This window comes from Hermetia illucens, chromosome 3 (genome assembly GCF_905115235.1).
Source record: "Hermetia illucens chromosome 3, iHerIll2.2.curated.20191125, whole genome shotgun sequence".
NCBI lineage: Eukaryota > Metazoa > Arthropoda > Insecta > Diptera > Stratiomyidae > Hermetia > Hermetia illucens.
The window spans coordinates 156414602-156546350 of record NC_051851.1 but is presented as its reverse complement, the minus strand read 5'-3'; the positions used below and the strand labels follow the sequence as shown (position 1 = coordinate 156546350).

Genomic DNA, 131749 nt, shown 5'->3' with positions numbered 1-131749 from the left:
GCCACAACAAATATGCTGAACGTTCGCATCACAACCTATTAAGAGTTCAAGGCCACTTGATTCTGCATACACTATTATTATTATTATTTTGTTAAGGGAAAGTCGCACCGCGTCCTTGAAGAACTATTGTGCCCCTTTTACTGGTTATAGTGTACCTGTTGATCATAATATCTCAAGCAGGCCAGTAACCGTTAGGAACTTTAGTATGTTCCCCATTTCCAGAAGTTTCAGCTTTGCATCTGGTATTAAGTGTTCTCCCAGATGTATCGACCTACTTTGCACAAGTGCTGGACACTGTCCCAGGACGTGCATAGAGGTTTCGTCCTCCTCCTCACAGAACCTGCAGGCAGTGTCCGTAGATATCCCTAGCTTCCCTAGGTGGTAGTTCAGCCGACAATGACCAGTGAGAATTCCCACTATGATTCGGAGGTTCTTTTTGGTGAGGTTTAAGCAATCCTTTGTGCGCATGGGTTCGTATCCCCCAATAAGCACCCTGGACTGCTCCATTCCTGGTAGGCCCGCCCAATATAGTTCCCTCAACCGTTTCTCTTCGTTTCTTAGATTCATAGCCATGAAACCGTTTCCGATTCCACAGAAGGGTTCTGGCCCGTGTAAAGGCATCCCTGCTCCCTTCTTGGCTAGTTCATCCGCTGCCTCGTTGCCTTCCAGCCCAGCATGGCCTGGAACCCAAAGTATCCAGACCTTGTTGGACGAGCCGAGTGTATTCAGTCTCTCAAGGCATTCCCATACCAGTTTAGAGTTCACCTGGTTGGACCTAAGTGCCTTGATCGCTGCTTGGCTATCGGTGAGAATAGCTATGTTCTGCCCCCTATAGTTCCTTTGCAGATTAAAGGAGGCACATTTGTCTATGGCGTAAATTTCCGCCTGGAATATGCTAGTGTACCTGCCCATTGGCTCAAAGTACATTTTCCTTGGACCAATGACACCGGCACCCGCTCCCTCTGCTGTGAGGGATCCGTCAGTGTACCAAGTAATCAGTTGCTGGTTTAAGCCGTATGTCACAGCCACGCTTTCCCAGTTTGTCTTGTTACTCCAACGTGTTTCAAACTTCTTATCGAAGTGAAACCTCGTTGTCATGTTGTCCCTCGGTATCAGTAATTCGGGATACCGCCTAGAAAGGATATCAATCTTCCTTCGATTTAGGCAGCTCCCCGCCTCACTCATGCTACCGGCCATCCTGAATATTGATCTCCTTGCCTGCATCTGTATGTGCAGATGGAGAGGGGTTAATCCCAGAAGGACCTCCAGGGATGCCGTTGGGCATGTCCTCATTGCCCCACTGATACACACGCAAGCCAGCCTTTGGAGCTTATGTAATTCCCTGGCTTGTGTGCTGAGTTGGGTTCTTTCTGCCCAGATTACCGCTCCATAGGTAATCATTGGTCTTACTATTGCAGTATATATCCAAAGTAGTATCTTCGGGCTACAACCCCATTTTTTTCCTGCTATGGATCTGCAAGTCATCAGAGCCCTCGTGGCTTTCCGACAAGTGTTTCCGACATGTGTCTTCCAGAGTAATTTTTGGTCTAGCGTGATTCCCAAGTATTTGACCTCTGTTTCTCGTTTCACCTCCATATCATGTAATGTTATGGCTTTCAGGTGATCCAACTTACGCCTCCTAGTGAATGGTACTATGGTGGTTTTGGTTGGGTTGATCCGCAGTCCCACCTTCCTGCACCAGGCACTAGTAACCCTTAATCCAGTTTGGATTCTATCACATAGGGTATCTTCATATTTGCCCCTACAGATTAGAACAATGTCGTCCGCGTAGCCCTGGACTTGTATTCCAGTATTAGTTAACACGTCCAGGAGTTCATCCACTACCATACACCACATCAGCGGCGATAGTACTCCGCCCTGTGGACAGCCTTGAGTGGTGTTCATGATAATAGAATTTGTACCTGTTTGTACCTCTATTTGTCTGCTTTCTAGCATTTTGCCCATCCAGAGTGCCAGGGTGTTTCCCACTCCTTTGCGGCTCAGGGCATCCTGTATCTCTGTGTGCGATGTGTTGTCGAATGCTCCTTCGATATCCAAAAACGCGCACAGTGCAATTTCTTTTGTTTCAATGGCGTCCCGTAGTACCTCTGTCAGCTGATACAGAGCAGTTTCAGTTGACCTTCCTGCCCGGTAAGCGTGTTGACAGTGATGTAAGGGATTACGCTTTAGAACGTTAGTTCTAATATAGTTGTCTATGACCTTCTCCACCGTTTTGAGTACGAACGATGTTAGGCAGATTGGTCTGAAAGATTTAGGGTGAAAAGGATCCTTTTTACCCGCCTTCGGAATAAAGACCACTTTTGCCCGTCTCCATGCCCTTGGTATGTAACCCAGTGCTATGCTCCCCCTTACCACCCTCAGAAGAGACTCTAGGATAATTCCTAGGCCCCTCTGGATAAGTGCAGGGAAAATGCCATCTGCTCCGGCAGATTTCATTGGTTGGAAGGTTCCCACTGCCCATCTTAGCCTAGCTTCTGAGCATACCTCTTTTGCTAGTTTCCAGCTCTCTTTCCTTCCCCTTTTATTTGTTGTTGGGGTGTCAGGCAGATTATTGTCGCCTGCCGCCGAGGGGTAGGACCCCGGGAAATGAGTTCTGAGAAGCAGGTGTACCCTGTCCTCCTCATTCTCGGTGAATGTCCCATCTTCCTTTTTCAAGCAGACAGAGGATATTCCCCCGTCTTTGGCTACAGCCTTGTACAGCCTGGTTGCTTCTGTGATCTGTTCAATCCCTTCACAGAATTCCCTAAAGCCGTTCCGTTTCGCTTCCCTGATGGCGTTGCTATACGTAGTCAGTGCATTTTTATACCTCCGCCAGTCCCCGGTTCGTTTTGCCCGGTTAAAGAGTTTTCGTACCTCCGTTCTCATTCTGGCTAAGTTCCTGTTCCACCATGGTATATCCCTTGATGACTTGACTGTCTTGGCCGGACAGCTGGCCTCATATGCGTCAATGACGATTGTGTTGAGGTCTTCCACCACCGTTTCTAATTCTAATTCGCTCCTGATGTCACCGCTCCCTTGAAGGTGGGCAATGTTGTTGCTCAGGTGCATTGTGTAGGATTCCCAATCCGTTCTCTTGGGATTCCTTATTATTCTTTTTATTTCGGAGTTACCCTCAATGTCGAATCTGATTATCCTGTGATCAGACATTGAGGGTTCATCCGACACCCTCCATTTCCTGACCATCCCGTTCATTAGGGTATTTCCTAGAGTTATATCTAGTACCTCTTGTCTGGTGCTGGTCACAAATGTTGGAGTGTTCCCTACGTTGTATATTTCTAACTTATTACTAAGAATAAATTCGAGAAGGTACTCACCTCTACGATTAGTGTCACTGCTTCCCCACACTACGTGGTGGGCGTTGGCATCGCAGCCGAGAAGAAGTGGTAACGCCCTCTCCTCGCAATACTCCGTCAGCTTTGCGACTTGTTCCGGTGGAGCCCGGCTCTCGTCTCCTGGGAAGTATCCCGATGCTACCACTACCTTTCGAGTGCTCCTCCCGGCTTCCAATGAGACTTGGATAGCCACAAGGTCCCCGGTTAAGAACTCTGAAAGACATATGTATTTTAGATTACGTTTGAGAATTATGCAAGCTCTTGGTTTTTCACAAGACGAGTCCCAAATTACCTGCATGTCTCCTCCTTGCAGACCGCGAATCTGCCCCCGGTACACCCAGGGCTCCTGAGCCAGCACTATTCCAATGTTCTCCTTGGAATTTGCCCTTGCAATCACTGCAGATGCAGCTCTCGCATGGTGGAGGTTTATCTGGGCTATCCTAGTGCTGGCCATTGGCTCCGTTATTGTTTGGAGCTCTTCTCCACTGTCGGAGTGTCACTCTCCTCCTCCGACATGGCGCTTTCCTGCGCGTCGTTGTCCACCCCGAGACCTAGCAGTCCTAGGTCTAGGTCGTCCAGCTTCTGCTCTTCACTGGGCAGCAGGTCTATTTCCCTGGTTGATCCCGTTCTTTCCGCCTCTATGGCTTCCGCGACTTCTTCAGGGACCTCGGTAAGTTTTCCATCCGATGCCTCCTCCGAGGTTTCTTTCCTTGGCTTTTCCTTGTGCACATGCACGGGTATGTTGCCAAATCGGTAGTTGATATGACAACTCCGACGTTTAATTGCCTCTAGGGATCGGTCATCTACCCCGATCGTGAGGAGTTTACCCTTTCCCTCCACCTTGCTTCTGAAGACTCTCCATAGTCGAGTATGGAGATCTTCGTTCTGAGCAATTAGGAGTCTCATGAGGTCTTCTGTTACTATTGCCGCGGCCTTTGGGAGAAAAACTGTCACCATGTGGGCTCCTGGTATATCATCTCCAGCACATGTTGACAGTTCCACCCCTTCCCAGCCTGGCAATCTAGGAATTATGCTTCTGACCCATTCTGCGGTACCTTCCGTCGCGCAGTCCACCAGTATAAGGCCTGGTCGAAAGCGTATCCCGGTGAACACCAGTTTCGACGTCCATCCCTTGATCATCTGCTTGACGACCAGTTCTTCAATGGTTTCCTGTTCCTCCCGAGTGAGTATTTGCTCGGGAAACCTTTTTGGCAGTATGGCCAGCCGAATGCCCTTGACCGCACTAGCATAGCTAATGCCGGGCTTCCTGGGTCCTGCCTTCACTCCTGACCTGCCCGGGTTTTCTCCTCCCGTGGGTTCAGGTCTGGGTTTTTTGGGGGCATTCCCTTCATGCGGGCTGATCTCTGCTGCTCCCCGCTTTCTCGGCTCCGGTAGAGATGGCTTAGGTCTGTCCTGAGCCTTCTTAAGGGCCTCTTCTGGTTTCAGGCCTTCCTTCAGATAGCGCAGGTACCATTTAACCCCGGCGCCACTGAGACCTGTCTCCTTCCTGACGTCTGTTATGTTTATCTCAGACGTGCTTTTGCTGGTCCCTGCTCTTTGAGCAGTGGTGTTCGTTGGCTGTAGTCCATGCAGTATACCAATGCTCACCTTGGATCCACTGCTTGACGTCCCAACTTCTCCCTTCTTGGGTGTAGTCACCTGGCTTTCAGTAATTCGGAGACGTGCCTCCACCTGATTAACCAGTTTTGGTGCGGTACGGGGCCCCGCTTTTTTGGTTTTTGTTTTTTTTTTTCCAATTTAGTACTCATTTGATTCCCACGAGTATGGGGGTTAAGAGGTCCGCCGTGCCATAGCCCCCCGTAGCACGGTAAGATCTAACTTACTCACTGAGGCGACCAGGTATCAGTGAGGCTCCGTTCGAATACAGTCAGTTACCCCCGACTGCAAACTATCCAATGGGCACGGTTCGCATGACACCCTGGATTGGGGGAGGTGTTTTTCGACTCCCCAGTCTAGATCCGTAGCGTTTTGTTAATAGTAGGGTCACCTCGTACAGGGTGTGGCTATCACCACTCACTAACGGTCTTGGTAGACGAGAGGCTTGGCCCCTGAAAAGGCACACACCGTCCCAGAGGAGAAACAACTCATCCTTAGACAAAGATAGGTTGGCCTCAGGGAGCTATGTTCCGCATCAGTCTATCCTGCAGTACACTGCTTGACCCCCTGCATACACTATCAGATCCCCTAGTTCTTGCGTTGGCGGAGGACACAAAGAATCATAGGTTAAGTTGGGAGAGGCAACTACGACGTTTCTCCTCTAACCATTAACCAAGTATTGTAAGTTGACTCCAACAAGGTCCTGGGAACAGAATTGCCTCAGCATCGTTGCCTCTAATAATTATGACATTAGAACGCAGGTCCTCGGTCTTGAGGATCTTTCATCCAAGAAGATCGTAGTCCCCTTGACTGATCCAATACTACAGATTCTGTTAAAACGAACTCATGGTTCTTGAGCACGAAATATATAAGGACACTTCTGCAACTTTGCTAGCTTTGCTGCCAGTAGATAGGAAGAAGCTTTGGCATGCTTCAGGTCGTAGCCACAAGTGCATAATATGAAATCCGCCGCTAACAGAAAAATCTGCTGCATTCAGTGTCAATCTCACCGGGGTTCACAACTTGTCCTCACTATCCGCCTCTGGATATCGGCAAACTTGTTGGTGTACCACGTCCTCATTCCCATAAAACTTTGCCTTCTTTCGGAGTGCTTTCCGTTGTTGTCGGCTAGGAGCCCTCCCAGGTACACGGTGCCCGGGCTGCATGGATCTGTTTTCACATACTGGCGTTAGACCAGTTGTGCCCACATTGCCAGCTTCCCTTTCTCCCGTTTTTCCTGGTACAGGTGGATCAGAAGGTTCTGACAGGCAAGCCTGCAATCCCTTATCCTTTGCGGTTAAAGTTTCCTTCTACCGAGCCTTTCTTCCCCATACTTTAAAAGAGTTACGCAGTTTCTCTCATTAAGGGAGTTGTTGTACTATCTTTTTTGGCTGACCGCGCCGTAGGTTTTCCACTGAAGTGGAGAGTGTAGGTGTAGGTTTTCCACTAACTAGGCAATCGATTGATAGCCATCGAGCAGTAGTAGCGGGGGCCCAGACGGCTGATATTTGCGTTTGCAGTTTACCGTCGCAGATATGCAATCAGCGATCACCGGTACTAACTATCTGTCTCCACATGGCCTCCTAATCAACATCCAAGGTAAGAAGATACATTGGACGAGATTGCCGCGTATGGTAACGAGGAAGCTATTTCTATCAATAGTGTTTTTCTCATTTCGGAAGTTACCTAACCTTTGGGGCACAATAGTTCTTCAAGGACGCGGTGCGACTTTCCCTTAACAGAATAATAAAAACCCAACCTTTCGGAGAATTTGGATGTTGTTACGTCGCTCTCCTAGCAGAATTTAAGACGTCTGCTCTTAAAAGAGCACAACTACCTTGCTTCCGGCATTGCTAGTACATCATGAGATTCATACAACCGGACTCCCGATCCTTGAATGCCTACGTAGGCTCGTTGTATCCCGCCTCGAAGACGCCAAGAAGCAATTTCGTGATCTACAGCAGCATACCATCGTTCAGCTAGTGCGCCAATCCGCTCCACCTCGTCTCAAAAGCAGAGGGCACATGGCGAATTACTGGTGACTGCAGAATGCAAGGTCCTTCCTGTGATCGACCTTTGCAAGACTTTCGACCAATTCTCGATTGCAGAAAAGGACATTCCCAAGATGCCGATCACGACTGCATTCGCGCTCTTCGAGTTTATCCGGAGGTCGCCCCATGGACCATCTTCTGCCGGACTGCTTGTTTGCGTGATGTTACTTGGACGATATATTTGTGGCCCTGGATGACCACAATCAACTCCTGACACATCTGAGGCAGTTTCTTTCTACTATGGCCCTGGTAAAACCACCCATTAATCGGGACAAATGTATTTTGGACAGGAATGAACTAAAGTACTTGGGCTACACCGTATCTTCAAAGGGTATAAGATTCCCTTCACACACTGCTATCCAGGATTTTTAGAGGCTGAAAACTCCGCTGGAAACTGACTAGGAATGCTTAATTTGCACCGTCGCTGTATTCTGAGGGTTGCTGGCATATAGCTTACCTGAATGAGGTTCTAAGGGACTACCTGCCAACGATAAGAAGTCTCGCCTAGTGTGGAGGTTTGAAGCAAAGACTACATTTCAAAGTAACAAGATTGCACCTGTCGGCTCAACTGCACTCAGCCTTAAAGAAGATCCTTCGAGTAGAAATTTCCCTGCCGAACCTAGTGCCCTCTAGGTTTCTTCTCAAGGAAACTATTGAAAAGCAAGAAACGTTATAGCGGCAGCAATTGAGAGATAGTCTTTGTTCTCGCTGCTATTAACCATTACAAGCCGAAACAAGGAGGCTTCGCCCAAGGAGGTCGCGCAGACGGTTATGGGCAAAGTGGCTCCAGCACTGCGAGTTAAAGTTCATATCACGAACCCGTTGAACTCTGGGGGTGACTTTATGGGCGCTCTCCGCACACAGGTTGGAGTTGGCAGTCACCCAGAATTTGGGATCCCGTGCCATCGTATATGATATCGCATCAGATTCACGAAAATCCACTGACGGATCAGAAGTCAAAGAAAGAGGCGAAGATTACCAGTCGCCCAATACGGTCGGATCCCAAGGCAGTCCGAAATGCTGTATTAGATTCGACATCAGCGGTTACCGGAGCTGTGCGTTCCGAGGATTTCGGGCCGGGCACATGCTCAGGTTGATGTTGTGCCATATCTACGCCGCAGTGTTCATGCTCGGCACTAAGTGTCATGTCGCTCAGACTGCTGCAGTTGAATTGCACTAGAGCAACGGCCGTCATGCGTGATTTCGGACAATATATTTGCGAACATAGCATTAGTGTCGCAGGAGCCTTGGGTAGACAATGGCTGGTTCAGGAGTTTGCTTGCAGACATGAAGCCAACGCGGCCGTGGTCATGAACGATATGCATCTAGATTGTATCTTTGTTGAAAGTCTCACTAATGAGTCGGCTTGTGTATCTCAATCACGGGGCCTTTGGGGCGGAGTTTTTAGTTTTTTGTACTCCTCGCCTACAGACGGCTTGGAGCAGTATATCGCGTACCTAGATGAGTTTATCCTGCGAATGGATGTCAATGCGGTCTGTTCTATGTGGTACAGGATGATCACCCAGTGATATCGTTACATGTGTGAATTTTGTAGTAAAGAGGTTTATCTAGTCGTTGAGATTGTTGGACGGATGCCATATTCGTGACCACATTACCATTGAGGTTGTGCTGGTGAATACGGGAATGAAAGTGATTGCCGATCCGTTGTACGCTGTACGTTCAGGTGTACAGTTGACTTGAGTTCGAGGAGCAGGGTACCTAGTACATGCATTGCAAATGCGTGGTCGGTATCGTGATTGAAACGGAGAAAACGTGGCAATGTTGCTGAAGGGCAACCTTCGTCCTCAGTCTCTAATCAAGTCGAATGGACTCAATTTAAAATAACGGCCAAAAGTGCCATACTTGTTAGTTACAATTGCGCCGCATTGCACTGTACCCGCACCTGATCGACCTGATGAGTTGTGAATCTAAGCAGGAGAGCTGCTAGACCCATATATGTGGGACTTTTCTTTGCATATTCTAGGTGCGGGTCCCCTGTATTGTATGATTTTGTGGGGCAGGGCAGGACTTTACTCTAAGTAGCGCTGTTAGTGTCTTTTCCTGTATGTAGCACAGTCTCCACCGTTTCAGCTCAGATGTAATGAATGTGGAGAAGGTCGAATCACTTATCAGCGCGTTCTGTCGTGGACTTCAGGCTCGAGATGGGTTTTCTCCTGATGGGGCATTGTAGCTTGATAGAGTTTCTCTTCTCGCGGAACTTTGCCTTCAGTCGGGGGTGTGTTCTGTGTGGGGCCAATTCGGAGGGCTAGCTTTATGTCCTCTGTGCCTGTTGAGCGTACTGTGATTTTCAGAATCTAGACGGTGAACTGTATCTTAGCCAGTGCATTGCCAGTAGTAGTACGCATACGCTCGTGCTGCCTTTCGATTGCGGAGGGAGTTTCTCGACGCTACTTCATTTGTAGTATGATGGGGCATAGTGGCCGTGGTGGACAGCCACCAGTTGCACCAGTGTATTTTGTGTTAGTATTATCTTGTGATGCCTTACGTGTTAAATTTTATGCAGGGCGGTAGCTGGCTGAGGTTTCCATGCGGTTCTCCGCACCAGACTAATTCCAGTGAAGCCGTTAGAATGATCTTCCACGTACTCGAGGAGAACAATCAGACCCCACTCTGCAAAAGACTCATCTAAAGTGATCTCTTCGGAGGTTATCTGATACCATCACAACCGGGATGGCTCCCTGAGAGCATATTTGCCGGAGAATTACAGGAGGATGTGCTCTCGGTCCGGTTATTTGCGGTTGACCTCCTTATGGAAGTTGCATTGTGGTTGTGATTGTGTTCACATTGCGGAGGAGCGCCTTCTGGGATCAAGCGTGCAGTTGTCCTGTACATTTTTTTTCAATGTCGCCCGGAGGCTGGTCAATCAAAGAGAAAATGTCTGAAGATTTCTCCATCCTTTTCGCAAGTTTTACAATACGAATTGCAAGATATGCCTTGTCTGGCGGTAATCACCTCTCTGACAAACCCGTTGGTCTGTCCATTCTCCACTATGTTTTTATGGTCGGAAACTCAGAGCAGGATGTAGGATGCAGTTTTGATGGCTGCAGGCGTTAGGCTCTGGTCTTGGATCATGCCCCTGCCATTGAAAAGCCTCAAGTATCCCGAGTAGCTCCGCTTGGAATACACTGGCATACCCTGGACCGTACGACTCGGAAACACTGTGCATCTCTGAGAATACTCCCAATCAGACTCTACAAAAGTAGACTAGATAGACCTCGCAACATATCGTCCATCTCCCACTCTGACTTGGTTGGAAAGTTTACCAAAAAAATCCTGTTGAAGCCTGGTCTGCTGGAAATACTCAGAGAATATTTGGCGATGACGGCTTCACGGTTTCTTACCAGGGCAGAGGCAGAGCCAGGCCAGCCGAGAATCACACCGCCGATCGTGGTTTCCCAGCCATAGAGCTTTTCGACTATTCTCTGTGGTGATGAAGATCAGTTTGGTTAATTTCACCGAAGGCGTAGAAGCTCCGAGTTGTCTTCAAAGTTTCGGAATCATCAACTACAACTTATTGAACGACATATAGTGGAGCGAATCCATGACCCATCCAAGCTCTTCTGCTCCAGATCATTCTACTTTTCAGGGAGTTTAAAGTATCTCTCTCCACATAGAGCCGGTTTCCAACTATCCTCTCTGGGCGATTGGTTCATGACATATATATTCATGACATATCGAACTGTCCACAAGTTCAGTATTCGCCTTATGAACCGCTTCAGTCACCTTCGGCCTTTATTCAACATTGGACACTTCTCCATAGTTATCTACTTGGCCAACCAATTATTGACATTTAAGGGTTGGCGCAGGCTTTCGACCTTGTGCTCTGCATGGAACCAGTCACTGCATTTACTTCAGCGATATAGGTACTTTGCGGTAGTACTCCCTTGGTATGCTTCAATTTTCTTAAACCATACCTGGATGATTAAAGCTTACTTCGTATTAGAGGACGAATGCGACACCAAAATATCTCACAACACCAGCATTCTCCAAATATATCGCAAAAAAATTACCGCTTTGACAATTTCATTTTGATCATGCGCACTTCTTCCCTTGTAGAGTAGAGGTGATTGTATGTGACGATGCCGATTTTCGTATGCAAGGCTACGCGAGTCTTGCACTCTGAAATCGTCGAGGACTTCAGCTGTAAGCCTTTAACGGTGCGCATTGCATCCTCGAGCACAATTTGGCTACTTTTGAATCAGAGTGGGGCCAGCAAGGGTTGATGAGCCTTGGAACTATCTAGCATTTCATCTACCAACGAGTTTCTCACCAGGAAGATTTGTGGAGGCGTTGGTCAAACTAGAGGGGTATCACTTGATTCGTCTGGTTAGTAAACAATCCTTTGACTTTAGCAACTTTGCTATATGGATCAAACTTTGTCTCGGTTCCGGGCCTATTGATCCTCTATAGAATCAACAAGCAAAAGATCAATCAAATCTAGGTTCTCTAGGAGCTCATCGGAAGTGGCCTAGGAAATGAAGCTTTTCTGAAGGTTATCTACCTTCTACCCTTCTACTGGAAGGTTTTCCAGTCGGTTTTTTGTCGGAAAAGGTACTTTCTTATTTATGATTGTCCTCCTTTGAGAGGGCCCACTATGTTTGCCTAGCACAATGTGGTCCCGTACACCTTTGTAGGTACCGTTCCAAGCTTTACCCATGCCTCCCCTTTTTTAAAGCTTTCCTGTAGTTCTGTAATTTTTGCACAAATTTCAATGCCAACCGAATTATTGGATGTTTCGGTGTTAATGAACCAGGGTACCATCCTACTCCTCATAAATCCTGACCCTATGTTTTGTGTCAGAATTGAGTTAACCTAATTGATTTCGCCAGCTCGCGGTGGGGTACCACTTGGAAGATAGATGCCGAACGTTCAGATTAATCTTATCAGTCATTTCGTAATAGTGCTCAAAGTTGTTTATTGCATTTTCTGGGGATGCCACGCTGTGTACGTCACGCCCCTTCACTTACGAGATTTAGAGTCGTAATCCCTTCGTTATCTCATTGGATTTCATGGTGACTTTAGCATACTAGTAAAGATAGTCTATGGATCGGTGTTCTCTAAAAAGAATCTTTAATTGGGGTGCCATTTCACAGTAAAATATAAAAAGAAGTTCAGGCAGGGTAATCTTCCAAAAGCTCATTCCCATATTGTCTGCCACTTTCCCAGGCATCATTCTGGCGCTAATGCTGTTCAGAATTGCAATTGTTATCAATTAGCAACTTTTTTTAAATAACTTTCTAATTAAATGAGACAATCTGTAAAGACAACAAATGGAAGGTTCAAGTAGATAACCTAGTCTTAGATAAGAGTCTCTTACTTGGCTTACGGCGAAATATTTGTCAGTGTTTGAAGCTGTCAATGGGATTGCTTACACTATTTATATACGGAGTATCTCGGAATGCAACACTTAGTATTACAGCCAGATGCAATTATGAGATTGTTATCAATCTCCTAGGAAGGTTCCCAGTATCTATCAAAGCAATACTGAAATACTAGATAAGGATCAACAAAATTCCAGTGGCTCATTGTCTACGTCGTTTAGTATTAAATAAAATTGCAACGATACAGTCGCCAGATTACCCCAGAAATGTTACTCTCGCGAAGTTGGAAGACCCACGTCTTCCATCGGTATCAGCTATTCTTTTCGCTTCCTCGGTATTTCAGCTCTAGAAAAATCGTGAACCCTGATCACCAAACGAAGCCTTATCGCGATACCTGTGACCAATTTAAATCTTCCGCTCCGAGGGAACTCCCTTCACGATGTGATGTGGTCATTATTGGAGGAGGTGGGATGGGATCGTCAGCAGCATATTTTCTAAAAAAGAAAGCTGGAAAGAGCCTCGATGTGGTTGTGATTGAAAAGGATTGCACGGTGAGCTAACAGTTAGGTAATAGTGATTTCCCTAGTTCAAAATTTTTCAATCCAGTATAGGAAAGCTTCAACGGCTTTATCTTCTGGATGCATACGACAACAGTTCACCATTCCACAAAATATCATGATGTCTCGCTTCACTGTGGAATTTCTACGCTTATTTAAAAAGGATATTGATCCTGATATTGACCCCAACCTCACATGCAATGGGGTTCTAACTTTAACCAATGAAGAGGGTGCCGAGAATATGAAGAAATGCGCTGGTCTCCAGAAAGAACTTGGAGTTAATGTTGAACTTCTAACGGCGGACGCTCTGAAAAGCAAGTTTCCGTGGATCAGAACTGATGCAGTTGCATTGGGTAAGGAACTAGTTTTCTGGATCCTATCCGAATATGACTAATTTTTATCTTAAATCCGAAGCGGCGTTCGGTTGTGTGAACGAAGGCTGGTTTGATCCCTGGGCTTTGATGATGGGACTTCGAAGAAAAGCTCAGAGCCTTGGAGCTCGATATGTAGAGGGCGAAGTCACTGATTTCATCTTCAAGTCAACTGGTGGAGAGTATGATGCTATTGACGAAGTAGTTTTTAGGACTGCTGACAGTAAGCAACACGGGATAAAATTTAATCAATGTATACTGGCAGCTGGTGCATACTCAGGTGACATTGCAAGGAAGGCAGCTATTGGAACAAAATCGGGACTTTTGAGCGCACCATTGTCGATTGAACCACGGTAAATCATTTATTCTAACCAGGAGTAATCCTTTTTCTAACCCTTTTCATGTCCTTCCATAGCAAAAGATATGTCTACGTGATTAAGTCCCAAGGAGATAACATCCCGCCTCTGACAGCACCCCTAGTAATAGATACCTCGAAAGCCTATTTTCGTCGAGATGGCACGGCTGGTAATTTTATTTGCGGACGATCTCCTCCAAAGGATAACGAACCATCAACTGACAATCTAGACGTGGACATGGATTTCTTTGAAACGAATATTTGGCCTCAATTGGCATACCGCATTCCGGCATTTGAGTCTTTGAAAGTTGTTGGTTCCTGGGCTGGATTCTACGAGTTTAATAAATTCGATTGCAATGGGGTTCTGGGAAAACATCCAGCTTATGACAACTTTTATATCATGGCAGGATATAGTGGTCACGGGATACAGAAAATACCAGCGGTTGGACGGGGTATTGCTGAGTTGATTGTGGATGGTGGATTTAAGACGATTGATTTGAGCTTGTTGGGTTTTGATCGGGTGGTAGAGAATAAGCCACTAGTTGAGTTGGCATTAGTGTAGGATAAAATTTGTTAATATTATTTTTAAGACAATATAAATACTTACATCTTTAAGGACACCTAGCTTTCATCATTATGAAAGTGGACAAAGGCTACATCTGTGCAATTACCTCTGGATATTAAGTTCCACACCATGGATTTTTTTGGCAGGTCGGTGTCAGTCCTCTTTCTCTCCTCCATTTGGAAGCCAAAAGGACATTACAATGTCAATTTTTTTGCATGATGTCAGACGACGTTGTCAAGTGGGAATAGCTATTTTCTGTTTGGGAAATTTTTTTCGCGAAAAACTATTCACAAATTTAATCACCCATGAAACTTGAGTTGTATCTAATTACTGGTATATCCGAGAAAGCTCTCAATGTCTGTTCCTACTACTCCATGGCACCATTCGAATGGCACTGGCTTATGTCGTGATGAAGGGGGTTCAACTAGCCGGAAACTATCTAGCTTCGCTTCATCAAGGATAAGGCACATTCGGTTATAGGGTCCGTCAACTTTTTTCTTGGCATCAAGTTGTACACTCGATGCGGTACCTGTGGAAGACAACCTTTAATTATCCCTTCTATTACGGGGGCCTTAGTATTGACATCGTTGCCATCATTCAAGTTAAGGTGATGCAGATTACCTACGACACATTTCTGGTTGAGATTGCTCCTATCCCAAAGCCGGTATTAGTCTTTTCCTTTTTTAACCCAAGCCATCAGATTCCCGATTATGTACCTGCTCTGATTCATACTCCATATTAAATACTGAATGTAGGGCAATCGGGGATGGGTGGAGTGAGTCGATGTCAAAACACTCGAGTCCAGGAAGGATGATTTTCTAGTCCGCCCAGACTTGGGAGGAATTTATGGGTCGACAAATATCTATCCCTCTCGTCACTCCATGCAGGGTAATGTCGACTCTCAGGACCGGGTGCTATCCAAGTGCCTGCAGACGAGGGAGAGTTCCTGTAGTTTCTTAGAATTTGCGGTGCTTAATAGACCCAAACTTGTGCTTGATCCCTCTTTATTTTCTTGAGGTGACTGAACTCTTTCCCTACTCAGACGCTTTTCGTCAGGAATCACGCAATGAATTGGTTGAACCCTTCTTTCTCCCGCCGGTGGGGTCGTGGGTAGTCTTCTCGATGCTCCGTCCCATCTGTCCAGGTTGTTCTCAATTCGATTTTCTTTAGGAATGGTCGCTGCATAAACCTTATTAATAAACTTGTTGAAACGACGACAGCAAGATTGAAAGTTGGGGGAAATTCGTGCCCTCATAGGAGATAAGTAGTGCCGGGGCGATGTTTGTATTTGGTCGCATATCAGCCTCATGTGGGAGTGGGAACGATAGGTCGGAACAATGCATGAAGTTAGAAACCGAGGGTTATATCAGCACAGTTTGCGTAGCTGACCCAAAGTGAGGTCTTGAAGGACGTAGTCACATGGCGCATGCCGGAGGAGCTGCTTGTCGTATTCGCCGAATAGCACACAGTAATCCTTAAACACTTTCCGAAGAGGGAGCCCAGCATCTATAGTGGACTTGACACTCGTGAGTGCCATATTAGCAGGGGAATCCCTTGGCATGTTTTTTTTTTTTACCCGCAGTGATCATCAATAATCTACATGCGGATCAGAGGTGAGTTGGGGGGTAAGGAATGCCAAAGTGGTGGTCTAGTTGGACGGCGAGTGATTGTTTTGCAGTTGGTAATACAACTGCTTGTAGAAGTGCGAAATTGCAGGGAGGTAAGCAAGTTACTATGCAAGACGTCTTCACCAGGTTATACCTCTCCAAGATTGGAAAGGATAGAAATCTGCTTAAAGAGGCAAAGATGAAATAAATATGCCTTTTGATGGTAGCAATCGAGAGGTCTGATTTGAAGACTCCACAAGGTGGAAGAGCTTGGATGGTAGCTCGAAGTAATGTGACAAACGCTTCCAGGTTAACTCTCTGACGATAGGGAGGTGTCTAATTGGTAGCTCGATGGCGTATTGTTGCAGGAGTTCAACACTTTGTGCGTAAATGTGTGTGTGCCCCTCCTTCTGAAAAAAAAAGACGGAGGAAGAACAATTGAGGAATTTATACTGGGCGAACTTACCAGGAATAGGGCTTCAAAGTGCTAATGAAAAACCCTGAACCTGAACAAACGCGCTAGCAGGATTGTGTAAACTTCACAAAGAAGAGTCCTAGGATATTAGCGAAAGTATTCAGAATAAGTTACTATCAGGGGACGTCAACAACCCCTCGGATAGGGACTGACTTCACGGCGACGGCCTTTGGCTAACGAAAACGGACTATGATTGATTTCAGGAATGTACGCATGCTGCTCGACAACGATAGCGAGGGTCCTCAGAATGCTTGCTTTCTCCAACTTGAGCGGGAATTTCATCGATATAACCTGGACATTTTGGGCCTTAGGGAAGTAAGACGGTGGAACTCTGGAGATTACTCTTTTCCCTCTTGCGAAAATGTGTTTTTGTACTATGGTATGTAAAGTGGTAGCGGTGTCGGGTTGCAATTAACGGCTATCGCAAGGCTTGCTCTTTTGGCCTGGGAGCCGGTTTCTGACACTTTTCTAATTGCTGGATTCCGGTCCAGGTTAAAGAGAATCACAATTATACAATGCTACGCACCAACGGGAACTTCCGATGTAGTGGAGAAGGATGTTTTCCATGAGCAATAAAACGCGATTCCGGGAAAGCTTCCTAAAGGTGACATTGTGAGTGTGATGGGTGATATGAATGCCAAGGTGGGATCAGACAACACCTTCCTCGGACATGTGATGGGAAACACGGTCTTGGCTAACGTAACGGTAATGGTGAGAGGTTCGTGGATTTCTGTTACTTCCACCGCCTTGTCATTGCACACTGTTCGAGCACAGAGCCTGCCATGAATTCAGTTGAGTTCCTACTGACCGACGCCGTACGAGCAATCAGATCGACCACTTTGCGATCAGCAGTAGATTTGTTTTCTTGTTTTGCCTCAAAAGAGATGGCGCTGACATCTGCCTCAAAAAGGGTGCCCATCATATGATCGGTTACGTTTGCTTGCGTGTTGCGTCCGCCACATCTCGCGGGGTTGGGGAGTTGCGACCCTCAAAGTTCAACACTGGCCGCTTGTACGAGCCAGCTGTCGCTCGACAGCAGGAGTGCTATCTTGCTTATGGGACAGCGGATCTACTGAGTAACGCTCCTGAGAACATCGATGAGCTCTTTTTTCGCGTGCTGCACAGGTTGTCGGCCATGTCCCGAAAGGACGTCATAAGATCTGGCTGACTGCGGAGTCGTCGAAGCGAATCGATGAATGGAAGGAGTTGAAGGCTCTACCGACCGTTGCGAGTGATGGCGGGTGTGACGCGCTCGAGCTCCGATACCGTGCGAAATCCCGAGAAGTTCAACGTAGTGTACGCCGTCAAGAGGGAATTTGCTATAGCTCTGGTCAGGGAAGCGGAAGATGCTGCAGATCGCAATGATTTCAGGAATATATGCCGCATCAGAAAGGAGCTTGTATGTGGTCGCAAATGTTTTGATGGTCCTCTAAAGGTCGACTTCTCATTCACGATGATGAACTGCTGAAGAGGTGAAAGAACACTTTACTAGGGTTCTTAACCGTATTACATCCGGTGAGATTCCTCCTCTTGTGGATGAAATGGCTAGTCACCATAACATCAAGTTGAGATTGCTCTTGGTTAGTGTTCTTTCTGTGTTGCTATATGGGAGTAGCACATGGAAGGTGAACTCCACTGTAACTCAAAAGCTGGAAGCTTTTGTCAATATGTGTCTGCGTCGTATTATCGGAGTACGGTGGTCTGACAATATCTCAAAGGAAGAACTTGGTCGGCGCACCGGCTTGGCATTCGTATGAGATATGATAGGACCACGGAAGTGGCAGTGGATAGGTCACACATTAAGGAAGGGCGACAATTGCAGTGCGGTGGAATCTACTCTTTCAAGATGACTGACGAGTGGGTAGCCCCAAGAGCACATGGCGCAGATAAGTAGAGGAGGAGTGCGGGTGTCTCGGGAAGTCGTTGAGCCAGTTGCACGCATTTCAGGTAACCAGTAGCGATGACGCGTAGTACCTGGGTAAGGATATCTACGTCTGCAGATTTTTTGGGGAGGGCGACGAAATAATGAGAGAATACTTAATAACAAACGTAAGACTAAAACACTTAGAGGTAGAAAAAATTTCTATGGTCAGTAGCTACACTATAATCATTAAAGAAGCAATAGATCTTTACGACGAAGTACAACTTCCCTCGTTACTATTATTTTCGAGTTGCCACAATTTAGTATAATTTTACCTAAGACTGGCACTAAGTACTTAATCATACTTAAATGGAATAGGGGAGCTTTGCTGCGGTGGCCGGGGGTTTCTTTTGAATGAATCTGCTGAAAACCCCCTGTCACATCGAGAACGTTTGGCGAATAGTGCACTTTTGTATGTTTCGAACCAAACCCTGCAAGTCTTTCAGGATATATAGAGGGGCCTTGAGGGGTTTAGGTACAATACCTGTAGCTGACATTGTTATAAGGACTTCAACCACTTTTTTGGGATCTAATTTTTTTTTATTTCCTGTAGAAGTAGTTCTTAGTTCACCTTTTCTTCGTATATTTCTTCTCAATGTTTAACTTCAACCAACTGAGAGGATTGAAAGATATTCTTGTTAAGCGGTGTTTGCACTTTGCAGTCGACTTGGAAACATGGATGGTGCATTCGAAATTTGAATGTTTCTAGACTTCATTGTCCACGGGAATATTTCGAATGCATATGCCAGTTAAGAGGTGGCGAAAACATGTAGTGCACTTACATTGTTTTTCTTCGGGAAGTAAGAGGTCATGAGGAGGAATTCAAATAGCAGAGGATCCTTTTAATCACCAACTCAAGTATGGATTTCTTGTAGAATTTCTAGGTAGTTTCAGAAATATATCTTCAATACTACATCCAGAATGCGGCACGTGATGACTTTTGAGGATGGCTTCAATTCGACAATGAACTGAATTCCATCCGGATCCGGGCAGGATGTTGTTAGTCTAGGGGTGCACATTAATTCCTCTACTAATAATGTACGTCATACATTTGTAAAGGGTTGACAAACGAGTAACCGGTCTTGTGTCTATTATTATTATTTAAAAGAGGACCGTGGGAGGGTAGGATTTGTTTTTGAATTTATAAAGTTGGTTTTATTAATTCAGCCTTAGAAACGCGCCATTCAAAGGTTTAACTCGAGGTAATGAAACATAAGTTTATCATTTATTATGATTTCCGGTGCACTTCATACCTTATTGACGGGGTTTTCCCCACAAAAGAAGTGCTTTTGTTATTGTTTCAATCGATTGGATTTAACTTAGCTACTTGCTTTGTGGTTTCTACCGCTGTCTGGAAATTTTTATGAATAATATAGCTCCAATCAATTGTCTTCATATCTAAGCACCTCGTAAAGGGTTTGAAATATGACTCAAATTGCGAAGACCCGAACTGAATAAAAATGGCTACTACAGTTTCCAATTTCCCTTCCTTATAAAATGGAAAATTTTTATTTTGAAAATAAGTGCTAAAGCGGCCTCAATGAAGCATTGACACAAAAACAGTTTTATCACAAAATACAGAATATATGAGGTCATATATTATAGAATCAATGCGAAATGATAAACAACTTTTTTTAAAAAAAAGTAAAAAAAACTCAGAACAACTGTTTCAAGTGGAAACGCCTTATCTACGGTAGATAGCTGCCCATATCAGTTGGAAGTCTCATTAATTTCCATTACTTACAGGAAGAAGCAATCATCGCTTTACCTGTATCTACTTAATATTGAGCAAATACAGTATTTAATAATAAATCGAAAGGTAATCTGGGTCTTTCTGTGGTGAATCACCAGATACTTCTCTGGAGAGCACCTGCCAGTCTTACGTTATCATAGTTTTTAACCGTGAACTTATCAGACATCTAGAATACGCGTATATAAACGGGTCAAATTTTAGAAAAGATATCAGTTTAGTAGTGCGTTTCGATTATTAGAAGAAAGAAGGACCAATTAGTGTGTTAAAATGAAGCATTTACCTATTGTGGTGTTAGCCTTTGTGACCGTTTTTGTCTACAATGCCTCAGCCCGTAACTCCACATGGGGTTATATCGGTCCATATGATTCTATCCTGGATCGCGCTATTGTTGTGAAAAAGTCAAAGTGGTTGCAGGTCGTTACTCAAGATTATGACTACCCGAAAAAGGTATGTACCCCGTTTTGATATCCTGATTGCTGGAAGTTGGCTCTAATTGGTGGTTTGGTCCTCTTTTGCAGGGAGTCTACAACTACAGGAATATCACTGGAATTCGTGTGACTGATCAATATACAAACGGGACTGGAGGATACGCGACTTTGTTGAGGGGTGGACCAGGCTTTAGAAATGTTACAATCCACCTGAAATCTCAGAGAAGTCATGGCTTCAATTTCATCATAGATGTTTATGGTCGTTAGAAAGTTTCCATTGCTCTTATATAAAAAGATATTAAACTTATAATCATTTAGATAAAATTAAAAATTATAATATTATTTTCAACAAAATTGACAGACTTATTATTTCTTTTCTAATAATGGATCGCTTTTGAATCGGTGGTTCCAGGAGGTTGTCAAATAATGAGGGTTGAAAGCATTCATAGTTAGGTAGCTCTCTCTATATGTGTCTGGTGTAGAAGTGAAATCGATATCCAGTTGAGGAGAGATGTAGAGTCGACGTGGGCCATTACTATTCCCGTGCCGAGCAGAAGTGTTCTTGGGGTTGGTCCTGGAGAACAAACCGCTGTTCTATGCCTAATGTAGCGTTTTGTAACAAATTAAAAAACAATACATTAAACAATTTCTTTTTAGGGATTGAGAAGTCCTAAGTTCGCATCCATTTCATGTTGGACCGGACCAAATGGAGAGCAACTTGCTCCCACTCTTTATGGTCAATGGACTCCTCTTTTGGGTTAACACTCAAAGTTCAAAATGAAAAGAGGGACGAAGACGGCTACGCTGCCTCACCTCCTGAAAAGGGAGCGTAAAACACCTGCGAGGCTGCGTCTGAGGAGTTGCCTTTGCCCTGGCAAGAAACCGTAGTCGTCTTCGTCTCTCCTTTCAATACATTAAAGTACACTTCTTTTTCTTGTTCTAGTTAATAAATACCAATCTAGCTATACTCACTCTGGTCGCCTTTTGGAGACTCAAGTTAACTGATTCCCGGTATTGTGCTTGACGGTCGCTTGTCTCTCGCGAGTTTTAAGCTCCGTATTAGCTTACCTAAGGACATATTCAGGCCGCCACAAAAGCGAGATGTTTTCTCGGTTATTTCTGCAGATAAACGGAGACTATTAAACTTCGCTACCCACAAAACTCTGCTCCCAAGTGAACCTATCCTTCCGTAGATGTCGCGACCTCTTGTTCCAATCCCGTGGCGCTTTTGAACTTACTTTTCTGTGAATTGTGAATGACGTCGCGGTGTTTTCGAACTGCCAGCTTTTGCAAGGGGTCGTTCCACATTATGTCCAAACCGCTTTATATAAATATAAAAAAAGACAATTTTTTTTAAATGCCGAATAGTGAGTTTTTTATTCGTTATATACCGGTATTTCGAGGACCAGTTGTCCTCTTCTTCCTAATTCCTCCAGAAAAACTCACTGAGGAATAGGACAAATGGTTCTCAAAATACCGGTATTTATTATACTTTGCTAAATCACGGCTAATACTACTGTGTCAGTAGATTATCCGTACTTCAAAATTTTAGCAGTGAAATTCTGGAGTGTTTGATGATGCTTTTGTATTCTGGTTCAGGTTTTCATAAAAAAAGCTAGTTTCTCTAGACTCTACATTCTATTATCTTATATATAAAAATCAATTGCTGTTCGTTAGTCTCGCTAAAACTCGAGAACGGCTGAACGGATTTATCTTATCTTGGTTTTGAAATGTCCGTGGAGGTCTAGGGAAGGTTTAAAAGGAGGAGAAAAATTCGAATAATTGCCGGTAAAACCCTAAAAACAGCCTTTTTTTTCTTCCCATATAAACGTTTTTTTCTAAATAAAATTTAGAGTCAATTTGAACTTTATTGATATTCAATAAAGTTCAATCACTCACTATGTTCATCGGACCTCATATTACAACCAAGTGACAATCTTTTATTTCTAAAAAGACAAAAGACATCAAATGTTTCAGAGCTCAGAACATGTTGTACCTATTGGAAAATAGAATTTCTGTTTTTAGTATTTTTGTTTCTCACCGTTTAAACCTTCTCTGAATTTCCATAAATATTTCAAGACCAAACTAGACTACCTAGACCTAGACTAGATATTAAGTTTTGTTACAAATTAAATTTCTGAATGCAACGATAATATTTGACATTAGATTTGACAACCAACTAATATGTCAATCCATCCTCTTGCACTTTACAACACGGAAAGAAGTATTACGATATTGTGTTACGATATCTATGAGTGCGCGAGAACTTTCTTTACTTTGGGGATCCTTTGCGATAGTGACATTCCAGTAAATGTGCCCTTTTTTTTGATATTTTGCGATTGTGACACTTTACTGCTAAGTGAGCGAAAAATTTTCTCACTTTGATTATTTACAATTTACGATGCCGAGGAGAAGACGACCTGACTTAGGTGGTCGCAGTCAATCAAATGTGCGAAGAGGTACCTCACGTGCTAACCGCACTGATGACTAGAGAGAGACAGATCAAGAAAATAGTCGTATTGCTATGTCAGAATTGCGTTATTTAGTGAGTGATATTCAGTAGATAGGCTTAGAATGTAACGAGTTCGTGCACATCAAACACAACAACAGCAATTACGACATAAGGAAATTGATCGAATCCGTAGACGGAATGCTCCTGTGATTCTTGAACGAGCTGCATTGCACTATGATCCGGCAATTGATTATAGTGCTGACAAATCGGTAACAATTGGGGAAATGAAAATAATTTGTAAATATTGTAAGGCGTTAAAATACACTCATGAATCTACTGGATTAGGTTGTGTTGGAGGCAAAGTAAAATTGCCACAATTGCTCCCACCACCATATCCTTTACGATCTTTAGTTTCTGGGATTGGAAATGATTCTAAGCACTTCTTGGCCAACATTCAGAAATATAACAGCTGCTTCCAGATGATATCATTTGGCGCTACACATATTATACAGGACAATTTCATGCCCACTTTTAAGGTTCTGGTATATAATATTTTTTTATAATATTCAATATGTACTAAAATAAATGTATCGGAAATAATTAATCGACAAATTTTTAAAAATTACAGATACAAGGACAAATTTATCACTTATTGGGGACACTGTTATCAGTACCTGATGCAGATTATCAATTTTTACAAATTTATTTTATGGGTAATTCAGATGCGGAAGTTGATCATCGTTGTGCTCACAATCCAACAGTGAAGAGAACCATTGTCCATGAATTGCAAATGTTTCTGCATCAGAATAACAATTTAGTAAACATGTTCAAAATAGCATTGGATCGGATGCCATCTGATAGCCATAATATTATCGTTCGAGCTGACAAATCGAAGTCTGCCGGGTCAGCTAGTATAGTATATTTTTCTGGCGATTTTTTATGACCTTCGCACGCATTTTTATTTCTTCTTCTCATTTGAAGTTTGACATTTTCTTTCATGCCTTGGCTTCCTTAAACCTTTGCTTCATTGACTCGCTCCAGTGACCAAATCCTCCAATTTCTTACACAGGCCGACTGGCCTTCTTCCGACAACTTTCCCCTTGACTACCTAACTCGCGTTGTCTATATTTGTCTTGTCTAATTTGTCAACTAACAAACCCAGTGAAAGCCTTGTCTCGGTCCAGTGACCAAATCCTCCAATTTCTTATACAGGTCAACTGGCCTCCTTTCGGAAATTTTCCCCTTCAACACTTTTTTGGGTATTCTCGCGTTGGCTTGTCTAGTTTGACTATTAACAAACCCAGTGAAAGCCTTGTATCATGCACGACACTTTCGCTCGTTATAGATTTTATACAGTTCTAGTTGTTGTCCCTGATGCGCCCCAACCAAACCCATCCCCAACTCTTCTCAATATTTGGCGTAGGACCTTCCTTTCATTATTTTGATTGCTCCGTAAGTTAAGGAGGTTTGTTTTTTTTTTTTTTGTATGTACACGGAGATGGAAAATCTTAGAAAGACACGTCCGCCGCAGCTCCGCCGCCCAAAAGGCGGAACTACAGCGGGCGCCTGTGGGATTCACACCCACTAAAAACCACCCCCGGTCTCTCCAGCCCCAACCCCGCGGGACCACCATTGAGGTATTACTTCGTGGGGTAGGTTTGCTCTTAGGCACTCATCCCTCTCCTATTTGCAGCTTTCCTCCTTCTTTGTTCCTTCAGCAACTCGTCCTGCATTTGGATGATTGCGGAGCCAACCGCAAGCCACTTCTCCTCGGACTCCAGCATCTCAGGAACCAAGCTCGCCGGGGTCCCGCTCCTGCCCAGCACCTGGTTTAAGCTCCTTTTTTCCATGGCAAATCGTGGGCAGTGAAACATCACATGCTCTGGATCCTCCGGTATGATATCGCAAATCATCCAACGCAAAGCGGTGCAGATACTGCCTGTAGCAACCACCGTGTCCCGTGAGGAACTGGGTAATGTGGTAGTTGGTATCCCCATGTTTTCGCTCAAGCCACACCCTAATGTTGGGAATGAGCCTGTGCGTCCACCGACCTTTCGCAGACTCGTCCCATCTGCGTTGCCAGAGATCAAACGACTCTGACCTTGCCGCTTTTCTACGCTGTGCATGCCCCTCCATATGTCTTGCATTGTACAGGACACTCATTTCTTTGGCTAGAATGTCAACCGGGATCATGCCTGCCACCACCAATACTGCCTCATCTGATGTGGTTCTAAAAGCACTGCAAACCCTCAAAGCCATCCGCCGGTAAACCGAGTTCACCTGCTTCCGTCTCTGAGAGTTTGCAAGCGCCTCTGCCTACACAGGCGACGAGTAGAGCAGGATGGAGCGCACCACACCGGCTAGCAACAACCTCCGGCAATGTTTCGGCCCACCAATATTTGGCAACATTTTTGCAAGTGCCGTGGTGGCACTGGCTGCCTTTTGGCATGCATACTCTAGGTGTTCCCTAAAACTCAATTTGGTGTCAATTATTACCCCCAGGTATTTGATAGCCGGCTTTGATACGACCGTATGTTCACCGACCTCCACTTTTACAGTGTTATTTCTCCTGCGTTTCGTTATTAAGACCGCTTCCGTTTTCGCGTCCGCCAAGGTCAGCCCGGTTTTTTCTAGCCAGGACTTTACCGCTCTCACTGTTTCTGTTGCGTAAACCTCCACATCTTCCGGGTGTTTTGCTGCAACAACCACAGCTAGGTCATCAGCAAAGCCGACAATCGTAGTCCCCTCTGGGACGGGAAGAGCAAGTACCCCATTATACATGATATTCCACAACAGGGGACTAAGTTCCGATCCCTGTGGTACCCCGGCTGTGACAATGTACTCTTTGGGACCCTCATCCGTCCCGTACCAGAGAGTCCTCTCTCAGAGGTAATTTTCCACCAAATTCGCTAAGTATCCGGGGACACCAATGTCAGCGAACGCCCCTTTAATTCTATTCCAGTTCCGAGTTGAATGCGTTTTGACATCCAACGCCACCACGGCACAGCAGCCGCGAGAAATAAGTGCACCTTTTGCCAAATTTACCACCATGCCAATTGCGTCCACCGTAGAGTGGGCGCGTCGGAAACCAAACTGGCGTTCCGACAAACCATTGCTGGCTTCGACGATGGGCCGGAGTCTGTTGTAGATGACTCTCTCCATCATCTTCCTCATTGTATCCAACAGGCAGATAGGACGATAAGACGCTGGGTTTCCAGGTGGCTTGCCAGGCTTCGGAAGCAACACCAGCTTTTGCTTTTTGCACTGGGCAGGGAATATTCCTTCTTTTAGGCACGCCTCGAAGGTGTTGGCGAAAAGTTCGGGCCTAGTCTTCACTGCCAGTTTCAAAGCTCGGTTGGGGATGCCATCCAAACCTGGGGCCTTGTTGTCACCGAACCTACCACATATTTCCCGCAGCTCCTCCACAGTTACAGGCGGTATTATGCCGTCATTTGGCTGGACAAAAATTTGCCTTTCCCTATTTTCGTGGTGAGGGAACAGAGTGGTAACAATCTGTTTCAGGAGGCGCGGACAGGTCACCTGGGGTGATTTCCGCAGCCTTTTCATCACCACTCTGTAAGCATGGTCGCATAGCTGTTTGAAGCAGTTCTTTTTGCTCCTCCGAATGGCTTCCTTTAGGCGGCCACGCAATTGCTTGTGTGCCTCCTCTCGACCGTCGCCACCGGGTTTTCCCCTGAGATTCTGACAAAGCCTCCTTGCCCGAAAACATGCGGCTCGCAAACTTGCGATTTTGTTGTTCCACCAGTAGTTGAGTTGCCTACTGGGGAGCAATCGCCTTCTGGGCATAGTAGCATCGCATGCTTCCGTCACCCATCGAGTGATCTGGGTGGCTTTCTCTCCAGCCGTACCATTCAGGGATATGTCGGATTTGAGCACCGCGGAAAACGTGTCCCCCTCGAACGCTTTCACTGTCCAGCCAAGCATACCACCCGGCATTTTGCGAAAACTCTTTTTCGAGCTCGATCCGCCCTTGATCTCTATGCAGATTGCCTGGTGGTCGCTGTGAGTATAGTCCTCACTGACATGCCAAGCGATAAGTTAAGGAGGTTATCGCATGTTAAGCTGGCCATATATATATAGTGCATTCCATTGCATAGCATAGGACTAGTCTAAATTAATAATGCTGCCTTTTAGTCAACTAGTTCAAGAAAGTTTAACTTGTGGGATGGATTTTACCACAGTTAATGGGACGAGCGATATCAAGTTCGTCGTCTTCGTCAACAGAAAGAAGGCTTCCTAGATATAAAGAGAGTTCGACAGTCTTTACGCCCTGTTCAATAATGCAAAGAGTAAGAATATAATGAGCCCGGGAACTGTCAACTTTGATTTTATTCGTGTTTATCTTTGGTTCCATATCCCTTCTTTTTCAAATCCATAGTCTTTTGACAGAAGCCCGTGATTCAGTGAATGCAAGCAAATAGCGTTGTCGAGCTGTTTAAATAAAGATGACATGATGACATGACTATTTCCCCCTCCCCGTCCACGCCCTGTGGCCAAAGCACCATTAAGGACTGTTGATGTTCTTGATAGCTTTTTCGAGATCAATGAAAACCAAATGGACAGGGGGTTACCTACTGTGGTCAGTATAACCTGGGTCTAGAGCAGAATGTACCCTCTTCTTTGTAAATTAGGCTTGCAAGATTCTCCGCCATGCATGTTAGGACCAATTTAGCTAGGACCATGTTACGAGAGCTGCTAGTATCCTTCCTGATATTACCATTGACATGACATTCAAGGCGGTTGCCCTCCTTCGGGACTTTAATAATCATTCTCTTCTTCAACTCCCTGAGAATGTAATCGTTTCTGAATAAATTTAGCAGTTCTATAATAAAGTTTGTAAGGAGCATGATAGGATGTTGTCCTTTAGCTGCATATAACTTTAAGCATAATCTAAAATATCAATTAGGAAAATAATGGAAAACTTTTGATTCCCGAGGACTTCTTCAAAATGGAAATATCTAGAACTAATTGGTCTCAACCATGTGATCATAGGAGAATGCACATATATTCTAAGATACAAGTATTTTCCAAAGAAAAGGTAATATTTTTCTCACGGTTGAAATAAACAAACAATTCCATTATCAGTCTCGCTGTTATGCACGGACCTGAAGATATTTCAATCACCTGTCTGTCTTGTTGTGTCTGATAAGACGTTTTATATCTTATGAAAGAAAACCTCAGAGCAATATTGTGTAATGTATTCATATTCTCTTGTCGTAGAAAATTCATTGGAGACTATATTCAAGGAAAGCTATTGTGAACAAGTGAGGGAGTTCTACAATGCTCATGAAAAATTAGCTGGATTTAAAGTCATTTCAAAATCTAATTTTTACGATTCCAACGTTTCAAAGTGGTGCTTAAGATTCTAGCCATATCAACGTATCATTACTGTCACTTTCGACCTTTTGTCTTGGAGCTCACCCCAGGATTTACCGGAACCAAACACTCTCTACTCGTCAGCTTTGCTGGGAAAATGTCTTCCCTGCAGATCCTGATCAGCAATTACGGCTTAGTGGGTCATAGCACGTCACTATGCCTATGCGTTTTCGTACACGATTCGCCGAAATGCGCTTCGCTTCTTCCGAGAACTTCCCGATGATACTTTAATCCTTCTCTACTGTCACTCGCTGGTCAGCTATCTTGAGACGGTGGGTTCTACTGCATGACATAGCCAGCAATGGAATTGTCACCTCTCCTTTATATGTGATCTGTCTATTCGGACTTTCGCTTTTTGATCACATCATTCACGGATAACTGGCCGGGCCGGGTTCTTTGCCCGAAATAGTGTCAGGCCACAGACAAGGCACGGAGCTTTTGAGTAACAGTAGTGGTCACTTTCCATGAATTACTCCCATATAGTGACACAGAACAGTCTCAAGTTGATTTTGCTGTTGACATAACCGCATTTCCAGGTTTTAGAAGAGGCGGCGAAGACGGATCTAACACTGTTAATGCGTCGAGGAACATCTAGTTTGGTGCTACCGCTGGCAGAAACTACGCTTCCTGGACATAGAAATTGATTAATGCCTTCAAATCTTCGCCCATTAACGCAGATCGGAAGAATGCGATGACCAGTCAGACTGTTTTGTTGGTGTTTATCTTCAGTCCAACTTCCAACACTGACCTCGAATAAGAAGAGAATTGTTGAAAACCAATCCCTATGAAATAGGCACCAGCAATGTCAGTGGCAACTTGTCGAGAATTGGGTAATCTAACTATCCCGGATCAATGTTGTCAGTCGATGGTGAAATGTGTCATGAAATTGCATCACGTATCAGCACACCTTGGATGAAGTGACCACAGCTGACGTTCTTTGTGAGCAACACATCTACGAACGTCTCAAATGCAAAATTTACCGCAGTGTTATCCGTCCTGCCCCCGTAATGAAAACAAAGATATTGTGTTGAACCAACGACATAACGAGGCCATTATGTATCACAATCGTGGAAAAATTACGAGATAGAGGTTTTCGATGGTATGGACATGTCATTTGCACTGACAGAACTCACATGCTAAGATTGGTTTGGACATCAAAGTCAATGGAAAACAACCAAAAGACTGACTGAAACAACGATGGTTCCATCCAAATCGAAGATATGACCGAGCGAAATGGTGTAACGATCGAGACAAGCCAACCCCGTTTTTGATTGGGGCAAAGACTGTAGAGAAGAAAAAGTTGTAAAAAGGAGGAGATCAGCCATCTCCCTCTAGTGGCTTGACAAGGGTAGTATTGAGACCTATTTGCATATAAAAGATCGATTTGAGCCCACCCTACTCTGTCTCCTAGTCGCCGGTATAACACTGGCTCTACAGATTTATTATATATAAATCGAATCCTCTGCTATAAGAGAAGGGAGAGAACTCCACCTCTATTGGGGGATTTATACAGTTCAAATGAGTTAATGGTCCACTCCACCTAATTCATCGCCTTTATTCTATTTATTGTTGAGAACTGTTTTATCCAACAAAATCTTGGCATTCATTCGTATTTCAGAACCAGGAAAACGGGTTCCTACAAGGATTCCCAGAGTTTTCTTTTCAGTGTTTGTATGTTCTGTCCAGTCGCTTCAGTGTCCCAATGGGATTAATTGGGATTTTAGCTAGAGTTTTCTGAAGGGGCATTCTTTCTAGATGTGTTACTTTGAAGAATCTCTCCCACAGGGCCTTCCTAGTGTTCCAAGCAAGCGTTTGGTTATAGTTCGCCTACCTGCTTTCCTCTTCACTCGTTTGAATAGTTGAACTGTCTTCTGCGGTAAATTTGTCAGCCATCAAATTATGATTACACTGTCTACGGCTAGTTTGCTGGCGTTTCTTTATCATTCTGCAACTATTCTCATACTAAGTGGTGATTACCCTGTCATCTTGATATCGTGTGCGGATATGCCATCCATCTTAATTGCTACATTTTAATTGTGCCTTGAATTCGATGCGAATTTATTGGCAATCTAAGAACGAAGGCTCCTGGCTCTTAAAGTCCACGTTCTGACGGTTCAACTAAGCTAAAACTCTCTCTGGACCTATGAAATAATAAAACTTGTTTTTCCTATTCGGTAGTGTTGACTTTTATTTTGCAAATACCGATATTTCGGGAACCATTTGTTCCCTTTATCAGTGCTAACAAGACAAGTTTTATTATTTCAAATAATTAATCGCTAGAAACACCGCGTAATTACACGTGGTGGACAAAGGGTAGTATAGGTCCCAGGGTGAAACGTGGATTGGTACACACGGTGGAGCATAAAACCTGGGAAACGCCTGCTGAGCTAACACCAACAACTTTTCACCTGCAGACGGAGATGAAGGCGAGTCTACCCCGCCCAAAAACGGGAAAAATTGTATCAACTGGTCCTCCAGGTTGGGGGTCGGGTAGGGCTGACAACCCTACACGGAAAACCGAAGTTACGAAGCCACAACAGGAGCCTCGGACTGGACAGATAATACAATGATAAACCCGGAAACGACAAAGGAATAACAATTTGCGCATATTCTCGTGTAACGTACGCTCCCTGTACAGAGATGAAGCCAAGCAGCTAGCTGATACCCTGTTCCAATATAGGGCTGATGTAACAGCGTTATAGGAGATGCGTTGGACAGGGGCCGGTTTCCTGGAGAAGAGTCACTACACCATATATTATAGTGGTCATCCAGTAAATCATGTGCCCGAAATAGGTTTCTTAGTCAATGCACACCACAGTCTACTGTAGTGTACCGTTACGGTGTTGAATGAAGTGCTCTAACACACTTCAAGGCCTAGATCCAATATGGATTGTTGCGCCAACGATTATTATTATTATTATTAATGTAGACTCGGATCACTATCTCGTTCGCATGGAGCTCCGAGCTCGAATAACAACACCACCCAGAGTCCCCTCTGACAAACAGGTGAGAGTTAACACTGAAGCCATCCACAGCATAGCCCTCTGCAACACCTATAAGAGGGAAATATAACCCCAGTCAAAAGAGATCCTGGAGATGGAGCATCAACAAATGATCTTCTCAATCACCTGAAGAACGTTATGATAAATATGGCCACAAACATACTTGGCCCCAGCCGCAAAATGAGTCGGAACGGCTGGTTTGACGATGAATGTAAGGTAGCAACGAGTAATGTTGCATTCTCAAAGGACGCGGATACGGGCAGAGACTTATCACGAACTGCGTCGAGCAGAGAAGCGACTTCACAGACGGAAAAAAGAAGCCTGGGAAGTTTTACCAACAAGTCAGCAGGATGAAGCCTTACACACCTCGATGTTCATCCTGAGACAAAGAGGGAAATCTGATTTCTGACAGAATGGGCATATCGGAGCGCTAGGTTTAGTACTTTGGTAAGGAACTGAACAACCAGAACATCGGCGAGTTGGAGGTCCTGCCAAATGAAGACGACGGACAAATACTGCTACCAACGAGTATAGAAGAAACAGTCCGTGCAATTCATCGGCTCAAAAATCATCAGTCGCTAGAAGCCGATGGAATTACAGCCGAATTGGTTAAATATGGAGGCAACCAATTACACCAAGTGGTTCATCAACTTGTGCTCAAGGTATGGGACAGCGAATCAATGCTTGACGGCTGGCAAAGAGGCATTATCTGGTTCATACATAAAAAGGGAGATATCACACAGTGCAGCAATTATATTCTCCTCTATCTTGCTAGGCCGGATAGCCCCATACGCCCAGAACATCATTGGCCCATACCAAAGAGGCTTCACTCCAGGCAAATCAGCAACAGATCAGATTTGCTTTCTGCGGTAAGTGATGGAAAAACTGTTGGAATATGGACATAAGTTATACCATCTTTTCATCGACTTTAAAGCCGCTTATGATAGCACAGCTAGGGTAAAACTGTACACGGCCATGAGAGAATTCGGTATCCTAACGAAACTGGTAAGACTGACTAGGCTAACCCTGACCAATGTGCGAGGCCACATGAAAGCAGCACGATCACTTTCAAGACCATTCGATATCAACAACGGTCTACGACAAGGGGATGCCCTATTATGCGTCCTCTTTAACCTGGCCCTCGAGAAAGTGACCCGTGAGGCTAAGGTAAATGCAAGAGGTACGATCCTCTTTAAGTCCACCCAACTACTGGCCTATGTTGCCGATATCGATATCATGGGAAGAACCACCCGAGACGTACAAACTGCCTCATCCAGATCGAGCAGGCGGCGCGAGATCTTGGACTGCAAATGAATGCAGGACAAAGTATATGGTGGCAACATCAGCATCGAAAATCAACCAACCAACAACATCAAACCGCACTGGTCAAAGGAGAAGAACATTGATAGGAGAATACAACTTTGAGACCGTTGATAATTTCTCCTATCTAGGGTCGAAAATCACCACCGATAACAGCTACGATAATGAAATCCGCGCATGGTTGTTGGCAGCCAACAGAGCCAATTTCACCTTACAAAGACTGTTCCGCTCGAAACGTCCCACTATAGGGTCAACAACATGTTACTGTACAAAACAATGATCTTGCTAGTCCTCATGTATTCCTCGGAGACTCGGGTTCTTAGCTAAAAAACTGCTAACTCTTGGCCGCGTTCTAGAGAAGAATCCTCCGAAGCATTTTTGGCTTCCTACATGAGGATGGACGATTTCGCAGCTTACATAACGACGAAATCTATGAGCGATTCCATGGCCGTCAGGTTGTGGATAAAATCCGGCTCAACAGGTTACGGTGGGCGGTTCACTGAATCCGTATGGATGAGGAGGATCCAACCCAGAAAGCCTATAGGGGGAATATCGGCGCAAAACCGGGATGTCTGGAATTCCTTATTAAGGCACGCCTAGACCCGATACCGGTTGTTGCGCCGTTGATGATGATGATTTATCCTTCGGTCGGGTACGGTTACCTGAAGTGTACTTCAGCTCCTCCTATGGCTTCCTGAAATCCCTGCACTCTTTCTCTTCTGTTGTGCAGCAAGTGCCATTGGTGCCCCCCACTCGCAGGCCATCTTGAGAGAGTGGATTCCACTGAAATTGTCGTCCCTGTCTAACCTATCCACTGCCATTTCCGCCTTCACACCGCAGTGCGTACAAGTGCCAAGCCTGTGCGCCAACTGAACTTGGTCGTTTGTGATAATATCACCCACGCTCCCTAGATATACGAACTAATCGACGCCTTCGATGCTCTGTCCATTAACGCAAATGGGGAGAGTGCGATGACCTGTCTGACTGAGAACCTTGGTTTTGTTGGTGTTTATCTTCAGCCCAACTCTACTTGCTTCTCTTTCCAAATCCACAGCCATTGGCTAAGGCTCATGACCGGAGAGAGAGTAAACAGATGTTATCAGCGTAGTTGATGTGTTTGGAAAAAGATTTCATAGTCCTTCCAATTTCTCCACGTCCTCCGTCCAGGGCAGCATGAAGAACGTCACTGATAACAAAAAGAAATTATATTGTGCGGAATGCCTCTCCAGCGTAGAGGACTTCAAATACGCTATCGAAAGTTTTCTCGAAATCGATGACAAGTAGATGCAGCGAAGATCTAAATTCTGCGCACTCTTCTAAGATGATCCGTAGGGTATTGATGTGGTCGATGGAGGAGTATCAAGGACGGAAACCTCTCTGTCGATCAAGCTTTCGAGATGTTCTGTGATGACAGGGAACACGCAAATACCCCTCCAAATGTCACTCTCAAAACGGTTGCCGCTCTTTGGAAATAAAACGATCATGCCCTCCTTCCACTCTCTGGGAAAGGTGCCGGATTCCTTAGATATCCTTCTAAGTGGAAGTAGAAGATCTGTAGTAAATGCAGGTGCAGCGATAAATAACTCTGTGGAGAGACCGTCAAGCCTAGCGATTGCATTGATGGCCGAAATGAGTTTCCTTCTCTTTGGAAGAGCATCCCGTGTCCGCATGTTACGGTGTTACGGTTAGGAACCCCAGTGAAGTGTTCTTTTCACCTCTTCAGTTGTTCATCACCATGGATGAGAAGTCGACCAATCACTTTCGTGATGGCGAATACAATTCTGAAATTATTGCGTTCTGAACTTCCCGGTATTTCGCTCGGTATTGGAGTTTGAGCGCGCTACACCCGTCATCGCTCCTAGCGATCATAGAGCCTTCAACGCCTTCTATTCATCGATCCGCTTTCACGATTCCACAGTCATCCAACTCTTATGACGCCTCTTCGAGACGTGCGTATCACCCGAGAAAAGTGCATTTTTAATGGTAGCCCAATGAACATCGATATTCTAGTTACTCAGTATATCTGCCGTTCTATCAGTAAGGAAGCTCTCCCACTGTCAGTCGATGGTTAGATCATACAAACGGTCGATGTTGAACTTGAGGGGTCGCGTCTCCTCAACCCTGCGAGAAGTGGCGGACACAACACGCAAACGGACGTAAGTGACCATCAGATGGTGATGCCTTTCGAGGTCGATGTCAGTGCCTCTCTTGTTACGCACATCGAAAAGACAACTCCTAAATCTATTACTGATTGCCAAATGGTCGATTTAATTACTTGTTCGGCGTCGGTCAATTGAAACCCAACAGACCTCATGGCAGAAGGGGGGGGGGGGGAATTGCTTAAATCCACGATCCTTTCATCATTATCGTTATTGTGTATACGGAACAAGGTGTTGTCAGAGCCCATCGTGGCATTCAAATCACCTATGACGATCACGATGCCACCCTTAGGAAACCTCCCCTGGACTGCTCGGAGAAAGCATCCTTGCCCACTATATCGGAAGTCTCTGTTGGTGCGTAGCATTGTACAGTTGTGATGGTATTTAACCATAACCGGAATTTCGCAGTTATGTTAGAAGTCTGTCAGAAACCGGCTCCCAGGTCAACACAGCATGCCGTGCGGTAGGCGTTAGAAGCAATCCGACAACGGACTCGCGTCTGCTACCATTTGGCTTTCCAGAGTACAAAAGTATTCCTGCTTAAGTTAGAGAAAACGAGCACTCTGGGGACCGCTGCTACCGTAGTCGAGGAGCGTGTGCACATTCCAGAAACCAATCACAGTCCGTTTTCGACAGCTAAGGGTCTTCGCCTTGAGATCAGTCCCCATCCGAGGCGTTGTTGACGTTTCGGTAGCAATAATGATTCAAAATTCGCAGGTTGCTAACCCACAAATCTCTATCCCTTTTAGTCGCCTTTTACGACAAGCAGGGAAGACTTTAAGTTTAAGCCTCAACTCACAGGGAAGAACCTGAGAGAGGGTGCTTGAAGTAATTGACCCCTTTCAGACTCTTGTGCTTCTCTTTTTTGCAAACAATGGTAAAACTAATATCTGTTGAGACCTTTCATTTGATACCGCACATGGCCCTATTTGGTGAAAAAATTTGGTACCCCCTTCAACGTGGTTCAACGTGGAACAATATAATTGGCCGCATGTACGGGGGTTCACAGGGTTGAACTTTCTACTAAATTTCGGGTCACTAGATGTAACCGATTTTGAAAAAAGTGCTTGCGACAGACAGACATGAGAGGATTATTCTGTTTCAACTACTGAAAGGGTCAAATATAAGTGCAGGCGACTTCGGTGTAGTAGCTCTAAGGTTTAACTAAGAGTTATAAGACATCATTTTATTATTTAGCATAATTTTCCGGGTAATTCACACTCCATTCTTCATTTTTTTTTCAACGAATAAAGATAGCGAGCTTTTATTGTTGCCTCAGCACAGCGGTTTTCATTCAGTAACTTGCTTTGTGCTTTCCGCCGTAATTTAGCAATCTTCGTTAGAAATAATAAAGTTTTGTACTTTGTCTTTCTTTATCTTTAGCTTCCTCGTAAAAGGTTTGACTAGTGTACTGATTTGTTACAAGTGTTTCAGGTGGGTTTCGTTAACTTCCCTTACTCACAGGAAGAACTAATTATCGCTCTACCTGGGTCTCAATATTGGGCAAACAAAGTGTTCAACAACATAAATGAGTCTGGGGTTTTCTGTGGGGAATCACCAGCAATTTCTCTGGAGGGCATCTTGCCTCACCTTATCGTCATCGTTCCCTGTAAACTTATCAGATATCTAGAATGTGCGTATATAAAAGAATCAAATTTCAGCAAAGATATCAGTTTAGCTCCAGTTCTGTCAGTGTTTTTGAGCCAAGAAGTAACGATTGGTGTTTCAAAATGAAGCATTTAGTTATTGTTTTATTAGCCGTTTTGGCCTACTTCGCCTGCAACAGTTCAGCCAGTAATTCCACTTGGGGTCATATCGGTCCATATGATCCTATCCTGGATCACGCTATAGTTGTGAAAAAGGGGAAGTGGTTGCGGATCGTTACTAAGGATTATGATTACCCCAAGAAGGTATGAATGCCGCTTTGATATCCTGATTTCTGGAAGGTGGCTCTAATTGGGCCAGGTTTGAATAACCTGGTTACAGGAAGAGGGTTCTAACGGGTACCTTGGTTTTCTCTTACAGGGAGGCTACAATTATAAGAATATCACTGGAATTCGTGTTATTGATCAGTATACAAATGGGAATGGAGGAATGGCTACTCTGTTGAAGGGTGGACCAGGCTTTAGAAATGTTACAATTCACTTAAAATCTCAGAGGAGTCATGGTTTTAATTTCATCGTAGATATTTATGGTAGACATTAATCTTGTAAAAATTTTAAATAATATTAAGGCAATAATAATAGTTTTTCAACAAAATTTCCGGCGATGGTATTTCTTTATCCACAATGAGTCAATTTTGAAGTTAAGGTTCCAGAAAGTTGCGAAACGTCACTGGTCTCAGATCAGTATCACCTAATTACTTGCAGCGGCATAATCTCGGTTGGGATCAGGGAGCAGAAGCTGGTGGTCAGGAGTCGATGGTTGTGAAATAGGTCCATTACTCGTGAAAGTACTCGTCTTCAGAACGACCCCAAAGAGGGTGTATGGGATTTTTGGGAAATGGATATTTTGCATGGACTAAGTACTCTTAGGCTCTGTATCTCCAGCAACTCCATTCCGAATCAACAAAGTGGTGAAGCGTAAACGATGGCATAGGGAAAGTCACTTAGGGCGTGTTCAGAATGCAATGTACGGGAGGAACTAACAAGATCCTTCAAATTACTCAACGAATTTCATCAGACAGAACAGTATTCGGCGAAAAAAGTAAAAGGGGATGGATTTTGGGGGTTTTCTATCCAGCGTGCTGAGCATGATGAGTAGATTATCGACGAAGGAATTTGTCTTATCACTATCCTGGGCATGAATTTTGCGGATACTGAAAAGAAGGTTTAACACACAGAAGCCAGTGCAGATCTCTGTGCGTGAGCTCTAATCAGTTCATTAGTCGGCCGGAGGAATTTTACCCTTCCACACAGCGGGGATTATCTATCTTCTCCAGAAAGAGGACTTCAATGACACACCACCAGCTGGATTTCTACTATCGATAAGATAGGTAGCGTTGCTTATAGTTTTTGTAGAGGTTATTTTTTGTGGGTACTGAGGTGAAATGCATTTACACTCAAAATGGCGGACTCCAATCTTAGATAGACTACCGGCTAAAACACCCGCCTGGAGCGTCTAGGACTCTAACCAGGAACCGTTTGATGCATTACCTCAGGCCAGACCCATTCAATATAGGAGCAAAACCCCATGGATTCAGGCAGGCTCAGATACCTTGGAATTTCTCCTAACCGTCTCCCTTTTTTGGCCTTAAGAATGCCTTAAGTGTAATATGCCACTGGGCTCCACGTGTCCTCGCTCAGCAGCATGGCTTCAATTATGGTGTCCGGGGCACTCTTCCATCGAAAGGTGATGCGATAGTGCTCCCACCTTTTGCAGAAGAAAAAAGTGTGGCAGGGATCATCCATCACATCCCTGTAATAAACGCGGTCGGGCGACCGTGATTTCCCGACTGTGTGCAGGTAAAATTGAAAATACCCATGTACGCTGAGCAGCTGGGTTAGGTAATAGTTAACCTCAAAGTATCTTCGATTGAATCACGTCATCTTTGTACTTGCACTAGGCGTTTGCAGTATATTTTTTTACTGAGGGAGTCTGCCCAAACTTCAGAACTGCAAAGGAGGACGGACTGAATCGCGCTAATCAGCAAGCGACGCCTGCTGGATGAGGGACATCTGACATCGGACATTAGCCGGCTGTTTGCTGTGTGCAGGATGTGCGATCGTGGGAATCTGTCTTTGGATTTTCAAGAGAGTGAGGCGCGTTGTCAGTTCTATGGAGGAAGGCGTCAAAGGTAACAGTGGGCTTTCGAAACGCTGCAAATGTGGGATAATTTCGGAAAATGGTTTTGGACCTATACACTAACTTTTTGTGTTGAGAGATGGGTCGCAAGAAAACACAAACCCTGAAAATACCATTTTGAAGTGCTTCAAAAGACGGGTCTGCCGTCTACTCAGAATTTGCCGGTACATTCGAATAACTAGAGTAGGTTGTGCTTCATTGTATGAAATTCCGAGATGAGCGAAAGTAAGCGTTTAATGTGGTTATCGGATCCTATAGCCTCACAAAGCAGATTGTAGCCAGGCAAGCGCAACACTGGCCGGGAGGCAAAAGAAGCTCCAGGAGCTCGATTTCAGAGACTCCAACCGCTGCTCATAAAAAAATCAAGAAGGTTCTTTCCTTTCCTTTTATTAGGCAAAGATCCGTTGACAAATGACTCAGTGACTGAATCGAGAAAGAAGGAGGTAGAATGTACATGGGGGAAGTGCCCGTTTTGGGTTAGTTTAGTTTGGTTAATTGCGGGGAGCGGCAGCTTCAAGCGCTCAAACCTTTGCTAGGCCCATTGTACTATCCCTGGAGATCGCCTATTCATCGGCCTTTCGCCAACGGCGTTCGAAGACTTTCGCGAATCTGAGAACATTCTCCAGAGGCAGAGAATGCCCAGACTCTTCGCTGAAGAAAACCTGACCAAGGTATCTTCGACTGCGAAATGCAGGGCCGTCTCTTCTTCCTCTTTCCTTGACTGCAACCATGTGGTAGTTTAGGGGGCAGTTTCCCGTGAAAAGCCTTACTAGGGCATTCATGTCGCACTTCTAAAGGGACAACAGAAATGCCGTTATAGCGACCTCGGGTTCCTTCATAAAGATTTTCGCCAGTCGGCTGGGTGAATGCTTACCATTTTCACCTTCAGAGTAAACTTGACAGTAGATGGCCGGATGCAAAAAGCTGGCTCTGGCCCCACCACTGTGGATTCAGAACCCTGGCGAACCAATCTGTCCGCTTCCTCATTATTGAGTGCCTTTGCACCTACATTAGGAATGTCTCATTTAGTCGGCCAAGTTGCTATTTAGTGCTGCGACTGCCGGAACAGGTTCGAAAGCTGGGGCTCCATTTTTGCTGTAAACATTCTTCTGCTGTCAATCAAATGGCATATGTCTTCGCCTGTAAGATGGTCCTCATATTTTCGAGATATCGAGCCAGTTCCATAATCAGATTTCCCGTGAATACCAATGCGTCTGATCAATTTTCCATGACTCACCCGACGGTGAAGATTATTAGGTCTGTAATCCTAAAAGATTCGTGCCATTTATCGACCATCCTTCTCTTTTGGTGATTACGACGGAATATGTTTTTTTGAAGACTAATCTGGAAACCATGTGATCGGCGGGTATCAGAGCCACCTGACGTTTACCAAAAAATTGCTTGATAGACGCAAATAGTCATGATTGGTCACCTTTCCACGCGCCAATGGTATCTAGCTTATATGCGTCGTTAGTTGCTTTCTGTTTACCTCCAAATGGATTAGGTGTAAATCTAGCATAGCTTCGAGTGCCACGGTGGGCGTACTACTCATTGCTCCAGTAATTCTTAGGCAACCGAATCTCTGAATCTGCATCAGCAGCTTCCTGCTATTAGCGAAGTTCATTCTCGGCCACCAGACGATGCACGGATACATCAAAATGGGTTTTATTATTGATGTATATATCCAATGAATACGTTTTGGTGAAAGTCCCTAGGTCTTACCTATCGCAGTCCTACAGCACCAGACTAATCTGCAGGATTTTTGATATTGTTCCTGGATATGCTGTCTCCACTTTAACTTGGAGTCCAGATGTACTCCTAAATATTTGACTGTTTGTACCAGTTGGATTTCCGTCCTTGCTAAGGTAGCCGGTAGTTGCTCCACCTGTGGTTCCTAGTGAACATAAATAGTCTAGTCTTCCTAGCGTTCACCATGAGTCCATTGTGTAGACACTAACTGTGGATTACATGCAGTGTAGTATTTAGGTGCTAACATATTATGCCCGCAAACTAGCTGATAATTATTCCAGCTAGGTCATCCGCAAATGCTTGTGCGACGACCTTTGTGTCCTCCATTATCAGGAGCCATAACAGAGGAAAGGAAACCCATCCATGTGGGTAACCTCTAAGACTTCAATAGACTTCTGTCCGACCAATATGTGGATCTTAAATGCGCCTAAGGCGAATTCTTTATGGGACATTGCCTTCTTAATTTTTGCTGTTAGTTTATGGGGTGCTGCCTCCGTGGATTTGCCTTGCCAGTAAAGTGGCCACCCAGGGATATACGTATCCTACTAGTCTTTCCAGTTTCGCAGAAACTTTTTGCATCTATGTAGGTGGGTTGGAATACAAGCGTGTGTTAGGCAAGCGCCTTATATATTCCGAATGTGTAGAGCAGGAATAATGCCATTCGGACTTGCAGACTTATATCTATGAATCGAGTTAAATGCTCAATTCATTTGCTCCCGTAAAACTGCTCTGCCTACTAGAGTCCAATCTTCCGGTTGAGGGCTTTATGTGTCTGTCGGCCCCGAGATGAGATTTTGGATCCCTACACTTCCAGCAAATCGTTTGCCGTTTCCTCATCGATTTCTGTGTACCTCCCGCTCTGTAAACGTAGATAACCCAACTGCTGGCTACATTCTTTGACAAGGATCGGTTTTAGCTTTGAGGTTGCCTCAAGAGAGTTGGTTTCGTCGCAAAAGCGTCCCTATGATGATCGTTTGGCCGACCTTATGCTTTTCCTTAGAGCTTTTTGAGACTCCTTCTACCGAATCCAGCCAGCGGCTGAATCAGACTTTAGAGCTCGGTTGAGGAGCACTCTTGTCGTTCTCCTCTGTTCCGTGAAATCCGAGTTCCACCATGGTGTTTTACCCTCCTCTGGCATTATGAGTGGAAAACTTGTTTTCCTAATTCCAGCAATGAATTTGACGCGTTTCCCAGGGATCGTAATTCTAGCGCTCAGTTCTGTTTTGTACGGCGCTCAATCTATCTTACGTGGATTTCGAAATGGAGTAGGCGGAGGTGGATTCATGCCCATTACAAAATCAATGTGTCTGTGATCCGAGAGGGTGATATCGTTTGATACTCTCCATTCTCCGACAAGAGCTGCAATGTCAGGGAATGCCACCGTGATGTCGATGACCTCTTGCCTGACCACGTTGAAGAAAGTGGGTTCATTACCCAAATTGAGGATCTGGAATTCTGTTCCTAGAAGATACTCCAGTCATCTCGATTCTCTCACGTTGATGTTGGGACTTCCCAGTCTATATGGTGGGCGGTAATCACATCCTGCTGTTATTCCCATGCCTTTACCTTTGACATATTGGTTAGTTCTGATGAATGTTTCACTAGGAACTTTATCTACGTCATAAGGGAAATAAGCAGAGCACCATAGGATCTCCTTATGTCCTTGCTGGATTTTTTGGTGAATTTGATCGTTGTGGTATCGCCAGATCATTGGTCGTTAACCAAGATAGCTTGGAGGTCTTTTGAAACCACCATCCAGGAGTGGGGTCCATCACTTCCATTGGCATACAGCAAGTCAGCATGTTAGAAGTTTAAGCCCGTAATTTCCACATCAACAACCCATGGTTCTTGTATGAGATGTACTTATGTCTTGCAGCTAATGATCCGACGACTGATAATTGCAGTCGCCGCTTTGCAAATTTATCTGAGAACTATTGGATCTCATCTACAGTTCAGATGAAGATGCCGTGGGCTGAACGTCCCCCTCGATGGTTTTGGAAGCCGATATCTCTAATGTGACGGTTCCAAGCCCGTAGTAGAGCCGGTAGCCGGTTTGTTCCCGAACTTTCTTAATATGAGGCTCAGGGACGCCGATATTGACGAAAGTGTCCGTCCTGTCGGCCTTTCCCCCGGCTTTGCTACCTAGTAGCATCCAGGTGGGGGTGCTGAGGTTATTTTGGGCTCGATATTGTTCCAGGACCTCAACACCATTACCCTCCTGTTCTGCAAGTCAGGGAAAGCAATTTCCAAACGATGGTACCCCGGAGACCCTCTTCAGGGTCAGTCGCGGACCCTCTCACACATCGTTGAAAGAGGAGCAGTACTATCTAAGCCACTCGCTTGTGCTTTCGTCGGCAAAGTTCATCCGTAACATTTTACGTTATATACCTACCGACTCAAAGCGTAGTGTAATCCCTTACAAGGATGCAGTCTTTACAGCTCGGAAGAGTTTGCTCCTAAGCTGCCCACACTGCTTGGTATCGTAACGGGAAGGATTGGTGTCGTCATATAAGACCCATCCATGGGCTTCGATAGCCTTGTCTGCAAATGAAGATTTAGTCGTTGTCGGCCGAGCCTTCTTTGCTGTCGTTTCAGCCAGAGAGTTTGGATCGTCAGAAGACCGTTCCCGCTTTGGTTTGCCCTTAACCGCAGATACTCTAGACGATCTTTTCTTTTCAACATTGGCACAACGCGGGGACTGTGTTTTGAACGGAGACGGTTTGCCGGAGGCGGTTTTCCCGGGAGTAGTTTACCCGGAGGTATTTTGCAGGGAGGCATCGTTTTGCACGGAGGCTATTTGCTGCTCGAAGCCAGATGCTTACCCGTAGGTAAGACTTTAGCCTCAGCAGGTGGCGCCGATTGGAGCCCGTGGTCAGGAATGCTGACAGAAGAGGACTGCTTGGGCTCGTCCGTTGAGGACTGGGTCCCAATAGGGTTGGTTCTCACTTGCATAAGTGGCGAATCTGAGTCTAGACTCAGGACTCTTCATCGGAGAGCTCAGGGTTGCCCCTTTGTTCAGGTTTGGATCGTCATGATAAAAGTGCTGTTGAATGCATTTGTTTTGGTTTTTTAAGTTTTTAGTTTCTTCATATTTGGCTGCCATGGCCTTTGTTTTACCTGAGAAAATAAGATGATCTCGCCAGAGCCACTTTTTGCTTGGACAAGCATAGGTGAAACTGGGCGTGGCCTGGTACCCAGAGTTCGCCGTTCACGGCCATATCTTAGCTCCTGTGACCAGCCCTCGTTACGGTAGTCAAACCTTAGCTTGGGGTTTTGAATATCGTTTAGCTACAGGTCTCACCTCTGGTTTCCCGGAGGATCCTCCTTACAGAGCTTCCTCACCACGACGAGATAGGTAACATCGAGGGGGCCGTTTCGGGTTACAGTGCCATTGAGAAAAAAAAGAGGAGGAATAACGAAAATTCTAAGCGGATACCCAGAGACCGGAAACCAGAAATACTAGTTATACATTAGAAAACCAATTTTTTTTGCTAGTTATATAGTACAGTTGTAATTTCGTAGCAAAGTCGATGAGTAGATTTAGATAGAGCTATGCGGCGCAGATAAAATGGGAAGTAGCTTAGGTTTCATGCGAGATCCTGGAACGAATTGAGAGGAACTGCTTTAAGCCAACAATGATGGCACCAAATCCTATCTACGGTTAAAGTATTTTGGCAAATCTCTACCCTAACCGTACATAGGACTTTGGTGCCATCGTTGTCGGTTTAAAACAGTCCCTGTTAATTGGCATGTAGACGTAATTGATGCTTTTGTTAGCGACTTGAAAATTACTCCCAAAAGGGCAACCAATCATCAAACCCAAAATATACTACCTAACATATTTTCACAACCTTTTTCCGATGCATTTGAAACCATTTTTGAAGTGAGTTTTTCATCCAAGCCATGGCTAGTTAAACAAGTTTTGGGATTTTGGCATTGGAAGAAGATCACAACAGGCTGGGGTTAATTCATTGGATAACTTTTCATAATGAAACAGTTGTATTTCAATTGTTCAACGTTTGAAACACAAGAGCAGGCGGTATCGATTTTCCCGGTGTAGCGGCTTTAACCTTCAGTTCAGGGCTATCAGACATCATTCCCTTAGTATACTTCTTTCTCTCCTCAGCGAATAGAGTTCTTTCCAATGGTTTTCACTTAGTAACTTCCTTTGTAGTTTTCACCGATATCTAACAATCTTTGGGGATAATAATATAGTTTCGTAATTTGTTTTTATGTTATCTTCAACTATTTCGCAAAGGACTTGACGCGTGCCTCACAGTACAGAGTACAGCGTTTGGTAGCAGGTTAACCAGTGACTACTATTAAAGTAAAGGAGTAACGATTAGTGCTACAAAATGAAACACTTACCAATTGTGGTATTAGCGATTTTGTCCGTCTTCGTCTACAACACTTCAGCCCGCAATTTTACGTGGGGTAATCCAAGCCCATTTGATTCTATCCTGGATCGGGCTATAGTTATCAAAAAGTCAAAATGGAATCGGGTCGTTACTGAGCACTGTTACTACCCGAAGGAGGTATGTATGCCGTGGATGGTATGATATCTTGATTCCTCGAAGTTGGACATTTTATTCCTCTTTTCAGGGACTGTACAATTCTTGGACTATCACTGGAATTCGTGTTACTGACCAATACACAAATGGGAAGGGAGGTTTAGCGATTCTGTTGTGGGGCGGACCAGGCTATAAGAAAGCCAAAATTCTCTTGAAATCTCGGATGGGTCATGGCTTTCATTTTATCATAGAAATTTATGGCTACAGAGACTTTGAATGACTTTGGATTGCTTCTATATAAAAGATACTTAATTTGTAATCATTTGACTAATATTAAAAAAATAATAATATTTCAACAAAATTTCCAGAGCTAGTGTTCCTTTATCCAGAATCAATGATCAATCAATGATAGATGACCAATTTTGAATTTCAAACATGAATTATGTTCCAGAAGGTTGAAATATTGTCGGGGTTGAAAGTATTGGTAAACCGATTTGTACCTGACTGAATAGTGATTGAGTGAATATTTAGATCTTTTATAGGACCCTGCCTAATTTCTTGTATCCGGTCGCTTCGATTCCTCACGCGTTTCTGGTTTACGGTGCTTCCACGGTTCCGGGTTTCGAAGAGCTGTTTCAAGTGTAGTTTTCCCTCGATCCAATTTTCAATACACGGAATCAATGTATGGGCCCAGCGGCCTCTTTCGAATTTATACCACCACCGTTGATGCCACCTTCTGAACAATCTTTTCTTAATGGTTTTTTAGAAGTCTGCAATTACATTGGACGGATTTGCCCTCCTTCCTGGCGCTTTTATTCGCTAGAAGATTGTCCTTTGAGCGCTTCGATCCCTCACGTCCGTGGTTTCGCATCGGATCCTGAAAACAACTAACATATGTGGAAATCTGTGCAAGCCTAACGAAGTAAACTACACGGCGAGATAAAATCTGAAAAATGAAAAAAATAAAAAAAAAACGACGACTCAACCGGGTGCGTGGAGTTGTACATCTCCGGAACCGAGTGCCATAATCGAGAGGGAGGATCCATGTTGGATCACAGTCTCGATCACTGTTTCTTCTGCCTCAGATGTTTCTTGGGACGCGGCCTCTGAAGTTCCCTCCCTTCCTTGATAACCTCAGGCCATTATTCTGGAGGATGTCCCTTAATGTTCAACTCCTTTAATCAACTTCGCAAAACTCTTGGATGGCCCAAATGCCATCCCAAGCTCAAAAATTTTGTTGCACATGTGTACAGGATAACTGCTGCTCACAATGCATTTTAAAGAAGAAACAACAATCGAGTTTCTCCTCGTCGCAGAGTATTAGTGAAACCCCATCCATACATTATATCATTATACAATTCACAAACAATTCGCATGCGAGCGCTTGGATGGAGCTTCAGTATTTGCGGGCAGACCTCCACCGTCAATTTCGCCATCTTTTTAGGTTTTTGGGATAGCTCTTCCCTCTAGGTCGTCTTCGGCCACTCATGATGGTCATCTTCTTTTTCTTCAGCCTTTGTCCCGTTCACAAGCGGGGTCGGCTCGTCGTGATCGGCTTCGCCATTTGGCTCTATCGAATGCCTGATCTGGGTGCAATCTCGAGGCTTTCAAATCCCCATCCAGCATATCAAGCCACCGTTGCTTAGGTCTGCCTTTTGGTCGTTTACCATCGACTTCGATGTTCAGACCAATCTTGGCAAGTGAATTCTCGTTTGCACGAATTGCGTGATCATACCATCGAAGACGCCTCTCTCGCAACTTTTCCACGATCGGTGCAACCCCATAACGATCGCGGATATCCTCATTTCGGATGTGATCTAAACGTGTGACGCCACTAGTCCAACGTAGCATCTTCGTCTCCATTACCGCGAGACGCCGTTCATTGTCTTTTATGGTCATCTGACCATCAATCCCCCTTTAGTTCTTTACAAGATCCAAGAGAATTATTGCCACGTAGGCATGCACTGCCTCCCCGGATACTGTTCTATAATATATGCGCTGCGAAGCTTCAGTGCGATTGGCTGGTATGCCATCCCGGTTCAATGTGTTGTGCAGTGTTCCCACCTAGACAGGAGCCACATATAGCAGAATGAATTTCGTCATTATTCTCACTAGAAGTGAATTAGTCTTTGCTACCTTTTCTTGCGCATAGTCCAAGCATCCCTTCAAGTTCAACTTGACATAGATCATTACCCCCAGGTATCTAATAACCGATTTTGAAACGGCCTTGTAATTACCAACCGACATCGTCTCTTCGTCCGTCGGGTCCAGTTCACAGCCATTTATTATTCTGTTAAGGGAAAGTCGCACCGCGTCCTTGAAGAACTATTGTGCCCCTTTAACTGGTTATAGTGTACCTGTTGATCATAGTATCTCAAGCAGACCAGTAACCGTTAGGAACTTTAGTATGTTCCTCACTTCCAGAAGTTTCAGCTTTGCATCTGGTATTAAGTGTTCTCCCAGATGTATCGACCTACTTTGCACAAGTGCCGGACACTGTCCCAGGACGTGCATAGAGGTTTCGTCCTCCTCCTCACAGAACCTGCAGGCAGTGTCCGTAGATATCCCTAGCTTCCCTAGGTGGTAGTTCAGCCGACAATGACCAGTGAGAATTCCCACTATGATTCGGAGGTTCTTTTTGGTGAGGTTTAAGCAATCCTTTGTGCGCATGGGTTCGTATCCCCCAATAAGCACCCTGGACTGCTCCATCCCTGGTAGGCCCGCCCAATATAGTTCCCTCAACCGTTTCTCTTCGTTTCTTAGATTCATAGCCATGAAACCGTTTCCGATTCCACAGAAGGGTTCTGGTCCGTGTAAAGGCATCCCTGCTCCCTTCTTGGCTAGTTCATCCGCTGCCTCATTGCCTTCCAGCCCAGCATGGCCTGGAACCCAAAGTATCCAGACCTTGTTGGACGAGCCGAGTGTATTCAGTCTCTCAAGGCATTCCCATACCAGTTTAGAGTTCACCTGGTTGGACCTAAGTGCCTTGATCGCTGCTTGGCTATCGGTGAGAATAGCTATGTTCTGCCCCCTGTAGTTCCTTTGCAGATTAAAGGAGGCACATTTGTCTATGGCGTAAATTTCCGCCTGGAATATGCTAGTGTACCTGCCCATTGGCTCAAAGTACATTTTCCTTGGACCAATGACACTGGCACCCGCTCCCTCTGCTGTGAGGGATCCGTCAGTGTACCAAGTAATCAGTTGCTGGTTTGAGCTGTATGTCGCAGCCACGCTCTCCCAGTTTGCCTTGTTACTGCAACGTGTTTCAAACTTCTTATCGAAGTGAAACCTCGTTGTCATGTTGTCCCTCGGTATCAGTAATTCGGGATACCGCCTAGAAAGGATATCAATCTTCCTTCGATTTAGGCAGCTCCCCGCCTCACTCATGCTACCGGCCATCCTGAATATTGATCTCCTTGCCTGCATCTGTATGTGCAGATGGAGAGGGGTTAATCCCAGAAGGACCTCCAGGGATGCCGTTGGGCATGTCCTCATTGCCCCACTGATACACACGCAAGCCAGCCTTTGGAGCTTATGTAATTCCCTGGCTTGTGTGCTGAGTTGGGTTCTTTCTGCTCAGATTACCGCTCCATAGGTAATCATTGGTCTTACTATTGCAGTATATATTCAAAGTAGTATCTTCGGGCTACAACCCCATTTTTTTCCTGCTATGGATCTGCAAGTCATCAGAGCCCTCGTGGCTTTCCGACAAGTGTTTCCGACATGTGTCTTCCAGAGTAATTTTTGGTCTAGCGTGATTCCCAAGTGTTTGACCTCTGTTTCTCGTTTCACCTCCATATCATGTAATGTTATGGCTTTCAGGTGATCCAGCTTACGCCTCCTAGTGGATGGTACTATGGTGGTTTTGGTTGGGTTGATCCGCAGTCCCACCTTCCTGCACCGCACTAGTAACCATTAATCCAGTTTGGATTCTATCACATAGGGTATCTTCATATTTGCCCCTACAGATTAGAACAATGTCGTCCGCGTAGCCTTGGACTTGTATTCCAGTATTAGTTAACACGTCCAGCAGTTCATCCACTACCATACTCCACATCAGCGGCGATAGTACTCCGCCCTGTGGACAGCCTTGAGTGGTGTTCATGATAATAGAATTTGTACTTGTTTGTACCTCTATTTGTCTGCTTTCTAGCATTTTGCCCATCCAGAGTGCCAGGGTGTTTCCCACTCCTTTGCGGCTCAGGGCATCCTGTATCTCTGTGTGCGATGTGTTGTCGAATGCTCCTTCGATATCCAAAAACGCGCACAGTGCAATTTCTTTTGTTTCTATGGCGTCCCGTAGTACCTCTGTCAGCTGATACAGAGCAGTTTCAGTTGACCTTCCTGCCCGGTAAGCGTGTTGACAGTGATGTAAGGGATTGCGCTTTAGAGCGTTAGTTCTAATATAGTTGTCTATGACCTTCTCCACCGTTTTGAGTACGAACGATGTTAGGCAGATTGGTCTGAAAGATTTAGGGTGAAAAGGATCCTTTTTACCCGCCTTCGGAATAAAGACCACTTTTGCCCGTCTCCATGCCCTTGGTATGTAACCCAGTGCTATGCTCCCCCTAACCACCCTCAGAAGAGACTCTAAGATAATTCCTAGGCCTCTCTGGATAAGTGCTGGGAAAATGCCATCTGCTCCGGGAGATTTCATTGGTTGAAAGGTTCCCACTGCCCACCTTAGCCTAGCTTCTGAGCATACCTCTTTTGCTAGTTTCCAGCTCTCTTTCCTTCCCCTTTTATTCGTTGTTGGGGTGTCAGGCAGATTATTGTCGGCTGCCGCCGAGGGGTAGGACCCCGGGAAATGAGTTCTGAGAAGCAGGTGTACCCTGTCCTCCTCATTCTCGGTGAATGTCCCATCTTCCTTTTTCAAGCAGACAGAGGATATTCCCCCGTCTTTGGCTACAGCCTTGTACAGCCTGGTTGCTTCTGTGATCTGTTCAATCCCTTCACAGAATTCCCTAAAGCTGTTCCGTTTCGCTTCCCTGATGGCGCTGCTATACGCAGTCAGTGCATTTTTATACCTCCGCCAGTCCCCGGTTCGTTTTGCCCGGTTATAGAGTTTTCGTACCTCCGTTCTCATTCTGGCTAAGTTCCTGTTCCACCATGGTACATCCCTTGATGACTTGACTGTCTTAGCCGGACAGCTGGCCTCATATGCGTCAATGACGATTGTGTTGAGGTCTTCCACCACCGTTTCTAATTCTAATTCGCTCCTGATGTCACCGCTCCCTTGAAGGTGGGCAATGTTGTTGCTCAGGTGCATTGGGTAGGATTCCCAATCCGTTCTCTTGGGATTCCTTATTATTCTTTTTATTTCGAAGTTACCCTCAATGTCGAATCTGATTATCCTGTGATCAGACATTGAGGGTTCATCCGACACCCTCCAATTCTTGACCATCCCGTTCATTAGGGTATTTCCTAGAGTTATATCTAGTACCTCTTGTCTGGTGCTGGTCACAAATGTTGGAGTGTTCCCTACGTTGTATATTTCTAACTTATTACTAAGAATAAATTCGAGAAGGTACTCACCTCTACGATTAGTGTCACTGCTTCCCCACACTTCGTGGTGGGCGTTGGCATCGCAGCAGAAGTGGTAACGCCCTCTCCTCGCAATACTCCGTCAGCCTTGCGACTTGTTCCGGTGGAGCCCGGCTCTCGTCTCCTGGGAAGTATCCCGATGCTACAACTACATCTCGAGTGCTCCTCCCGGCTTCCAATGAGACTTGGATAGCCACAAGGTCCCCGGTTAAGAACTCTGAAAGACATATGTATTTTAGATTACGTTTGAGAATTATGCAAGCTCTTGGTTTTTCACAAGAGGAGTCCCAAATTACCTGCATGTCTCCTCCTTGCAGACCGCGAATCTGCCCCCGGTACACCCAGGGCTCCTGAGCCAGCACTATTCCAATGTTCTCCTTGGAATTTGCCCTTGCAATCACTGCAGATGCAGCTCTCGCATGGTGGAGGTTTATCTGGGCTATCCTAGTGCTGGCCATTGGCTCCTTTATTGTTTGGAGCTCTTCTCCACTGTCGGAGTGTCACCCTCCTCCTCCGACATGGCGCTTTCCTGCGCGTCGCTGTCCACCCCGAGCCCTAGCAGTCCTAGGTCTAGGTCGTCCAGCTTCTGCTTTTCACTGGGCAGCAGGTCTATTTCCCTGGTTGATCCCGTTCTTTCCGCCTCTATGGCTTCCGCGACTTCTTCAGGGACCTCGGTAAGTTTTCCACCCGATGCCTCCTCCGAGGTCTCTTTCCTTGGCTTTTCCTTATGCACATGCACGGGTATGTTGCCAAATCAGTAGTTGATATGACAACTCCGACGTTTAATTGCCTCTAGGGATCGGTCATCTACCCCGATCGTGAGGAGTTTACCCTTTCCCTCCACCTTGCTTCTGAAGACTCTCCATAGTCGAGTATGGAGATCGTTCTGAGCAATTAGGAGTCTCATAAGGTTTTCTGTTACTATTGCCGCGGCCTTTGAGAGAAAAACTGTCACCATGTGGGCTCCTGGTATATCATCTCCAGTACATGTTGACAGTTCCACCCCTTCCCAGCCTGGCAATCTAGGAATTATGGTTCTGACCCATTCTGCGGTACCTTCCGTCGCGCAGTCCACTAGTATAAGGCCTGGTCGAAAGCGTATCCCGGTGAACACCAGTTTCGACGTCCAACCCTTCACAGCCATGCTTTGATAACATAAATGATTCAAACAAAGTTCCAAAATCTTGGTAACTATCACCACCGCCAGCTCCACCAACGGAAGCAGTTCGTTCTATGTCACCTTCTTTAACGTATTCCTTATTGTGTCTTAAAGAAAGGTAGGGAGTTTTTGGAGGTTTGGTAGCTGAACGAACCTCTGCTTTTTCCACTGAGCAGGAAACCTTGCTTCCACCCTACATGATTCAAATGTGCTTATGAACTGTGTGACCCTGATTTTAGTAGCTAATTTCAGGCTTCGAATTCTGTCCAATCCGGGATCTATATTCCCTCTAATTCATCTACAAATTTTTCGTATTTCCTCCTCGGTGACCCCGGGGGTCGACAAGACGTCCTGTTGCAACTTTCGTCGAGGCCCACTTCTACGTGATGTGGGAAATGAGTTGTAATTATTTTTAAAAAAGGGTCATGGACACGTCACATGTGTTAGTCCTTGCTCACGAACCTTGATCATTGTAATCTGGAAGGCAATGCCCCGGTTTGTATTCGTCTTAACGCACAGTCGCCTGTACCAATTCCGGTTATTCTTAAGTTACTACGAAAATCTCGGTATTATATTTTCACCCCACTCTCTCCGGGTAAAATTTTTCATGGATTTCATTTTACCTAGAGTTTTCTCTAAGTTTCCTTTTTCTTCTACACAACTTTGACATTGGATGTCGAAATTTGGACAATCAAATGAGGTGTCAAATTTAAAACTGTGCAGGTACTGACGGTATCCACAATGGCCGGCGAGAAGCTGGATGAGATGAAAATTTATCTCCTCTTGCTTTCTCCGCAGCTATTCCGGGAGGGTAAGAATCATCCTGTGTGTGCAACGACCTTTTTTGAGGGGAGTGGGGGAGGAAGGCTCCAATTGGCATTGTTAAATGCGTTCTTCCCGTTCAGGCGCACTACAACGTAATATTTGCAAGTACTACTCTTTCGGCGTGTTACATTTTCGGCCAAGCTAGTAACAATGGTTGATAAGGCGTTACGAAACCCATACTGTCGATTTGAAAGGCCTCCATAGTGTCTTCAAGATATGATAACATATGGGTCTACAAGGGAATGGCTCAACTGAAGGTTTCTCAATCTTAGGTAGTAGTAACGATTTCTGTTGCTTGTATGCTGAAAGAAATATCATCACGGAAGACCCCTCTTTCCGGAAGGTGTTTACATTACTAAATACTAAAATACTTCGCTTCTTTGCGTTATTCTTTCTGCTTCCCCATTCGAGGGCCCACGTATTGAACCTTTGGGCTTCGTTCCCTTGCATCGCGAACAAGGTTATCGAATGTACCTTCAAACTTAGACAATGTGAGACTGGGTGGGGTGTACCAGCTGAAAATGTATACACTGCTTATTTTCGCTCACGGAGAGCTAACGACCGATCGGCTTTTAATGCATGATATAGCTTGGCGACCGTACGCCTATATCCCCGCTCCACTGGACGTATCTGAGATTTATGTGCTAGCGTGACATTTTTTGTACGGTTTATTTATGATGACAATCTCAGATTCATTCATGTCTACTCAAGAATATCCTGAGCGACCCTTAAAAGACTAAGGTTTATTTGAAGCTTAAATCATCACATTAAGAGTAACTATCGCACAGGATTTTTTAGCCTCCATTCCTGGTTCTGCAAATTTCGTCTTCCTATTAATTGCAGGCATATAGGCCTATAAGCCGATGGATCGCCCAAGGTTTTCTAGCTATTGCTTTCACTTTTGAATCTTTTATGACGCCGTCATGCTTTTATGACGCCAACGGTTTCATTAGCGTACACTTAAACACTTTTAGAGAGAGAGAGAGGATAAAAAACTATGTCCCGTGGTAATCCTACCGTGATGGGCTACTCCTTCGCCCTCTCATCCGTATTGTACCAAAGTGTTTTTTTCGGGATGTGCGTTTTAGCCAATGAGCTTTCTATCCTTTTCCAGGTGGCTGAATTGAATGCATTTTTGATGTCTATTGCCAACACGGCACGTGCTTCGGCAGTGTATTCCAAGCGGAAGTACTGGCAACCTTGTAAGCCTGTCGATGACTGGGGCATGATCCAAGTTTCAAGTGTATCATAGTAATTTTGACCGGCAGTGAAGCAGCTATTAAGTCTGTGTACCCAGTGGTGACATCCTCCGGGCTGGTGGGGCAGCACAGTCCAGTCCTTCGGTTGGCATAGTCTGCCCTACGCTGGTGATTGAGAGATGAGATGAGAAAGAGAAGAGATAAGAAATGGAATCTATTCACACTATTTAGCAGCCACTGACTTTAGATAGCCACTCAGCAGCTCTAGCCTGAGCCAGGCTACGGACATTAGATAAACCATTCATTGAGAGCCTCAAGGAGATCTCTAGTTGTAAGCTGGTTGGTTGGTTCTGGAGGTCAGAGCTGGTTGGAGTCGGCTCTCCTTGTTTTTACTACAGCAGCCCATTATCTTAGGAGTTTGTGGCATCAAAATTGCATTTCACATTGGGTTCTTCGGAATTTCCACTGATACCTACCTATCTATCTACTTCCCATAACCTGTCAAAAGCAGGAAGACAGGCAACTGGCCATAACTTACTAGTTTAACAGGGTGGGAGTATTTGAGATTGACAGGTGCCTATTCTGCAATGGGGAGCGCAATCGAGTAACATTTCCTATGTGAATGCCCTGCCTAAGGGCATATCAGGATTATATACACTAACGAAGAACATGCGATACAAAAACGAATTTAGTATATTCAGGGGGAGGAGGACCGCTAAAGCTTCAGCGTTGAGGAGTGAAATCCCCCCCCCCCCCCATTCCACAATACATAGCTATCCACATGCCTGTAAGACGCTATCTTTTTTTTGTTTGTACTTGGGGGCTGAAAGTCTTAGAAAGACAGGTTCAGATTCCTCTTCTCCATTGCGAACCTTGGGCAGTGAAATATTACATACTCTGTATTCTCCGGTACGCCACACCATCTAGGACAATTCGGTGAATCATTCAATCCAAAACGGTGCAGATGTTGCCTGTAGCAACCACTATGCCTCGCGAGGAACTGGGTAATGTGGTAGTTGGTATCACCATGTTTCCGTTCTCGCCACATCCCATTGTTGAGGATTAGCCTGGAAGTCCACAGACTCTTCGTAGAACCCCTCCCCCCCCCCCCCGCCGAAGTCTTTCCACTCTGACCTTGCCGCATTTCAGCGTCGTGTGTGCTCCTCCATACATCTTGTTCTTTTCTTTGAGTGTCGTTATTAAGACCGCTTCTGTTTTCACCTCCGCTAAGGGCGGTCCAGCTTTTTCAATCCAGGAGTTTACCAATTTCATTGTTTTGGTCGTATAGACCCTCAAATTCTCTGGGCGTTTTGTTGTAACAACCGCAGCTAGATCATCTGCAAAGCCGACAATCGTAGTTCCCTCTGAGACGAAAAGAGGAAGCACCCCATTATACATGATTTTTCACAACAAAAGACGCAGCACCGAGTCGTGTGGTACTCCCACTGTGACAATGAACTCTTTGGAGGACCCTCATCCGTTCCGGATCAGAGAGTGCTTTTTGAGAGGTAATTTTCAAACAGATTCCCGGGTGGGAACACATACGTCAGCCAACGTTCCTTTAATTCTGCTCCCGTTGGCCGAAGTGAATGCATTTTTGACAACCAATGCCAACACGGCACAGCAGCCGCCACAAATTGGTGGGCGTTTCGTCAGATTCATTACTATGCTTATTGCATTCACCGTAGAGTTGGCACGCCGAAAACCAAACTGGCACTCCTGCAGTTTTGTGATAATCGGTTTGCAAACTCATGTTTGACATCAATTTTGTTCTTGTCCGAAGGAGGGAAATCGTTATCAGAAGATCTCTTTCTGGATGAATTGGCATTTGTCCGCTTGTAGCAATAGTCTGTTTTCTTGGGTCTTGCTTACCTTGGTTGACTTCAGCCCTGCCCTTGGTTGAATGATGTGGAGCCTTCTTCTCTCTTGAATCTCCGTGACATCTAGTAGAGCTTTTCAGCCGATCAGCCTTTCTAGAAATATTCTCTAGTGCTTTAGCGAAGCCGCCTTGTTCCTTCTTAACAGAATGATGTGTAGTACTACCAGATTTCTCTTTTCTTGATGGATCTTGGCATTTTGTAGACTCTTTTATCTGGTCGACTTTTCTTGAGATATCCCCCAAGGCACTAGCGAAACTGCTTTTATCGTAATCCTTCTTCGCTGAAGAATTCAATTCTGAATGGTGACGTTTTCTTTCTGTAACGTCACTATGAGAAGACTTCTGCCGAGAGGCATCATTGTCCTTCTGAGCTTTTTGACTCCGAGATTTCTTGATGATACTTTCCTTCATGGATTCACGTTCGGTGCTCGTTTTGTGCTTGGAGGAAGAATGTCGTTTCTCAGAGGAATTATGTCCACTCTTGGAGCCTTCTTGTCCTGCATGCTTGTCAACGTCTCTGTTGTTGGTCACATGATTGGCACCGTGAAGTGCCGGCCCGTGTTTCCATCGTCCAGCCTTCTCTTCTTTTTTAGAAGAGTTATGTGCATTACCTCGAGCTGCACAAGCTGTTGTGGATAATTCTGCCCATCATCTTCCCCATTTTATCCAGCAGGTAGATAGGGATCGTATGGCCCTGGCTGGTTCTCCATGTGGTTTGTTGGGTTTGGAAAATATCATAACACCAACTTTTTCTTTTTCCACTGGGTCGGAAATTTTCCTTCTTTTAGACACGCTTCGAAAGTATTAACGAAAAAGTCAGGCCTAGTTTTCACTGTCAGCTTCAATGCTTTGTGGAGGATGCTATCCGCAGATCTCTGCAGTTACTGGTGATATTATGCCGTCGTTGAGCGGACAATTCTATCCCTTCTGTTATTTTCATGTTGAGGAAATAGAGTGGTAACAATCTCTTTCAGAAGGGGCGGGAAGGTCACCTAGGGTGATCACCACAGCCCTTTTATGACCATCCTGGAGGTCATATCCCAAGGGTTTATATTGGCAAGGTCGCACGGCACCTTGAAGCAGTTCTTCCGAATAATTTCTTTTAAGCGGCAACGCATTTTCCTGTGCGTCTCCTCTGGATTATTGGGTGATTTGGGTAACTTTTTCTATGGCCGTACCATCCAGTGATATATTGGGCTTGCGCATCCCGGGAAATGGGTCCACTTCTGGAGCTCTTTTTCGAATTCGATTCGCTTTGGATTTTCATGCAGTTTTCCTGGCGGTCACTGTGTATAGTCCTTGCTGATTTGCCAATCGATTTTACTGGTTAAAACGGTGTTCACATATGTCGTCCAGTGAATGCTTCGAGCAGAACACACAACATAGAGAGCCCACGCGGTGTGATTGTAAGCCAATGTCCTCTCGCATCCAAAACCAGAGTGTTCAGCATCTGCTCATACTCGGCAAGGATAGCCACTGTAGATGTGAATTCCTTTCTCTTTCACCTATTGTTCGAAGGCTCGTTCTCCGCAAGTCCATTGTGCTGCTTGCTCGTTTGGTCTGCGAAAGTAGGTCCTGCGCCGTCTGGCAGTGGTTGAGGTTGATTTGTACCAATCTTATCTGTGATTTGTGTTGTCCACTCTCTCTTTCCCTTGGTACAGCTTCACGGTCCTTGCATTGCTCAATCTGTCCTGCATTGCTTCGATCTGTCATTTGGACTGGCTCATGATTTCGCAATGTGACCAAAACCAAGGCATCTAAGGCATCGCTTCAGTGTTACCTGCTCCCTAAGCAGACACATAACCCTGTTTTCTGTTCGAGTGCTGCCTCTTTTGGTAGACTGATGATGACCGTTTATGTTCCCCCGTAGGCTTTCCTCAGTGCCGACTCTTGCAGTCCGATGAAATGGAACTGCTTCTCCAAGGCTTCGCGAGCATCCTCCTTTGTGGTAATCTCATCTATATCTTTGCAGATTATAGTGCTAGCCTTTATGTCGAATTTCCGATTTGGCCCCGCAGTTATTTCTTGGATTTCTTGAGATTCAACATGAGGTCTCCTTTCTGGTCTCGGCGGCTAACATTGCCTTTCAAATTGGTAAGTTTGGCGTTTGCCTTCACAACACTGAGAATGCCAACGTATGACCTTTCACCTCGTTTGGAAATGGTAATCATCTTCGGCCTTATCTTCCTCGAATGCTTTCTTTTTCTAGGTACCACCTTTCTTCAGATTTCCGCATCCACTTTGAGAAATCCAGAGGAAGAATGGACTTTCCAATCGAATTTGACAAGTCTATTTCTAGTTTTATAGAATTATTTTTACGGATATGAAACACTTGAAGTATGAACACTGATCCTCTCAAAGAGCATGTTTTAACTATCATTTATTCAATCTTAAGAAGCTGCAAACGCTCTCAGGGCTTTAACGTCCGAATATCTCAATGATGAAGTTAAATCCATGATTACGCTGAGACTTCAAGTGGATCGTTACATTGCGGTGGCCGAGTCCTCCTTGCACTAGACTCGCGTATCCTCCAGTTCCGTCCATGTATTGATCAGTAACACGAATCCCAGTTATATTGAGATAATTCGTTTTCCCCTGAAATCCAGAGAGGAAGTGTAATCAATGAAAATTGTCAATAAGAAAAAGGATTCAAAAATGTTTGATAGTGGTATTATGGAAACTTACAATTGCCGGAAACTGGTAGTCCTCATGTATAATCCTCCAGAATTTGTATTTCCGGTTTACAATATCCCGGGTTAGTAGTCGATCGAAGGCACTGGGGTGTCCCCATTCCACGTTGTGACTTTGAGCTGATATCACAATGACACAGATTGCCGAGAAGATAAACGTTACAACCGCTAAGCGTTTCATCTTGAAATTACTTTTGTCTTATGTAAATGAAGTGCTCAACCCTCTTATCAAAGTGATGTTTCGCCTTAAACCCGGATTCGCAACTGATATCTCCACAAGTTTCAAATGGTTTATATATACACAGTCGGCTTCAAACAGTGACTCAAAAACACAATGTCAGGTTTGATGGTGCGTGCTTGCGTCAGAAACTCAACTGAATTCAAGATACAATTAATAGGGGTGAAAACAAGGATTCCGTACAGTCACTAAATATCGAAATCGTGTAGCATTAAACAATTGTATGGCAGCCGATGTAACTCAGAGTGTTACATGATGTTCCGGGGTAGTATTTGATAAGATTGTCATAAAATTTGATAAAAGATACTATTTGCAATAGCTGTTTCCGAGCTATGACTCATCTTCATCACACGGCAATATCTTTTATCTATTAGGTTGTTGCAAATGAAATGTCGGATTTTTCAATGAAGTGAAGTTAGTTATGATTTTAATGTTTAAAACTGCCGCAAGGTGACTCTGGTGGTATGGGATAATTGAGTATAAATAGCCGTTCGTTCGATCAAGGAGTCATTTCAGTTTCAATCGTCATTGAAGTTCCAAGTAAAACTCAAAGAAAAAAGCATGGAAGGGAGTCAAAAACGTCTACTTTTTCTATATGAATTTAAACTTGGTCACAACGCAGCGGAGGCAACCAGAAACATTTGCAGAGCATTTGGAGCTGACGCAGCAAACGAACGAGCGACACAGCGGTGGTTCGAAAAATTCCGATTAGGCGACATGACCCTCCAAAGTGAACCTCGTGGACACCCAGGACCATCGATCGACAACGACGAGTTGCGTTTGATAGTGGAATCTGATCCCCGATCATCGATTCGTGACATTGCAGAGAAAATAGGCGTACACTATTCGACAGTATCTCGGCACTTACAACAGCTTGGAAAGGTGAAGAAGCTTGATAAGTGGGTTCCGCATGAACTCAACGAGCAAAACATGGCGCTGCGAATGGAAATATCCAGTTCTCTACTCAACCGCAACAGGAACAATCCCTTTTTGCGCAGAATAGTGACATGCGATGAAAAGTGGATATTGTACGACAACCGTCGCAGATCAGCGCAATGGCTAGATGCCGATCAGCCTCCACAACACATGCCAAAACCGAGCCTTCACCCGAAGAAGGTAATGGTAACTGTTTGGTGGTCTGCATCTGGAATTATTCATTATTCGTTTTTGGAGCGTGGTGAAACAATTAATGCAGAGAAATATTGTGCCAACTTGATGAAATGCACGAGAAATTACGTGTTCAGCGGCCTAGATTGGTCAACAGAGATGGAGTGATACTGCTCCATGATAACGCCCGACCTCATGTTTCCAGAATGACGGTCCAAAAATTAAATGAATTACGATATGAGACTCTTCCTCATCCACCATATTCACCCGACCTCTCGCCAACCGACTACCACTTTTTTAAGCATTTGGATCACTTTTTGGCGGGGAAACAATTCAGCAATGAAGTAGCTGTCAAAAGTGCCTTTGAAGAATTTCTTAGCTCTAGAAACCCAGACTTTTACGAAACTGGAATAAATGCCCTTGTATCTCGTTGGGAGAAGTGCATTGAAGCTGCTGGTTCTTATTTTGACTAATAAAATTAATTTTCATAAAAGTTATAGTTTTTTGAAATTTTACTCAAATATCCGACATTTCATTTGCAACAACCTAATATTTAATTTTCTAATTTATTATACGTTTGCTGTCATGGGGAATTTCTCCTGGTTCCCTGAAAATCATAACAAAAGTCTATATTTGCCAACAAATAATATAAAAGATTTGAAGTTTCACCCTCTTCGTTGGATGATCTCAAATTTATTTAGCGGATTCCATGGAAATACTTATTCCCACTGAACTTCCACTGTAAGTATGATATGTGATTGTCTCGCAAAATATCCACAAATATGTATGTTTTCCAGCAAATTAAAAAAAGATATGACGAAATCGAACGTATTCATTTAGGAGAATAAAATATATGTATATTCCCTTACTAAGTTTCTTTTTATTGTTTTGCATGATATCAACAACTTTCGGTTTGTTTACTTAACATATTATTGACAGAGTATCTGTTTCTGCACCTGTGTAAAGATATTATATCATACATGAGAAAGTGAAATACGTAGCAAGTTTTCGAACCGAATTTACAATATAAACATAGTCAAGCAAACTAGGGGGTGATTTTAAGAGGGTTACGACCGAAAACAACTAAACCCCTTAAAGGATTTCGTCAGAATTAACGTTCGCTTCCCAATGTGCTATTTAGTAGCGTCTCACGGGGTGGCTTCAATAGATGTTAACAGCGGCCTCTGATCTGAAATAAATGAGTCGATTACGTCTACCAAACATTCCTGGATAAGAGAGCCTAATTTACATAGACCTTTCACAGGTACGGAGAATCTCCTGGAAATTACCTTTGTCAGCTATGGGCCTCAAATATATCTTGCGGTCGGAAAAACGGCCAAACATGGTCTTGTCAATCTGTCAGTTCTTGAAAAACAAGAAGAAGATATCAGTATGGAGGGTATTTCGGAGCCTGGGCACCATATAGTGGCAGCCTCTTATTTTTTTTCAGATTTTTCGAATAAATACTTTCTGAGAATGGGTCCGTCAAAGAAATGATCACTATCCACCCCCGCACTCCCCACCTTTCCAACAAGTGTGAAAACTAAGACCGGCTTCGGAAAGTACTAACCGAGACCTTTCATTTGATACGGAGGGGGGAGAAAGGCTATATTGCCAGAGAGTGCAATAGGGACCCCAAATGCCTACTGGGCGAAGTAAAACAAGTGGTAAATGTCCGGAATTTAGGAAGGCGCTCACTGCAATGAGAAAATGAGGTTTATTCAAATAAACCTCAATAATTGCAGGGTCGCTCAGGATTTACTTGAGCAGATCACGTTCGAATCTGAGATGGAAATTGCCATCATAAGCGAACCGTATAGACACCGTCACGGTGGCATATGGGTCACAGATTCGACTGGTGGAGCGGCAATATGGGCTTGTAGTTGACACGCCATGCAATGTCAGTGGCTTTGTGTGGGCACCCACAGCGATCACCAGGCAATCTTCTTTGAGACATGTGTCGAGTCACAGGGCAAAGAACTATCATGCCCGAAACCGAAAAAGATTTCAGGCTGGTCTGCAAAATCTTTGGATGAGCAGACCTTCATAGACGTGTGGCTAGATCAACCTGATAAAGCAGGCGCCTCTACGGAAAGAGCCGTCCATCTGGCTCAATGCATCGCCAAAGCATGTGACGCGTCCATGTCTAGGAGGTGCTCATTCCCCAGTAGGAGACCAAACTACTGGTGGGATGATGAACTGGCCGGTCTTTGATCAGCCTGCCACCGAGCCAGAAGAGCGGCTCAGAGGGCGGTAGGTAGGGTCGATCAGGGGCAGAAAGAGTGCGCCTATTAGGCAGCCCGCAAAACCCTAAAGCTCGCCATCCAGCGAAGCAAGAGGAAATGGGGGAGAGCTTATGCAATCGTGATGGGACGATTCAGAGGCCGTTCATCTCTGCAGATCACGTGCCCCACCCTCTTGCTGAAAATCATCCAGGGGTTGTTCCCCCACCAAGAGGACAGCACCGACACATTCCAGCCACCTCTGAATGTGACGAAATCCAGGCCGGACATGTTCGCTGAGATGTTCGACGCGTGCATGTCCAAGGGAATATTTCCAGCGGCATGGAAGCGACAGAAGTTGGTACTTCTGCCTAAGCCTGGAAAACCTCAGGGTGAACCATCGTCATACCAACCCATATGTCTTTTGGACACTGTGGGGAAAATGTTAGAGCGGGTAATCTATAATAGATTATTTCCGGTTGTTCAGAGCCAAGGCGGCCTTTCAGATCGGCAGTATGGGTTCCGAAAAGCCAGATCAACCATTGATGCCATCAAATTGGTTACTGGCTTGGCCGAAGATGCAATCCACGGAAAGGGTAGTACCAGCAAATATTGCGTGGTGGTAACCCTGGACGTGAAAAATGCATTCAATTCGGCCAATTGGAATCTAATACGGATATCCCTAGCGAAGGTTGGTATTCCCGCCTATCTCGCCACAATTGTCGATAGTTATTTAACTGAAAGGAGGCTCTGGTACGACACTGATGACGGACCGCAGGAGTACGTCGTTTCCGCGGGTGTCCCGCAGGGCTCCGTATTGGGCCCACTACTGTGGAACATCATGTACAACGATGTACTTAATCTTCCCCTTCCGGAGGAAGCCACAGTGGTGGGTTACGCTGCCGACATAGCACTGGTTGTTGTCGCCAAGCATCTCGAAGATGCTGAGTTATACTCAAGGGAAGCAATCAGTGCTGTTAAAAGTTGGCTAGAGAGCTCAGGTCTGACACTGGCGGAGGAGAAAATGGAAGCGGTCCTCATTACGAAGCGACGGAAGAGAAATTACGACCATCAAATACGTGGGGGTGGTGATAGACAGGAAGCTCAGCTATAAGCAACACGTACAGTACGTTTGTGATAAATCATCATCTGCTAGTATGGCCCTGGCGAGGACGATGCCGAACGTGGGAGGGCCACGGCATACCTCTAGGTTGCTTATAGTCAGGGTGGTGACCTCCATCATGCTCCCCAGTTTTGAGCGAGGCGTTGCGGATGTCAGTTAACACCAGTCAACTGAATGCAGTCTACAGGAGGACAGCTCTGAGGATATGCTCTGCCTTCAGGACTGTCTCAGATGACGCAACATTCATCTCTGGAATGATGCCGATTGACATCTTGGCAGATGAGATGGCCAATATATACCATGCGAAGCCAATCTCTTCCTTATTGCAGACGAAGAACGCTGAGAGGGAGAGATCCATAAATATATGGCAAGAGCGGTTCATTCCTGCCATCAATGAGTGGTTGGAGAGACGACACGGTGAGATTAATTATAATCTCACCCAGTTTCTCACGGGACATGGAGGATATCTCCAATACCTTCACAGGTTTAAATTGGAGACCTCACCCGGCTGTCCAAATTGTGATGGAGTCCCGGAGGACCCAGAACATATATTCTTCCACCGTCCGAGATTTGTGGAAAAAAGGAGGAATCTAGAGGAGACTCTAGGAGAGGTGCTGGTACCAGAAAATCTGGTGCCGAAAATACTAGCACATCAAGAGAATTGGGATGCGGTCAACTGCATGATCGCATCTATTCAAGATAAATTGCGAAAGTTAGAGGAAAGGAGAAAAATGTGGTCACGTGCGTCGCGTATAGAAGAAACAGGATTAACTTAGAGTAAGCTGACTCCGCCCCGTGATGTAATACCTGATGGTGGTTCCGCGGGCAGGGAGGGAGTCGGGGGTGGTTTTAGTGGGTAAAATTCCCACACGCTGGTGTGTCCAGACCAGTGTCTTTTAAAGATTTCCACCTCCTCAAAAAAAAAAAAAAGAAAAAAGACAAATACCTGTGAGGAGTTACCAGATCTCCTATCATGTCTCTTCGTGCGGATAAGGGAATTCGTGATAGTGTACAAGCATGCACTTGTACGCATTTGAAGGTGTGTGCGCATGGGCATGGTTATACACAGGTCGGATAGGCGAGGAAAAACGTCCATTCGTGGACAAATATGATTATGGGAAGGTACCCAGAACAGAAAACCAAAAGTCGTTGGCATGTGAAGGCTGGTTGACAGTAACTGTGTCCAAGGCACGTACCCACGCGCCAGTTACTGACGCAAGCCGGTACAGTAACCATCTGCATCGCCTTGTAGGTGGATTTGCCACCCGCACGTGTCAATGGGACGCCCATGTTCCTCCGCTCATAGGCGATACTGCGACCCGGGTAGGGCTGCGCCTGTTTGGTTGAGGTGAACATCTCCTGTGGGAGATTTTTGGAATCCAATACGCCACTTTGTCTCAATCCCGAGACGGGTGAACTGCGGTTTAGTGGAGATAGCACGCCCTGAACTAGGGAAAACGCCAGAGTTATTCCAGCTAACTCAGGAGATGTGCAGGGGGAACTATTACTGAAAGCCTATGGAACTTTCGGCGGCTGTCTACTGTTTGGTAGGTGAGCAGCACAAAGAGGGGAAAGGATAGCTGGGTGAATAAAACCTCCTAACGAGCACAGGGGTAGCTGAGGCGAAAAACAGGCGACTGCCATGGCTGTGGTCCGTGAACGTGAGCCTGTGCCTGAATTTAGGGCAAATACCCGAGCAAAAATGTTGATGATGGTAACAAAATACCATTAATATTGAAGGAAAAAGGGGATATCGCTGCCATTTTTGTTGATTATGAGGTCGTCGAAGTAAATACTATAACAAGTGATAAGGAGGAGGTAACGAACCTGGATTCCTTTAAGGTCAATGGTAAAATGCTATGCTCTCTACCCAGGTCCGTGAAGGCGGGTGGGCGACCAGGTATTGATTGTGGCAAAGGCTGTACCGGGCCCAGCAAAGAAGAATCGGTGTATGCGAACGAGGCGGATATTGTTGCAGTCCTCGCAAAAGCACCCAGAGTGGAAAATTGTGTGCTGGAGATGGGTAATACCCTGAACACGCTCTACGGATTCGTCAGATCAAAGCATAATTTTCATCGCTATATTAAGGTAGTTGCTCGAAATCTTAAAGACACCTGCGAAAAGGCCATGGGTGAGTTACGTTCGGCGAACCAATGTTCAGCTAATACTTGACAGTTTCAAATTCCTACGGTGCCCCCTTTGCGACAAAGGGATGGAGTGAGACACTCAAACAAGTTTAAAGTGGAAAGTTATAGAGGGCGTAAAGAGGAGCAAAGATAGAATGAAGCATACTTGTGTAAAGCTCCCAACACTAAAGAAAAGCCAAAGGTCCAAAGAACCAGTAACGAAAGGAGTGCAACGTTTGGACCGCAAATCGGTACAAATGAAATCCCAGTAAAGGGAAGCAAACGTTTGGACAAGCCAAGGAAGCAGTTAGAAAGCAGGAGGCCCCGCTCGGATGCAATTGTTATCGAAAGCAGAGGTGACTCTCATAGGTTGAGATTCTGCGGAAGATCAAGGTAAATCCGACGCTAAGTGGTCTGTGAGACAATCTCACACGGATAAGAAGAACGCAGAAGGGAGAAATACTTCTGGAGCTCGGAACACGCAAGACGATCATTTCGTCTTGCGTCAACTACCAGAACTTGGTTGGTAAATCCGTAGGTGATGAAGTTAATTCTCGGGATAACTGTGGAGTATGGGGACCTTGACGAGATCACGATGAAGGAGGATATATGAAGAGAACTGGTGCGGCTATTTCAAATTGCATACGGCAATGTCAATGCAATAAAGAATTTGCGGAAAGCATATGGTGACACGCAAATGGCAATTATTAGCTTGCCAACTATTTGGGTATACAAGTTGCTGGAAGCTGGCAAAGTGAAGATCGGATAAATTGTCTGTAGTATTTGGGAGAAAATATCTTCTGCCAGATCTTGCACGAGCATGCACAATAGGTCCGACCGGTGTAGGGGATGTGGCGAAAAAGGACACCTGACACGAAACTGTCAGAAAGACCTTGAATGCATGTAAAGATGCAGGTTTTGATGATAAAGGCCACACTGCAGGAGGCGGAAAATGCCCGTTGTCTAGGAGGAAACCAAAAGCAAAGGGTAAATGAGATTTATTCAAATAAATCTCAACAATTGTGAGGCAGCACACGGTCTTTTGAGCCAGTCAGTCCAAGAGCTCGATGTGGACTTTTTGGATTATTAGCGAACCATACAGAGGAAAAGATAACGCAATATGGGCCACCGACAAAAGTGGAAAGTACGCGATTTGGACGACAGGACGCTACCCGTTCGAACCAATAACCGCAACGCCTAGTAATAGATTAGTAAGAGCTAAAATTAATTATTCATGTCTATAGTTGCTACACTCCGTCAAGTGTAACAAGCGTGGAATATGAGCGAATGTTGCATGAATTGGCGTTAGACACAAGTGTCATCGCGGGAGGTTTCAACGCATGGTCTACCGAGTGGGGAAGCATGGTTTCTAACAACAGGGGGCTCATATGGTTCAGTGGTAGATATTATCTTCGTAATCAGTGCTTTGATAAGGGACATTACCTGGCTGAACACTACACACATAGGGACCATCAAACTATGCTGTTAGTACAGTGTAGAACAGGAAAATGGAGCATACGAATGACATACGAGTAAAGTCATGCCGGACGAAGCAGTGGAGTTCAAAGATGTTTGACGCGGAAATGTCCACGGAGATATTTTAGGATGGTTCCACACCAACAGGCACAGCGAGTGAAAAATCTAAGAAATTGTTGGAAATATAGTCGCAGCTTGTGATGCCTCTATACCAAGGCACGGAAATAACGCTTACAGATTGCCGAAATCGTGGTAGAAATCAGACAATTGCGTGCCATATGCCTGCAAGCGAGAAGAAATTATCAACGCGCAAATGGTGAGTCTAAGACATGGGGATGCCCTATCTTGCGTCCTCTTCAACCTGGCCCTGGAGAAAGTGATTCACGATGCAGATGTAAATGCGAGAGGCACCATCCTCTTCAAGTCCACCCAACGACTGGCCTACGCTGTCGATATTGACATCATGGGAAGAACAACCCGAGATGTACAAACTGCCATCATGCAGATCGAGCAGGCGGCGCGAGATCTTGGACTGCACATTATTGAAGGTAAGACAAAATATATGGTGGTAATGCCAACATCAAAAACCAACCAACCAAAAACATGAAACCGCCCTGGTCAGAAGAATGAAGAATGAAGATTGGAGACTACAATTTTGAGACCGTTGATAATTTCTTCTATCTAGGGTCGAAAACCACAACCGGTAACAGCTACGAAGATGAAATCCGCGCACGGTTGTTGGCAGCCAACAGAGCCTATTTCACATTTACAAAAACTGTTCCGCTCGAAACGTCTCACCATAGGGTCAAAGCTCTTACTGTACAAGAATGATCTTGCCAGTCTTCATGTATTCCGCGGAGACTTGGGTTCTTAGCAAGAAGAATTGCGAACTTTTGGCCGCGTTCGAGAGGAGAATCTTCCGAAGAATTTTTGGCCCCCTACATGAGGATGGACGATTTCGTAGCCTTCATAACGACGAAATCTATGAGCGCTACCATGACTGTCCGGTTATGGATAAAATCCGGTTCAATAGGTTACGGTGGGTGGGTCACTTAATCTGTATGGATGAGGATGATTCATCCCGGAAAGTCTTCAAGGGCAATATTTATGGTAGAAGAAGAAGAGGAGGCAGACCCTGCTTAAGATGAAGCGATGACGTAGACCAGGACGCCAGACAGCTTTTAGAAATATCGAATTTATGGACGTCGGTGTGGTTTGAAGTTCCTTATTAAGGCAGATCTAGATCGGATTCCGGTTATATTGCCATTGATGATGATACATTCTTTTTATGCGATCTGAGAACGAGGGCTCATCAGGTAGGTAAGGTAATATCAATTACCAGTTTATGCCTACTTGTGAAGAAGGTTCGTTCAGTGACCCTACCAATTATAATTCAATTGCTTTTGAAAAGGATGTCCACTTTTGCATTTGTTCTTGGAGCTGCTTCTTGCTTCGTGATGCAAATTTGCCTCGGCGCTAAAAAATACGTATGTAGGTTAGGTACCTCGCAGTAATTGAGAAGGTCTTCCAGTTCGCCTTGGGTGTAGAGGCTTGTGGGTCATACAGAAAATATCCGGTTGCTGTTAAGTAGTCCTGCACATTCCCATTTGGTCCTGTTCTTCCACTCTGTATTGCTACTAAATCCTAAAATCGAAATAAAATCACGTTTCAACGTTTGCATTTCGGGTTTGGAATATGCATCCTCTGTGTTTTCTAGAGGGCATGTCCTCTGCCAATTTACCTTGCACGCCGCTTCCCATCAACGGTGCTTCAGCGCCACTAAGCTTCTATACATATTACTCATTTGTGATATAATGGTCATATCGACCCCTTTTTTATTTAGAAACGATTATAGTTCAGCCCTCTTCTTTGAAAGTAAAGAGTAAAGTTTTGATGTCGCGTCGAAAACTCCAAACAGAGAAAGTACAGCGATTTTGGAAGCAACGTTATTCGGCTAAATGTTGTCTGGAACATAATGAAAGTTCGAGGGAGATTTATGCTGAGATTCGCGAGGTTTATAAGAAATGAGTGGCACAAGATGCTTAATGATAGCGGCGAAGAGGTTGAAGCTAAGTACAAAACGGCAAAGATCCAAATGGCATATCGACCAGTCTCTGAAGCTCATGGCATAAACATTCCCTTTTTCAATGGGACCCACTGGAGAGACTTTTACTGGACAGTTTCACATGGGAGTACTTCGTCATTTGAAGAATTAGGTCCGGAAGATGGGATCCTCCATTACAGCAACGCGTCGAGTCCCCCGCGAGGCTTTCGTCAGAAATCAGATTAAAACATTGCTGCACCCTCCATACAGCATTGATGTGGCTCCCTGTGACTAATTCTTATTTTCCTGGATGAAAAAGGACATAAAAGGGCAGCTTTATGGCAATGTGGCGGAGGTTCGGACCACTTCGATACGAGCTGTAAAGAGCATTCAGGGCCAATATTGGTCTAGATTTGTAGCGGTGTATGGATACAAAAAGGTCCTGCGAGTACTTTGAAGAATATTTAGTTGCTGTAACAAAACTGCCAATAATTTTTTCTGGGATCAGTCCCGTTACTTTTGAGATTCACCCCCTAGTATTTGGTCCATATCTTGTGCATGGCAAAGCTGTCTACTTTTGCAGTTCGTCCGATATCCAAGAGGTTCCGTTTGCATTACCATTTACTCATAATGTCAAAAAACTATCAGCACGTGTCGCATACCTCTTTGAGTTAGAATTTTCCGGTTACTACTTGGCCTCGGGCTTCGTTCTCGTTTCTCAGGTGATATTTCGGTAAGGTATATAACTCCGCCATGCTATTAACATAGTATGTTGGTCCCAAGCCCAGGTAAAGGAGGAGGGTTTGAGGCAACGTACTCTGTACTATCCTCAGTAAAATAAAAATAAAATGCTGAAATCAGGGAAAGAGATAAATAGAGTGTAGTTGGAGTTATTCTACTATGCTAAATCCTACCTGATCTCTCTTGGTGACAGGCCCCGCGACAGGTCGACCAAGAAAATGCATACAATGTCGTTATAAACATGATGATCGGATTGAGTCACAAGCCTCGGAGAAATGCTAGGGCGTCCACTTCAGTCGACGCGGCAGGACGGGTCCCGGTCCTGTCGAGAAATGGGGAAGGGTTCATGACGCATGGACGGCGTCAGGACGTAAGCAAGTTAGTCCACACACAACGAACAAAACAAATACGTGTCTGCACGCTAAATGTTGGTACCCTAACTGGAAAGACCGAGGAACTCGCAAGAGCCCTTCGGAAAAGGTGCATTGACATCTGCGCTCTGCAAGAAACCCGATGGTCTGGTTCCAAAAGCTGCGACATTGAACGCGAACGCGGTAAAAATGGCTACAAACTTCTCTATTTTGGTAACCCACACACTCAATATGGTGTTGGCATTGCCATCTCAGAGGGTTTCCGTGATGCCATTAAAGAAGTCGAACGATTTGATGATCGGCTGATGAAGCTCACCATTATATCAGCTGATCGCACTATTCACTTCTTCACCGCGTATGCACCACAGACAGGTCGACCTGATGCCGAGAAAGATGCCTTCTGGCAACTTCTCGATGAAAAGACTTGCCACGTGCCTGCTGACGATTACATAATCATTGCCGGCGACCTTAATGGTCATGTGGGTGAAAAGGCAGACGGTAACAGGTGCCATGGGGGAAAGGGGTTCGGAGCGCGCAATGAAGGTGGCGAGCGTATAATCGATTTTGCGGACAGCCATGACCTTGTACTTATGAATACATGGTTCATCAAACGATTGTCTCATCTTCCCACATTTTATAGTGGGAACAATAAAACGCAAATCGACTATATTCTCATAAGACGCCAACATTTTACCACTGTCACTGATTGCAAAGTTGTTCCCTATGAGACCATCGCACCTCAACATCGGCCGTTGATTGCTGTCCTGCGAATCAAGCCACCGATAAAACGGCGTGAGGAACGCACTGGCCCGCCGCGCATTAAATGGTGGCGATTTGGTGAGAAGAAAGAAGAAGCGGTCTCACTCATACGATTGCCAACCATTACGAATGTGGAAGAATCATGGAACCAAATGAAAGACACGATCCACAAAGCGGCCTCTGCAACCCTCGGGGTCACCAAGCCGGGTAAGCGGTACATCAACCGAGATACTTGGCTTTGGAATGATGATTTTGAAATGAAGGTCCGTAAAAAGAAACGCCTCTACCACAAATTTCTCGACGATAAAACGCCTGCTAATTGGCAAATTTATACGAATGCCAACCGGGAAGCAAAGAAAGCGGTCGCTGTCACCCGAGCGAACCATTTCAAAAATCTTTACGATAAATTGGACACTCGGGATGGCGAGAGAGATCTGTATCGACTTGCTAAAAGCCGTGATGAACGCACACAGGATATCGAACACTTCTGTTGTGTTAATGACAAGGACGGTACTTTGCTTACCAACCGTCGAGCCGCAACTGATAGATGGCGAGAATACTTCGAGCAGATTTCAACTGAAGAATTTGCTCATTCTCCACTTCCACAATCATTGCCGACATTTGGATCAGTTCCACCAGTCAGCGCAACTGAAGTCGAGGAGGCAATAAAACAAATGAAATCGGGGAAAGCAACAGGACCTGACGACATCGCATCTGAGCTCTGGAAAGCGAAGAGCTGGGACCCAACACTGTGGCTCAGTGAATTCTTTAACCAGGTTATTCAGGAAGGAAGAACACCATCTGACTGGCAAGAAAGTACCACTGTTCCAATATGGAAAAAGAAAGGTAGCCCAGCAGAATGTTCAAATTACCGTCCGATCCGGTTACTTTCCCATACCATGAAGATTTTTGAACGCATTCTCGACAACCGTATTCGCGAAATCGTTGAAATAACCGTGAATCAAGCCGGATTTGTCAAGAACTGCGGAATTACTGACGCAATACACGCTGCGCGGTTACTCATGGAGAAACACTGTGAGAAGCATCGCCCTCTTTACATTGCCTTTCTGGATCTAGAGAAAGCGTTTGACCGTGTACCACACGAACTCATCTGGTATACTTTACGACAACACTTAGTACCAGAAGAACTCGTGCGCTGGGTTCAATTGCTCCACCACGATCTGAAAAGTAAAGTTCGAAGTATGGCGGGTGTATCAAAACCGCTTCGTGTCTCTGTTGGTGTTCATCAAGGAAGTGCCCTCTCACCACTCCTCTTTGTCCTTGTTATGGACACTGTCACACGGGATATCCAACGTCCAGCGCCCTACACACTGTTTTATGCAGATGATGTTTTCCTAGCATCTGATAGCAAAAATGATCTCGAGCAACTTGTTCAAAAATGGAATGATCGCCTCATGCAACACGGTCTCAGATTGAATTTAAACAAAACTGAATTTTTGACGACCGATCCCCATGAAACAGGCACAATCACTGTCAGCGGCAGTGATCTGCCCAGAACTGAGCGATTTAAATACCTCGGGTCAACGCTATCAGCAAATGGAGAACTGCGTTATGAAATTGCTTCACGCATTAACGCAACCTGGATGAAGTGGCGTTCCACAACTGGAGTTCTTTGTGATCGACGTATCAACGAACGCCTCAAATCTAAAATTTACCGCAATGTCGTCCGTCCAGTCGCTCTCTATGGTTCTGAGTGTTGGCCGACCATAAAAGACAATGAACGGCGTCTTGCGGTAATGGAGACGAAGGTGCTACGTTGGACTAGTGGCGTCACACGTTTAGATCACATCCGAAATCAGGATATCCGCGATCGTTATGGGGTTGCACCGATCGTGGAAAAGTTGCGAGAGAGGCGTCTTCGATGGTATGGTCACGCAATTCGTGCAAACGAGAATTCACTGGCCAAGATTGGTCTGAACATCGAGGTCGATGGTAAACGACCAAAAGGCAGACCTAAATAACGGTGGCTTGATACGCTGGATGGGGATTTGAAAGCCTCGAGATTGCACCCAGATCAGGCATTCGATAGAGCCAAATGGCGAAACCGATCACGACGAGCCGACCCCGCTTGTGAACGGGACAAAGGCGGAAGAAAAAGAAAACAAGTCGGGAAACCGGAAGCTGGACGCTTCAGGTACGAAAGGTTTTGTGTATTTCTTAGTACGTAGCACGCAATATATCCATATATTAAGTGAGAGTATCCACTTTCGGGTGATATTGACATTCACAGTCTTCAATTTTCAAAGAAGCGACAAATTTGAGGTATGATAACTTTGTTAGTAATAGTGCAATTTCCACCAAACTTGGTAAGATCATGCTCTATATTATAGCCTATATCACTGCAAAATTTTATGGTACTAGAATGAACTTAAGGAGGGTTTCTAACCAATTACAAAAAATTTTAGCAGTATACTATTATTAACTTTATTTAAACAGATATCGGCATGGAAGGTATTTCGGAGCCCAGGCACCATATAGTGGTAGCCTCCTGATTTTTTTCAGATTTTGCGGGTTGGTAGTTTCTGAGAATGGCCCCCTTAAAGAAGTGATCACTTTCAACCCCCCCCGCTCCCCACCCTTCCAACAAATGTCAAAACTAAGATCGGCTTTGAAAAGTACTAATCGAGATCTTTAATTTGATACCCCTCATGACTATATTTGATGAAAAAAAATTGTACACCCCCCTTTTGCATGTATGGAGACCCCTCCTTAAATTCGACGTAAAAGGATGTAATTCACTGTATGCGTGAGCGTTCACAGTTCCCACCTTTCTACCAAATTTGGTGTCAATCGCTATAACCGTCTCCGAGAAAAATGCGTGTGACGGGCAGACAGACAGACAGACAGACAGATTGTTGAAATGTTCAAGGAGGTACTTCTGGAAGATACATTGCTATCGGGAAGCGCACAAAACAAAGTTTCACAGGTCGTGGAAAAATTGCAGCGGGCATGCGATGCCTCTATGCCTCGACGTAGCACTTTCCGAAGACGAAATCCTAATTTTTGGTGGAATTCCGAAATTGAGGAATGCTGGAAAAAGTGTCTCAAAGCTAGGAGACGCTCCCAGCGCAGAAGAAACCGACCTGAGTTCGAGGAGCTACACGTGCAATATAAAAATGCGAGGAAAAAATTGCAAGTAGCTATCGCAAGGAGCAAATCCGAACATTTCAATCGGATGTGTACTGAAGCTGATTCTGACCCATGGGGTGGCGCATATAGGTCGGTGATGTCATCACTAAAAGGCGAGCGCTCCCCACCGATTGCTTGCCCAGAGTTGTTGCAGAATATAGTGAACACTTTATTCCCAGTGGATCTAAATGGTACAAGTCTGCCTGCAGTACATTTAAATCCCGACGAAGTTCCGATAGTGGTAAATGAGGAGGTTCTAGACGCAGCAAAAAGATTGATTGAAAAAAAGACTCCAGGACCGGATGGAATCCCTAACATTGCCCTGAAGGTAGCAGCGAGGACAGCACCAGGTATGTTTGCCCAAGTTTTCACGGCATGCCTTAGGGAAGGAGAATTCTCCGAGCAATGGAAGGTACAAAAGCTAATACTCGTTCCGAAGGCAGGTAAACCATTGGGTGACCACTCCTCTTATAGGCCGATATGTCTGGTCAATACCATTGGCAAACTATTTGAACGAGTAATATATAACAGACTGCTCGCTGTTGCGGAAAAGGAAGGAGGCCTTTCCGACAAACAATTCGGATTTCGTAAGGCAAAATCAACTGTCGACGCAATCAGCACGCTGACTGGCTTGGCTCAGGCTGCAATAGAAGAAGGAAAAAGCTGCGCAGTAATAACCCTCGACGTAAAAAATGCGTTCAATAGTGCAAAATGGAATAAAATCATCGAGGCACTCGACAAGATACAAGCCCCGAAGTACATTGTACGCATTGTGGTCGAGTTTCTCCTTGGGAGAAGACTTTACTGCGACTCGGACGATGGGCTAAAAATATTCCCGACAACTTGCGGAGTGCCACAGGGTTCTGTCCTGGGTCCCTTGCTGTGGCTAGTTATGTACGATGGAGTGTTGACGCTACGCCTACCGGACAACGTGACAACTATTGGCTTCGCCGATGATATCGGAATAACGGTGGTTGCAAAGCACCAAGACGAGATCGAGATTTATGCAAATGAAGCGATATGGGGATCAATTCCTGGCTGAGAAATTCTGGCCTTTCACTTGCCGAGCATAAAGCAGAAGTAGTTCTCATTAGCAAGAGAAGAAAGAACACAACTGTGAAAATTAAAGTTGGCGGAAAAACAATTTACTCCCAACCATCGCTCAAATACTTGGGAGTAATTATTGACAGTAGACTCAACTTCAAAAGACACATTGAGTACGCCGCAACTAAAGCGTCTTCCATCGCTACAACGATCTCGAGGATACTACCGAACATTGGTGGGCCAAGACAAAGTCGACGTCTTCTGCTCTCCAGCTCCGTGCTACTCTACGCAGCTCCAGTTTGGGCAACTGCTCTGAATAACAAAGTGAACTGCCGAAAATTGGGAAAGGCGTATCGGTTAAGTGCACTCCGGGTATGCAGTGCACATCGGACAACATCAGGAGAAGCGGCATATGTACTAGCAGGGATGCTCCCCATAGACATCTTGGCGAAGGAAAGTTGGCGACTCTACGACAAAACGTATGCAGCTGGAGAGTCTAGCGCATTTCGACGGCAGCTGGCACGGTGGGAATCTATCGAACGGTGGCAACAGCGATGGGACGAGTCCCATACTGGTCGTTGGACATACCGCATCATTCCGGATATTCGGAGATGGTTTGAACGAAATCATGGGGAATTAAGCCACGAGTTAACACAATTCTTGAGTGGACATGGAGGTTATCGTGCCTATTTACATCGATTTGGTCACGACGAATCACCATGCTGCCCAAGATGTGGTAACGTGGCTGAGAATGCGGAGCATGTCATATTTGATTGCCCCAGGTTCACCGCGCACCGAACAAGAATGGAAGCGGTCGCAGACAGGCGTTTAACACCCGAAAACATTGTGGAGTTTATGCTGGAGTCAACGGATGCCTGGAACCAGGTTGTAAGGGAACTGCAAGCCATTCACCAACAGCTTAGGCAGGAAGAACTACGACGAAAACAAGGAAGGGAGAGAACCATAATGAGCCGCAGCTAAAAGCTGATCCAGCCCCGCGATGCAATACTTGATAGGAGTTCCGTGGGGAGAGTGGAATGAGAAGGAGGTGGTTTTAGTGAGTAGAAGTCTCACATAACTGCGTGGCAGGAGCCAGCAGTAGGTTTTGAACCTTTCCACCTTCCAACGCCGAAAAAAAAAAGACAGACAGACAGACAGTAAACCGATTTTAATAAGGTTTTGTGTTTACACAAAACCTTAAAAAAAGAAGAAGAATTTCGGTAAGGTATATGAGAGGCATAGTGCGACAGCTACACCTCCGTAGCATCGCTGAGGATCTCTGACAATGTGTTTTAATATCCTCCACGAGCAAAGCAACTGTATCTGGTTCTTCTCATCCAGGACTTCTTATAAATGCGTAAGATTTTTTGAATTAATTTTATTTATTTTACTTTTTGAGTATGTAACTCACATATGCATATGTACATATAATAAACACTAGTTCAACAATATTCACTTATTCACAAAGGTACGAAGGTTATATGGATTTGTATGTCTATTTGTCTTCCCGTCCAAATACTTCAATAATGAAATTAAATCCGTGGGTCCGTTGAGATTTTAGATTAATCGTGACATATTTTACTCCTGGTCCACCACTTGTCAACATAGCATATCCGCCATCGCCGTCAGTGTACAGATCCGTAACGCGAACTGCAGTAATTATATAGTCGTTGCTGAAGTTCTGCAAGTAGTTTAGAAAAATAGCGTCACAATTTTAAGCTGCTTTTTTGGACAATCTTACCTCTCTTGGATACGCAAACTCTTCATCTATAATTCGGAGGAACTTGTATTTCTTCGTAACTATTTCTCGCTCCAAAAGTGTATCGTTTGGACCTACCATACCCCAGGTTACGTTGTGGCTTTGTGCTGTAGCCACGGAGATATAGGAGCAGATCAACGGAAGAATTAAGCCCAACAAGGGAAGATTTTTCATTTTAAATTAGATATTTTAGAAAATTAAGATATCCGCGATTGGCTTTGATTCAGATGTAATTGTTCAACGTTGATGGGTGGCACACTAAATCGCCGTTGTCGTTGCAAAATCATCCATCCTACATGTATCCAATTTCAAGCTGGTCGATGAGTTGAGTCATTGTTTCAGATAATTTTTTTATTGCTTGAAATTACTTAATCAAATGCTTCGATTAGGGTTTTGTGGGGTCGGAAAAGCTTCCGCTTTATGGATTCAAATTATTTGCTTGTTGGTCTGCCAGAAAGCATCGATTGCCCTCGAAGTGAGTAGTCGTGAAATATGGGAAACCCTAAATGAATGTAGATAACATATTATCTTCAAAGGTACTGTTTACATATAAGTTCATAAGGACGAAATGGTCCTATTATGTCTTTTTCGACAGAGGACAGTCATGGTGGATATTAAACGAAATGTGGCCAATAAGTGATATCAATTTGAATTCCCCCAAAATAATATCCAACATTGCTAGTAAATTTCAAGGCGATCCAACACAACCTCTCAGATCTGGACCGTGAGTCTCTCGGCCCCCGGATAGACATTTATTCAAATGCAAGATCGTAATTTGTTATCTAATTTACATAAAATTTTAATCGAAGTTGGTCGCTTGCTGAGGCATTTTGTCGATATTATTGGATTTGTACATGAAATTTGACGCTCTAAATAGGCACTGACAAAGTTTCCATTGCAGACATATTGTTAGATTAAAGTGTTCTGCTCTTGAGTGCATTTGAGGCGCAATTACTTGTATGGTCTGCAAATGCATTCAAAGTTTATATTTTGCGAATTTACATCTCAGCCTACTCTTCTGAGTAATTATGACTAAATTGCATTGGATTGACAGATAAAATGACTTTTTATAAAATATCAAAGGGTTATTGGGAGTATTGTGAAACCTCAAAGGCGATATTGTCATTAAAGCTTCTGTGAAAGCAAGTGGTCTCTAGGGCTTGGTATTCAAGGCCACCTATTTGATATTGCAGTGGTAAACATCCCGGTATAGAAGCACCTATGAGATAACTTGAAAAAAGTCATGAGAAAGAGGAAAAAATATTCATTTAACTCTTTCTGTTCAGTAAGCTCAATGAGAAACTAGCGAATAAATCCAAAGCATAAAACTGAACAGAAATTAATGACCCAGCCTGAGTGCCTTATTGCCCCTTTATTTCGTTAAAATCGAAGCCGAACATGTGGGGAATCAACACAACCTCTATTGCCTATTGATACTTTTTCCTAGTTTTTACATTTTTCGATGAAGTTGGGTTTCAATTTCATAATCATCAAATATTTAATGTTCTGCAAGTGTCAGTAAGGTGAATAATATGATAGGCCCTACGTAATGCAATATCTCTAGAATGGAGCCACCACGTCCACCATGCTTGCGAGCCATCAACCTCCCCTACTGTTCAGAACCATGTAATCCTAAGGCGACCCACTTGACCATCACTTTAGGAAAGTGGGTTCCATTGCAACACATATTCAGCAATATATTTGTTGCCCTATCTTAAAGTGTGGCCAACCCACTGCCACTTCCGACCCCTAACCAACACATTTATCGGTAACTGGCCCGTACGCAAATCTTAGCTCATCGTTCGAGATTTTCTCAGGCCAGACCACATCAATGACACGGGAGAGAGTAACAGTGGTGGTCGCCTTCCATATGCTGCTCCTATATAACAACAAAGAGAGAACATTGAGGCGGAATAACCTCAAATTGATGATGGTTCTGAGGTATCTGAGGTATTTCCAAGAAAAACAATTTGACTGGCACCTTTGATGTTATGCTCATTAGAGTAGATAAGAAGATTGCATTGTACAATCAGAGGCTGTCAAAGGCCTTCACGAGATTGATGAATCGAAGGTGAAGCGGGAATCTGAACTCCGCATACTGCTCCAAAATGATCCAAAGTGTGCTGATCTGGTCAATGCAGGAGGATCCAGAGCGGAAACTGGCCTCTTCCCTGTCAGGGACGCATACCGTGAAATGTATTGCCCTCTTCACATTCCATTTCTGGATCTAGAGAAGGTGTTTGACCGTGTGAACTGAACTGATCTGGTATACTCTGCGGCAACAAGGACTCGTGTGATGGATTAAATTGCTCTAACACCATCCGAAAAGTAATGTTCGAAATATTGCGAACTGCCCAGAACTTATCGAAAACTGCGGTATGAAATTGCTTTAGGCATAAGGGCAACTTGGATGAAGTGGCGTTCCAGAGTTGGTGTTGTCTGTGTTTGATGTATTCATCATCAATGACGCAACAACCGGTATCCGGTCTAGACCTGCCTTAATAACGAGCTCGAGACATCCGGGTTCCCGGTGCACCAATTCGATGTCCCTCAAAGCTGTCTGGCTTCCTGACCCACGCCATCGGCCCATCTCATGCAGGGTCTGCCTCGTCTTCTTTTTCTATCATACATATTGTCCTTATAGACTTTCCGGGCTGGATTATCCTCACCCATACGGACTAATTGACCGGCCCACCGCAACGTTTTAAGCCGGATTTTATCCACAACCAGATATCGCTCATAGATTTCGTTGTTATGTAGGCTACGGAATTGTCCATCCTCATGTAGGGAGCCAAAAATTCATCGGAGAATTCTTCTCTCGAACGCAGCCAAGAGTTTGCAATTTTTTTTTTTTGCTAAAAACTCAGGTCTCCGAGGAATACATAAGGACTGCCAACATCATAGTCTTGTTCAGTAAGAGCTTTGATTTTATGGTGAGACGTTTCGAGCGAAACAGTTTTTGAAAGCTGAAATAGGCTCTGTTGGCGGCGCGGATTTCATCGTCATAGCTGTTATCGGTTATGATTTCCGACCCTAGATAGGAGAAATTATCAACGGCCTCAAAATTGTTGTCTCCTATCTTTATCTTTCTCGTTTGACCAGTGAGATTTGATGTTATTGGTTCTTTGGTTTTTGGCGGTGACGTTACCACCATGTTCTTCGTCTTGCCTTCATTAATGTGCAGCCGAGATCTCGCGCCGCCTGCTCGATCTAGGTGAAGGTAGACTGTACCCTTCGGGTTGTTCCCATGATGTCAATATCGTCAGCGTAGGTCAGTAGCTAGGTGGACTTAAACAATATGGTGCCTCTCGCATTTACATCTGCATCGCGAATCACTTTTTTCGGGGCTAAGTTGAAGAGGACCCATGATAGGGGATTCCCTTGTCTTAGACCGTTCTTGATATTGAAAGGTCTCTAGAGTGATCCTGCTGTTTTTATCTGGCCTCGCATATTGGTCAGTGTTAGCCCAGTTAGTCGAATTCTGCCATGGCCGTACAACAGTTTTTCCATCACTTGCTGTAGATTTGCTGGATGATGATTTGTCTGGAGTCAAGCCTCTTTGGTATGGACCAATGATGTTCTGAACGTATGGGACTATCCGGCCTAGCAAGATAGAGGAGAATACCTTCTAGATAGTACTCAACAACGTGATACCTCTGTAATTGCTGTATTGCGTGTTATCCCCCTTTTTATGTATGTCAGTCACCAGGCATTGAGTTGCTATTCCACACGATGACGCATCAGTTATTGAACTACTTGGTGTAATTGGTCGCCTCCATATTTAACCAATTCGGCTGTTCTTCCATCCGACTTATGGCGACTTATGGCTTTTAAGCCGATGGATTGCACGGACTGTTTCTTCTATGCTTGGTGGTGGCTTACAGTCATCGTCGAACTCGCCGTTCTGACGTTTCTTGCGGCTGGAGGTAAGTATGTTTATGGTAGTATAAATTATAGCGCCCGTCAGGTTGTTGTGAAGATCATGTGTTGATGCTTCATCTCCAGGACATCTGTTAGCTGCAGATATTGCGGCATCCATTTCGCCCTTATAAGTGTTGCGGAGGGCTGTGCTGTCAATGGCTTCAATATTCACTTTCAACTTATTGTTAGAGGGGATTGTAGGTGGTGTTGTAATTCGAGCTCGGAGCACTATGCCAATGAGATAATGATTCGACTTAATATTGACACCCCTATATATTCTCACATTCATCAAGGCTATACAGGTTATACAATTGAGTATGGTCGTGACTTGTTACTTCTAGATTTCCATAAAATTCCGCACTCTCGGGATATTTTGCAGCTACCACTATCGCTAGCACGTCTACGTATTTTTACCTTGTCCGGAGTAATCAGTATAACCGAGGGTGGTTACCTTCCAAGCTTCAAATTCTTATGAAAAGGATCCTGTGCGGATATCATTTTTATTTCGGCTGTCGCAATATCTGGGTTTTCCTCAGTAGTGGGAAACTGGTGGCTGGATATTGACGGATGGCAGCTCGCTTGCCCACTCCCAAAAATTGCCGATATTGGCATTTCGAAGCTTTGTACCTCTTCCACATTTGGTCTGATTTCTAAGTATCTTCTCATATACAACTTTTATTCACGGTGGAGGGTTTGCTTTCACCTACCCGGCCTGCGCATGAGCATGCCTAAGCGCGCGCATTTCCTGATGGGGACATGTTATGCCCACAGCGCATCCGCCGGGCGTTCCCTTATCTGTAGGAAGGTATGTACCTGAAGGGAGATTTGTCAACTCTTTGCAGGATCATGGAACTACTAACTGTAAGTTATAGAGTACAAAAGCTGGATACCGTCTTAGTTGTTCTTGACTTGACCCTTTTGTAGCTTGGAAACAGCAATCGATTATTGGAGAGTTTTACGGAGAGGTGTAAGTTTCGGAACAAGAGGTCATTTCAACAAAAATACGCAACTTATATAATATGTCTAGTCCGACTTTGATAGGATCACTTCAAATCAGGTTCGCAGTCATCAGATCAACTGAAGTCATAAAATCAAACAGCTTCTCTCTTCTAGGAATGCATTTGTTACTGCCCCGACAAATAGCGTTCACATTATAACTTATTAAGAGTTCGAGGCCACTTGATTCCGCATATACTACCGGATCCCTTAGTTCTCGCCGCAGCCGAGCACACAAAGAATCATAGTGTAAGTAAACAGAGGCAACTATGACGTTTCTCCTCCTACCATTAACTTGGTATTGTAAGTTGACCGCAATAAGGTTCTAGGAACAGAACTGTCTCAGAATGGTTGACTCTACCAATTTTGACACCAGAATGCCGGGCCTCGGTCTCGGCGATCTCTCCTCAGAGAAGATCCTAGTCCTGACTGATCTAATACCACAGCTTTTGTTAAAACGAACCCATGGCACTTGAACCAGAATTATATTGGGACAGTCCTTCTCCTTTGCCAGCCTTGCTGCTAGTTGATAGGAAGAGGCTCAGGCATGCTGCAGGTTAATTTGACTAACTCTTATGTTTGTAGAAGTCTGCTGCGCTCAGTGTGGATCTCACCGGGGTTACCAGCTTGTCTTCACCTTTTCCCGAAAGTTTCGCTTCCTTGCGTGCGATTTCTCTTGACATCGCCACACTTGGTGGTGCAGCAACGCCCATATGCTCATTTCCAAGAAACTTCGCCTTCTTTCGCAGTGACTTCCATTGTCGTCGACTGGGAGGCCTCCTAGGTTCACGGTGTCCCGGCTGAATGGATCTGTTTCCACATACCGTTGCGTCCACATTACCAGCTTCCCTTTCTTCCGCTTTTTCTGGTAAAGGCGAAGGAGGAGGTTCTGACAAGCAAGTCTGTAGTCCCTTTTCTGTTTCAGTAGAAGTTTCCTTCTGCCGAGTCTTCCTATCAGGTTTTTGGAAGAGTTAGGCAACAGTGTCACCGACAGGCATGCCATAGTCAAGTTTCCAGTTGCTCTCATTAAGGGAGTTGCTATATTATCTTTTCTGGCAGACCAACCCGTAGATACTGGGTGTAGGTTTTCCACGATTTGTGGTCATCCATTGGTATTTGTTGATTGTGCCTCCAGAGGTTTCTGTCGACAGAAACATTTGATTCAGAAGTCATGGTTCAACAGACCTCAGTTCCTGCAAAGGGACTACTTTTAGGAGCTTGTATTCTTTTATAATTCGAAATAGGTTGCTGAAATGTTTTTCGTATTGAACAAAGTTCTCGTATTTAACAAAGTTCAATACACAATTTCAAAAAAGTACTCCTATTATAACTCCGAGATACTAGAAATTATACTGATTTCCGTCCGTAACTATTTTCTTTCTGCACAAAACTCGTTCTTCTCACAATGACTGCCAACCGTCTTTTTTTTATTTGACATTTCTCGTCACCCACTCTGTTCTTCACTCTTGTAGCGAGGTCTGAACTGAGTGGAGCGCCGGTGACGTCATCTGTCCGCTGGTTTCGAAATAAATTTCGAATGCCGCGAATCCTGCCGCCCCACATACCCTTCCCTGTATTTGCTAATACAGAATAGGAGACTTTGACTCGTGTATTTTCAATCTGTGCAGTGAAAATATCTGCCTCGGATTTCATGCTCCGACTTTCCGGTTTGCTTCGGCTGGTGAATACTGTCGCAAGATGCCTAGGTGAGGAATGGAAATTCATGGCTCTATTCGGTTCAATGCAGTGGTTAGACTCCCCCAGAAACAGTCCTTGGGGGAAAAAAGTGACGTTCTGGCAAGTAGTGCCAGTAGAAAAATACAGCTATCTGTTACCGCTCAATCTATCATAGAATCCTCATATTGATTATTATTATTATTAAAAAGTAACAGATAAACACTGAATGGAACATACAAAGACGAAAATCGATTTTCAAGATCCCACTGACCCGGAACAAAATTCAAGTATCTCTTGGATTACTATGGTATTTGCTCATAATATCATTGACAACTTTTGTGGAAAGCATGCATCCTGCCGAGGACATATCCATTCTCTGTTGAATGGGATCTCTTGAACCTTGAAAGTATCATTCGCAGTAACGAATTTACAGACTGTGGAAAACAGGGTAGCTGGCGATTCGTCCTTGAACACATCCCCCTTAGTATGAATATGGACAGCATAAGTGCGACACTACGTACATAAATCATGTCCAATAATGGCAAACCACACATGAGTCCATTAGCGTTATGTTACGTGGAGTTATTCGAATGTATGCTTTCATAATCGAAAATTTGCATTAAGGGGGGGGGGAATTAGATAAATTTCAGGGTGAAGCATTTGTATTCCTAAGCAGTAATGTGCCTATGAATTTAAGTACAGGCGGATGTATGGATGGTATTGGATGGATGAATTTACGTTGCACCGTTCCGAGGGCCAGATAGTGATAGTAACGGGAGGGTAACCAGATCACGAGCACCCCAAGATACTTATGAACAGGGAGTTGAAAAGAATTAAGGTTGGTTGAAAGCAGTCAAAATCGGGGACGGAGCGTAGAATACAATTTGGTAGCTCGATTGGTAACTTCGTGGCAGTGGGTGTCAAAGCGAAGCTTATTGTTGAAAGCGCCTCCGTGGTTTTGAGTGGAGTCAAGAGAACAGGAAATGGAAATGGGAGAGGATTTGAGCCAGAAGCACATCCACTGACAATTGCATAGAGCAAGGCAAGTATGAAGGGGGGAGAGGACGGGATGTGGTCGATGAAGGTTGAAAATAATAGAGGGCCCAGAATAGAGTCTTGTGGAGGGCATACTATATGACCGGCGAAAGAGGTGTAGCTTGTGATCTGCACTGTAGAAGGCTTTAGAAAAATCAGTATAAATAGTGTGCACGAGAATTTAGACATTTCGTCAAGTCGGTAATGTTTGAGGCAATGGACCTACATTTAACAAGGCTATGTTGGTCTTTTAATATGACGTGGCCAAATTTTTGCAGACAAACAGTCGGTGACATACCGTTCCAAGATTTTGGAACAGGAGTAGAGGATCAAAATAGAGCGGTAACTCTTAGTAAGGGTGCGATCACCAGCTTTGCGATTGAAAATGAAGAGAGTCTTCTTTCACAAGCTACGAAAATGGTTTTCTTTGGAACTTTTGTTCAAAATTATGGAGAAGGCAAGGAATAGGACTGACTAGTTTTAATTGAAAAGACGTTTGGAAGCTCATCGTGACTAGAGTTCCTATTGGCATCAAGGTTGTCAATGAGAGACTTGGCTAGGTAAGGAGTAAGGAGGGAAGTGCCAGGGGGTGCGGGCCAGGTTGCATTTGGTCTCGGGATAAAGAAAGAGTAAATCGAAAGACAGTTGGGGGGAGGAGGTGTTGGTAGAGGAGTCAGCGAATTTGATGAAAGGAAGTGGGAGGGCGAGGTTGAGAGAGTTGCAAATGTGAGATCAAAATGGTTTGAAGTTTCCCAGCTCCAGTAAAGTTTGAACAAAGCCAGCATGTTTTCCAAAAGATGGGAATTTTTTCATTGCAGTAAGTTTTGAAGAAGTGAACCAGGCTGGGTAAGACCCCAGGTACTTAAGAGAGAAGCAGATGAAACAAGAAAGGAGAACTGACAGAATAGTTGAAGCCGCTGCTAGCCGACACGTTAATGCAAAGAGAAGAGAAATCCAATTGATTGTCTCCAGGGCTGAGTTGAGGCCTTCGAAAGTTAAACTTGGCTAACTTGCGCGGTGGAGTCGGGTGATTTGAGCATCAAACTCAAGAGGAGGATGATGGGCGTCAGGAGTAATGTAAGAGGGGGAGCGAGGGGATTGGGAAAAGTAATGCAAAGGAAGGTTGGGAGGAGAAAATCGAAACTGAGTGATTTCCGGAAAGGGTGTATTGGAGCGTGGCGTAGATGTTAATGAAAGTGGAAATAGTAAAGGTGGAGTTATTGGGAAGGGAATGAAGGCCGAGAGTATTAGACCAAGGGACCATCAGAGGATTAAATTCGCCGCAGAGAATGAAATAAAGGGAGGGGAAGAATAAGGTTAGGATTTGATAATCTGCCGGAAAAAGGGACATGCTTTTGGTGGAATGACCGGTACAGTGTTAAAACCCTCTGCAGAAGAGAAAAAATTGATTTCAGCACAGAGAAGAGACTTAAAAGCTATCAGAGCGCTAAAGCCGATTCAATTGCCTAGTGCAGTGGAAAGACAGAGTAACCATCGAGGAGTTAAGAATCTAAAACCCAGCCATCCAACCAGACCTCGGTAATGCAGACGACGTAGTGTTAGAAAGCCAAGGCAGGTAAATTGAAACTTGTTAGTTTGGTCTTTAAATATCATAAATTTTGATAAAGATCTCTTTTGCTGTTTGAAAAATCATTGAAGGTTGGTGAGGCAGACGGATGAGTGGGAATTTTTTTCGTAGCTTCGTACTTCTATAATATAATAGTAAATGATAATCGCTTGCGGCGAAAAGAAAAATTTGGTGATGATATCGAAGTCGTGAGAATATGCCACTTTGAAGGGGGGGGGGGGGGGGGGGGGGGGTAAGGACGCTGAAGTAACAGGAGCTGGGGTTGACGGTAGATGTAGCTTGCGGTTCAGTAGTAGCAGACATCGATGATGAGGTGTAGGGAACGCGCGGAGGCGCGATTTCACGGCAGAAGCATGATCGAGTAGCAGTCATGTCCCTCGGAAAGAAGGCGGTTTTTGGACCTAGTTTGGGCTGGAAGAATCATCGGGCGGATACCATCATTTGTAGTTGCAATTTGCCAGCTCGAGGGACTTAGGTGTGAAAGCCACAGTCGCCGCAAGGATATCTGTAGAGCAGGAAATGGGCGCCTCAGAAGCAGACGCTACGCTGATGTTCGACCGTTTGGTAAAAAAGATCGCTAAAAACTCCAGGTTGGAACTGTTGCAACTGCCTGGTGAGTTGCCGCTAAAATTGCCGTGTGTTAATGTAGCTGTTGAGTGGCATCATATCGTGGAAAGTGCAGAAATTTGAAGCGAATAAATTTCGCCTCGTGACAATAGATCAAATCGCTAATTAAGTACTAACTGATTCCAGTGTACATAAAATGAGAAAGGCCTTAAACTTAGGTAGCTCCGAAAATAGTTCTAAAACGCTAATACAACAAAGGGAGCTGATGTTCATCGAAGAGGACCTTGTGGCTGGACTAAGGTTGAAAAGACTAGAAGCGACGGATAAAATGAGGCTCATTTTTAGTACGAGCAATATGTCCTTTGGAGACATACCAAGAAGAGTAAAAGTTGACTCCCATTTTAAAGCCCTGAGGCGAAATGTCAAGCAGCAGAAGCTGGCAAGGTCCGGTGGGAGTGATGCCGAGAGTCAAATAAAAAATTTGCTTGCGAGAGTGCTGAGTGTTCAAAAGTATGAAATTTTTATCCAGTGTAGGGAATTATATAGACAAGGTCACTTCTAAGTTTGAAATCTGACTTTGCAGAGCAGTTCAAGATGAACAATTTGTAGGAGTTATCTAATCTTTGCCTCAGATATGCCTTTCCGGCATACAGACGGCGATGATCCGACTACAAGAAGATCATCATCATCATCATCATCAACGGCGCAACAACCGGTATCCGGTCTAGGCCTGCCCTAATAAGGAACTCCAGACATCCCGGTTTTGCGCCGAGGTCCACCAATTCGATATCCCTAAAAGCTGTCTGGCGTCCTGGCCCACGCCATCGTTCCATCTTAGGCAGGGTCTGCCTCGTCTTCTTTTCCTACCATAGATATTGCCCTTATAGACTTTCCGAGTGGGATCATCTTCATCCATACGGATTAAGTGACCCGCCCACCGTAACCTATTGAGCCGGATTTTATCCACAACAGGACGGTCATGGTATCGCTCATAGATTTCGTCATTGGGTAGGCTACGGAATCGTCCATCCTCATGTAGGGGGCCAAAAATTCTTCGGAGGATTCTTCTCTCGAACGCGGCCAAGAGTTCGCAATTTTTCTTGCTAAGAACCCAAGTTTCCGAGGAATACATGAGGACTGGCAAGATCATAGTCTTGTACAGTAAGAGCTTTGACCCTATGGTGAGACGTTTCGAGCGGAACAGTCTTTGTAAGCTGAAGTAGGCTCTGTTGGCTGACAACAACCGTGCGCGGATTTCATCATCGTAGTTGTTATCGGTTGTGATTTTCGACCCTAGATAGGAGAAATTGTCAACGGTTTCAAAGTTGTATTCCCCTATCCTTATTCTTCTTCGTGCTTGTGTTTGACCAGTGCGGTTTGAGGTTGTTGGTTGATTCGTCTACAAGAAGATGCAGGCTATAAGTCGCGGGACGCTGGGAAAGTTCGTATTGGTGGTTAGTTAGTCGTCTCAAAGAGCAGAGGTTTTTTAAGTGCCTCTTCTACCGAAGTCTGACAAAGGCATGTACGTAGTGTTGTTTACTGATATGACCGATGAAGATGGTGCAGGGAAAAGGGTGACATTAATTGGGAACATGACAGGGACCACAACTGCATGCTGTGCCATGACATTACACAGACATAGCAGAGGAAATCTGAACATTCTGATTTAAAAAGGTTTAAAGGGTGTCGTGAGAAAATAAATCTTATCTTAGATCTTCTGTTCTTACAGACCACCTACGAACCGGAGTGCAAGCGGCTATAATAAGCGAACTCCTTGAGAACCCTGCCAATAACGTGTATAACAGATCTAATAGAAAAGTCGACTTTGTGGCCATGCGATAACCAAGCCCTTCGGGAATTTATGACGGAGCCTATAATTGGCTTCGGATATAGCTGTGTACTCCTACGTGCCTAATATTGGCTGAGTTTGAAGATAAGTTGGACTGATTTATTTTGAATGCGATTGAAAGGAGACCAAATCATTGGCGTTAACTTTAATGGATAAGCCACAGAATGGGTAAGGTCAATGAAAAGCACAAGAGTACGCTGTATTTTGAAGGTATCGGGTAGTTTCCCACCATAATGGCTAATAATAGTCAGGTTAATGCATACTGAAAAGAGCGTCTGATTTACTTTTAGATTTGGCTTCTGTTAGCTATTTGATAGCTCACGATATATCCTAGAACGTCAGCGGACACTATGCCCATAGTGCTCACCAGGCAATCGTCTTCGATGTGAAGAACGTGCCAACTGGTTAGGTAGTGTGGTTGCCAAGTGGTTAGTCTGCACATTCATGGATGGGAAGTACGTCAGGTTGTCTGCGAAGTGACAGTGAAACATTTGGGGAGGTGTTGTTGGACCGGGATACTATAATAGGAACAACTTCGCAGATAATTTTTAAGGTTTTGTGTGAAACAAAACCTTATTAGAATGGTGACGGTGTCTGTCTGTCCGTCTGTCCGTCTATTTTTTTTTTTTTTTTTTTTTTTTTTTTTTTTTTTTTTTTTTTTTTTTTTTTTCCGATGGAAGGTGGAAAGCTTCAAAAGCTACCGCAGGCTCCTGCCACACGGTTATGTGGGACTCTTACCCACTAAAACCACCTCCTTCTCCTTCCACTCTCCCCGCGGGACTCCCATTTGGTATTACGTCGCGGGGCTGGATCAGAATTTATTCTGCGCTCATGTCAACATTCGTGTTCCTCTCGCGTTCATTCTTTCGGATGACTTCCTCCTGCCTAAGCTTCTTTCCGATGGCTGTAATCATTTTTTCTACTTCGGTCCATATTCCCTTGGCTTTCACCATAAGCTCCATGATATTTTCAGGTGTAAAGTGCTCCCCGGTTGTAGCTTCTAATGTAGCCCTTTGGGTTTCGAATCTGGGGCAGTGAAAAAAGACGTGTTCTGCGTCCTCTGGAATGTTTACACACTGTGGGCAATATGGCGAATCATCGCGCCCAAATCGGTACAGATATGCTCGATAGCCTCCGTGTCCGCTCAAGAATTGAGTTAGGTCGAAACCTACTTCGCCGTGAGGTCGCTCGATCCATTTCCGGATATCCCATATGATTTTGTGAGTCCAACGGCCTTTTTCTGACTCGTCCCACTTCTCTTGCCATTCCGCGACAGTTTCAGCTCGTGCGAACTGTCGCCGACGGGCAGGAGATTCTCCGGTGAGGTACGTTCGATCGTAAAGTCGTTGTATTTCTTTCGCCAGAATCTCAATCGGGATCATTCCTGCTATCACGCAAGCTGCTTCATTAGAAATTGTTCTGTAAGCGCAACATGTTCGGAGCACACTTATGCGATACGCAGCTCCAATCTTTCTTTTATTTATTATATTTTCCAGTGCATCTGCCCATACTGGGGCTGCATACAGTAGGATCGAACTGACCACCCTTGAAATAAGGAGTCGACGACTCGGCCTTGGGCCACCTATATTTGGTAGCATTCTCGCAACCAGCGCTCCGATGTTATATGCCTTGGTTGCTGCACCCTCCACATGCAATCTGAAATTCAACCTCTGGTCAATCATTACACCTAAGTACTTAAGTGCAGGCTTGGAATAAATTGTTTGCATTCCAACTTTGATCTTCATGGAAGTGCACTTTCTCCGCTTGGTAATAAGTACTACTTCCGTCTTATGCTCTGCGAGCTGTAGACCAGCATTCTCTAACCAGGATTTAATCTCATAGACTGCTTCATTTGCATAGAGCTCGACTTCCTCGAGAAGGCGTGCAACAACCGTCACACCAATATCGTCCGCGAAACCAATGGAGGCCACACCAGTAGGAAGGTCTAGGGTCAGTACCCCGTTATACATAATAATCCACAAGAGTGGCCCTAGGACAGACCCTTGCGGAACTCCGCATGTCGTTTGGTAGGATTTCATTCCTTCATCTGATTCGCAGCACAGAGTCCTATCGATTAGGAAGTCGGCAACAATACGCACCAGGTACTTCGCCACGCCTAAGTTAATTAGGGACTCAAGTATCTTGCTCCATCTAGCGGAATTGAAGGCATTCTTCACATCAAGTGTAATCACTGCACAACATTTGCCCTCGTCAAGTGCGGTCTTAGCAGTGTTTGCTACTAGGACAAGTGCATCCGTTGTAGACCTCCCCTTTCGAAAACCGAACTGATTTTCGGAGAGACCGCCATCCTTTTCGGCAATTCGAATTAATCTGTTATAGATTACTCGTTCGAATAGTTTGCCAGTATTATTTAGAAGGCATATCGGCCTGTAGGACGAAGCTTCACCCAAAGGTTTGTTTGGCTTGGGGACTAGAATTAATTTCTGCTTCTTCCATTGTGTAGGAAATACTCCTTCTTTAAGGCATGTGGTGAACGCCTCGGCAAACATATTTGGAGCTATTTTTACTGCTGCCTTCAGAGCTTTATTGGGAATGCTATCCAAGCCAGGTGATTTACTTCCAACAATTTTATCCGCAGCTTCGAGGACCTCCTTTTCGCTTACCGTGGGAACTTCCGCGGTGTCTATCTCGACAGTGGGAAGGTTAGCGGTACTCACATTCTGTGGGAAAAGATCCGTTACTATTTCATCAAGCAGAGTAGGGGAAGAGATCGGTGGGGAGCGTTTGCCTTTAACTTTCGATATTACGGTTTTATAAGCGCCGCCCCAGGGGTTCGTGTCAGCTTCATTACACAGTCGCTTAAAGTGTTCGCATTTACTTTTCATGATGGCCACATGTAGTTTCTTCCGAGCGTTTTTATATTCTTCATGTAACTGCTCGTATCCAGATCGGTTTCTATTTCGCTGACTGCGCCTTCTGGCCTTGAGGCAGGCCTTGCGGCATTCTCCGATTTCAGAATTCCACCAAAAGTTCGGAACTCGCTTCTGTGATACAACATACCTTGGCATGGATGCGTCACATGCTCGTCGCAACTTCTCGCCAATCTGCAGAGCTTTATTTTCTGCGCTTCCTTCAAGCGCTGTATTTTGCTGCAAAACCTCTCCGAAAATCTCCTCGTCAAACCTATTAGCTGCCCACCTTTCAGCTCTCGTCCGAGACCGTTTCATTCGTTTTCCATGTCTGATTTCAAAAATGATGGCCTGGTGGTCGCTATGTGTATATTCGTCACTGACATACCACTGCAGATCCTTAGCTAAAACATCGCTAACAAAAGTGACATCTATCACGGACCCCATTTCTCTCTTACGGAAAGTGTTCACGCATCCAGTGTTAGCCACTACAAGATTCAGACGAGAAAGAGCTTCGAGTAATATTCGTCCTCTTGCGTTCGTTTCTCGGCTGCCCCATTCTTCAGCCCATGCGTTGAAATCTCCAGCCACTATCTTAGGACTATGGTTTTGTGCGTCTGTTGCTAACCTCTCCACCAAAGAATGGAACTCCTCTGTCGTAAGGCTTGGAGCCGCATAACAGCTGTAAATAGATATTCCGCCTATTTTTGCTCTAGTGAAGCCATTCTCGAGGATCTTGGTGGTTCCTTCTATGGCCCGATTTCCGCATGTCCATATCGCTGCCTTTCCGCTCTTATCCGCGACCCATACTCCACTGTCTAGGTTTTTGTACTGCTCGCAGATAATAGCAACGTCGATTTTGTTTTCGAATATCGTCTGGGAGAGCAGGTCCTGAGCCGCTTGGCAATGGTTCAGGTTTAGCTGTAGGAACCTCATTTGCGCATAGTGTTGATCGCCTTCCTATACACCGGACATGTGCTGCTGCCTGTGACATGGGCGCTGTCAATGTCGTTTATTTGCCTGCAGAACAGACAATTGGGTTTTTCTTCGCAGGCTTTTGCAATGTGGCCTTTATTTCCGCATTTACGACACAGGTCGGACCTATCGTGAACGCTAGTACATTTCTTCGCCACGTGCCCAAATTCCAAACACCTGAAGCATCTTTTTAGAGTTATCTGCTCTCGTAGTCGGCAGACGACCCAGCCAATCCGAACTTTGCTGGCTGTGATAGCCCTTTTGGCCGCTTCAAGTGTTAGGCTTATGGACGCAGTTTGTGTGCCGCCATATGCCTTCCTCAGCCGTAAAATATCTCGCTCCTGGACCGACTGTATTCCCAACTGGGATCGTAGCGCTTGACAAATTTCGTCCTTCGTTGTGATCTCGTCCAAGTCTTTACACTCAATGACCACACGATTTTGACTGAGCTTCACTTCTGCTGCCTCACCCAGTGACGACTCGATTTTTTTCTGCAAGTCTTCTGACTTGTTTTCGCCTGGTTTGAATTCCAGCAATAGGTCGCCCTTCTGTGTTCGCCTTATGCGGTTCACACTTTCTCCTAGCTCCATTAACGAGGTGTCTGTTTTGACCTTGCGCAGAATATCAGCGTACGTAAGCTCACTTGTTTTTGTTATTATTAGCGCATCAGGCCTGCTTCTCTTCTGCAGCTTTTTCTTCCTTTCCACCTTAGTCCAAGTGGAACCTTGATTGGAGTTACCGTCTTTCGCCGTAGGCTCTGGTAGTCTTTCGCGAAGTTGCCGTGGAGGCGTTTTCTCCATTTTGCGTTTTTGGCTACGTCGAGGAGATTCTGGTTCCCCATTAGACTCTCTCGGTCTTTTACGGAGCTCCGGAGTTTCCTTAATAGTGAAGGGGCTGCCCCTAGATGGAAGCAGCACTCTAGGCGTTGACTGCAGTGCTGCAGTTTCTCCCTGTTTCTTCCCTGCACTACTTTGTTTTAGTTCTTCTCGTACTTCAAGATACGCAGCTCTAATAGCACGCACTTGGTCTTTAATCGCGTGATGGACATTATGCCGAGCGTTTACATACTCCATAAGGTTTTTTATCATTGCCCCTAGCTTAGTTATCGGCTCCGGCTCACTACTCGCATCCTTAATCGAGGCGCGTTGGCTAATTTTGTCAGCATTATCGGGCTTTGCTGCCGGGGATCGCATGACTCTACTGCTCCTCTTAAATGGGTCGCCTCCAATATTTACCAGTGGCGTCTTCTCGCCGACGCCCTTACTAGTGGGGACCAGGCTGGATGCTGTGTTAACATCCAACGTCCGGGCGGATGTCTCTTCTCCGGGTTGATTATATTCACCTTCCATTTTTTTAAATAATCTACTAATCACAACAAATCAAGCAAGTTACCTACCGTAGCACTGTAGCGTAGCACTGCATTCCATAGTGTTTGTGAAGATATCTAATATGCTGTAATTCTTGACGAATAGAAAATTCAAATTTCGCTTTTAGTGGGATTCAAACCCAGGGTGGAAATGGAATTAGAATTCAAAATTTAAAATGTTGATAAAAAATGCGGCGTCCTTACTCGGGCTTGAACCTGAGTCTTCGTGGTCGACGAGCAGACAAGCTCGCACCGCACCACGTATATCACTATCGTCAGTTCCCTTTTATATTCACTAGTCAAGTTTGTAGCCGCTAATACATTCAGTAAACGGCTAATTAATTTCTAGCTCAATACAGAGGGCAAACAAAGGAAATGAAATGAACAAAGAGAAAAATTATCACTGAAGAGTCAATGAAGAAGAATTTCTTGCAAAGTACTCAGATAATTATACACTTTTGTTTGTCACTTTCACCTTATTCACCAACTTTCACTGTTTTTGTTTTTTGTTTTGCTCACTGCTTCCAAAATTGTTATTTAACACCAAATAGACGCGGAGCGTTTTAAAGCTCGCCCAGCTCAGTCGACTGTTGACGTCTGTCCGTCTATCTGTCTGTCTGTCTGTCTGTCTGTCTGTCTGTCTGTCTGTCTGTCACACCCGATTTATTCGGAAACGGCTAGACCGATTGTCACGAAAATTGGTGAGAGTATGTAATCTGGTGATCCCTTTACATGCAGTAAGTGGCGCCATCTTGCGTTAAGTTTAAGGGGGGGCTCTCCGTACATGTGAATGGAGGGTGCAAATTTTTTTTTCACAGAATGTAGCCAAGTAGGGTATCAAATGAAAGGTCTCAATTAGTACTTTTTGAATCTGGTTCAATATTTGATATTAGATGAAACATAGGGGAGTCAGGGTTGAAAATATGACCCACAAAAAGTGTAACAGGTCTCGTTCTCAGAACCTATCCAACCGAAAAATCTGGAAAAAATCACAGTGGTGCATCTCTACGAAATCTAGGCCTCAAAATATATCCGGTTCCGATATCTGCACAAATAAAGTTAATAATAGTATATTTCCACATTTTAGAAATTTACCCGGCACCCCCCCTTATGTTCATCCCAGAAATACAAAATTTGGCATGAGTGTAACGAAGAATATAATACACAGTTTGGTCAAGTTTGAAGAAAATCCAACTATTATTAACAAAGTTATTGGGGGTGAAACTTTACAATTTTTTGTGAATTTCGTGCACTCTACAACCCGCATGACGTCATCATCACATATCAATTCGTCAATACCACAACGAAATGAATTTTTATGAATTGGGTCGCAGACAATTATTTTGTTTTAGTTTTTTAGTTATTTGTCAACCAGACATGTGTATATGTAGGTATATAATATATGCGTGCTAATGAACTTTGGGGGTAGTGCCTAATTCAGTTAGATATAAGACGTAAATCGGAAATATGGGTACGATAAATTTAGATACGTGCAAATATGTGTACAGTAGGTAATAGGCAGTTTGTTTGTTTAGGGTGAGCATGATATCTATGGCTCTAATATGTACGTATGTCTCGTAGTTTGGAAAAATATTAAGGATTATGTTGGATTTGTAGCTATATACGGACAGAGAAATGTGCGTCTCTTACATAACACAAAACCTTTATACCCGAAGCGCGAGCTTCCGGTATTCCGACTTGTTTATATTATCACCGATGGTGAAACGTTATATTTTCCACAATAGAAGATCTAACTGCTAGTGGAACAGTAAACTTTCGATAGAACTGAAGAAGCTTGCCTACAAGAAAGCGCGGAGAAACCTCAAACTAGCTATACAGGGTAGCAGAGGCACTACTGTAAACAACTCTGGGCAGAGTTGGATGTACCTTAACCTATGAGTTAAATTAAGAAGATTAGAGGCCTAAGCAATTCCGCAAATTACCTCTTTTGACTTTTGACTTTTGCAAACTGTTCAGGTCTTACTTTCTCGAGGTAGTAGGGGTTTGCGAAAGTCCTTTAGGCGTGATAGTGTAAATAATTGGAGTAATGATGAAAGAAGTGCTAGAGTTTTGCAGTAGGCTGGGATAATAAACTAACTAGTATTAAAGGTCTGCCAAACAAAGTCCATAAGCTGGCTGTTAGGTCGAGATCAGACATGTTTGGGGAGTTGTTTGAGACATGATTGATGAATATAATCTCTTGAGAGTTATACAGGCACTGAGAGTTAGATTCTTTGCCTAAAGCAGATAAGCTCCTTAGTAAACCTTCCTTATATAGACTTATATGCTTATTTTTGACAGTTTAATGAAAATGTCAAAGCTAGTAACCTATAGCAAAGCATTGTTTGTTATACAGAATCTGGCAGGATTTTTAGACTGACAATTTGGCTTCTGCATAACCAAATTAATTTTTGACCGCATCAAACTGGTTATTGAATTATTGTTTTTCTATAGCTGTCTGATAGGAAGGAAACTTTGGTATGACACACAGGTGGGTCCAGGGAATATATCACAGGATTCTTTGCTGGGATCACTATTGTGAAATATCTTGTATAACGATGTCCTAAACGGTTCAGTTGCTAGGGAGATCATGATAGTGGGGTGGAGGTGGAGGTGGAAAATCTTAGAAAGACACGTCCGCCGCAGCTTCGCCGTCCGAACGGCGGAACTACAGCGGCGCGTGTGGGATTCACACCCAATAAAAACCACCCCCGGTCTCTCCAGCCCCAGCCCCGCGGGACCACCATTGAAGTATTACTTCGCGGGGTAGGTTTGCTCTTAGGCACTCATCCTTCTCCTATTTGTAGCTTTCCTCCTTCTTTGTTCCTTCAGCAACTCATCCTGCATTTGGATGATTGCAGAGCCAACCGCAAGCCACTTCTCCTCGGACTCCAGCATCTCAGTAACCAAGCTCTCCGGGGTCCCGCTCCTGCCCAGCACCTGGTTTAAGCTTCTTCTCTCCATCGCAAATCGTGGGCAGTGAAACATCACATTCTCTGGATCCTCCGGTATGCCATCGCATCTGGGACAGTTCGGAGAATCATCCAACCCAAAGCGGTGCAGATACTGCCTGTATCAACCACCGTGTCCCGTGATGAACTGGGTAATGTGGTAGTTGGTCTCCCGATGTTTTCGCTCAAGCCACACCCTAATGTTGTAATGCCTGTGCGTCCACCGACCTTTCGTAGACTAGTCCCATCTGCGTTGCCAGAGATCAAACGACTCTGACCTTGCCGCATTTCTACGCTGTGCATGCCCCTCCACACGTCTTGCATTGTACAGGACACTCATTTCTTTGGCTAGAATGTCAACCGGGATCATCCCTGCCACCACCAATACTGCCTCATCTGATGTGGTTCCAAAAGCACTGCAAACCCTCAAAGCCATCCGCCGGTAAACCGAGTTCACCTGCTTTCGTCTCTGAGAGTTTGCAAGCGCCTCTGCCCACACAGGTGACGAAGCAGGGTGGAGCGCACCACTCCGGCTAGCACCAACCTCCGGCAATATTTCGGCCCACCAATATTTGGCAACATTTTTGCAAGGGCCGTGGTGGCACTGACTGCCTTTTGGCATGCATACTCTAGGTGTTCCCTAAAACTCAATTTGGTGTCAATTATTACCCCCAGGTATTTGATAGCCGGCTTTGATACGACCGTATGTCCACCGACCTCCACTTTTACAGTGTTATTTTTCCTGCGTTTCGTTATTAAGACCGCTTCCGTTTTCGCGTCCGCCAAGGTCAGCCCGGCCTTCTCTAGCCAGGACTTTACCGCTCTCACTGTTTCTGTTGCGTAAACCTCCACATCTTCTGGGTGTTTTGCTGCAACAACCACAGCTAGGTCATCAGCAAAGCCGACAATCGTAGTCCCCTCTGGGACGGGAAGAGCAAGTACCCCATTATACATGATATTCCACAACAGGGGACTAAGTACCGATCCCTGTGGTACCCCCTCTGTGACAATGTACTCTTTGGGGCCCTCATCCGTCCCGTACCAGAGTGTCCTCTCTGAGAGGTAGTTTTCCACCAAATTCGCTAAGTATCCGGGGACACCGATGTCAGCCAACGCCCCTTTAATTCTATTCCAGTTGGCCGAGTTGAATGCGTTTTTGACATCTAACGCCACCACGGCACAGCAGCCGCGAGAAATGAGTGCACCTTTTGCCAGGTTTACCACCATGCCAATTTCGTCTACCGTAGAGTGGGCGCGTCGGAAACCAAACTGGCGTTCCGACAAACCATTGCTGGCTTCGACGATGGGCAGGAGTCTGTGACTCTCTCCATCATCTTCCCCATTGTATCCAACAGGCAGATAGGACGATAAGACGCTGGGTTTCCAGGTGGCTTGCCAGGCTGCGGAAGCAACACCAACTTTTGCTTTTTCTACTGGGCAGGGAATATTCCTTCTTTTAGGCACGCCTCGAAGGTGTTGGCGAAAAGTTCGGGCCTAGTCTTCACTGCCAGTTTCAAAGCTCGGTTGGGGATGCCATCCAAACCTGGGGCCTTGTTGTCACCGAAACTACCACATATTTCCCGCAGCTCCTCCACAGTTACAGGCGGTATTATGCCGTCATTTAGCTCGACAAAAATTTGCTTTCCCCCATTTTCGTGGTGAGGGAACAGAGTGGTAACAATCTGTTTCAGGAGACGCAGACAGGTCACCTGGGGTGATTTCCGCAGCCTTTTCATCACCACTGGGTAAGCCTCGCTCCAAGGGTTTATGTCGGCATGGCTTCCTTTAGGCGGCCACGCAATTGCTTGTGTGCCTCCTCTCGACCGTCGCCACCGGGTTTTCCCCTGAGCCTCTGGTAAAGCCTCCTTGCCCTTCTGCGAAAACTCTTTTTTTCAAGCTCGATCGGCCCTTGATCTCTATGCAGATTGCCTGGTGGTCGCTGTGAGTATAGTCCTCACTGACATGCCAAGCGATTCTACTGGCTAAAGTGGCACTCACGTATGTCAGGTCCACTATAGACCCCAGGCCCCTTCCCCGGAAAGTGTACGAAGACCCGATATTCGCCATTAGTTATCCGGCTGCCCCATTCAAGAGCCCACGCATTGAAATCGCCTCCTATTATGATCGGCCAACGTCCTTTTGCATCCAAAACAAGAGTAGCAAGCATCCGCTCATACTCGACGAGTGTAGTGCTGGGTGGAGCATAGCAGCTGTAGATGTGGATGCCCTTCACCTTCTGATGAAGCCCTCCGCCGGGTGCTCCATTATTTCCTGGAAGGCTTGTTCTCCACAAGTCCACAGCGCTGCTTGGCCCGTTTGGTCTTTGACCCAAACGCTACCACCGCTGTTTCGGTATGGTGGGGTATGCCTATGGCAGAACATATATCAGCATAGCCCTAGCAAGGACGATGGTAAACATTGGGGTGCCCAACATGTAAGCTCCTTGTAGAGCAAGTGAAATGCTCAAAACATGAGTGCAGTTTCTGGGAGGATTGTCTTAAGAGTATAGTATGGATCCAGAACTGCCTGAGACAATGCAGTTTAAGCGTTAACTGAAATGATGCTGAAATAATATTTTGGCCGATGTAGTTATGAGTATCTATGATGGGTCCGGTTTTTCCTTTGACCGGAACGTGAAAAATGTCGAAAGGCTGGAATTGTTGCGCATGCGGCAATAAGGTGGAAAAGAGCTGACGGACCTACACATATTGACTCCCAGCTTCAAGATCCGGGTACAGCGCAGGCACAGATAGATAATTTATAATTTAACATGAGAGGCTATGTTTTACACAACACTTTAAACACGTTCATTTGAGGTGCGAAGGGAACAATTTAACCGGAAAATGGTGGGTCATAAAGTCACAACATGGGAGAGTATATTGACCGTAAAAGAGATATTAGAAATCTGAATTGGGTTCAGCCACTTGTTACACAGTAACTAGATTACATACTTAAATTCATCCAGTAACGTATTATGCAGTCATATTTTCCCAAAACCCACACACTCGCACATACAATTTCCCTCAAATACTACATTTCTGCGGAGATAAAGACTCATAAAAAATTTTACGGGTTATAACCTGTGCGCTACCAAAACCTACCCCGCAATGTCTGAAAGGACTATTTTCATTTAAATTTGCTCGGAGGGTATTTTTCCGGAATCAGTGTGATAAGGTAACATGCATGTACCCGGGAAAATGCTGATGAAAACGGTGCAAACACTCTAAGTTTAGGGGTTGGTACTATTTTTAAACTTTGTGTTTATATTGTAGTATTTCGAAGGTAAACGTGGTGTTTAGTTGTCGCGAGTACTATTTGCAAGGTTCGTATGCGAACTGGTTATAAAACTCGGTAACTATTCGGAATAATAATGCTGGTTGGGATTTTATGGTAGCGTTTAACTGTGCCGTAAAAGTTCTGCATGAATATAGAGGCAATAATGAGGTTCACGGCGGAAAATTGCAGGTCGTTTGAATGGAAGTGTACATGTAATGTGCATCTGAAAGGAGCTTGAGTGGACGTAACTTTTTATTGGAAGGTATCAAAATCATGTTGACTAAATAGTATGGTTATATGGAAGACTGACTGCATTGGCTTTCAGGAGAATTGCATAAAGCACACATCACATCTAATTAATAAACAAATAAAACAAAATTCCAATGGTTCCGTTTCGAAAACGAAAATGATCGTTCTTGATACGTTTAGCTCCGCAATGTTATGTACCTTTGCTTGCTAGGGTCCAATCAGATGCATTTACACCTAACGAATCGATACGGCCACCCTTAAGATCGCATAAACTTCGGCTTGAAAAACCGTTGCATATTGTCCCAAAGGAAAAGCCCACTTCTCGTTTTTATTCGAGAGGTAGACTCCGGCCCCAGAACCCTCTTTTGTTTTTGAGCCATCGGTGTAGAAGACTTCCGTATATCCCGCCACGCATTCCTCTGGGTCGTCCCAGTTCTCTCTACGCTTCAGGGTAACTACATATCTTCTACCAAACAGATGTATGGGGACACGAGAATCGGAAGACATTGTAAGAACTGGATTCAGTCCTCCCAGTAACTCTTCCAATGCTCTGTGCCCCCCACATCCGTTGTTTTCCCATAGATCTAATCGAATTAGTCTATGAGCTGCTCTCATTGCAGTGCTTTGAATAAATATATCCAGGGGCTGCAAATTGAGTAGTGTATTCAGAGCTGCGCTGGATGTCGTGCTCATGGCACCACTGATACCCAGACATACAGTTCTTTGCACTGTGGCTAGTTTACGGTGAAAACCTTTTTGTCTCACCTTAACCCACCACACTACGGATGCATATACGAACATTAGCCTAATGATGGCAACGTATATCCACATTACCACATGAGGCCTGAGTCCCCATGTCGAGGCAAAGGTCCGTCTGCACAGCCCATAAGTTCTGAGAGCTCGTTTCATCTTTACCTCCACATGTTTGTTCCAAAGAAGTTTTTTCATCTAGAGTGACTCCCAGATATTTCACTTCTTCAGAGAGTTGAAGGGTAGTACCCCTCATCTCAGGGAGACAAAGTCCATCCAGTTTTCTCCTTTTTGTGAATTAAACCATTGTGGTTTTATTTGGATTAACTGACAAACCATGTCTAAGGCACCAGCTGCCTATCAACTCAACGGCACGTTGTATATTCCTACACACCGTTCCAAGATCCCGATCAACAGCAAGTACAGCCACGTCATCAGCATAAGCTTGAGCGTGTATTGGTAAATTTTCCAGTTCGCATCGGAGTGAGTCGATCAGCATACTCCACAGGAGCGGCGAAAGCACACCTCCTTGGGGGCAGCCCTTCATTGCTTCCGTAGTCAGGTAGCGATCGACCCCTACCTCAGCGCACAGCAATCTTTGCGTTAGCATAGCATGGATCCACTTAATTAAAGCATCATCAACACCATGCGCTCTGGCGGCATCACAAAGTTTTTGAAAAGGCGCGCAGTCAAAAGCCCCTTCAATGTTCACGAACACCCCCATCGCGTACTCACCATTCAAAGTTGCATCCTCTATCTTTGTGACCAAAGAATGAAGAGCAGACTCACAGGACTTTCCACGTTGGTAAGCATGTTGGTTTTCACTAAGTGGGTGTGACCTAAGTGCGTTTCCACGAATGTGACGCTCCACCAGTCTCTCCAAACCTTTCAGCAAGAATGAAGTCAAGGCGATCTGTCTGAAGTTCTTTGAATTAGAATAGTCATCTTTCCCAGGTTTCGGTATGAAAACTACCTTAACCTGTTGCCAAGGAGAAGGCACGTAGTCCAGAGCAAGGCATCCTCGAAAAATATTTCTTAGAGGTCGCTCTAAATGCTCCATACCCTCCTTTAGCATTGCCGGATAGATGCCATCCATGCCAGGTGCTTTGAAATGTTCAAAGGACAGTATGGCAGCTCTCACCTTTTCATGGGTAACAACCGCTTTCGCAGTGTTCCAGTTCCCCTTGCAACACTTGCGTGTTGAAGGGGTTGCAAGAACCGTCAACTCTCCCCCTACCACTTCTCTCATCCGTTCTCCCGGGTGGTGTACTTCCTGGAGGGTCTGTACTGAATCCAGTCTGGAGCTCGTGAAAGTACCGTCGGGTTTTCTAAGAGAATCCAACTTGGCCGACTCATCCCTTTTGAGGACTCTGCACAGCCTTGAAGTCTCCCTTTCGCCTTCTAGTTCCTCACAGTACGCTCTAAAGGAGTCTCGTTTCAAACACCTCACGAGTCTCTTATATTCCCGTTGTGAGTTGCTGAAATTTAACCAGTCTTCGTTCTTGTTACTTTTGCAAGCACGATTTAGAAGTCGCCTGGTTGATTTCCTGAGTTTTTGCAGTTCTCAGTTCCACCAAGGAACTGTTTTACCGCTTTGGCATCGGGAAATAGGACAAGCCTCTTCATAACACTCTAAAAGTGTGTAGTTCAGAGTTTTCAATTCATCTTTCAGCACCAAAGGAGTCCTTAGTCGCCTAGGGAACTGTATTTTATTGCCAATCCGTTTTCCTAGGGTTCCGTCTTTGTACTGCAGACTGTTCGCCCGCAATAGTCAGATTGAATTCTAGATATCGGTGATCTGACAGTGAGACCTCGTCTAGCACTCGCCAGTGTGTAATCAACTCTAACAATTTTGGGGTACAGATTGTTAGGTCAATTACTTCGCTTATTCTCGGTCCCACGAACGGAGGGGCGCACCCTACGTTTGCAGTCATAAGACCAGCTGAAATGATGAAATCAAATAGCTTCTCTCGTCTTGGATTGCATTTGCTACTGCCCCAAGAAATATGTTGAGCATTCGCATCGCAACCTATTGAGAGTTCGAGACCACTTGATTCTGCATACGCCACCAGATCCCTAAGTTCTTGCGTCGATGGAGGATACAAAGAATCATAGGGTAAATAAGCGGAGGCAACTATGATGTTTTTCCTCTCGCCATTTATCTGGTATTGTATGATGACCGTAGCTAAGTCCTGGGAACAATATTGTCTCAGCATAGTTGCCTCTAACCGTCTTGACATCAGGACGCAAGCTCTCGATCTTATGGATTTTTCGTCGTAGAAGATCCTAGCCCCCTTTACTCATCCAATGCCACAGATTCTGTTAAATCGAACCCACGGTTCTTGCACTAGAAAGATATAGGGGAAATCCTGTAGCTTTGTCATTCTCGCTGCCAACAGGTAGGAGGGAGCTTTGGTATGCTGCAGGTTGATTTGACCAATCTTTATGTTTTTCGACATAAACTTAGTCTATTGTCTTATGGAGAACAGTTAGAAGCGTATGCGGCAGTCCGCGTATGACGGGGTTTCCCCCACACCGTACCACCAGAGACTCGATCCCCTCGTGATTGATTTCTCTGAGAAAAGCCATACTTGGAAGTGCCGCAATTCCCATGTTCTCATCCACGAAAGATCTCATCTCATCCCGCAGAGCATTCGTCTGTTTTCCACTTAGCACCTTAATTGGTTTGCGGTGTCCGGGTTGCATAGATTCGGTCACTCGAACTGGCATCAAGTCAGTTTCGTTCACGTCTCTGGCTTCCCTTCCTTCCGCCTGTTCCTTGGAAGGTGTAGGAGAAGTTACTAGCAGGTAGGATTCACTCTGTAGTCCCTTCCCCAGTGCGAGCCCCCATACGGGGGTTCCGCCCCTGTATGCACTATCCTCCGCACGTCTCCATTGTGGGAGGGCGCACCGAAGACGCTGCAATTTGCTCTATGTTGTGTGAGTCGAAGACCATCATTGTTCTTCGCTTTCAAAATGGAGATGATGCCCTACAGTTTCCTGATATGACTGAATTTCAGTCTATATAGGAAAAAGTGGAGCACCATATGGTGACTTCCTCTGCGCACATTCAGACTCTGTTGGTTCAGTTCGAATACCAAGTTGAAGCCCTCCATGTTTGTAGATTGGTCCACCCTGGCATTCATGAACTTAACCCTCCAGTGTCCAAAGTCCATGCCGGGGTTCTGTTCACCCAGCATGCGGATGATGTCCTCTGCCTTCCTTCGAGGGCCCGGTAGCCAACATCCGACATGATCTGTCCTGCGTAGCTCAGTCTTCATAATAGTGAACTTGGGCCGACCGCCGGAACTCAAAGTTGGGGTTACCTGCTGGAGCCACTTTAAGGCAGCTTCGTCAGGGCACTCCAAATGGAGAAGCCCATCACGAAAACCTTGATTGTTAAATTGTGGCTTCGTTCGAGGCTCCAGCATTTTTTTCCACAGGCATTCCTGGAGGATGGTAAATTGTCCCTCTGCCATTTTGCCATCCTTGGAGGAAACTCCCACGGCAGCAGTCAGAACAGAGGCTGCAGCTTGCGCATACGTCCTCTTCCTTCTCGCCTTCGTGTTCGTATTCCTGTGGGAGGGACCAGCTTCATTTTAGATCTCTTTCGTTGATTTGATCACCTCCCGGCACACTGGTCCTAATCCCCGCGACACGCGTGGATATAAGCCCTGGTGGAGCACAATAAAGCGTGAGCCACAGCAGATGTGTTGGTCTTACGCTTCTTGCACGCATTATCGCTGACAGAAGAGTCTGGTGCGTTCAGTGTGGATCTTATCGGGGTTTCCAGTTTATCCCCACCTTCCCCCGGAGTTTCCGCTTCCTTGCGTCCGATTTCTCTGGGCGTTACCGCGCCTAGTGGTACAGCCACGTCCATGTCCTCATTCCTAAGGTGCTTCATCTTCCTTCGCAGTGCTCTCTTCTGCCGTCGGCTTAGGGCCTTTCCAGATTCACGGTGTCCGGACCGCTTGGATTCATTTCCACATACTGGCGTTAAACCAGTAGCGTCCACGTCACCAGCTTCCCGTTCTTCCGCTCTTCCCGGTAATGATGAAGGAGAAGGTTCTGACAGGCAGGATTCAGCCTGCAGTCCCCCCTCCTTAGTGGCCGAAGTTCCCTTCTGCCCGGCCTTCCTCTTCCGCTTGCGGGTAGATTTGGGCTGTAGTACCGTGGACGGGCCGAGGTACTTTAGAGCTGGTAATGGTTAATTAGTAAAAACCAAACCTAACGGAATACCAATCTCTATTAGGTAGGAAGGAACCCCATAAGCTGGATCTAGCCGATAATGGTGACAACGGAGACTGTGATCACTTATGGATCTTGTGGATCAATGGTGTTCACTTTCGGTGTGCTACTCTCATATAGCAACACAGAAAGAACACCAGCACAAAATAGTCTCAACTTGATTGTAGAGAAAGCTACATTTCCAGATTTTGGACTAGGCAACATGCAATTCGGTGTCAGCGTTGGCAGAAACCACGCTTCCTAGATATTCAGATAGGGAGAGTACGATGACACGTAAGACAGAGAACTTTTGTTTTTTGGTGTTTATTTTCAGTTCAACTTTATCTACCTCTTTTTCCGAATTCAGAGCTACGAGCAGGTGGGAGAGCAAAGAGATGTCTTCAGGCGTAGTCGAGGTGTTTGAGGAAAGCTGTTATCGTCCTCCGAACAAGGCGGTGGGTGACATGATGCAACGATGGTGACCTCGACCTCAAAATTCTTTGAAATTTACCCTCGGTGCAGCACGTGACATTTGGGGCTATCATATGTCGCTTCGATAATAGGTAACAGTTTCTCCGGAAAAACCTCTTCTGCATTGGACACGTTAGATACACTCACTGTTTAGGTAAAGTATAAATTTAAACTCTGGGCACTGTTCCAAAATGATCCGCAATGGGGTGAAGTGGTCAATATTGGAGTATCCAGAGCGGGAGCTACCTTGCTCTCTGTCGATCAAGCTTTCAACGTGTTCTTTTATCCGTCTCAGGACTATTTTAGATATTATCTTTACGACGTCAGGGAGCACGTAGATACCCCGCAAATTGTCGCATAAACGGGTGCCCTTCATTGGAATCTTAGCGATCAAAGAGACCATCCTAAGTGGTCAGAGAGGACCAAAGGGGGAGAGCTATTCCAAAAACCTAAAAAGATGGCGAAATTGAAAGTGTAGGTGTAACAGTGTGAACTAACCATTAAATGTAATACATAGTGTGAATTAACAATTAAGTTTACTACAACTGTATTAAATATACATTCAACTGTCAAATATTTTTTCAAATAAATAGGATTCCACAACATACTGGCGACGAGGACGGTCGTGTTTTTCGTTTTTCCGAGCGCGAGTTAAATATGGACGCCACACAGTTTGCCGAATTTTTACGTGTGCAGGCGGAGCAACAAACTGCCATCCTAAAAATTCTTGAAAATTTCGCTACCGTGACGGTTGGTAGAGAAAACATCTCTACAGAGGTAAACAAGCAAAACATCCTAAAAAACTTTAAATGTGAGAAATATGATGGCGTTACAACGGCTAGTGTTTTCGTAGATTATTTTGAAGCCCAGTGCCACATGTGGGGAATCGCGGATGATATAAGTTCGGAAAGAGAATTATTCGTATCATGTCTAAAGCCGGAAACCTATCGTGAACTAAAAATTGCATTTGCGGACGCAAAGAAAAAATTTGAAAACCTGACTTACACGGAAATCGCGGAAAAATTCGTGAAGCTTTTTGAACGAAAAACCACGCGCTTCAAAGCTCTAACGAACTTTTGGAATTGTGTGAGGAAAAAAGATGGGTCATTCGAATCTTACGCGAGCAGGCTAAAAGACATAAGTCGCGATTGTGGCTACGACGGCGACATGCTAGAACGTCAATTACGTGATCGGTTTGCAACGGGTCTCAACCATCCCCGACTTGAAGTGGAATTGAAACAAAGGTGGCCAGAGCTAAAAACATTCGATGATATTGAAGGCATAGAAAACGAAGTGTCGTTCGCGGAAGTTTTCAAAATAGCGCTATCAAGAGAGTTGGCGGAAAAAGACATTGTAGAAAGTGAATGCGCGGAAGTGAAAAAGATAGTAAAACGTCGTTCGAAAATCGGTAAACGGATCCGAATTTTGTCGGAAGAACAATGTTTAAGATGTGGTGCGCATGAAAGACATTCAAAAGACAACTGCAAAGTGGCGAATCACAATTGTGAAGCGTGTGGCAAACGTGGACATTACGGGTCGTGCTGTATAAGAAAAGGCAGAGCTAAATTGATCGCGAGAGACAAAAAGAAGCAACAGCGTATTTACAACGTAAAAAAAGAGTGATACATCTATTTCGAGTTGTGAGCAAGTTTTTAAAGTAATGAGTGCCACTGCTAAGAAAAGAAACATTGACGTTAAGATAAACGGTGTCACGTGTACGATGGACTGGGATCCGGGCGCGTCAGTTTCCATTATAAGTACAGATTTTTGGAAACAGATCGGATCACCAACGCTTAAAGGGAAGCCAAAACTACGGGCTTATGGCAATTTCGATTTACCTTGCCAAGGGGAAGCTACAGTGACAGTGACGCTGAACAAGCGAACGCGATCTTTGAAAGTAGTCGTGGTGGACAACGCGAATCCAATGTTATTTGGCTTAGAGTGGAATAAAGCCTTCAATTTGCCACTGCCCGAACCAGTGTACAACGTAGATCGTGTCAACAACCACGTGCAGCCGACAACGAAACCACTGGATCAGAAGTTAAATGACATATTGGAAGACAACAAGCAGCTATTCGAAGAAGGACTGGGAAAAATAAATAACTAACAAGTTAAAATTCAAGTAAAGGAAACAGCAACACCAATACATATTCCAGCCAGGCCAGTCCGATTCGGAATTCAAAAAAGCGTGGAATTCGAACTTGAAAGGTTACAGCAGCTTGGAATTATCTCACCTGTTGACCCCAACGAAACACCGATCGAATGGGCAACACCCACTGTCAACGTGGTTAAACGAAACGGAAATATACGTATTTGTGGTGATTTTCGTGTTACACTGAATCCAGCACTAGTAACAATACGACAATATTTTCAGTATAACCGTATGACTCCTGGTATATCGAGTGCACCCGGAACATTTCAAAATTATATGGAAAATCTACTTGCTGGCATACCCAACGTTGCAATCTATTTCGACGACATAGGCATTACAGGTCCAGATGAAGATAGCCATCTAAGATCATTAAGAAAAGTTTTTAAACGTCTGCGTGAAGCTGGTTTTCGTATCGAAAAGAACAAATGTAGCTTTTTTCAAGACAGTATCGACTATTTGGGCCAAAAATTCAACCGAAAAGGGATCTATCCAGTGGAAGACAAGCTGATAGCAATCAAAAATGCTGCAATACCCACTAACAAGAAGGAGTTACGATCTTTTCTGGGATTGGTCAATTTTTACGAGAAATTCATACCCAACTTACATGGAGCATGTTCCGAACTACACGCATTAACTGGTACAAAGTCGCAATGGCGATGGTCAATAAAGGAACAGAAACAATTTGATAATGTTAGACATATGATAGCTAGCGCCCGTCATCTAACTCCTTACGATCACACAAAACCGCTTTATTTGGCAACAGACGCATCCGATGTAGGCCTTGGTGCTGTTTTATATCATCAGGACGAGGCTAACAACGAGTTACCTATCGCCTACGCGTCACGAAAATTGAACGAAGCAGAACAAAAATACGCTACCATTGACAAGGAGGCATTAGCAATATTTTTCACCGTGAAGAAATTTGATCCATATTTACGTGGGACAAAGTTTACATTAATTACGGATCACAAGCCGCTTCAACACCTGTTGGGAGACAAACGAAATTTGCAAAAAATCGTAAACAACCGTCTGACGAGATGGGCACTAATGTTAGGTGCATACAATTACGATATACAGTATCGTCAAGGCAAATACAATATTCTAGCTGATTGCTTATCACGCTTACCAAACGCACATGAAGCAATTTCGGAGGAAGCGCAGAAGATTCATAAAATTTATGCGGTAATTCAAACACGGAAGCTTGATGATATTGTACTAACAGAACAGGAACTTAGGAAGCAGACGAAACATAACCTAATATTACGACGAGTAATTGAGTTAATTGAGCGTCACTGGCCAGACACGAAGTGTATCAACAACGAGCTGAAACCATACTACGACAAACGGGAGGAACTATCATACGAAAACGGTATTTTGATGTGGCAAGGACGAATTATCGTGCCCGATAATCTTCAAGAAGTAACATTGAGGCATCTTCATAGAGGGCATCCAGGCATTGGCTCTATGCGTGCGTTAGCGAGGTACTATGTATGGTGGCCGAACATCGACAAGGACGTGGAACATACAGTGAAATCATGCATGGCATGTCAACGGCAACGCCCAAAACAATCTGAACTGCCAATCTACTTTTGGTCCCTGCCAGAGCATTGTTGGCAACGACTGCATGTGGACTTTGCAGGTCCCTTCGAAGGAAAAATGTGGATTGTGCTTGTTGATGCTTTATCAAAGTGGGTAGAAGCAGATGTACTTTATGCTGCCACCACAAGAACTTTGTGCGAATTCCTAGAGGAGAAGTTTATAACATTTGGTTATCCGGAAATTATTGTGTCGGATAATGGTAGTCAATTTACGTCAGAAGAGTTTCGAAATTATTGTCAAAGTCATGGAATAAAACATGTAACGTCTTCACCGTACCATCCGAAAACTAACGGACTAGCCGAACGATTCGTACGAACATTCAAGGAGCGCATGAAAGCCAGTGAATATGATGGTTTATCACAACGTCAGCGCTTGCGCACATTTCTATTTACATATCGAAACACATCACACTCCTTTACAGGGAAGGCACCATCTGAATTTTTGCTAGGTCGACGCCTGCGAACTTTATTTGACAATCTAAAGCCTAATGTACGGCGAGAGATGCATTTTAAACATGTAAAACAAAATCTTCAAGCAGAGCAGTCTAACAGAGAGTTCCAACCAGCACAACCAGTATTCGTAAAGACAGACATCGAGAAAATGTGGGAACCAGCCAACATAGTCGAAAGAACAAATCGATATTCCTACCGTGTTCGAACAAAGGACGGTGTAGAAAGAAGACGACATGCAGATCATATCCGAGAACGGAGGGTAATATCACCATCAATCGACTTCCGGGATGTTTCAGATTTTAAGCGAAACAGTTTCCATTACCAATCTGCAAGCCCGACAGCAAATGATGAACAGGAACATCAGCAGTCTATGCAGCCCGCTATACCGTCGCATGAAAACGGAAACATGAGTGAACAAGGACAACACACCGAAGCACAACAAATTGAACATCCAGAACGGCGAAGCCAACGGCTAAGAAATCGACCCAAGAGACTAGTCGAAGAGATGTAAAATTACTGAAGGAAGGAGAAATGTAACAGTGTGAACTAACCATTAAATGTAATACATAGTGTGAATTAACAATTAAGTTTACTACAACTGTATTAAATATACATTCAACTGTCAAATATTTTTTCAAATAAATAGGATTCCACAACAGTAGGTCCGCCCACAAATATTGAAAGTCCAAGTGCTCCGTCAACACGTGCTTTGTGTGGTGGTACCTTTGTGTTAGCCATGCTTGGAAGTGGGGAGGGCGGATCTTTTCGAACTCTGTGATTCATCACTTGTCATTTTATAAATGACGCCACACCTTGCAACGAGAACAAAGCAATCCCACTTGTTGTCAGTACAGACTATGAATTCGAAGTTCAAGGCCGGGGTCGGTGGAAGTCGGGTCAGCGACGATATTTCGATTGGTACGTGCAAATGTTCCTTTTTGTTTATCTTTCAGGATTTACGCATCGGAAAGGACCATGAATTTTGTACAATGGCGCATGAAGGACCGAATTCCTGAAAGGACCTCAGGTAGCAAACATAAGAATCGTTATGGTTTCCGTGGTATGGTCGTAAATGAAAAGTGTAATGAGTGATAGTGTCGAATATGTCGGTAGATTTCACTCAATAGTCAGTCATCGAAAGAATAGTGTCTACAGAAAACGCGTATACCTGAAATAAAAGGCTTTGAAATTTCAGCGCCGAACGTGGGTCAGATCTGCTTTTAATCAGTCATCTTTTGCTTCCAGATAGAAACGTCCATGCTCCAGTTTTGTCGTCTTAACTGTACAGACGACGCTGTACAAATAAAGAAAAAAAAAATTGTACTAGGTGCCAACTCCAAACCACGATAGTTTTAAATATTTGCTTCCACATTAAATCTATTTGTCAATTAATGAGTTACAGCTTCCATTCTGGACACAGTCCCTAAGTCTATATTCTCTTCCGAATTCCCCATATTTTCAGACACGAATTTAATTGGCTGAGAAGTAATGTCATATCAATTTTTTCCAAGTATCTCCAATATCAAAGCAGAAAAACCCCCTTTAGGCATTTTTCAACAAAAAGGTCTATAAAAACATCATCAAAAGGAAGTCACGTCTCACATGAGCCCCGTAGCCAATAAGTACCATTACAATGTGTAGACTTTGAAGCAGAATAGGATTACAAGTATTAGCCGGAAGCAGCACTAATGGTCTTATAGATTTTTCATGTTACCGTACGATTCCTATTCGATCCTTAAAGGCAATTTAACAAGGTAGGCCTTTTGAGGGAGGTGAGAGAATAAAAAGATGTTTTTGTTCGGAGGGTTTTGTAGTGTCGTATGAATGGAATGGTTTTAATATAACCGAAATGACCCCGCCTGACTATTGTCAGCTGTGAGGAAAAAATTATCTTGAAAAGCAGGAAAACGGGACTAAGTAGATTTGCTAGTATCTAAGTGTAGTTCAACTAAAATGTGCCGTCAGCATGCGCTTCTTTGACTCTGCGCTAGTCAGGGTCGGAAATGTGAGTATGATCTTTTGATGCTCCAGCTCCGTTATATAAAAAACCACACGCCTTAACTTCTAGTATGTTTGGGCTCATACTGAGTTGAACCTTATATCAATAGATGGGTAAAAACCCGCGAAACGTTATAAGAGTGGACGTTTAATTTTAAGAATAAAATTTGCCTCCTAACCGACTGTGATCTCCAAACTAACCTCGAAGACGTAAAGGTAGGAAAGCAGATCCTTATTAGCATTGTACAACTAAAGACTCCTATCAAGAAAACCAAACCTTGACGGGAGCAGTAGTACCATGAAGAGCTACACCTTCCAATTTCACATTTTGAAGTTCTCATGGAATATCCTGTATAGTCTCCATGGCTTCGCAGCATACATATCATTTTGTTTGGTTTATCCGGTGTCCGGATAGCTGAGTGGTTAGAGGGCAAGGCTGTCGTACGGAGGGTCGCGGTTCAAATCTCACTGGTGGCAGTGAAATTTGTATCGTGATTTGACGTCAGATACCAGTCGACTTAGCTGTGAATGAGTTCCTGAGTCAAATTAGGGTAATAATCTCGTGCGAGCGCAATGCTGACCACATTGCCTCCTAGTGTACCGTTACGGTCTTGAATGAAGTGCTCTAATACACTTCAAGGCCGTGATCTAATATGGATTGTTGCGCCAACGATTATTATTATTTCCGAGTTATCACAACCTCGGCAGATGCTGGATTTTACCTAATACTAGCACTAAGTGCCAAGCATTTAGGCTCGGACGATCCTACCTACTTAAAAACTGAAGGGGCACTGGTGGTGGTGGCCGGTGGTAGGTCAGTTGGAGAATCCGTCGAGTACTCCCCGCATGGTTTGCACCAGACTGTACAAAAGTCCCAGGACATCAAAGGAAGCCGTGAGGGATTTAGGTACAATACCTGTAGCTGACAATATTATGGGAACTACAACCACCCGCTCGAGACGCCAAATTGCTTTGATTTCCCGAGCCAATGGCTCATAGTTCACCTTCTTCTCCACGTATTTCCGTTCAATATTGCTATTATGGGGGATAGCAACATCAATAATATACGCGGAGTGACCCGTCTTGTCAACTAACAGTACGTCAGGCTTGTTGTGTAGAGTGTGGCGATCAGTCAGAACATGCCGGTCCCAATACATGCTGTAAGCAGAACTATCAAGTACTGCTTGCAGCTCATATCGGTAAACCGGACATGTCCCCGTGATCAGCCCATGCTTGTATGCAAGGTTTTGATGGATAACCTTACATACAGCATTATGCCTGGTGATGTATTGCACCGGTGCCATAACAGTACAGCCAGAAATGAGATGGTCCAACGTCTCTAACGCCGAACCACACATTCTGCACTGGTCGTTCTCCACCCGTTCTTTCATGATGAGCTTTTTATAAGCTCCGGTGGCGACCACGCCATCCTGAATGGCACACATGAACCCCTCCGTCTCAGCAAAGAGCTCCCCAGCACACAGCCATCTGTTCGACAAATGGCTGCCAAAGACAATTCACGTGTTTACCGTGCATTGCCTTCGACTTCCATTCATCGATCCGCTCCTGGTTCGACTTCACCCCACTCAGAGGATTGAAGGATCGATCCTTCAAGTTAAGTGGAGTCAGTCCACAGTCTGCCTTACGGACAGCCGCATGCAAGGGGCCTCGCCTGCTCTTTACTGTAAAAATAAGCGCGCAGCGAGTCGACTTGGCGATGATGTTGTGCCGCCACGTCAACCACGCCTCTACCTCCGATGTCACGAGGCAGGTTCATCCGCTCCACGGCGGACTTTGGGTGATGCATTCGGAATTTAGACATATTTGTCCGTATCCGCCGCTGGACGTTTTCCAGGTCGGTCTTCGTCCACGGCAATATTCCGAATGCATAAGCCAGTGAAGGGATAGCGAATACATTCAACGCGCTTATTTTATTCTTCCCCGAGAGATGCGATTTCAGCACCAGCTTTACACGTCGCAGGAATTCGGACAGCAGAGCATCTTCAAATCACTAACTCGAGCATGGGTTCCTTGCAGAATTCCTTGGTACTTGTAGAAGTCTGTCTCGGTCATAGCTTCGATGTGGAGGTCACCAATGCTATGTCCGGCATGTGGCTCGTGATGACCTTTGCGGATGGCTTGGATTCGACACTTGTCTAATCCAAACTCTATCCGAATATCACGGCTGAACATGTCTATTATTCGCAACAGACTTCTAACATGGTTGTCAGTACCAGTATACAGTTTGATGTCATCTAAGTACATCAAGTGTGTCAGTTCGCACTTAGCACGCAGGCCATATTTTATTGCAAAACCATGCCCTCTAGCATCATTCAGTAGCTATGAAAGGGGGTTCAGTGCCATACAAAACCAAAGGGGACTCAACGAATCCCTCTGGAAGATGCCCCTCCGTATACGGATGGGTTTTGAGGTATTAGCACCCTCAGATGTACGCACCGATAAGGTGGTATGCCACCCTTCTATAACTGTCGCCAAAAACTTTATTAGTTTCGGATCAATGCGATACAGATGTAGGATGTCGATTAGCCAGGTATGCGGAACGCTATCAAAAGCCTTGGCATAATCGATATAGCAACTGAAGAGGTTTCTTTGGCCTCTAGTTGCTTGTCTTACAACTACCGAGTCGATAATGAGTTGCTCTTTGCAACCCCTTGACCCAACTCGGCAGCCCTTCTGCTCCTCGGACAGAATGTTGTTGGTCTCGAGGTGCGCATTGATCCTTCCACTAATAATGGACGTGATGAATTTGTAAAGGGTTGGTAAGCAAGCGATCGGTCTTGTGTCTGCGGGGTCCTGCACCGTGTCCTTCTTAGGGATAAGGTAGGTAATCCCCGCAGTGAGGAAAGGTGGAAATTCCTCCGGCCGACTCATGACCTCATTTATACTGCGTGCCAACCGACTGTGTATGCTGGTAAATTTCTTATACCAGAAATTCTGCACCCGATCCAGACCCGGGCCCCTCCAGGTCTTTGAGATGTTTATGACTCGTCGAACTTCCTCTTCGGTAACATCCGCAAAATTCATGCCAGGTGTATTTTCATGGCGGGTGCCTTCGGCTGTGATCCACTCAGCATGCTCAGCATGCTGGGCAGGTAACCCCCAAAGTCCACCCCAATACTCTTTCGCTTCCGTCACCGAGTTGGGATTCGTTGAGAGATCTGAAAAAGCTCCGCTGGTTCCTCGCGTATGTTGCACTCTGGACACGTCTGGAATAACTTTCGCCATACCGTCGTAACCGACTGCATATGACAGAAAGTTTTTGTTTTAGTGTGTCCAGAATTTCAACTACGAGTGTCTCACAGGGGATGACATAGTTCCGGAAAACCCTCTGCACTTTATTTCTCACCCGTCGGCTGGCACTGCCAGTGTTGATCTGAATCAGTCTAGCAATGTCCTGCTTTAGTGAGTCCCGCCGACGTTCCAGACGAATTTTTCATGGTGGATCCCTTTTGTCACTCAAACCAATAACACGAAAGCGAGTCTTCTGACCGTGCAATCTGATAGCCGCAACTGCACCACAATACACAAGTGATTGTAGTTGCAGCAGCGACATATCAGCACACAGTCGAGATGCAATCTCATCATTGATTTGAGATAGAATTCCCGGAGTTACTGGAGATGCATAGAGCCTGGGAATACCTGGTCTATGCAAAAGATCCATATCCGAGAATTCTATACACGCTCTTTGGAATTCGTCCCGAACCTCAGCGAAAATCTCAGCTGGACGGTGGAGAAGAGTGCTTCGGCGAGTACTGAAACTGTTACCTGCAGTGCGGCGTGGTGTTGTTGATGCTGCCGCCTCTGCCCCCATCGACTCTCGGTCACCAGTTTCCCCGATGACTTCAAGTCGCACACGCTCCCTGATGGTGTCGCTGCGAGTAATAAAGCGGTACTGGTCTGCGACTCGCTGCACAGTCACGTGCGCGAATTGCGGGAAACTCTCGACGAATCTCTGGTGCAACAAGGGGCGGTAAGATGTTGTATCCGCCCCCGCCGTTATTTCGTAGTAGGAGCGGATGATGAAGAGGTTCATTTCTTCAGTCCATTTCATCCGCTTGCTACACGAACCTGCTGAAGTGGTCGCCACAGATTGTGGGGAAACAGCTGTAGCAGGCGGAGCTGTGCTCCTGGTCGTCGTGGCGCCTAGACGTCGAACCGCCCCACGACTAGCGGTTTCGACGCCGTGCTGTCCATTACGAGAGCCCGACCCAGTCACCAAGTCAGACGACTCCCGCCGGTTATCCGTACCGGACCTTAAATTTCTCCTTCTTGTCATTTTGGGGGTGCATTTTATCCCTAGCTGCCAGGTGTTGAGATAGCTTCCTTAGTCAGTAATCTGCAAGACTGCAAAGTTCCTGCACTTTCCTCACTTACCCCCTGAGACGCTGCGGTGGCGTACAGCCATTTAGACTGAAGCCTTGCATCCCTCCTCCTTTCACAACCGGGCTTGGGACCGGCTTCGGTGGAGTTATTATTATTATTATTATTATCCGGTGACAAGCAGACTAGAAAACTGATTTACCAATCTGCAGCATATTCTCTTTTCACGTTTCAATCCCCTTAGCTTCGCATCGCAACACAACAATCTGCTAAAATATTAATTTCAAAATGATAATGTTTCTTCTCAATTTGTTTACAAAGCTTTCTCTCCTCTTAACTTCCGGCAAAACCATAAAATTCCTTTAAATATTTTCAAGGTATAGAAATTTTCTAGCATTTTTGGAAACGATCATTAACCATCTTTGTTGTTGGTGAATAGACCTAATCATGTTGCATGTATTTCATAATAATACATCAACTAACGCTTATTTTTGGCTAAAGTGAAATTTTGTGCGTGCACCCCTATTGGGTGGATGTCTTTTCGATGAAGGACGGCTGAGCCAGTGCTTGAGGGCTAAGTTAGAAGTAGTGGTGGGTACACTTTAGACAGAAAAGTTGTGAATAGCCAATCATTCCAGTTTTAATTTGGACGTAAAATTAGTAACTGAACTCCATTTGATGTTGGTGCTAGACAATGCAAAAATTGTGGTTTTCTAGGTTTTTATCTGGCGTGGGAAGTCAGCATATGCCAAGTACTCGGAAAGAAAAAAGGAGATTTTCGTTCGCGACTGTGGTAGAGTAGACCACGTTTGTTCTATCTTTTTCCTAAGTTCCGAGGAGTATAGCAAAGTGACTATTTCAAGGGAATTTTGACCGGATTTGCGCCAGGATTCAGCAATGACCGTGAATAGTTAAGCGAGCTTTTGAGACCTCCAGAAGGTATAAATAGTGCCAAGGAGGAATTGGCGTTTTCCAAAAGACACTCCTGTGCCGTTAGAAAATGGGATTTTCGACAATATCGGAATTAGATGAGGGACTGAGCTGAGCTGAGTTATTGCCTTAATTTGCAATAGTGTTTTTCCAGTTACCATTCGGCTACATTGGAGCCTAAAAGGTTGCCTATCATGAATATCTGAGGCAGGAGAAGCATCGATGGAGGGTGGAATCCATCGTGGATCTTTCCTCTCGGTCGTGGTAATTGGTCCTTGAGTTTTGCGGCTCCAAGCGTACGGTCGAGCTCTTATTCTTTTTGGTCAATTTTCGAGCTTCAGCTCGCGTATTTGCTTCTAATCGGTTGGCGTGATATTCCAATGGTTGTTTGATTTTTAGGTTCCGCTGTGGACCAGACAGGGGTGAAACGTGAGGGACTGAAGTGTTCACAGGATCCTCTCATATTCTCGAGTTTGGCTAGCAGAGAGGCAAGCAGACGCGTATTTCAGACCTTCACGATCAATTTCGATAAATTTTAAGATTTTTGGGTTAGCTTTCCTTTTAGTCATGAACATTTTTGCTGTTGAGTCGATCCATTTATTCCAGAGATATAGACTTGCGGTTTAATTCAGGGCACATGTGACTTATCAGACGCTGTCTCACCTCTGCCTTGGGAGCAGCGTGACTGAAATGGTTACCGGCTGTTTACCCCCTTCTATAGGTGTGTGAATTACATTCATGCCAAGAACCAGCTAGTAAATTCAGGCCAAAGCCGGAGGAACCTAACCTAAATTTTTGTTTGGGACAAGAGGAGCCCTGAGTCCACTTCAATTGATGGAGGACCGTTTCTGTTTTTGTTGTTCTGAAACTTTCCCCCCACAGTTTCTGTTGTTAAAAATATAGAAGACTTGCAGTTTCGTCCAGGGCTGAGGCAACTCATCAGATGGCTTGGTTTCAGGTTTCGTGTAAATTTCTTGATAAACACTTGCTGGTATAAAATAGAAACTTTGGGCATCACAGGATATAACATAACCATTCAATTGTCTGTTTTCTGAATCTCCGTCAAGCCTTTTCTCAAGGAGATGGGGATTTGAAAGCCTCGAGATTGCACCCAGATCAGGCATTGGATAGAGCCAAAAGGCGAAGCCCATCACGACGAACCGACCCCGCTTGTGAACGGGACAAAGGCTGAAGAAAAAGAAGAAGAAGTACTGTAAGTATTTTGGCCGTATAAGTGTGAACTCGGAAGAGCGAACTATATGATCAAGCCAGCGAGACAACCATCACCGTGATCTATTGTCCTCGAAAGTTTAAAATAATTGGGTCACACATACGAGGATTTTTTTAACACACAGATTTCTTGCCGCTGGCGAATCTTATGATAAGCACACTCATTGGGGATACAGACTGAGCACCCCCAGGGGACGACAGTTGTGGAGCATGCCAGCTCACTTAACATTCACGAACGTACTTTAACACCAAATCAATGAACTGGTTGAATTTCCGTAAGTATAAGCATCGAAGGTGAAATAGACAAAGCCTTTTTCTCCCAGCTCTGTACCTCATGCGCATGTGTCGCCAATCTTCCGCAAAATAGTATACCGTATAGCATACTATAGCTGGTCCAAGTAAAGCGAAAGTTGAGAAGACAATGGTACGTTTATTGATCTCCAGACCTAAAAGAACAGTTGGCCAGAGCAAGTTGATCGCTGGATTAAGCCCTTAAGGATCAACGGGGACAGAAGCTGCTTACGAGGTTTATCGTCGACTGCATCGACTGATTTTTCCCTGTGGAAAGTCACAAAAAAGTTGAAGAAACCTGCTCAATGCGAATTGCCACTGAGATCAGCAACTGGGCAAGAAATATTGCTGAAAAAGGGGCGGAATCTGCTAAACACTGCAAAAGGTATTTCTTCCCCGCTTTCCGGAGATGAAGTCAAGGTTTCCAAAAATATTTATGCAAACACTGAAGGGAAGTTACTCATTTAGAGCCAAACAAGTTGCTCAAATCTTTAGAGAACAAGTGGAGCTAAAGAAAGCTCGAGGATATGACCTAATCACTGGAAAAATGTTGAAGGAATTCCCAGGTATCGTAATTACCTACGTGACCCACATATTTAATGCAATTCTACTTCTCATTTTTTTGGAATGGAAGGTTTCAGAAGTCATAATGATTCCTAAATGTTGGAAGGACCAAACGCAGGTTGCATCATAGAGGCCTATGGGTGTGCAACCTACAACCTGCGACCTGCAAGAATATCACCAGGTCTAGTGGAAAACAAAGTAATTTCTCACCAGTTTGGCTTTCGAGAGAAGCATGGCACAATTGAATAAGTTCAAAAGATCGTCTCTGAGATAGGAAATGTACTGGAGAATAGAAAGTATACTATAGCGGCCTTTTTGGATTTGGCACAGGCCTTCGGCAAAGTGTGCCATGAAGGTTTGATTTTTAAAAATAAAGAGCTTCTTTTAGTATAGTTTTCTATAATTTTGGAACCTGTTCACTTGGAGTGCAAATTCAGGGTTAAAAAATCGCTTCGCGATGACAACATCGAAGATGGAGCCTCTCAAGGCAGTGCCCTTGGACCGGTACTCAACCTCATCTATACCTCGGAACTACTAAGTGATCCTAATCTGATAACCTCAACGTTTGAAGATGATACTGCCATTTTAAGTATCCACACCAATCCTCAGGTTGCATCAAAAAACTTACAAAGCTACCTAACACGAGTTGAAAAGTGGCCTACAAACCAAGTGCTGTCATGTCACTTTTACCTCCAACTGGTAGAACTGCGTTAAGGCATCAATCAACGGTGTAACTTTTGGGGGGGGGGGGGGGAGGGTTTGACCTTTAAAAGGTGACAAAGGTTTAACCTTCCTATGTTGAATTTTTGGGATATTTCGCTATCGTTTTTGAAAGGCATCGACTCCAAGATTTAGAGGCCAATTGTTTATTTTCCAAAAAATGTAGAATGCTTTGTATATCCAAAGGTTGTCATCAGGTGTCGGTCACGTTACAGGGGCTTACGAAGAATAGAGTAAGTTGTGCTGAAATCTACCTAACGTGGCTTACTAAGGGACCAATTACTGGATGCTGATTCCTGGAAGCTGATCGGATGTACGTTCAAAGTTCCTCGGAAATATTCGAACACTTTTACGGTCGTTTGGAATATACCATGCAATGACTAGCGAAACCTCCCTGGCAGACATGTTTTACAAAATCTAGTGTAGCCGCACGAGTACCGAGTACCTGAAATGGCGACTGTCCCCTCGCTTTTTTGCGCTTACAGGGTCGCACAACGACAGTTGACAGATTTAGAATTAGACTCCGGCTTAAATGGAGACGTGGGTAGATGCCGATGAGGGCTGAGAAATTGATGTGAGTACTCCAAACCGAAATGCGAGCGTTGCTCTGTACTGGAAAACTGGTGCTCTAAAGTGGCGAGGAGACAGACGGGACAGCAACCCTGTCGGCTGAGTCAACACTAAAATAGCCAAAGGAAAACTTCCATGAGCTGACACAGGGAAACGCTGCATTCACTATAATTTGCTGGTGGTGATGCAGTAGGCAGATGTCCTGACTCCTTGCATATTGGCTAACAGCAGCCCGGCACAATGTTGTTGGTAAAGTCGGCAAGTGTTAGATTAATGTATTATTACGCATTATATAATAGGTTTACTCAGTTCTATGAACACGAATCTAGCATTGGTACGAACATGTTAGACCAATAGCGCGATTTAACTGGCGGATATATGAGGGTTCGAGGGAAAAAAGTGAATTTTGACAAGTCGTGGGTATCGCAATGTGTAACCACCAAAACTTGTGCGGTATCCAAATATGCCACAACGACCTCCAATTTATTCCAGGATGGTTCACCCATTTACTGGGGGACGGCATTAGTTGTTGAAGCTTGGTGTGCGCTTCGAATCCAGCCGATCCCTAAGAGAATCAGATGGAAAATTGCATCGGCTTTGGAGGAACGCATGCCTCGGAGTTTAGCACTGGCCCAGGCATGCTTGGTATGGGCTCAACAGTGGAGTTAAACTTGAGGTGGCTTTGGTGTTAAACATGTCAATCTGCTAGCTTTGCACTCCTGGCTAGGATCTTGTAAGGGCGCATCCTTCGAGAAATCTTCTATCTAGCTTCCCGGGAAAACGCCGTATCTTCGGCGGGAAAGTTTGCCCAAAAAGCTTAGGTATTCCCCAGGCACGTGCAGTAGACATAGGTCCCTTTACCGGAAAACTTTCCCGTTAGATCTTTGCCCTGGACGTTGACCCCCCTTGGCACCGGTATTTTCCAAATAAAATTACTGAAGCAGAAGCAAATCTTGTACAAAGGATATTCACAAAGAAATATGTAGTTTGGTCGCATGAGGAGGTGAACACTCGTAAACCCGCAGCTGTGGCTGATGGTGGACGGAAGCGGTAATTCAAGAGAAAACGAATCTTCATTTTTCCGGCCTTAAATCGATGTAAAGTACAACATACGAGGCCTAAGTCTTATTTCAGCAACTTCTCGCCACAATATGCAGAGATGCCTCTTTAAGTTGTTAAATTCCTTTGTGGAGCTCGGAGGAAATGGAAACGAATGAAAATAGGGCTTTCGGACGTGGGTGCCTAGAGAGTTTCGAAAAAGCGGATCAGTGGACACGTTAACCGGGACACTAATATGTGCTGAAGGAACCGGAAAATTTGCTGGTTGCGTACAGCAAATATGTTACTATTTTTTATACCACTTTTTGTGTATTTGCTAATTATTACTACTTCGAATTTTGACAGTGATTTTTTTTCCATACAATTATTTTAAGTCACTACAAAACCCTCAACACGCATCCTAAAGTCTCGAATGGAGTCGGAAAATTAAGACGTAGAATTTGTTGAAGTAGAATTCCTACTTTAGTTCATGTTGGTAAAAAAAAATCTTGTGAATATGGACCAACAATGCTAGAAAGACTGAGATGAGTAGGTCACATTTTGAAATTTCCTGTCAAGGGGAAGGTGCCTATATGTGACATACACATGTCACTATAGAAGGCATTGGTTAAGGAATTTTCCTTTCTTGCAGATATTTCATCGGAAATTTATCAGAGAATCATATCACTGGCTATCGCTTTCAGACTGTTTACTGAAAATTTAGAAAGGAAATCAGAAAAGGATTCATATTAGGGACATGTGAATCCTTTTTTCTGGAACCATATAAATGAAGTGACCTTTGTCGGTTCGATTCACATCTTTTGTAAGCTCAGCAAAATTTGATTTTTATAACTTTTATTGTCATTTTTATTTTGCGGAGGAGCAGATTTCTTTGGAGAATGTAAGCTCCATTTAAAGGACTTTTGAAAAAACTTATGATTTCTGGTATTGCCTTCAACTTTAGGTGCCCAATCCAAAAATTTTCCTTTATCCAGAGTAAAATACACACTTAGATCCTCAATTAGATGGCCATGAAAATGCACTTGTAGGCACGGCAAGGAATGCTTCTAAGGGGGTGTTTACGTGATTGCTTGCGGGGAGAAATGGATGGTGTGGAGAAGATGGTAATAGGATAATAATGCACTCTGGAGAGAGAATAGTAATGAAGTGACGGTGCACAATTTGCCTACGGCCAACGACAATTCTGGGGAAGTGCAACTCGGCTCCAACACCAGTAACTTCTTAGTTGCAGGGCTGCTGGCACCAGTGTTGGAATGACTCTTCTAAAATTAGTATATAAAGGAGAATTTCAGCTCACTGGGGTTACTAGGTATGTGCACGGTGTCTTTTGCTAATCCGGATAAATTCTGAGGCTTGACCTTTACGGGGGCTATGGCACAGTGGACCTCCAAACCCCCACACTCGTGGGAATCTAATGGGTACGCGTATTAAAACAAAGAAAACTACAACCAAACAAGCGGGGCCCCGTAAAGTACATAAACTGGCCTACCAGGCAAAGGCGCATTCCCGAAAGACTGGGAGCTAGGTGGTAGCACCCAAAAAGGGAGAAGTTGGGGCATTAAGCAATGGATCCAAGGTCAACATTGGTATACTGCGAAGACGACAACCAACAAAGACCACTGCTCAAACGGCGGGGAGAAGCAAAATGAGGCGGAGGGAGACAAGCTTCAGAAGTGCAGGTGGTAAATGGTACCTGCGTTATCTGAAGGAAGACCTGAAAGCCGAAGAGCAGTGGAGATAAGCTCACATGAGGTGAGTGCTCCCAAAAAATCAAAATCTAAACCCAAGACGGGAGAAAACCCGGGTAGGACAGGGGTGTGGTCATGGGCATTCGATTGGCCATACTGCCGAAAATGTTTTCCTAACAGGAAACTATCGAAGACCTTGTCGTCAGGCAGATACGCTGGATACGCTTTCGACCAAGTCACATACTTGTGGACTGCACGACGGTGGTCACAGCAGAGTGGTTTAGGACTATAGTTCCTAAATTGCTGGCTGGGAAGGAGCAGAACTGTCCACATGTGCTGGGGATGATATACCAGGATGATGACAGTGCTTCTCCCGAAAGCCAAAATAATAGAGACAGAAGATCTCATGGACCTCCTAATGGCTCAGAATAAGGCTCTCCATACGCGATTATCGAGAGTCTTCAGAAGCAAGGCGGAGGGCAAAGGTATGATCGGGGTAGATGACCGATCCTTGGAAGTAAGCAAACGTCGGAGTTGCCATATCAGCTATCGATTTGGCAACCTACCTGTGCACGTGCACAGGGAAAAGCTCAGGAAAGAAACCTCAGAGGAGACACCGGGTGAAAAGCGTACTGAGGTCCCTGAAGAACTCTCGAAAGCCATAGAGGCGGAGAGGATTGAATCAGCAAGAGAAGCATACCTGATGCCCAGTCAAGAGCGGAACAGATTCAGGGAATCCTTTGAAGTGATCGAACAAATCACAGAAGCAATCAGCATATACAAAGCTATAGCCAAAGACGGGGCAATATCTTCTTGCCGAGAATAAGGAGGGTAGAGTATACCTCCTCCTCAAAACTCATTTCCCGGGGTCCTATTCTACGGCGGAAGGCGTCACTATTCTGCCTGGCGCCCCAAGAACGAATAAAAGGAGAAGAAAGGAGAACTGGAAACTAGCCAAAGAGGTATGCTCGGAACCTAGGGTAAGGTGGGCAGTATGAACTTTTAAACCACTGAAATCACCCGGATTAGATGGCATAATCCCAGCATTAATCCAGAGAGGCCAAGGAATCATCTTAGAGTCTCTTCTGAGGGTGGTAAAGGGGAGCATAGTGCTCGGATATGTGGAAAGGGCATGGAGACGGGCAAAAGAAACATAAGAAATAGAAATTCGACAACACATCGCAGACAGAGAGACAAGGTGCTTTGATCCACAAGGGAGTGAGAAACACCCTGGCTTTTTGGATGGACTGAATGCTGGAGAGTAGGCAAATAGGAGTACCGCCAGGTACAAATTGTATTATCATGAATAATACCCAAGTTTGTCCTCAGGTCGGGGTACTATCACCGTTTATATGGAATATGTTAGTGGATGAACTCCTGGATGAGGTAACAAATACTGGAATATAGGTCCAGAGTTACGCTGGCGACAGTGTTTTAATCTGTTGGGGGGGGGCAAACATGAGGATACCCTATGTGATAGTATCCAAATTGAATTAAGGGTTACTAGTGCCTGTTTGAGGAACGCAGGATACTTATCAATCTAGCGAAAACCACGATAGTACCATTCACTAGGAAACATGAGCTTCATCATCTTAGAACCATAAGGTTACATGGCATGGAGGTGAAATGAAAAACATAGGTCAAATTTTGGTAACTACCCTAGACCACAAATATTTTGGAAGACGCATGTCGGAAACCCTTGCCGAATAGATACGAGGGCTCTGATGACCATGGCAGGAAACAAATGGGGTTACATCCCAAAGGTACTACTTTGGATGTACACTGCAATAGTAAGGCCAATGGTTGCATACGTGGTGGTATTCTGAGCAGAAAGAGTGGCTTGTGTGTGTGTCAGTGGAGCAATGAGGACGTGTTCAACGGCATCCCAGGGAGTCTTTCTGAGATTAACCCCTCTATATTTGCAAATACAGATGCAGGCAAAGAGAGCAATCTTCAGGATGGCCGGGAGTGTGAGCGAGGCGGGGAGCTGCCCCGAAATATTGATACTGAGGGATAAACTGATAGCGAGGTGTAAGTTCGATAGGAAATTTTAAAAACGTTGGAGTAACAAGGCAAACTGGGAGAATTTAGCTGCGATATTCGGTTTATCTAGGAATTGATTACTTGGTACACTGACGGATTCCTCATAGCAGCGGAAGCGGGTGCTGGGGTCATTAGCATATTCCAGACGGAAATATATGCCAAAGACAGTTGTGCCTCCTTTAATCTCCAAAGAAAAGACAGGGGGCAGAACATTGTTATTTTAACTGAGAGTGAAGTGGCGCTCAGGGTGCTGAGGTCCAACCAAGTAAACTTTAAACTACTATGGCAATGCTTTGAAAGACTGAATACACTTGTCTCACAAAATAAGGTCTGTATACTCTTTGTTCTAGGTAATGGTGGGTTGGAAGGCAATGAGGCAATGGACGAACTGGCTAGGAATGGAGCAGGAACATGGGCTAGAACCCTACTGTGGAATCGGAATTGGATTCTTGGCTGTAGCATTAAAAAATGAAAAGGAACGGCTGAGGGAACTATGCTGGGCGAGCGGTCCAGGGTACTTATGGGAGAACACGGTGTTGAAATCTCGCAAGAAGAACCTCCGGATTATAGTGGGAATACTCACTGCTCACTGCCGGCTTAACTTTCACTTGAGGATGCTAGGGATATCTACGGACACTGCTTGCAGCTTCTGTGCGGAATGTGATATACACGTTCAGGGACAGTGTCCGGCAGTTGTACAAAGTCGGTTGAGGCACCCGGGAGAATACTTCATACCAGATATCAAGTTAAAATACTTGGAAGTAGGGAAGATATTGAAATCCCTAACGGTTATAGACTTGCCAATAGTTGGCTGGATTTGAAGAGGATGGTGCCTCTCGCATTTAGGTTTGCAACGCGAATTACTTTCTCCAGGGCCAAGTTGAGGAGGACGCATGGTAGGGCATCTCTTTGTTTTAGACCTTGTTGATGTTGAATGGTCTTGAGAGTGATCCTGCTGCTTTTATCTGGTCTCGCACATTGGTCCTGGTCAGCTTAGTCAGTCTTACTAATTTCGTCGGGATATCGAATTCTCTCATGGCCGTGTACACTTTTACCCTGGCTATGCTGTCATAGGCGGCTTTAAATTTGATGGAAAGATGATGCAACTGATGTTCATATTCCAACAGTTCTTCCATTGCTTGCCGCGGTGAGACAATCTGTTCTGTTGTTGATTTGACTGGAGTGAAGATTTGTCGGTATGGGGCAATGATGAGCGTATGGGGCTACCCGGCCTAGCAAGATAGCGGAGAATATCTTATAAATGGTACTCAGCAACGTGATACCTCTATAATTGTTGCACTGCACGATATCCGCCTTTTAACGTATGGGGCAGATAATGTTTCTTTGCCAGTCGTTAGGCATTGGTTCGCTGCCCCACACCTGGACTATGAGTTGATCAACCACTTGACTCCATATTTTACCAACTCGACTCCTAGCGACTTATGATTTTTAAGCCGGTGGATTACACGGACTGTTTCTTCTATGCTTGGTGGTGGCAGTATTATTTGTTCGTCGTCTTCAGTTGGCGGTATCTCCAACTCGCCGATATTTTGGTTGTTCAGCAGTTCATCAAAATACTCAACCCATCGCTACAACATACCCATTTTGTCGGAAATTAGATATCCCTCTTTATCTCGGCAAGATGTGCATTGAGGTGTATAAGGCTTCATCCTCCTGACTTGTTGAGAAACCTTCCGCGCCTGGTGCGATTGCTCACTGTACTTTTCTACAGACTTGTTGGTCCTCTCAGGCTTCTTTTTCCCGTGTGGCACCCTGCATTAATCCAATGAAAAATCTTGTTAAAAACGGAAGTTCCCTTAATTTTTTTTTTCCTCTCTTTTTATTCTAGGTAGTCGTTGGCCTTATAGATATCTTGAAGCCTAGCTAGGGTAGACCTAATTTTTTATTGCTTATTAGCGTTTATAAGCAGGCATCAGCTCGCGCCAAACCAAGCCCTAGAGAGCACCAGTGGCAGATATTAGAAAATAGTGAAAATCTCGTTGGTTTAAGTTTTGCGACGATGTGTCGATTGTGACGATTGGCAACGAGGCATTATCTGTCTCATACATGAAAAGGAAGATATCACACAGTGCAGCAATTAAAGAGGTATCACGTTGCTTAGTACCATCTTATATTCTCGGCTATCTTGCTAGCCTGGCTAGCCCCATACGCCCAGAACATCATTGGCCCATACCAAAGAGGCTTCACTCCAAGCAAATCAACAACAAATGAGATTTTCTCTCTGCGGCAAGCGATGGAAGAGCTATTGGACTATGGACACAAGTTGCACCATCTATTCATCGACTTTAAAGCCGCCTATGATAGCATAGCCAGGGTAAAACTGTACAAGGCCACGAGAGAATTCGGTATCCCGACGAAATTAATAAGACTGACTAGGTTGACCCTGACCGATATGCGAGGCCAGATAAAAACAGCAGGATCACTCACGAGACCGTTCAACCTCAACAGCGGTCTAAGGCAAGGGGATGTCTTATCATGTGTCCTCTTCAACCTGGCCCTGGAGGAAGTCATTCGTGATGCAGATGTAATCGCGAGAGGTACCATACTCTTCAAGTCCACCCTACTATTGGCCTAGGCTGACGATATCGACATCATGGGAAGAACAAACCAAAATGTACAGTCTACTTTCATCCAGATCCAGCAGGCGGCAATCGGTGCAAGATCTTGGGCTGCACATCAAGGCAAGACAGAGTATATGCTGGCAACGTCAGCACCAAAAACCAACCAACCAACAACATCAAACGGGAGGAATTAAGATAGGAGAATACAACCTTGAGACCGTTGATAATTTCTCCTATCTAGGGTCGAAAATTAGAACCGATAACAGTTATCACGATGAAATCCGCGCACGGTTGTTGTCAGCCAACAGAGCCTATTTCAATTTACAAAAACTGTTCCACTCGAAACGTCTCACCATAGGGTCAAAGCTCTTACTGTACAAGACTATGATCTTGCCAGTTCTCATGTATTCCTCGGAGACTTGGGTTGGCGAACTCTTGGCCGCGTTCGAGAGAAGAATCCTCTGAAGAATTTTTGACCCTCTGCATGATGATGGACTATTCCGTAGCCTGAAGAACGATGAAATCTATGAGCTATATCATGGCCATCAGGTTGTGGATAAAATCCGGCTCAATAGGTTACGGTGGGCGGGTCACTTAATTCGTATGGATGAGGATGATCCCACCCGGAAAGTCTATAAGGGCAATATCTATGGTACAAAAGGAGACGAGGCAGACCCTGCCTAAGATGGAGCGGTGGCGTAGGTCAGGACGCCAGACAGCTTTTAGGGATATCGAATTGATGGACCTCGGCGCAAAACCGGGATGTCTGGAGTTCCTTATTAAGGCAGGCCTAGACCGGATACCGGTTGTTGCGCCGTTGATGATGATGACACACGGGAGAGGGACGGTTTTTCAATAAAGAATTCTCAGTCAATTTTCAAATTAATGTGTGTTTTTTGACATTAAATCAAAGTCCCCTGTTGACCTGAATTGTTTCACCCATCTGAGCGTACTGTTGCGACCGGGGACAACTCCATGCCGGCCGATATCGAATTGTAAACAAAACAAACGCTGCGAAACTGTAACAGATTCACCGGCTTTAATGAAACTGTCATATACGAACAAACGACATCTGAAATGGTGTCCTGTGTGGAGAAAAAATATCCCCAAGACACTCATCCCCACTTTGTACAAATACTGTCTTTCGGGAACCAACTGTCAAGGGACATTCTCTCCAAACTGTTTTCTTTCTGTTGAACCACTGGGATCCATTCATCCATCAATTCAGGCCAAATTCCAGGGGTGGGTTTTAGGTACAAATTGTCATTATAGCTATCAGTATTTTCATGTGTAAAACAGAATGATTACATTTGCATGAAGATACATATATTTACAGAGCTCTAGGTATGGGAAGCAACCCTTATACATAATCATATAGTGTTTTCTGTCCAAAGTACATCCATTACCTCCCTAAAAGCGGTGTCGAGGTAGAAAGGATAGAGCAACAGGAGAACTAGATTACATACATAGAATGATTGCAGAATTCAAATGAAAAATCACCGTGAAATGAGTTGAGTACGATCTGCCTTGAATCCTTGTTTAACATCCGCATATATGTACAATCACACATGTTTCGGGTCGGTAAAGGTGCATATTCCCACCCCCTAAATCTGGTGTACGTTGTCGCTGCTGTCTTTGGTTAGAACTTAATGATGGTTGTGTGGGATTCATGCTTGGGAGCACCTTTGTATAGGACTAACGCGAGGAAGATAGACGAAAAGTAGCTTCGAAATGATCCTTTTTGGAAGTACTTAGGGAGTTGGACCGAATATTTTGACTAGCGTTGCTGTAAAGGTAATTAAAAGTATCATTTGAATCCTCTTTCCACGCTATACGAGTACTAATGACTTCAGGATGTTTTTGTAAATAAATTGGTTGCGCTAATTTGGGGGAGACACATTTTTAATGAGTTGCGGCAATTTATTTGATAAATAAGTTCAGTGTTGTGAATTCTGTTGACATTGTCAAGGTAAATAAAAGATATTTGAATATCTTTAGGGAAAAACATTCTCACATGAATTTTATTTTGGGGATTATATTCTTTAGTAATCACTGCAACTTTCTGACTGTTTGTTTGTCTGTTGGGCGTGTTTTTTTTTGGGGAGGTGAAAATCTTCAAAATAAACTGGCCTACCAGTGTTAGGAATTTTTATCTACTAAAACCACCCGCCGCTTCCTCCCCTTGCCCCGCACAATCACCAGAAGGTACCATCATCTATCCTGGAGGTTTTTCTAGGTTCATCCATTATTGCACGAATCTTGAAAAATTGAAGAATACTTGCTGTACTCAGATGGACCGCTTCCGTTTTTCCTCCGCAAATATCAGTCCAGTCCTGCACTCCCTAACCAGGCGCTGCTTTGCTTTGCGATTACATCCAATGTCATATCATCAGCGTAATCCCCCGCCGTGGTCTCTTCGGGAAGATGTATCATGGCGCCTTGTGGGACATCTACAGGGATAACTGCCACTAATGTTATATCAGAGCCTTTTTTTGTGCTAAATGGCTAGGGAAAATAGCAGCAAGATAGGTGGGAACACCGGTCGTTCACAGCGTGATAGTATCAATGGCTCATCTGGCATTAAAAAACCCACATAGCCTCTGAAATGCTTCCTTGGCACTCAACTCATCATCATCATCATCAACGACGCAACAACCGGTATCCGATCTAGGCCTCCAGACATCCCGGTTTTGCGCCGAGGTCCACCAATTCGATACCCCTAAAAGCTGTCTGGCGTCCTGACCTACGCCATCGCTCCATCTTAGGCAGGGTCTGCCTCGTTTTCTTTTTCTACTATAGATATTGCCCTTATGGCCCCTCATCCATACGGATTTAGTGACCCGCCCATCGTAACCTATTGAGCCGGATTTTATTCACAACCGGACGGTCATGGTATCGCTCATAGATTTCGTCATTATGTAGGCTACGGAATCGTCCATCCTCATGTAGGGTAGATATGAGAAATTGTCAACTGTCTCAAAGTTGTATTCTCCTATCCTTATTCCTCTCCGTGTTTGACCAGTGCGGTTTGATGTTGTTGGTTGATTCGCCTTCGGTGCTGACGTTGCCACCATATATTTTGTCTTGCCTTCATTGATGTCCCAAGATCTCGCGCAGATTGCCGCCTGCTCGATCTGGATGAAGGCAGTTTGTACGTCTGGGGTGGTTCTTCCCATGATGTCGATACCGTCAGCATAGGCAACTAGTTGGGTGGACTTGAAGAGGATCGTACCTTTTGCATTTACCTCAGCATCACGGATCACTTTCTCGAGGGCCAGGTTAAAGAGGACGCATGATAGGGCATCCCCTTGTCGTAGACCGTTGTTGATGTCGAATGGTCTTGAGAATGATCCTGCTGCTTTTATCTGGCCTCGCACATTGGTCAGGGTCAACCTAGTCAGTCTTATTAGTTTCGTCGGGATACCAAATTCTCTTATGGCCGTGTACAGTTTTATCCTGGCTATGCTATCATAGGCGGTTTTAAAGTCGATGAACAGATGGTGTAACTGTTGTCCATATTCCAACAGTTTTTCCGTCGCTTGCTGCAGAGAGAAAATCTGATCTGTTGCTGATTTGCCTGGAGTTTGGTATAGGCCAATGATATTCTGGGCGTCTGGGGCTATCCGGCCTAGCAAGATGGCGGAGAATATCTTATAGATGGCACTCAGCAACGTGATACCTCTATAATTGCTGGACTGTGGGATATCTCCCTTTTTATGTATCAGGCAGATAATGCCTCGTTGTAAATCGTCAGGCATTGATTCGCTGTCCCATACGTTGAGCACAAGTTGATGAACCACTTGGTGCAACTGGTCGCCTCCATATTTAACCAGTTCGGCTGTAATTCCATCGGCTCTTGGCGACTTATGATTTTTTAGCCGGTGAATTGCACGGACTGTTTCTCCTAAACTTGGTAGTGGCAGCATTTGCCCGTCGTCTTCAGTTGGCGGGACCTCCAACTCGCTGATGTTCTGGTTGTTCAGTAGCTTATCAAAGTACTCAACCCATCGCTCTAATATGCCCATTCTGTCGGAAGTCACATTTCCCTCTTTGTCTCGGCAGGATGAGCATCGAGGTGTATAAGGCTTCATCCTGCTGACTTGTTGGTAAAACTTGCGCGCCTGGCGCGGTTGCTCCCTGTACTTTTCTAGTTCACAGACTTGTTGGTTCTCCCAGGCTTCCTTTTTCCGTCTGTGAAGTCACTTCTCCGTTCGACGGAGTTTGTGATAAGTCTCTGCGCGTCCCCGCGTTCTTTGAGAATGCAACATTACTCGGTATGCGGCATTCTTCCGTTCCGTTGCTAACTAGCATTCGTCGTCGAAACAGCCATTCCGACTCCTTTTGCGGCTAGGGTCAAGTATGTTTGAGGCCGTATCCATAATAACGTTCTTCAGGTGATTGTGAAGATCATTTGTTGATGCTTCATCTCCAGGTCCTCTGTTGACTGCAGTTATTGCGGCATCCATTTCCCTCTTATAGGTGTTGCGGAGGGTTGTGTTGTGGATGGCTTGAGTGTT

At 44.8% G+C, this 131749-nt stretch overlaps 7 protein-coding genes across 7 annotated transcripts; 5 read left to right on the top strand and 2 right to left on the bottom strand.

The window, feature by feature from the left end:
* Positions 1 to 12541: 12541 nt before the first annotated feature.
* LOC119651501 (FAD-dependent oxidoreductase domain-containing protein 1-like) lies at positions 12542 to 14264 on the top strand. Its single transcript, XM_038055119.1, has 4 exons — positions 12542 to 12914; positions 12970 to 13273; positions 13335 to 13644; positions 13707 to 14264. Exons 1-4 carry the CDS (start codon positions 12630 to 12632, stop codon positions 14206 to 14208), a joined length of 1401 nt encoding a protein of 466 aa, XP_037911047.1. The 5' UTR covers positions 12542 to 12629; the 3' UTR covers positions 14209 to 14264.
* A 5679-nt stretch (positions 14265 to 19943) lies between these two features.
* On the top strand, positions 19944 to 20749 carry LOC119651320 (probable salivary secreted peptide). Its single transcript, XM_038054853.1, has 2 exons — positions 19944 to 20414; positions 20486 to 20749. The coding sequence occupies exons 1-2, from the start codon at positions 20235 to 20237 to the stop codon at positions 20660 to 20662; spliced, it is 357 nt and encodes a 118-aa protein (XP_037910781.1). The 5' UTR covers positions 19944 to 20234; the 3' UTR covers positions 20663 to 20749.
* Positions 20750 to 36386: 15637 nt separating this feature from the next.
* LOC119652003 (probable salivary secreted peptide) lies at positions 36387 to 36978 on the top strand. The gene is made up of 2 exons (XM_038055933.1): positions 36387 to 36635; positions 36751 to 36978. The coding sequence occupies exons 1-2, from the start codon at positions 36456 to 36458 to the stop codon at positions 36928 to 36930; spliced, it is 360 nt and encodes a 119-aa protein (XP_037911861.1). The 5' UTR covers positions 36387 to 36455; the 3' UTR covers positions 36931 to 36978.
* Positions 36979 to 44278: 7300 nt separating this feature from the next.
* On the top strand, positions 44279 to 45150 carry LOC119652374 (probable salivary secreted peptide). The gene is made up of 2 exons (XM_038056471.1): positions 44279 to 44813; positions 44881 to 45150. Exons 1-2 carry the CDS (start codon positions 44634 to 44636, stop codon positions 45067 to 45069), a joined length of 369 nt encoding a protein of 122 aa, XP_037912399.1. The 5' UTR covers positions 44279 to 44633; the 3' UTR covers positions 45070 to 45150.
* A 12610-nt stretch (positions 45151 to 57760) lies between these two features.
* LOC119651560 (probable salivary secreted peptide) lies at positions 57761 to 58365 on the bottom strand. The gene is made up of 2 exons (XM_038055193.1): positions 58081 to 58365; positions 57761 to 57990 (listed from the first exon to the last, which is right to left on the bottom strand). The coding sequence occupies exons 1-2, from the start codon at positions 58264 to 58266 to the stop codon at positions 57814 to 57816; spliced, it is 363 nt and encodes a 120-aa protein (XP_037911121.1). The 5' UTR covers positions 58267 to 58365; the 3' UTR covers positions 57761 to 57813.
* A 17555-nt stretch (positions 58366 to 75920) lies between these two features.
* On the bottom strand, positions 75921 to 76530 carry LOC119651694 (probable salivary secreted peptide). Its single transcript, XM_038055404.1, has 2 exons — positions 76228 to 76530; positions 75921 to 76167 (listed from the first exon to the last, which is right to left on the bottom strand). Exons 1-2 carry the CDS (start codon positions 76417 to 76419, stop codon positions 75982 to 75984), a joined length of 378 nt encoding a protein of 125 aa, XP_037911332.1. The 5' UTR covers positions 76420 to 76530; the 3' UTR covers positions 75921 to 75981.
* Positions 76531 to 106180: 29650 nt separating this feature from the next.
* On the top strand, positions 106181 to 110308 carry LOC119652187 (uncharacterized protein K02A2.6-like). Its single transcript, XM_038056131.1, has 4 exons — positions 106181 to 106621; positions 106791 to 107021; positions 107142 to 109723; positions 110170 to 110308. The coding sequence occupies exons 1-4, from the start codon at positions 106181 to 106183 to the stop codon at positions 110306 to 110308; spliced, it is 3393 nt and encodes a 1130-aa protein (XP_037912059.1).
* Positions 110309 to 131749: the final 21441 nt, after the last annotated feature.

Coding starts and splice junctions, on each gene's coding strand:
- LOC119651694 (XM_038055404.1), bottom strand. CDS start 76,419: ATGAAAAATCTTCCCTTGTTGGGCTTAATTCTTCCGTTGATCTGCTCC. Junction 76,168..76,227: donor AGTTTGCGTATCCAAGAGAG/GTAAGATTGTCC, acceptor AACTACTTGCAG/AACTTCAGCAACGACTATAT.
- LOC119652003 (XM_038055933.1), top strand. CDS start 36,456: ATGAAGCATTTAGTTATTGTTTTATTAGCCGTTTTGGCCTACTTCGCC. Junction 36,636..36,750: donor ATTATGATTACCCCAAGAAG/GTATGAATGCCG, acceptor TTTCTCTTACAG/GGAGGCTACAATTATAAGAA.
- LOC119652374 (XM_038056471.1), top strand. CDS start 44,634: ATGAAACACTTACCAATTGTGGTATTAGCGATTTTGTCCGTCTTCGTC. Junction 44,814..44,880: donor ACTGTTACTACCCGAAGGAG/GTATGTATGCCG, acceptor TCCTCTTTTCAG/GGACTGTACAATTCTTGGAC.
- LOC119652187 (XM_038056131.1), top strand. CDS start 106,181: ATGCTAGAACGTCAATTACGTGATCGGTTTGCAACGGGTCTCAACCAT. Junction 107,022..107,141: donor TAGATCGTGTCAACAACCAC/GTGCAGCCGACA, acceptor ATTCAAGTAAAG/GAAACAGCAACACCAATACA. Junction 109,724..110,169: donor AAGAGACTAGTCGAAGAGAT/GTAAAATTACTG, acceptor TTTATCTTTCAG/GATTTACGCATCGGAAAGGA.
- LOC119651560 (XM_038055193.1), bottom strand. CDS start 58,266: ATGAAACGCTTAGCGGTTGTAACGTTTATCTTCTCGGCAATCTGTGTC. Junction 57,991..58,080: donor ACTACCAGTTTCCGGCAATT/GTAAGTTTCCAT, acceptor TCTGGATTTCAG/GGGAAAACGAATTATCTCAA.
- LOC119651320 (XM_038054853.1), top strand. CDS start 20,235: ATGAAGCATTTACCTATTGTGGTGTTAGCCTTTGTGACCGTTTTTGTC. Junction 20,415..20,485: donor ATTATGACTACCCGAAAAAG/GTATGTACCCCG, acceptor CCTCTTTTGCAG/GGAGTCTACAACTACAGGAA.
- LOC119651501 (XM_038055119.1), top strand. CDS start 12,630: ATGTTACTCTCGCGAAGTTGGAAGACCCACGTCTTCCATCGGTATCAG. Junction 12,915..12,969: donor TGATTGAAAAGGATTGCACG/GTGAGCTAACAG, acceptor TTTTCAATCCAG/TATAGGAAAGCTTCAACGGC. Junction 13,645..13,706: donor CCATTGTCGATTGAACCACG/GTAAATCATTTA, acceptor GTCCTTCCATAG/CAAAAGATATGTCTACGTGA.